The following is a 135,308-nucleotide window of genomic DNA, read 5'->3' on the forward strand; positions in this document are numbered from 1 at the left end:
AGCTGAGTAACCTCCTTGTTCTGTGTGTGTGCCACAGGAGGTGCTATATTGTGTGTGCTGCGTGGGGGGGGTGGGGGGGGCGTTATATTTTGTGTGTTGAGGGGAGGGCAGTATTATGTGTATGAGGGGAGGGGGGTATTATGTGTAGGAGGAGAGGGCAGTATTATGTGTATGAGGGGAGGGCGGTATTATGTGTAGAAGGAGAGGGCGGTGTTATGTGTATGAGGGGAGGGGGTTTATGTGTATGAGGAGAGGGCGGTATTATGTGTGTGAGGAGAGGGCAGTATTATGTGTATGAGGGGAGGGGGTATTATGTGTATGAGGAGAGGGGGGTATTATGTGTATGAGGAGAGGGGGGTATTATGTGTGTGAGGAGAGGGCAGTATTATGTGTATGAGGGGAGGGGGTATTATGTGTATGAGGAGAGGGGGGTATTATGTGTATGAGGAGAGGGGGGTATTATGTGTGTGAGGAGAGGGCGGTATTATGTGTATGAGGGGAGGGGGTTTATGTGTATGAGGAGAGGGCGGTATTATGTGTGTGAGGAGAGGGCGGTATTATGTGTATGAGGAGAGGGCAGTATTATGTGTATGAGGAGAGGGCGGTATTATGTGTATGAGGAGAGGGCGGTATTATGTGTAGAAGGAGAGGGCGGTATTATGTGTAGGAGGAGAGGGCGGTATTATGTGTATGAGGGGAGGGGGTTTATGTGTATGAGGAGAGGGCGGTATTATGTGTATGAGGGGAGGGGGTTTATGTGTATGAGGAGAGGGCGGTATTATGTGTACGAGGAGAGGGCGGTATTATGTGTATGAGGAGAGGGCGGTATTATGTGTATGAGGGGAGGGTGGTATTATGTGTATGAGGGGAGGGTGGTATTATGTGTATGAGGAGAGGGCGGTATTATGTGTGTGAGGAGAGGGCGGTATTATGTGTATGAGGAGAGGGCAGTATTATGTGTATGAGGGGAGGGTGGTATTATGTGTATGAGGAGAGGGCGGTATTATGTGTGTGAGGAGAGGGCGGTATTATGTGTATGAGGAGAGGGCGGTATTATGTGTATGAGGAGAGGGCGGTATTATGTGTATGAGGAGAGGGCGGTATTATGTGTATGAGGAGAGGGCGGTATTATGTGTATGAGGAGAAGGCGGTATTATGTGTATGAGGAGAGGGCGGTATTATGTGTAGGAGGAGAGGGCGGTATTATGTGTATGAGGAGAGGGCAGTATTATGTGTATGAGGGGAGGGTGGTATTATGTGTATGAGGAGAGGGCGGTATTATGTGTACGAGGAGAACGCGGTATTATATGTATGAGGGGAGGGCGGTATTATGTGTATGGGAGAGGGGGTATTATGTGTATGAGGAGAGGGGGGTATTATGTGTATAAGGAGAGGGCGGTATTATGTGTACGAGGAGAGGGCGGTATTATGTGTATGAGGAGAGGGCAGTATTATGTGTATGAGGGGAGGGTGGTATTATGTGTATGAGGAGAGGGCGGTATTATGTGTAGGAGGAGAGGGTGGTATTATGTGTAGGAGGAGAGGGTGGTATTATGTGTATGAGGGGAGGGTGGTATTATGTGTATGAGGAGAGGGCGGTATTATGTGTAGGAGGAGAGGGCAGTATTATGTGTATGAGGAGAGGGCGGTATTATGTGTATGAGGGGAGGGTGGTATTATGTGTGTGAGGAGAGGGTGGTATTATGTGTATGAGGAGAGGGCGGTATTATGTGTATGAGGAGAGGGCGGTATTATGTGTATGAGGAGAAGGCGGTATTATGTGTATGAGGAGAGGGCGGTATTATGTGTAGGAGGAGAGGGCGGTATTATGTGTATGAGGAGAGGGCAGTATTATGTGTATGAGGGGAGGGTGGTATTATGTGTATGAGGAGAGGGCGGTATTATGTGTAGGAGGAGAACGCGGTATTATATGTATGAGGGGAGGGCGGTATTATGTGTATGGGAGAGGGGGTATTATGTGTATGAGGAGAGGGGGGTATTATGTGTATAAGGAGAGGGCAGTATTATGTGTATGAGGAGAGGGCGGTATTATGTGTATGAGGAGAGCGCGGTATTATGTGTGTGAGGAGAGGGGGTATTATGTGTATGAGGGGAGGGTGGTATTATGTGTATGAGGAGAGGGCGGTATTATGTGTAGGAGGAGAGGGTGGTATTATGTGTATGAGGGGAGGGTGGTATTATGTGTATGAGGAGAGGGCGGTATTATGTGTAGGAGGAGAGGGCAGTATTATGTGTATGAGGAGAGGGCGGTATTATGTGTAGGAGGAGAGGGCAGTATTATGTGTATGAGGGGAGGGGGTTTATGTGTATGAGGAGAGGGCTGTATTATGTGTATGAGGAGAGGGCGGTATTATGTGTGTGAGGAGAGGGCGGTATTATGTGTATGAGGGGAGGGTGGCATTATGTGTATGAGGAGAGGGCGGTATTATGTGTAGGAGGAGAGGGCAGTATTATGTGTATGAGGAGAGGGCGGTATTATGTGTAGAAGGAGAGGGCGGTATTATGTGTAGGAGGAGAGGGCAGTATTATGTGTATGAGGGGAGGGGGTTTATGTGTATGAGGAGAGGGCGGTATTATGTGTATGAGGAGAGGGCGGTATTATGTGTGTGAGGAGAGAGGGGGGTATTATGTGTATGAGGAGAGAGGGGGTATTATGTGTATGAGGAGAGGGCGGTATTATGTGTACGGGGAGAGGGCGGTATTATGTGTATGAGGAGAGGGGGGTATTATGTGTATGAGGAGAGGGCGGTATTATGTGTATGAGGAGAGGGCGGTATTATGTGTATGAGGAGAGGGGGTATTATGTGTATGAGGAGAGGGCGGTATTATGTGTATGAGGAGAGGGCGGTATTATATGTATGAGGAGAGGGCGGTATTATGTGTATGAGGGAGAGGGCGGTATTATGTGTATGAGGGGAGGGGGGTTTATGTGTATGAGGAGAGGGCGGTATTATGTGTAGGAGGAGAGGGCGGTATTATGTGTATGAGGAGAGGGCGGTATTATGTGTATGAGGAGAGGGCGGTATTATGTGTACGAGGAGAGGGCGGTATTATGTGTACGAGGTGAAGGAGGTATTATGTGTACGAGGAGAGGGCGGTATTATGTGTACGAGGAGAGGGCGGTATTATGTGTACGAGGAGAGGGCGGTATTATGTGTACGAGGAGAGGGCGGTATTATGTGTACCAGGAGAGGGCGGTATTATGTGTACGAGGAGAGGGGGGTATTATGTGAATGAGGAGAGGGGGGTATTATGTGTATGAGGAGAAGGCGGTATTATGTGTATGAGGAGAGGGTGGTATTATGTGTATGAGGAGAGGGCGGTATTATGTGTACGAGGAGAGGGCGGTATTATGTGTACGAGGAGAGGGCGGTATTATGTGTACGAGGAGAGGGCGGTATTATGTGTACGAGGAGAAGGCGGTATTATGTGTACGAGGAGAGGGCGGTATTATGTGTACGAGGAGAGGGCGGTATTATGTGTACGAGGAGAGGGCGGTATTATGTGTACGAGGAGAGGGCGGTATTATGTGTACGAGGAGAGGGCGGTATTATGTGTTTGAGGAGAAGGCGGTATTATGTGTATTAGGAGAGGGCGGTATTATGTGTATGAGGAGAGGGCGGTATTATGTGTATGAGGAGAGGGCGGTATTATGTGTATGAGGAGAGGGTGGTATTATGTGTATGAGGAGAGGGCGGTATTATGTGTATGAGGAGAGGGCGGTATTATGTGTATCGGGGAGAGGGTGGTATTATGTGTATGAGGAGAACGCGGTATTATATGTATGAAGAGAGGGCGGTATTATGTGTATGAGGAGAGGGCGGTATTATGTGTATGAGGAGAGGGCGGTATTATGTGTATGAGGAGAGGGCGGTATTATGTGTATGAGGAGAGGGCGGTATTATGTGTATGAGGAGAGGACGGTATTATGTGTATCGGGGAGAGGGCGGTATTATGTGTATGAGGAGAGAGCGGTATTATGTGTATGAGGAGAGGGCGGTATTATGTGTATGAGGAGAGGGCGGTATTATGTGTATCGGGGAGAGGGTGGTATTATGTGTACGAGGAGAGGGCGGTATTATGTGTACGAGGAGAGGGCGGTATTATGTGTACGAGGAGAGGGCGGTATTATGTGTACGAGGAGAGGGCGGTATTATGTGTACGAGGAGAGGGCGGTATTATGTGTACGAGGAGAGGGCGGTATTATGTGTACGAGGAGAGGGCGGTATTTTGTGTACGAGGAGAGGGCGGTATTATGTGTACGAGGAGAGGGCGGTATTATGTGTATGAGGAGAAGGCGGTATTATGTGTATTAGGAGAGGGCGGTATAATGTGTACGAGGAGAGGGCGGTATTATGTGTACGAGGAGAGGGCGGTATTATGTGTACGAGGAGAGGGCGGTATTATGTGTACGAGGAGAGGGCGGTATTATGTGTACGAGGAGAGGGCGGTATTATGTGTACGAGGAGAGGGCGGTATTATGTGTATGAGGGGAGGGGGGTATTATGTGTATGAGGAGAGGGCGGTATTATGTGTACGAGGAGAGGGCGGTATAATGTGTACGAGGAGAGGGCGGTATTATGTGTACGAGGAGAGGGCGGTATTATGTGTACGAGGAGAGGGCGGTATTATGTGTACGAGGAGAGGGCGGTATTATGTGTACGAGGAGAGGGCGGTATTATGTGTACGAGGAGAGGGCGGTATTATATGTATGAGGAGAAGGCGGTATTATGTGTACGAGGAGAGGGCGGTATAATGTGTACGAGGAGAGGGCGGTATTATGTGTATGAGGGGAGGGGGGTATTATGTGTATGAGGAGAGGGCGGTATTATGTGTATGAGGAGAGGGTGGTATTATGTGTATGAGGAGAGGGCGGTATTATGTGTATGAGGAGAGGGCGGTATTATGTGTACGAGGAGAGGGCGGTATTATGTGTATGAGGAGAGGACTGTATTATGTGTATGAGGAGAGGGCGGTATTATGTGTATCGGGGAGAGGGCGGTATTATGTGTATGAGGAGAGAGGGGTATTATGTGTATGAGGAGAGGGCTGTATTATGTGTATGAGGAGAGGGGGGTATTATGTGTACGAGGAGAGGGCGGTATTATGTGTATGAGGAGAGGGGGGTATTATGTGTATGAGGAGAGGGCGGTATTATGTGTATGAGGAGAGGGCGGTATTATGTGTATCGGGGAGAGGGTGGTATTATGTGTATGAGGAGAGGGCGGTATTATGTGTACGAGGAGAGGGCGGTATAATGTGTATGAGGAGAGGACGGTATTATGTGTATGAGGAGAACGCGGTATTATATGTATGAGGAGAAGGCGGTATTATGTGTACGAGGAGAGGGCGGTATAATGTGTACGAGGAGAGGACGGTATTATGTGTATGAGGGGAGGGGGGTATTATGTGTATGAGGAGAGGGCGGTATTATGTGTATGAGGAGAGGGCGGTATAATGTGTACGAGGAGAGGGCGGTATTATGTGTACGAGGAGAGGGCGGTATTATGTGTACGAGGAGAGGGCGGTATTATGTGTACGAGGAGAGGGCGGTATTATGTGTACGAGGAGAGGGCGGTATTATGTGTACGAGGAGAGGGCGGTATTATGTGTACGAGGAGAGGGCGGTATTATGTGTACGAGGGGAGGGGGATATTATGTGTACGAGGAGAGGGCGGTATTATGTGTACGAGGAGAGGGCGGTATAATGTGTACGAGGAGAGGGCGGTATTATGTGTACGAGGAGAGGGCGGTATTATGTGTACGAGGAGAGGGCGGTATTATGTGTACGAGGAGAAGGCGGTATTATGTGTACGAGGAGAAGGCGGTATTATGTGTATGAAGAGAGGGCGGTATTATGTGTATGAGGAGAGGGCGGTATTATGTGTATGAGGAGAGGGCGGTATTATGTGTATGAGGAGAGGGTGGTATTATGTGTATGAGGAGAGGGCGGTATTATGTGTATGAGGAGAGGGCGGTATTATGTGTATCGGGGAGAGGGCGGTATTATGTGTATGAGGAGAAGGTGGAATTATGTGTACGAGGAGAGGGCGGTATTATGTGTACGAGGAGAGGGCGGTATTATGTGTATGAGGAGAGGGCGGTATGTGTATGAGGGGAGGGGTGTATTATATGTATGAGGAGAGGGCGGTATTATGTGTATGAGGAGAGGGCGGTATTATGTGTGTGAGGAGAGGGCAGTATTATGTGTATGAGGAGAGGGCGGTATTATGTGTATGAGGAGAGGGGTATTATGTGTATGACGAGAGGGGGGTATTATGTATATGAGGAGAGAGCAGTATTATGTGTATGAGGAGAGGGGGGTATTATGTGTATGAGGAGAGGGCGGTATTATGTGTATGAGGAGAGGAGGGTATTATGTGTATGAGGGGAGGGTGGTATTATGTATATGAGGAGAGGGCAGTATTATGTGTATGAGGAGAGGGCGGTATTATGTGTATGAGGAGAGGGGGGTATTATGTGTATGAGGGGAGGGCGGTATTATGTGTATGAGGGGAGGGCGGTATTATGTGTATGAGGAGAGGGCGGTATTATGTGTATGAGGAGAGGGCGGTATTATGTGTATGAGGGGTGGGCGGTATTATGTGTATGGGGAGAGGGGGTATTATGTGTATGAGGAGAGGGCGGTATTATGTGTATGAGGAGAGGGCGGTATTATGTGTATGAGGAGAGGGCGGTATTATGTGTATGAGGGGTGGGCGGTATTATGTGTATGGGGAGAGGGGGTATTATGTGTATGAGGAGAGGGCGGTAATATGTGTATGAGGAGAGGGCGGTATTATGTGTATGAGGAGAGGGGGGAATTATGTGTATGAGGAGAGGGCGGTTTTATATGTATGAGGAGAGGGCGGTATTATGTGTATGAGGAGAGGGCGGTATTATGTGTATGAGGAGAGGGCGGTATTATGTGTATGAGGAGAGGGCGGTATTATGTGTATGAGGGGAGGGCGGTATTATGTGTATGAGGAGAGGGCGGTATGTGTATGAGGGGAGGGGGGTATTATATGTATGAGGGGAGAGGGGTATTATGTGTGTGAGGAGAGGGCGGTATTATGTGTGTGAGGAGAGGGCGGTATTATGTGTATGAGGAGAGGGCGGTATTATGTGTATGAGGAGAGGGGTATTATGTGTCTGAGGAGAGGGGGGTATTATGTGTATGAGGAGAGGGGGGTATTATGTGTATGAGGAGAGGGCGGTATTATGTGTATGAGGAGACGGCGGTATTATGTGTATGAGGAGAGGGTGGTATTATGTGTATGAGGAGAGTGCTGTATTATGTGTATTGGGGAGAGAGCGGTATTATGTGTATCGGGGAGAGAGCGGTATTATGTGTATCGGGGAGAGGGCGGTATTATGTGTATGAGGAGAGGGCGGTATTATGTGTATGAGGAGAGGGCGGTATTATGTGTATGAGGAGAGGGCGGTATTATGTGTATGAGGAGAGGGGGGTATTATGTGTAGGAGGAGAGGGCGGTATTATGTGTCTGAGGAGAGGGGGGTATTATGTGTATGAGGAGAGGGCGGTTTTATGTGTATGAGGGGAGGGTGGTATTATGTATATGAGGAGAGGGCAGTATTATGTGTATGAGGAGAGGGCGGTATTATGTGTATGAGGAGAGGGGGGTATTATGTGTAGGAGGAGAGGGCGGTATTATGTACAGTATATTGAGTAGATGGTGGTATTATGTGTATGAGGAGAGGGCGGTATTATGTGTATGAGGGGAGGGTGGTATTATGTATATGAGGAGAGGGTAGTATAATGTGTATGAGGAGAGGGCGGTATTATGTGTATGAGGAGAGGGGGGTATTATGTGTATGAGGAGAGTGCTGTATTATGTGTATGAGGAGAGGGCGGTATTATGTGTAGGAGGAGAGGGCGGTATTATGTGTACGAGGGGAGGGTAGTATTATGTGTACGAGGAGAGGGCGGTATTATGTGTATGAGGAGAGGGCGGTATTATGTGTATGAGGAGAGGGCGGTATTATGTGTATGAGGGGAGGGGGGTATTATGTGTATGAGGAGATGCGGGTATTATATGTATGAGGAGAGGGGGGTATTATGTGTGTGAGGAGAGGGCGGTATTATGTGTGTGAGGAGAGGGCGGTATTATGTGTATGAGGAGAGGGGGGTATTATGTGTATGAGGAGAGGGCGGTATTATGTGTATCAGGGAGAGGGCGGAATTATGTGTATGAGGAGAGGGAGGTATTATGTGTATCGGGGAGAGGGCGGAATTATGTGTATGAGGAGAGGGGGGTATTATGTGTATCGGGGAGAGGGCGGTATTATGTACAGTATATTGAGTAGATGGTGGTATGGATATTGAGGAGAGGGTGAGACGAAAAATGTAAGGGCGGGAATAAGGTACAGTATGGGCCTAAGGGCCGCAAAATTGTAAATCCGCCACTTTTTACTTGTAAAAGATCCAATGCGCGCTGGGGGGGAATGGAAGCCCACGAGAAAGCACAAGTAGAGGGCACTGGAAGGGGATAGGCCCCGGTCCCTCTCTCAGACCAGTGACTTTTCTAGCCAGGAGATATTTGAGTTGGAATACGGTTAGTAGTGTATAAATCTTTCTAAATGACGTTTTCCCCCAATGTCCAACAAGTTTACATTTTCATGTAGTGTTTTTATAGTGGTTTACTTTTTAAATTAGTTTCGCACCAATATTTTTTCACTGGCCAATTGTTTTTCCTCTGGGAACACCATTTTCCTCAAATGTGGGGGTTGGGCCCCCCAAAAATTCCATTTCAAAGAATACGGATTTTTTACATGCTGGTACATATTACTTGGGTTATTGATGCAGGGAAACTGCATTATTTGTCTTTGTCACTAATTCTCTGTCTTTCTCTCTATCCCCTCCTGTCTTTTTGTAACTCTATGGGCCTCATTCAGAAAGCGTTCATAAGCCACTTATCAAGCACTTATCACCCAAAATGCCTACTGCTATTCAGTAAGCGGTGATAAGAGGGAATTGCGCAAAAAAAATTGGTCATAAAAAAAATCACCGAGGCAGCGGTGATAAGCCACTTATCACCACTTTTCGGAATGTTCATAAACTCGTGCAATTCTAGTAGCAGTGATTTGGCTATGAACGCCTATCACCGCTCTAGAATGGTGATTTTATCACAAAATTCTCATGCCAGAAAAAGTTGGCGTAAAGGTGTTGGAAACCTGCAGAGAAGCGGCGAGATGGGACTTAGAAAAAAAATGCATTTTTCCTGCATAGGATTGATGCCGGGAATCTCTGGGGCTGATATCCATTAATATTAGCACCAGAGACCCCTGGCATTAATCCTATGCAATAAAAATGCATTTACAGTAAACTTCATTACCATAGCGGATAGCCTCAGGGACCCCCTACTTCCCGAGATACAGGCCCCGTTATGGGGGGACAGTATCTCCTATGCATTTAAATGTCCACGTCACGTGACCATGGGAATAAAATGCATAGGAGATACCGGCACCCCATAACGGGGCCTGTATCTCGGGAAGTAGGGGGTCCCTGAGGCTGAAACCAATGTGTTTCAGCTCAGGAGACCCCCTGCTCATCTAAACTATTAACAAAATTAAAATTTATTTACATACATTTCTACAGAGATTTTAACAGGGAGAGACGGCTCTTTGAGAGCAGCTCTCTCTGCAGCAGATACAACTCGCCGGGTAAGGCCTTTTCAGAGGGTCGTTCATCAGATCAATCGCCCGTTTTGTGAATTTTTGCCAAGACAGGTAATGAAGGCTTTCTGATACCGTGATAGCAACGCTCATAAAAAGGGTGATTTAAATGGTCCGGTGATTTGTTTTATGAACCTTCTCTGAATGAGGCCCTTACTGTTATAATCACTGGGCCAAGCTGTCGGACTGTGACTGCCCCGGGTCCAGAGGATTATCGCTGATCCGGAAGCATGGACCCCGCGTAGCGCGTACGCAGTAGCACTTTAACCTTTTTCAGCTCCTGACACTAACTCTTGCTACATCTGTATGTCCTTGGGATTCCCACCCACCCTTGTATCACAGAGGAAACAGGAGAGACACACAGAGCATGACCAGCACTGTACCCACATGGATGGTATGTTTGTGGCCGGCAATGGCATACAAGTGCTGACTTGTTTGGGCCCCTAAAAATGATCATGATGATCTCCCCCACACGGCTTTCCCAACTCCACTCTTTTGACAATTACATACAACTAATAGACATATTATTTTCACCGTCTATTGCATGTATATCTGTGTGTACTCACACTCCCATCCCAACTCCAAATGGTGAGAATACCCTCTGTTCCTGATTAACATCAATATAATAATCACTCACAAGGATTATTGTTAATCTTCTTTATCCTGAGCATCATCATCATTGTTGGCAGTATTGTCTTTGAGGCCAATTATATAAAATCATTCCCACTGGAAAGAACCGCTAACCAACCCTTTTTATTTTGCCGGTAACGGTATTCATCAAACATACCAGCTTCTCAGCATCTTTATTTAGCTGAGCCTCTTGCAAAGTTCACTTACATGGTTGTAAACACTCTTAGATTATAGACTGGAGGGTGGACAGCGTACGCAAACCATAGCCAGCCTCTAAATAAAGGGCTCGAAATAGTTCTCTTTCTCTGAGTATATAAACAGGGGGGCCCTGATCTTATTCCTGCAACTTCTCTGTAATTGTTGTTTTAGTCTTCGCGGCAGGACCTCAGCGGCAGGACCTCAGCGGCAGGACCTCAGCGGCAGGACCTCAGCTGCAGGACCTCAGCGGCAGGACCTTAGCGGCAGGACCTCAGCGGCAGGACCTCAGCGGCAGGACCTCAGCGGCAGGACCTCAGCGGCAGGACCTCAGCGGCAGGACCTCAGCGGCAGGACCTCAGCGGCAGGAGCTTAGCGGCAGGACCTCAGCGGCAGGACCTCAGCGGCAGGACCTTAGCGGCAGGACCTTAGCGGCAGGACCTCAGCGGCAGGACCTCAGCAACAGGACCTTAGCGGCAGGACCTCAGCGGCAGGACCTCAGCGGCAGGACCTCAGCGGCAGGCGCTTAGCGGCAGGACCTCAGCGGCAGGACCTCAGCGGCAGGACCTTAGCGGCAGGACCTCAGCGGCAGGACCTCAGCGGCAGGACCTTAGCGGCAGGACCTCAGCGGCAGGACCTCAGCGGCAGGACCTTAGCGGCAGGACCTTAGCGGCAGGACCTCAGCGGCAGGACCTCAGCGGCAGGACCTTTGGGCAGGACCTCAGCGGCAGGACCTCAGCGGCAGGACCTCAGCGGCAGGACCTCAGCGGCAGGACCTCAGCGGCAGGACCTCAGCAGATACAACTCGCCGGGTAAGGCCTTTTCAGAGGGTCGTTCATCAGATCACCGGCTTATCACCCGTTTTGTGAATTTTCTATGAGAGGTAATGAAGGCTTTCTGAATACCGTGATAGCAACGCTAATAAAAAGGGTGATTTAAGTGGTCCGGTGATTTTTTTTATGAACCTTCTCTGAACGAGGCCGTATATCCTTCCTTTTCTTTGCCTCGTTCTGCAGTTTCCAGTGTTCATATCACTTCCATCCCTCTGAACCCCCATTTCAACGCACCTAACCCCCCAAGGTTGTGGAACATTCCGTGAAATCAATGTTACAAATAACACAGTACTGTAATGCTTATTGAATTTGTTTATTTAAAAAAAAGTATACAATCGCCAGAATAGTCAAATATTTTACAAACTCTAGCAGTATTCATCACATTGTGTGTGTGAAAAATGATTTACATTTCCAAATATCGAGGGATTTTGCCCACTTATTGATGAATCCATAAACCCTTCTCTGTTGCCTTGGGGTGTGTTGGTGTAAATATCCCACATGGGATGGAAAGCATCTTCGTCTAGATTTTTTTGTTTATTTTTTAAACTTCTTTCCAGATTCCTCCGCCTGTGCTTGAATTCTAAAATGGTCTTTGTGTATCTGTTGATAGTCGTCACTGACGCAGCCATACAGCAGGTAAACGAGCCCCACGCAAGGCTGTAAAAATGGAAATATGAAAATAAATAAGTTATAAGGAAATTAAACATGTGGAAAAATGGAATGATTAGGATGTGAACATGATGTCCAACTGAGACATAAAATCAGGGCTCACAACGCAACGTTACCTAAAAGGTGGTGCAATGTTGTGTTTAGTTTATATAATATTATTTTTTTTTAACTTTGCTTTTATAGTTTATGTACAGTCCTTATGCAAATTAAAAGAAAAGGAAGGACTTTATAAGACAATATGACTATGGGCTATATTTACTGTAGTATAACTGTATTGAGTTAGGGTTGATGCGGAGTTAAGAGCTATTTAAGGCAAAGAAAGTCGCTGATGAGAGAAGCGTCTACCGTCAAATCTCTCTTGACAGTTTGCAGTACAGGAAATAAATGAAAGGATCAGCTGTCAGCTCATACTCAAATGTCACTTACAGACTTTCTTCATAATAACAGATTTCCATTCATATTTCTAATTTCTTTATGTAGCAATGAGAAGTCATGTCTATTATAACCATTGTACATAAATTGACAGAGGATACACCAGACTCGCAAGAAGAAGGTCATTCTTCATGAATCCTACACAACATCTGTTTCTGTTGTTATTTCATTTGAATGTACAGTATTTGGTCTGCATAGCTAGTATTGGCGGGCGTTCTCAATGCTAATAACAGTACAGACAGCATGTTGAGTGTTAGGAGATTGGAGGATATATTTCCACTTAAGAGAAGGGTTTTTAGTATTCCATGACTCAGCTCTTTGGGCTCATGGAGAATTTGTTTGAAGCTGGTAAACTCATTATACATTTTATCGACATCTGAACTGCATCTTTGTGAAGTGATTCAGTAACAATGAGTGCGTCTGAGAAAGATATCTGATGAGCAGAGTCGCATGCGACTCTAGTACTGTAGCTCCAGAAACAAAACTCAATTTTCTACTGTGAAGTTCGACTACCAGTACTAGCAAAGCACTATTCAGAAAAACTGTTTTTCCTTATGCTTTCCGTGCTTTTAAGGGGGAAGTCTTTATCATCTTCTAATTTGTTATGTAATTATCACAATCGTTTCTTAATGCGTCTATCACACCATTATCTCTGAAAATTGTGCCCTCTCCATCAGAGACGGCTGCAGGGGGGGGGAGCGTTAGGGAGGAGAAGAGTGAGAGAAGAGGGGAGGGGGGAGGAGGGAAGAGAAGGGAGGAGGGAAGAGGGGAGGAGGGAGGAGAGAAGAGGGGAGGATGGAGAAAAAAAGGAGGGGGGAGGAGGAGAAGAGGGGGGAGAAGCTTGTTTCACATTAAAGAAAATAAAAGACAGAAGATAAAATAACAAAACAAATTCTAATGAGAAAACAAAAAGCGATAGTCATCATTCTCAAAAAGGTAATCAACCGACTATATGCAGGGTGCAAAAGGAACAAGGAAGACCCAAACTCCCCCCAAACCAATAACAAAACACCAACTAGTGTTCCAGCACTCACTGACTCTAAGAAAAATATCAAACAGGGAAGATGCCAAAAAATGGGAAACTGAATGCAAGCACAATATAACAATATACATGGAGTAATGTCACACAAGCGGGTAATACAACAGTGGACCCCAACTATAGGTGGTGTGGGGAAAAAACAGGGAAGGGAGAGATACACACAATAGGAGAAATGGTGGGTGGGGTGTGGGGGGAAAAAGGGTTGTGGGGGAAAAAAGGGTTGGGGGGAGGGTAATTAGGGGGGCAACATTTCGGGGTGAAGACCCCTTCCTCAGGCCCTTATTCCAATTTTTCCACTTGACGGAGGAGTGAAGATTTATACGTACATGCACCATTCATATTCACATGCATTAGATATTTTTACATATATGTGTTAGAGTGTATGTTTTATATGTTTAGATTGTGACATACAATCTTTTTACTGTCTCCATTAGGAGTATTAAATTGTATATTATTCGTTACCTTCTGCCTTTATAATACACTATGGTGGCACGTTTTGTTGTTCTTTTGTCTCCCATTTCTTGAGGTATCTTCAGCTGATCCCAAGGAATTTAGAAACTTCTATATATCGGAAAAGAACTCTAAGGGGATTTTCTACCCAATTGTCCAAGCGCCAGAAAGGTCTGATTTCTGCACTCACTCCAACTGGTTGCAGGCAGCTTTTTAGGCAGCTCTAATTGGACCTCAATACACGGGACTGTTAGCACTTTATTTTTGTAATTTTGCATTTATTGATTCATTGCATTATGATATTGTGACACTAGTGCTTTTTTGCACTAATTTAGCACTTAACAGCTGTTAGCAAACTAGAGGAGCCCGCTCTGGATAGCATGCTTATAAATGCTAGGGTAGTCGTCCACTGTGCCCTGCTGGTGTGTGAGATGATTGACTTGAGTTAATCACATCTAGTATATATCACAGAGACCTGACTAACTGCTGGGATTGACATTCCTTTGGGTGACCTAGTCCCTGATGGTACTCTGTATTGCATGTTCCTAGGGAGTACTCAAAGGGTGGTAAAGAACTGCTCACCTATTTTACCAATAGTCCTTAAAAAAGTAGGTGCATAGGGGTAGGATACAATATTAGCAGGAGTGAACAGAGAAGTTCAAAAGGACCCCTATAGCTGCACTCTAAACTGTATGTATATGTTTCTAGAGTAATAAGGTAATAGATCCCCTATATCAGAAACTAAAAACGAAAACGGCGCAAAAAATAATAAAGTTTTAATACATATTTCAATTAAACTATTAACACTCAAATGGATAAAAAGGGTATGAACTGAACCCCTAAGAGGAGCGATATGAGTCCTTACGGAGGTGCTTAAAGTACTAGTATACACTTATTATTGCAAAGTGCACCCCATAGGCTCCTGCGCTGATTAGAACATAAAATGCCACTGAATCTGGGTACTTGTGTGATAAGCCTGTCAGAAAAAGTGTTTGTCAAGTATAGCTTAGTAATTCAAAGCACTACAGGTATTGACTCGAACAAACACTCTATATATGGTATCCAAGTAAAAGGAGTAGATACTCCTAACTATATATAGGCTCCTGGGACTGTGTCAGTAACGTGGGTATTAACCCTTCCACATATGTAACTGGAGTGCTGCAGTCTGTGCTATTAGCGGGGAGTAGACAGGTAACAGTGTAGTACTTGGTTGGATGATACCAGCACTATGTACTATATGTATTGCAAACCATGGATGCGTGTACTGCAAACAACATAACCATATATGCAACAGTATAATCACAGACCCCACATGTATGGTTACAGCTAAGGCTCGCGGCTCACCCTTATGCCAAGATAACACACAGATATGCTGCTCAATGGCTGCTATTTCAGCCGTAAAAGCGTCCGTGGTTGGCGAATTGCCAAATCCCGTGACACTCCTAACAGACTCCAAATGGAGTGTCACGGGATTTGGCAATTCGCCAACCACGGACGCTTTTACGGCTGAAATAGCAGCCATTTGTGTTTACGGAGCAGTAGTGTTTTTCGTTTTTAGTTTCTGGTATAGGGGATCTATTACTTTATTACTCTAGAAACATATACATACAGTTTAGAGTGCAGCTATAGGGGTCCTTTTGAACTTCTCTGTTCACTCCTGCTAATAATGTTCCTAGGGAGTGTAAGGAGAAATGGGGAAGGTGTAGCTGTATTTTAGCACAATATTATTTGCACCTCCCACCCTGTGCTCAGGCTGAAATCTTTTGTGTTTATGACCATTCGCTGTGCCAAACAGGACAATCGAGCTTTGTATTTCACCCTAGTGTATAGGCCGCCTGGACTTGAGGGTGATTTTGTGTCTTAGTTGTTTAATGTGGTCACGCCTCTCCCAGCATTTAATTTAAATTCTGTGGGGAAGAGCGTGGGGCCTCTGTAACAACCACACACCCCCTTGAAATTCTCGTACCCCCCACCAGGGGGGGCACGCCACCCAGTTTGCACACTGCTGCATTAGCTCATACCTAAACTTGGTGTTAATCAGTTCCACGCCCTAAAATAGGGTTTTATGTGGTTTTGATTGGTATAAAACCATAGTTAATATGATTTAACTAACATTAACTTTTGTTAAACACCTTATTTCATAGTGTGGACTGGAGTAAGTCTAAGACATGCTTAACGTCACATTTTTGGAAGCTAACACAATGCTGTGCTACAATACGACGCAGAGACTGTGTGCCTATGTGAGCCAATATGGAGGTTAAGTCTATAATTAGCTTTGTGGATATTTATTTATTTATAAAATATTTTACCAGGAAGTAATACATTGAGAGTTACCTCTCATTTTCAAGTATGTCCTGGGCACAGAGTTAAGACAAATAATACATGGTTACAAATACAGTTACATAAGTGAACAGTGTATACATTATATACAAGACATTGCATGCACAGTTAAAGATAATATATATAATAGGCGTATGTAACAGTTACAGACCAGATTAAAATGTGAGACAGCTTTAGTTTTGAAGAACTTAGACTGGTGGTGGCTGTGAGAGTCTCCGGTAGATTGTTCCAGTTTTGGGGTGCACGATAAGAGAAGGAGGCGCGGCCGGATACTTTGCTGAACCTTGGGACTATGAACAGTCTTTTGGAGTCAGATCTCAGATTATAATTGCTGCATGTGGTAGGGGTGAGGAGCTTGTTCAGGTTCAGATATGCGCTAACCTCAGGGAAAATAACATCCATTACTGTTTAAGGTAACGTGATATTATGACCCCTGATTAGATGTAGAGATGGTTTAAATATGGCACTGACAATTTGTTAAATTGATCCCATGCTCATTATTGATCTAGAATTATTCTTCCCCTATCTTCTCCTGCACTCAGGCACCATAATCCATCTTATCCCTAACAGGGGCCTCCAATATCTCCCCAATACGGAGTCCTTTCTGAAAGTTTCTTGGTAGAACATCTTAAGAGGTCTGCTTGTGTCAGAGCTTTTGCAATGTGTTCCCAATGTGCAATGTGAGAGCTGTCCCTTGAATTCCTGTTAAATATGTATTGCACTTTTTGAAATATGCCATTCATTGTACTATCATGTGAGATCATTTTAGCAGAACCATTTTCTATGCAGCAGAAAACAGATATACTCTTGTGGTTTTGTATTAAAAGCCGGTTTCTGTTTATAAACAATAGCAAAGGAATTTACCAATAGGACCATCCATAATCCCAGTTCTGAGGTCTCCAATCTTCTGGACCAAGGTTGACTGTCATTTGAAATACAGTTGTGTACATCATATGGGCGACCATTCCAAGCAGGCCTATAATAAAATATAAGGAATACATAACTTTGAAGTTAATACCATGAATTTATAACATATTTCTAATATCAACAAAAAGAACACGGTCATACAGTATGAGAGTCATTTTTATATTTTGACAAAGTAGCAGAAAAAAAATAATTGCAACGACTTGCTTGGAAAATGCAACAATTTTCAAAATGTTCTATTTACTGTAATTAATGTTAAGTTTAAATCCCTTTTAATCTAAAATCACCCGACATATTTCAAAGCAGTATCGCTCATTCTGCACATATGAATGAAGTTAATCCGTTTCAAACTGGTCATATATTCATTTAGAAATGAGAGGGCATGTTAAGAGGAAACATCATATACAGTATATATATAGAGAGAGAAACAAGAAAGGGAAATGAGGAAATAAAGAGAGATGGAAAGTTTTTAGTTATCAAATCTATTCTATTTTATCACCACTCAAATGAAAATTGAAATACATAAAGCATGGGAGTGTGGACGGGATCTGGAAAAGCCATTAAGGGTTTTAACATTCCTTCTGCATGCCGCAGACTCCCGTAGAGAGATGGACACACAGATACTGCGGTACACAGGGGATTATTCATTCCAGTCCACGAGCTTTACTACACATTCATTTCACTCCCACAATCTGAATAATAAAAACCAAAGCTAGAATAATTAATAATCTGAGGAGGAAGCTGGGGCAGCTTAAAAATAAATGCTGATCCCCTCTTTTTCTGATACACTACAGGATGAATAGATACCAGCAGCAAATGGAAAATCCTCATAGAAAAACGCTGGCTTCATACAAGTATCTATTCATCCTGCATTCAATAAACTCTGGGGATAGTATATGGGGCAAATATACAGTGTTTAATGCTAGTCCAGGGTGCTGAAGCAGCCCCAGTCGGCAGTCTATGGTATATGGCATTTGCCATATAGAAAATGTAATTGAAAAATCTGGATTCGCTGCAAAAAAATTACAGACATACTGTATTAAATCACTATATTATTTTCCCTTGTAAACACAGAGGTCAGGAAGACATGCATTGTGCATACCTTCATGTCCACTAAGCTAACTAAAGGGTTAATAATTCTGACTATCTACCTAACAGGTAAAGCTGTAAAATTCCAGGCATTATTGAAATCCCTGCTTTCTGATTGGTTAAAATTCCGGGCATTATTCACTCAGTAATTCCCGGAATTTTTGGCAGCTTGCAAAGTGTTTATTTCTAGCCAATCAGCTTTTCCTTTGTCAGAACAGCTCTCAGACAGGACAGGGGACTGGTCAGGAGGCAGGAACAGCTCTCAGACAGGACAGGGGACTGGTCAGGAGGCAGGAACAGCTCTCAGACAGGACAGGGGACTGGTCAGGAGGCAGGAACAGCTCTCAGACAGGACGGGACTGGTCAGGAGGCAGGAACAGCTCTCAGACAGGACAGGGGACTGGTCAGGAGGCAGGAACAGCTCTCAGACAGGGCAGGGGATTGGTCAGGAAGCAGGAACAGCTCTCAGACAGGGCAGGGGATTGATCAGGAAGCAGGAACAGCTCTCAGACAGGGCAGGGGATTGGTCAGGAAGCAGGAACAGCTCTCAGACAGGGCAGGGGACTGGTCAGGAGGCAGGAACAGCTCTCAGACGGGGCAGGGATTGGTCAGGAAGCAGCAGCCAGACAGTGACACCTCCCCCTCACTTCGTGAACACAGTTGATTCAAGAGGGGGGAGAGTACAGTATGTTTGTAGCTGCAAAGTAAGTGTCTGTCGGCAGAGTTTGTTTGTAGCTGCAGTTTCTGTCTATCTAGTGTGTGTGTCTGCCGCAGAGTGTGTGTGTGAGTGTGTGAGTGTGTGTGTCTGCCGCAGAGTGTGTGTGTGAGTGTGTGAGTGTGTGTGTGTCTGCCGCAGAGTGTGTGTGTGAGTGAGTGAAAATAGAAAGAGTAGCAAGTAGAGCACTGCAAAGTGAAAAAAGGGCTGGAGGCAAAAAATGAATGAACTATTTATTGGACATTTGTGCCAAAACGACAGACACACATCTTAAAAAATACTCTGACGCGTTTCCCGCTGTGGAGGCGCTTTATCAAAGACTGAGTGACTGAGTGACTGAGTGTGTGTCGGCTGCAGAGTTGTGTGCGTCGGCTGCAGAGTTGTGTGCTTCGGCTGCAGAGTTGTGTGCGTCGGCTGCAGAGTTGTGTGCGCCTGCTGCAGAGTTGTGTGTGTGTGCCTACTGCAGAGTTTGTGTGTGTGTCTGCTGCAGAGTTGTGTGTATGTGTGTCTGCTGCAGTGTGTGTGTGTCTGCTGCAGAGTTTGTGTGTATGTGTGTCTGCTGCAGAGTTTGTGTGTGTGTCTGCTGCAGAGTTTGTGTGTGTGTCTGCTGCAGAGTGTGTGTGTGTGTGTGTCTGCTGCAGATTTTGTGTGTGTGTGTGTGTCTGCTGTAGAGCTTGTGTGTGTTTGTGTATGTGTGTAGCTGCAGAGTTTGTGTGTGTGTGCGTGACTGCTGCAGAGTTTGTGTGTGTAGAGCTGCAGTGTGTGTGGTGCTGTTGTGTTGTGTGTGTAGCAGCAGTAGCAGAGTTTGGATGTAGCTACAGAGTTTGTGTGTAGCAGCAGTTTGTGTTGTGTGTGTGTGTAGCTGTTGTTTGTGTGTAGAGCTGCAGTGTGTGTATGTGTGTGTGTAGAGCTGCAGTGTGTGTGTGTGTACACAGAGGGGACAGCAGTATGTGGATATAGATAGCTGCAGTGTAAGTGTATATAGAGGTGCTTTAATATATTTACCATTTTATTTTAATTAAAAAATCTATATAACTATACAAAAGTGGCTATTATTTCTGAAAAAAGCCTACATTTAGCCTATAATAGTCATAATCCCCTCAGAACAGGGCATTGATGTCCAATAATGCCCTGACTGGGTTACCTCGGCTTCACCTCGGTCCTTCAACTCTTCCAGCCAAGGCATTATAGGCCAGTAATGCCCTGTTCTTCTGGGATCATTACTCAAGTAAAGCAGACAATGTGTTAGCCCCATACCTCCCCCTAAGGGCCTAACCACTCTCTCTGGGGCTCCTTACAGCAATCTCATCTACCTCCCTGTCACGTATGGCACACCTGTGAGCACGTGAACTACATACGGGACAAGGGTTAAAAGACAGCTCTCTAGCTGGCCCACTTTTTACCTTCAAAAAGGTCCCTGAAATGAACAATGTCTCTCCTCAATCCGTCCTCATACAGTATACCATATGTCACAAACAGCACACAAGTGAGCACGTGACTTAGATATGCAACCAGGGTTAATACACATGGCTTCTCTAGCCAACTCACCATTCTCCTGCAAGGTACTTTCAATGAGTTAACATTAACCCCTTACTCAATTGCAATCATATCTATACGCCGACACCACCGAGAAGTAAGCAAAATATGTAAATTAATCTATCTGCCAAGGTCTCTGGTCCCAGTTCATTATAGAAAAAATTATGGACTTCACACACACAAATCTGTTTTAGCAAAAGGTGTGCGAAAATGTAAATACTCTCCAAAGTGTGCCACAGTTCATTTATAGCCCCAAAGCATTGCTTCTTAAAGAATTGTTAAATTATATAAAAATACAGTGCACCAAATACAGAAAGAGATTACAAGAACATACAGTTACAATAAATGCAGAACAGTTTCTTAAATAACAGGATAAAACATAAATCCCTATATAAAGTAGTACATTACCATACAGGGTATGTCATAGCTTTCTCCCAGAGAGGTCACTGGCGTAGAAATATGAAAATTCACGTATTTGATCCCAAATACACCTCTGTTGAATTCTGATTTCATAACACAGGGGCAAGTCCTATATACCATTCTTCTCCCATTGTAAAACACATAAACGCACCGTGTCATAAATCAGCTGCTAGGTGGATGGTTTTACGCCAGAGAAAGAAAACCTCGTAAAAAGAAGTTTAAAATGCCTGCTTCAATATATGAACGCACTCATAACTTCCTTTCTCTGATACTTAGACAGAAGTGAGTCATATCAATAGATTCAGGCAATTATGAAATATAATAAGGTTAATTATGACCATCTTGCTCCTAAATTTGAGTGGCAAATGGATATCTGCCCTTGGCACCTCTTACTCATGTCGTGTGTGGTATGGTTTGATTTGTATTATTGTAATGGTGACAGATATGTACCTCCTATTATGCAGAGTAGATGATGTCACATGATATTCTCATTTTTAATAAAGTCCCCCAACTAAGGCATGACCTGTGTGCCACCCCTCTCTGTGATGTACAGGGGGTATCTCAGGGACCTGTGTGTCACCCCTCTCTGTGATGCACAAGGGGTATCTCAGGGACCCGTGTGCACCCCTCTCTGTGGTGAACAAGGGGTATCTCAGGGACCTGTGTGTCACCCCTCTCTGTGATGCACAAGGCGTATCTCAGGGACTTATGTGTCACCTCTCTCTGTGATGCACAAGGGGTATCTCAGGGACCTGTGTGTCACCCCTCTCTGTGATGCATAAGGGGTATCTCAGGGACCAGTGTGTCACTCCTCTCTGAGATGCACAAGGGGGTATCTCAGGGACCTGTGTGTCACCTCTCTCTGTGATGCACAAGGGGTATCTCAGGGACCTGTGTGTCACCCCTCTCTGTGATGCATAAGGGGTATCTCAGGGACCAGTGTGTCACTCCTCTCTGTGATGCACAAGGGGTATCTCAGGGACCTGTGTGTCACCTCTCTCTGTGATGCACAAGGGGTATCTCAGGGACCTGTGTGTCACCCCTCTTTGTGGTGAACAAGGGGTATCTCAGGGACCTGTGTGTCACCTCTCTCTGTGATGTACAGGGGGTATCTCAGGGACCTGTGTGTCACCCCTCTCTGTGATGCACAAGGGGTATCTCAGGGACCCGTGTGCACCCCTCTCTGTGGTGAACAAGGGGTATCTCAGGGACCTGTGTGTCACCCCTCTCTGTGATGCACAAGGCGTATCTCAGGGACTTATGTGTCACCTCTCTCTGTGATGCACAATGGGTATCTCAGGGACCTGTGTGTCACCCCTCTCTGTGATGCATAAGGGGTATCTCAGGGACCAGTGTGTCACTCCTCTCTGAGATGCACAAGGGGGTATCTCAGGGACCTGTGTGTCACCTCTCTCTGTGATGCACAAGGGGTATCTCAGGGACCTGTGTGTCACCCCTCTCTGTGATGCATAAGGGGTATCTCAGGGACCAGTGTGTCACTCCTCTCTGTGATGCACAAGGGGTATCTCAGGGACCTGTGTGTCACCTCTCTCTGTGATGCACAAGGGGTATCTCAGGGACCTGTGTGTCACCCCTCTTTGTGGTGAACAAGGGGTATCTCAGGGACCTGTGTGTCACCTCTCTCTGTGATGTACAGGGGGTATCTCAGGGACCTGTGTGTCACCCCTCTCTGTGATGCACAAGGGGTATCTCAGGGACCCGTGTGCACCCCTCTCTGTGGTGAACAAGGGGTATCTCAGGGACCTGTGTGTCACCCCTCTCTGTGATGCACAAGGCGTATCTCAGGGACTTATGTGTCACCTCTCTCTGTGATGCACAAGGGGTATCTCAGGGACCTGTGTGTCACCCCTCTCTGTGATGCATAAGGGGTATCTCAGGGACCAGTGTGTCACTCCTCTCTGTGATGCACAAGGGGTATCTCAGGGACCTGTGTGTCACCCCTCTCTGTGATGCATAAGGGGTATCTCAGGGACCAGTGTGTCACTCCTCTCTGTGATGCACAAGGGGTATCTCAGGGACCTGTGTGTCAACTCTCTCTGTGATGCACAAGGGGTATCTCAGGGACTTGTGTGTCACCCCTCTCTGTGGTGAACAAGGGGTATCTCAGGGACCTGTGTGTCAACCTCTCTCTGTGATGCACAAGGGGTATCTCAGGGACCAGTGTGTCACTCCTCTCTGTGATGCACAAGGGGTATCTCAGGGACCAGTGTGTCACTCCTCTCTGTGATGCACAAGGGGTATCTCAGGGACCAGTGTGTCACTCCTCTCTGTGATGCACAAGGGGTATCTCAGGAATGTTAGATTCCTTTAAGGCTGACAGCCTTGTATCTGGCTATCGTTTATGGCCCTCTAAATTACATATTTACTTTTAGTGATAGCCCCCCCCCAATTAAGTCCTCTTTGTAGATCTACACAGACCAAGGAAGAGTCTTCACCTGTCATAAACCCAATATATTGTATTTTATTTATTTATAAAATATTTTACCAGGAAGTAATACATTGAGAGTTATCTCTCGTTTTAAAGTATGTCCTGGGCACAGAGTTAAACAAATTTAAACAAATGGTAACCATATTAACCCCTGAAGCACCATGATATTATCATGACACTCCCCAACACCAACCCCATCTACTCCCAACACCAACACCATCAACCCCCCCACACCCTAACCTCATCTACCCCCCCCCCCCCAACACAGCTAAGCCCTATTAGTCAAAGCTGGCTAATTTACTTGGTTACAACAATAAATATATTGAGAAATTTAACTTTTTCCTTAAACTAATCAAGTTCTGGTTTATACAAATGTTTCCAAGTTGTTGGAGTATTTGACAAATAAATTCTGAATATATTTGATATCACAAATCTCTCAACTTGTCCTTCTAGTTCAAAATATTTATATTAACTTCACGAATCTACCCATTTTTAGTCAAATGAAGTAAGTAAGAATGCTATATTAACGTTGTTAAAGCTATTTCATTTGCTCATTCAAAAATCTAGTAACATTTTACAATATGCAAGATAAAATCATATTGTCCTTAATAGGGTATGTATATCATAATAAAATGTGTAATACAGAATACATTATAAATATGCACAATATTGTACAAATTATGTGTAACATTTAAATAATGAAACCTAAAAATAAGCAGACAGTAGAGATGTGACACTGTTCAAAATGCATTTGCTTAATGTATATGGTACGTGCGCCCCGCTGATATGGTGCGTGCGCCCCAATTATATGGTGTGTGCGCCCCAATTATACGGTGCGTGCGCCCCAATTATACGGTGCGTGCGCCCCGCTTCTATGGTGCGTGTGCCCCAATTATACGGTGCGTGCGCCCCGCTTCTATGGTGTGTGCGCCCCACTTCTATGGTGCGTGCGCCCCGCTTATATGGTACGTGCGCCCCGCTTATATGGTACGTGCGCCCCGCTTATATGGTACGTGCGCCCCGCTTATATGGTACGTGCGCCCCGCTTATATGGTGCGTGCGCCCCGCTTATAGTGTCAGTGTTAGGTGAATCTAGCGATTTTAGAGAATTTTGCAAATTAAATGAAATTGCGACGCACACTGACTGACAGCCGGCGAATCGCGGACTGAGGCGCAGTTACAAAAAGGGCCAGATTTGCATGGTTAGCGACCTCATGCAAAATGATCGCACATAAGGTAAGTAAAGTTTTTTGGTGAAGGTTTTACCTGATAATACAGTGAATATCGCTGCAAATGCATTCAACTTCAGTCCATCAATAACTGACGTATAGTAACAAACTTCAACTGACATGAGGCTCACGCCAGTGAGTAGCAAAGTAATATACAGCACTTCTGCTACAATAGACAGCCACAAGACTCCTGCAGAAACAGAGAAAGATGTCAGCATTATGCGCAAGCACCCACGCAGAATCTATTACATAAACATTGTGTCACTTATTAGGGTTAGAGACATTTTGCAGGCACAGGTCCCTGCCCCGTGGAGCTTACAATCACAAGGAGGCACCAGGAGATAAAGTGACTTGACCAAGGTCACAAGGAACCGACACCAGGAATTGAACCAGGCTCCCCTGCTTCAAACTCAGTGCCAGTCAGTGTCTGTACTCACTGAGCCGCTCCTTCTCCCAGGCTCCCCTGCTTCAAACTCAGTGCCAGTCAGTGTCTGTACTCACTGAGCCGCTCCTTCTCCCAGGTTCCCCTGCTTCAAACTCAGTGCCAGTCAGTGTCTGTACTCACCGAGCCGCTCCTTCTCCCAGGCTCCCCTGCTTCAAACTCAGTGCCAGTCAGTGTCTTTACTCACTGAGCCGCTCCTTCTCCCAGGCTCCCCTGCTTCAAACTCAGTGACAGTCAGTGTCTTTACTCACTGAGCCGCTCCTTCTCACTTCTTATAAAATACTGTTTCAGGAACTTTGCCCAAATGCTAAAAATGTTTAATTTTTATTTTTAAATCCGGCCTCAGCATCACTATTTTATTGAAGTCCCTTTGAGCCCTGGGTTCATTCCATGTTGCGTGACAGGACAAGGCATAAATACTATGTGAATATGTTCTTATGTTCACCTTGTTCTAAGCTTGGAACAGAGACAGGAAGATGCACACACGTGATCATGAAAGAAGAAACATTCCCAAACTGAAACAACTGCAACAAAGGGAGCAAAGGAGGATTTCAGACCAGCCATGGAACGCCAACTCTCTCGCTGTGCTGATAATCTGATGATTACTCGCTGTGATTAAATATAGGTATGGGGTAAAGGGGAGAAATAGGTTTAAGGGGGAGGGGATAGGTATGGGGGAAGGGTTTGGGTAAGAGGGGGAAAGGTTTTGGCCTGGGTGAGGAGGGAAAAAGGTACCGGGGAACTAGTTATGGGGTAAATGGGGAAGGTATGAGATCGGGGGAAAGGGTGGGAAGGTATTGGGAAAGGGGGGAGGTATGGTGTCAAGGAAAAGGTATGGGGTTAAGGGGAGATATGGTGTAAGGGGGAATGTATGGGGCAAAGGAGGGAGGTATGGAGTTTAGGAGAAGGAATAAGCAGCTGCACAACCGGAAATATTCAAACATGTTTTTTCCGCCTGTACAGTTACTTATATCAGATAGTCCCCTCCCACCAGGAGGCCCTCATTGGCTCTACAGATAAACTAGTCATGTGTGCTTCTTTTACTGACTTGTTGGCCAGCATGGGGCCAGGGACACCTGCCGCACCCGGCTCAGTGTCCACGTCTTACTTCCAGCACGTGCCGACGTCAGGGGGTTCAGCGTGGGACAGTTAGTGAGTTGGGAGGCCTGCAGCTGGGGGAGAGCCGGCCGCGAGAGGTCAGGCCCAACTGCTTTGTCTGGCCACCGGGCCCCGCACACCTGTCCCGGCTTTCCCCCCAGTGGGTGGCCCTGTATCAAATTGCTGGGCGTCAACTCACTTATTATCTGCACTCATAAGCAATTCAGGGAGTAGTTATTGCAGAAGTTAAAGCCGATAACCCACAAGGCCATATTATACTTATTAATATTGTTTGCAGCTTTGGAACAAAGGGGTTGTCCAGAGCTCAGCTTCATGTCTGTAACTTCAGGGACCCCTCCGGCGCAGAGATAGTTATGAGTGTAGTTTCCAGAGTTAAATGGTTCTCCAGGGGAAACAAAATGGCTGCCAAATCTTGTGGGTCTCTTGGGCCTATAGGGAGTTACGATGTCATCAATTGTGGCTTATAATCAGACCGCCATATAAATCACTGTGACGAAAACACTGGTATCTTCCCCGGGGACCAGAGAGGGATTTAACGTGGTTCAGCTCCGGAGAGACCCCACTCCCAATACTGAAAAAGGGGGCTTGTTAGGCAAGATAGCTGCTTTAATGCAAAAGGTGCTCAGTGTTATCATTCGATGCATTGAAGTTCAACATTTACTTTTTCTTTGCATCATTTTGAATGTACAAATGTACAAATGTATTCCAGAACATACAACATAGATTCATACATGGGACTTGTGCAGTGGGACAATTAGAAGTTGAAAAGTAACTTGATATTTTGTTACATTGGAGAATTTTACAAACCTTCTTGGACATAAACACTGAGATACAAAAGAATATCCAGACACTCCCAAAGTTACTGCAAAATCCTTACGTTTTTATTAAAGACGCAATCCAAGCAGCACTTTAAAAAAAAGCTGTTTTTATATATGCAGCCTTTGATTACTTTTATTGAAAACTAATTAAATAAGCTGCCAATCGATTCGTTCTCCCGTGAACGATCAGCAAAGATCCTGCTTCCCATTGTTCACTAAATGGCCATCTTTCAGTTTCAAATCAATCCTTCAGTCAGTGTAACTCAGCAGCTACAATGTATTCTTAAATTACTAAGGTAACATTATCTATTGTTACAGTTTGCATCTCAAACTGCTGGGAATATTGGCAACAAATGATCCCAAACAGGAAAGTGTTACAAAGATCTTGCACTACTTGGGAAGTGTGCTAAACCTGCAGAAGAAAATCAAAGGATGCTCTGTATATTAAAAAGCATTAAAAATGTCATTAAGAATTACATTTTAAGAAAGGTAGTAAGTATTATCTAACAGTATAGACCCGATTTTTTTTAAACACATGTAGGATATTGCATGGAATGCATATACTGTAATCTAAAAAAAAACCTGATGTTTTTTTGCCAATAATTGCTTTCATCAGTGTCAATAAATACATATAAGAGGTGCTCCATAAATATACCCCCCTTCTAAGTGTACACTGAACCGCATGCTGGTCCGAATCAGCGTCTGTCGCCAAAATGCATCACGTGCACGCAAGTGATGTAACACTGAGTCACAATGTAATGTGTAATAACATATGTTACCAAAGATGTGAACAAAGCAATCTCAGGGCAAAGTGAGAGTACAATTACAAGCAACTAAACAACAACATACTGTAAGTAAATCAACAACGACCAACAAAATAGACCAGATTGATCTAAATACAAAAGAATAATGTAAATAAAATGAAACAGGATATACTGTAAGCAAAAGGGATGTACAGTATGTACTAGTTACATAAACCTCCATTACAATGACAAAGATTGTACAATATGCAAATCGGGTCGTTTTGAAAATGTGATTATCACTATTTTAGAAGAAACTGGATGTTACATTTGCTAAAGAACTATAGTATTATAGCTCTCTAGTATCCTAAAAAGCAACAAGAATACAAAAACACTATATATGTTACACCTAAATATGTTGTAGACAATGCGAAAAATCTATATAAAACTATGGCCATGTGTATTTAAGTGCTAAGGAGAAAGACAGGTGTACTTTACCTGCATGTACAATGAATATAACATAAACTCATGTATAAATAGCATCTTACAATTCTAGCAATTACTGTACAAATGTAAAAAGTAAAAAATACAATAAGGAAAAATAACAAGTGATACTTACAGTATTTCATGTGAATTATGTAATTGGACAAAATATGAAAAATTAGCAGAGAAAAATAAAGTGAGGTGATAAAAGAAGATGATGGTTAATAAGATAGAAAATAAATTAATCACCTGTCGGGTAAAGTGGTGTGTGCCACGAGTATCTCACATTATTTTCCAAAACGATGTATTTTTTAATGAGTCGTCTTCATGAAATTGTATATTTGAAGTAATGGATAACACTAAATGGTGTCACATACTGAAGTATATGACAGTAAAAATGCAATTTACAGTCAAGTCTAAATGCAAATTCAAAATAGATCTTTTTCCACATTGCTTATATGAGCAGTCAGGGAGTTTGCCTATTTCCAGAAATGAACGATTACAGATGTTTCCCTCCCATTTTTCTGTAATATTTCAATCTAATCTGTAACTTAACTCCACGAATTCTTTTCTCATGACTCAATAAAGATAAATGAACAGTGTAAAATTAAACACATCCCTACTAGTGATCCACCGTATACCAGTAAACATATCAATTTGACTCTTAACGTAAACATTGCCAGGTCCTGTCTTTTTAAGGACTTAAAAAATAATTGAAAAAAATATATTGTTGGAACTTTATTTCGATGCCCCTTAAAATGTGGAGAGAATGCAGAGCGATTTTGTAGTGCCTCCAGTTGTATATATATTCCCTCAAACCTCCCTCCAAATAAATTAGGAAGACATGCCTGTACTACAAAAGGAGCACACCCGAGGTACCCTGGGAGATATGCAAAGTATATTTAAATGAGTCCCATCCCACACTTCCTAAAATGATTTCCATACCAACTATATAGAGATCATATACCGTGGACAACTGGAGACACTACTGAATTGAAAGTCACTCTCTCCCCCCTCTCCTGTTCAACCCACTTGATGACGTAGATGACAGAATATGGTCCTATAGTATTCCCCCTCATGACGTAGATATCCATGTGGAGGGGGTAACCAGGCTATCTAATAAAGGTTTAAGCCCTTTGGTTACCGCTGAAACCGTATGGTCCCTGGTACCTCCATAAGCCAGGGATCAGGGATGATACACGTTGAAGAATAAAATGACCCTGTTTTTCCTATTTCATGTTCCCTGCACCCCAGATTCATGAAACTTTCTGTGTGTGAGTTTTAGGTGGGATATTTGGATAAGAATGCAACTCTTTTATTTGCAAGAGTTCGGGAACCAGGCAACCGTTAGTACCTTAATTCTACCCGACGTGCAGGCATGATTTGCCGGTACATGAGTAGAATAAAACCGGGGCTGCCCTGTGTCCCACAGACTCCTGCTTTTTGGGCCACGATATCCCAGTCCTATATCTATCACAGCTATGAGCCTCCCCAAGGTCCCCATGTATTAAAATATGGTTTCAATGTTTTATACATTTATTATAAGGCTCTATGTAGCTAGCCGAGGCGATCAGTTACAGTGCCAGCAAGTCTACATAGGGTCCGTATTACAAAAGGGAGAGGCTGTCCAGAGGTGTGAAAGTGATAAAAGGTGAATGGCCAGGTCCAGACTACAAAGGGACACCCTTTTGCCAGTGGCAGACCTGGTGGAGCCGGCCCAGTGGGAGGAAATGAGTTAGCCAGAGAAGATGCAGCCGTAGTCTGATCCTTTTGGCTAAAGTCATATTTCCCGCTCACCCGGCATTCGAGCCTCTCTGGCACGCCTCCTTCCCTGACGTCAGCCAAGGGTCAAACCCCTCTTTCTATTGGCTGGGGGGAGGGATTCCCTTTCTCTGATTGGCTGCTCCTTCCCCCCTCCGTTCTGGAGATAGCCCAGCGGAGCGTATATAAGGTGCTGACCAGGAGAGAGAGTAGCGCAACCAAATTCTCAAAATCACACTAGCGGTCGCGGTCAGCATTTTCTGGCGGAATCAGTTCCAGGGGATTCAGGACTAGTTCCTGGTCAGGATTTTCTGTTGGATATCGGTACAGGACGTACGCAACAAGGTTCTGTTCAGGGTAAGCCCATGCAAGCGGGCGCCCTTCACCTAGGAAAGGTAGATTGCATCCCCTGAGCCCAGTAAGTGTGTATATTTCTGTATTTTGTATTTCTGTGTGTTTCTGAGGTCTTATCCAAATAAACTAAATTTAATTTCACTGCCTTGTTTTGCCTATTGACTGATCCCTTAAATATAAATGTGTTAAGAGACCTGGTCTACCGTGACACCATCTTCAGGCATCTACATTATTAATGGGAAGAACAGACACAGAGACTGCTTCTCACTGCTCTGGGGAGACACACAGAGAGACTGCCCCTCACTATCTCGGGGAGACACAGAGAGACTGCCCCTCACTATCTCGGGGAGACACAGAGAGAGGCTGCCCCTCATGTCTGGGGGGGACACAGAGAGAAACTGCTTCTCACTACCTCTCATCTTCTCAGCTGCTCTGGGGGACACACAGAGAGAGACTGCCCTTCACTGCCCCGGGGAGACACAGAGAGAGACTGCCCCTCACTGCCCCGGGGAGACACAGAGAGAGACTGCCCCTCACTGCCCCGGGGAGACACATAGAGAGATTGCCCCTCACTGCCCCGGGGACACACAGAGAGAGACTGCCCCTCACTGCCCTGGGGAGACACAGAGAGAGACAGCCCCTCACTGCCCCGGGGAGACACAAAGAGAGACTGCCCCTCACTGCCCCGGGGAGACACAGAGAGAGACTGCCCCTCACTGCCCCGGGGACACACAGAGAGAGACTGCCCCTCACTGCCCCGGGGAGACACAGTGAGGGGCAGTCTCTCTCTGTGTCTCCCCGGGGCAGTGAGGGGCAGTCTCTCTCTGTGTCTCCCCGGGGCAGTGAGGGGCAGTCTGTCTATGTGTTAGAGGGGACACACAGAGAGAGACTGCCCCTCACTGCCCCGGGGAGACACAGAGAGAGACTGCCCCTCACTGCCCCGGGGAGACACAGAGAGAGACTGCCCCGGGGAGACACAGAGAGAGACTGCCCCTCACTGCCCCGGGGAGACACAGAGAGAGACTGCCCCTCACTGCCCCGGGGAGACACAGAGAGAGACTGCCCCTCACTGCCCCGGGGAGACACAGAGAGAGACTGCCCCTCACTGCCCCGGGGAGACACAGAGAGAGACTGCCCCTCACTGCCCCGGGGAGACACAGAGAGAGACTGCCCCTCACTGCCCCGGGGAGACACAGAGAGAGACTGCCCCTCACTGCCCCGGGGAGACACAGAGAGAGACTGCCCCTCACTGCCCCGGGGAGACACATAGAGAGACTGCCCCTCACTGCCCCGGGGAGACACATAGAGAGACTGCCCCTCACTGCCCCGGGGAGACACAGAGAGAGACTGCCCCTCACTGCCCCGGGGAGACACAGAGAGAGACTGCCCCTCACTGCCCCAGGGAGACACAGAGAGAGACTGCCCCTCACTGCCTCGGGGAGACACATAGAGAGAGACTGCCCCTCACTGCCCCGGGGAGACACAGAGAGAGACTGCCCCTCACTGCCCTGGGGAGACACAGAGAGAGACTGCCCCTCACTGCCCCGGGGAGACACATAGAGAGACTGCCCCTCACTGCCCCGGGGAGAGACAGAGAGAGACTGCCCCTCACTGCCCCGGGGAGACACAGAGAGAGACTGCCCCTCACTGCCCTGGGGAGACACAGAGAGAGACTGCCCCTCACTGCCCCGGGGAGACACAGAGAGAGACTGCCCCTCACTGCCCCGGGGAGACACAGAGAGAGACTGCCCCTCACTGCCCTGGGGAGACACAGAGAGAGAGACTGCCCCTCACTGCCCCGGGGAGACACAGAGAGAGACTGCCCCTCACTGCCCCGGGGAGACACAGAGAGAGACTGCCCTCACTGCCCCGGGGAGACACAGAGAGAGAGACTGCCCCTCACTGCCCCGGGGAGACACAGAGAGAGACTGCCCCTCACTGCCCCGGGGAGGCACAGAGAGAGACTGCCCCTCACTGCACTGGGGAGGCACAGAGAGAGACTGCCCCTCACTGCCCCGGGGAGACACAGAGAGAGACTGCCCCTCACTGCCCCGGGGAGGCACAGAGAGAGACTGCCCCTCACTGCCTCGGGGAGACACAGAGAGAGACTGCCCCTCACTGCCCCGGGGAGACACATAGAGAGACTGCCCCTCACTGCCTCGGGGAGACACAGAGAGAGACTGCCCCTCACTGCCCCGGGGAGACACAGAGAGAGACTGCCCCTCACTGCCCCGGGGAGACACAGAGAGAGAGACTGCCCCTCACTGCCCCGGGGAGGCACAGAGAGAGAGACTGCCCCTCACTGCCCCGGGGAGACACAGAGAGAGACTGCCCCTCACTGCCCCGGGGAGACACAGAGAGAGAGACTGCCCCTCACTGCCCCGGGGAGACACATAGAGAGACTGCCCCTCACTGCCCCGGGGAGACACAGAGAGAGACTGCCCCTCACTGCCCCGGGGAGACACAGAGAGAGACTGCCCCTCACTGCCCCGGGGAGACACAGAGAGAGAGACTGCCCCTCACTGCCCCGGGGAGACACAGAGAGAGAGACTGCCCCTCACTGCCCCGGGGAGACACAGAGAGAGACTGCCCCTCACTGCCCCGGGGAGACACAGAGAGAGAGACTGCCCCTCACTGCCCCGGGGAGGCACAGAGAGAGACTGCCCCTCACTGCCCCGGGGAGGCACAGAGAGAGACTGCCCCTCACTGCCCCGGGGAGGCACAGAGAGAGACTGCCCCTCACTGCCCCGGGGAGGCACAGAGAGAGGTTGTAGCTCTCTGCGCAGCTCTATCAGACTGTTCGCTGGCTGACGGCTTGTTAGGATTACCACTGTGGGGGTCCCATTCAGAATCAAGTTAATCGTCCCGGGCTGCAATCGGCACAGCCGCCGGATCACTGAACACAATCGGCACAGCCGCCAGATCGCGGCACACAATCGGCACAGCCGCCGGATCGCGGCACACAATCGGCACAGCCGCCGGATCGCGGCACACAATCGGCACAGCCGCCGGATCGCGGCACACAATCGGCACAGCCGCCGGATCGCGGCACACAATCGGCACAGCCGCCGGATCGCGGCACACAATCGCGGCACCGAAAACAGAATGACTTGCTACATCTGTATGCAGTCACATCCTGTCTCCATATATCGCTTTATACTGTATACATATATATATATGCTGGATACACTATATACTGCAATAGTTATTCTCTTCAATACGTGAAACAGCAAAATACAAATGATATATTCATTACCATTTAAATTAAATACAAATGTGCACGATGATCTCACTCGATACAGTTTTGGAAATGTGGCTCATATGTGGCATATTGCGTGGTATAGCATAGTAATAACCAAATCCGACCATAATAGGTTGTTTAATGCATACGGTGAGCTGTATTCCCGTGGGAGATTGCCTCTTTTCTCACAGAAATACAATTATTGCAGGCGGCAGTTTAACCCTTTGAGTGGGTGACGGAGCCACTGAAGCAGGGGAACCTGGGAGAAGGAGCAGCTCAGTGAGTACAGACACTGACTGGCACTGAGTGTGAAGCAGGGGAACCTGGGAGAAGGAGCGGCTCAGTGAGTACAGACACTGACTGGCACTGAGTGTGAAGCAGGGGAGCCTGGGAGAAGGAGCAGCTCAGTGAGTACAGACACTGACTGGCACTGAGTGTGAAGCAGGGGAACCTGGGAGAAGGAGCGGCTCAGTGAGTAAAGACACTGACTGGCACTGAGTGTGAAGCAGGGGAGCCTGGGAGAAGTAGCAGCTCAGTGAGTAAAGACACTGACTGGCACTGGGTGTGAAGCAGGGGAGCCTGGGAGAAGGAGCGGCTCAGTCAGTAAAGACACTGACTGGCACTGAGTGTGAGGCAGGGGAACCTGGGAGAAGGAGCAGCTCAGTGAGTAAAGACACTGACTGGCACTGAGTGTGAGGCAGGGGAACCTGGGAGAAGGAGCAGCTCAGTGAGTACAGACACTGACTGGCACTGAGTGTGAAGCAGAGGAACCTGGGAGAAGGAGCAGCTCAGTGAGTAAAGACACTGACTGGCACTGAGTGTGAAGCAGGGGAACCTGGGAGAAGGAGCGGCTCAGTGAGTAAAGACACTGACTGGCACTGAGTTTGAAGCAGGGGAACCTGGTTCAATTCCCAGTGTTAGCTCCTTGTGACCTTGGGCAAGTCACTTTATCTCCTGTGCCTCAGCCACCAAAACATAGATTGTAAGCTCCACGGGGCAGGGACCTGTGCCTGCAAAATGTCTCTGTAAAGTGCTATGTAAAAGACTAGCAGCGCTATACAAGAACATGCTATTATTATTCTCTTCACTGTAAAGATGATACTTTGACATTTGGCCACCAGGTGGCAGATGTAATAAATACATGCTGGTTGAGTTGTGTAACTAGTATATAGTATAGTATATAGTATAGAATAGGTATATTAGTTTTATGGCAAGCAATGACACATTTAATAGTAAAGGTTTATCAGTCCAGGCACTTTGTATGCCAGGCAGTAATCTGTTCATTTGTCATGTTCAATGTTTTTATTATCATTTGCACAAGATATATCGAAAATGTGAATACAGTTTATACATTGTGACAAACGGCTTACTCCGGGGCTCCGCCGTCTGTCCGGGACTGTTAGAACACGGTCTTTTAGGGTAGGTTAAATGATGAGACGTCACGTACTGTTCCTTTAAACAGGCTATGCCTGGTTTATTCAGTCCCAGGCACTGAGACTGCCACAGTTTAAACAGAAAACAAAGCCAAACAAAAAGCTGCTCGTCTGAGCGATAACTTAAACTTAGATGTCCCTGACTCAGAGTTGGAAGTGGCTTGTCCACTTCCACCAACAAAATAAGTACCTTTGCAGTCTTTAGACAAACTAACAGAATGAATGAAGCGATTTGGGAAAGAGGCTTTCTCACCCCTCTGCAGTTCAGCAGCCTTCCAGGCTCTTGGGCGGGGCCCAGAGGAAACAGGAAACAGGTCTTATATACCTGAACTCTAATCAGCATGACAGGTGACAGAAAACAGGCAGCAGACAAACTGTGGAATGGAGTGCCTGTACCACGAGGCTGCCCTGTTCAGCTTAGACAGGACAGAAACTGTTCAGTATCCTGGGAGCCCTGTATATGGAGTTTATTACCAACCCCTGGTTTCTGTCACATATCCTCCCCCCCAGCTCAGACCTCGAGGGGTGAGCGACCATGGATATTAGGGAGTGCATCCTTGACAACCCGTCGGCATTGCCATGTTTGTGCCCCGACCTGTGTTCCACAGAAAATTTAAAGGGCTGTAGGCTTAGGAACCACCTGGTCACCCTAGCGTTCTTCTCCCTATTTTGACACATCCAGGTAAGGGGTGCATGATCTGTGACCAATCGGAACTTTCTCCCCAACAGATAATACTTGAGTGTCTCTACAGCCCACTTTATTGCGAGACACTCTTTCTCGACTATGGAGTAATTTTTCTCCTGGGGATTTAGTTTCCTACTTAAATAAAGGATGGGGTGCTCCTCCCCTTGAGACTCCTGGGAGAGTACCGCCCCCAGCCCTACCTCAGATGCGTCGGTTTGGACTACGAACTCTTTGGAGAAGTCAGGTGTGACCAACACTGGTTGGGCACAGAGAGCTTCTTTCAGGCTTCTAAAGGCCTGTTCGGCTTCGGGGGACCACCTTACCATTAGCGGTCCTCTTGCTTTTGTGAGGTCGGTTAGTGGGGTTGCCTTAGTTGCAAAATTGGGAATAAACCTCCTATAGTAGCCAATTAACCCCAAAAAGGTCCTTACTTGTTTTTTTGTGACTGGCCTTGGCCAATTTTGTATCGCCTCTACTTTGAGTGTTTGTGGTTTGAGTAACCCTCTACCAATAGAATACCCCAGATACTTGGCCTCCTCCAGACCAATAGTGCATTTAGCGGGGTTAGCAGTTAGTCCAGCAGACCGAACTGCGTCGAGCACAGCTTGGACCTTTGGAAGGTGGGACTGCCAATCTTCACTATGGATTACCACATCATCCAGGTAGGCGGCAGCGTACCGAACATGTGGTTTTAAAATTTTATCCATCATTCTTTGGAATGTGGCGGGAGCTCCATGTAAGCCAAAAGGCAGCACCTTATATTGAAAGAGGCCGTCTGGGGTTGAGAAGGCTGTTTTTTCTTTTGCCCTTTCTGTGAGGGGAACCTGCCAGTACCCTTTTGTTAGGTCTAGGGTTGTGAGATATCGGGCTTTGCCCAGTCTCTCTACAAGTTCATCCACCCTGGGCATAGGATAAGTATCAAATTTTGACACCGCGTTTAGTTTCCGGTAGTCATTACAAAACCTTGTTGTACCGTCTGGCTTTGGGACTAAAACTATAGGGCTGTTCCACCCACTTTGGGATTCCTCAATTACGCCTAGTTTTAGCATTTTTTTAACCTCTAAACTTATAGCCTCTCTCTTGGCCTCTGGGATTCGGTACGGTTTAAGGTTAACTCGGACCCCCGGTTCAGAGACTATGTCATGTTTAATTACGTTAGTTTTACCTGGCTGTGTAGAGAAGATTTCTTTGTTCCTTCTCACTAAACTCTGGACCTCTCGTTTCTGATGCACGGACAGTGTTTCAGCTATGCTAACCTCTGGGTCAGTTTCTTGATTCTCTGACGGACCTGGGGGTACTAGGGTTAACAAGACCTCTCTATCTTTCCAGGGCTTGAGTAGGTTTATATGGTAAATTTGCTCAGGTTTCCTCCTACCTGGCTGCCTTACCCTATAATTTACTTCTCCCACTCTTTCCAAGACCTCATATGGCCCATGCCATTTAGCAAGGAATTTACTCTCCACGGTGGGAACCAAAACTAGTACCCTATCACCTGGAAAAAAAATTCTGACCCTAGCACCCTTATTATACGTATTCCTTTGTGCTTCTTGAGCTTTCTCCATGTGTTCCCTCACTATGGGTAGGACTGCAGCAATGCGGTCCTGCATTTGGGCAACATGCTCTATTACACTTCTGTAAGGGGTAACCTCGTGTTCCCAAGTTTCTTTGGCTATATCCAGTAAGCCCCTTGGATGTCGGCCATACAATAGTTCAAACGGGGAGAAGCCTGTGGATGACTGGGGAACTTCCCTAATGGCAAATAACAGGTATGGTAACAAACAGTCCCAGTTTTTCCCATCCTTATCGACCGCCCGGCGTAACATGCTCTTTAAGGTTTTATTGAACCTTTCCACTAAACCATCTGTTTGTGGATGATAGACTGAGGTTCTGAGATGCTTGATTTTTAGGAGTTTACATAGCTCTTTTGTTACTTGGGACATAAATGGTGTTCCCTGGTCAGATAAGATCTCTTTAGGAATTCCGACCCGGGAAAACAGAAGTACTAACTCTTTTGCTATGTTTTTAGCAGAGGTGCTACGTAGGGGAACTGCCTCCGGATATCGGGTAGCATAATCTAATATTACCAATATATGCTGATGTCCCCTAGCAGACTTTATTAGGGGTCCTACTAGATCCATAGCAATCCGGTCAAATGGTACCTCTATTATGGGAAGGGGTACCAATGGGCTGCGGTATGCTTTGAACGGGGCGGTGATCTGACATTCTGGGCATGAGGAACAATAGTTTGTAATTTCTGCCAGAACCCCAGGCCAATAAAAGCTTCGGAGAACCTTTTCTTTTGTCTTTTCCACCCCTAGGTGTCCCCCCAATGGATGACTATGTGCGAGGTGTAATACTACGTTACGGAATGTCCGTGGTACCAACAATTGTTTAGTTGTAACTGATTTTCTTTTATCAACCCGATATACTAGGTCGTTCTCTACCTCGAAGTAGGGGTAAGCAAGTGACCTATCTGGTTGGCCATGAGTACTATTCTGGTCCCGTATATTTCCCCTTGCTACCGCTAATGTGGGGTCCTCCCACTGGGCCTTCTTAAAACTCCCAGGACTGACCTCTAGGTCAGCGAGGGTCTTATCCTGTACTGGGGTGGTAAGTGCCTGATCAACATCTTGATTTGGGGTATTCCCTACCAAAGTAGTGATGGGGAAGGGAATTTCACAGCACTCCTCCTTTTCCCCCTTCTTATTTGGGCCCTCGTCAACCTCCATTTCTGAAAAAGGGAAAGGATTTGTTTCTTCTAACACTTCGTTATGGTCTGCTATTGAACTCTGGGCGCTATTCTGAGCTGGGGACCACATTTTTAGAAAATGGGGAAAGTCGGTCCCTATTAACACATCATGTGCCAGTTTGGGTACAACACCCACCTTGAAATCTAAAGAACCAAATTCTGTTTCAAAAAAAACATCAACAGTGGAATATTCATGATTATCCCCATGTATACAACAAATTGCCACTCTTTGTGAACTGTTTACCTGTTTCTTCTTAATGGGCAATAGGTATTCGGACACTAGTGTGACCATACTCCCAGAGTCAAGAAGTGCCCGAACCCTCTTACCATTAACCTTTACAAATGCCCACAGATGGTTATTCAAGGGGTCCTCTGGGCTAGGGCCCATACATTGGGACAACAGCGAATAAGGTTCCACGCTGTTGCATTGCATGGGCTCATCATTTAGTGGGCAGATTTTTGCTGTGTGGCCCCTCTCATGACAATTTACACATTTAGGTACATAGTCTGTGTCCCACTTAGAGCCTTTTCCCGGCTCCCCATGTTGGCTATTGCCCTTAGTGTGCGAACCACTGTTGCTGGAGCGGCGTGAAGGTGGTCGCCGCTCTTCAGCGCCCCTTAACCCCGGTACCCTTTTACCGTCTCTGGAAGAGTCCTGGAACCTCGGATAGTGGGGTTGCTCCACGACTGTGGGTTGCGGGTGCTCTTCTGCTGCACTGTACCTTTCTACAAGGGCCACAAGCTCATCCGCATTGTGGGGGTCATTCCGACTGACCCAACGGCGTAAGGCAGAGGGAAGTTTCCTCAAGAACTGGTCCATGACCAACCGTTCCACGATGTGGCTTGCTGAGTTGATCTCGGGTTGTAGCCACTTCCGGGCGAGGTGGATGAGGTCATACATCTGGCTTCGGGTGGCTTTATCCATCGTGAAGGACCATGCGTGAAACCTTTGGGCACGAACAGCCGTGGTTACGCCAAGGCGGGCGAGGATCTCGAACTTCAATTTTGCATAGACGTTAGCTTCGGCTGGCTCTAGATCAAAGTAAGCCTTCTGGGGTTCGCCGCTTAGGAAGGGTGCGATTAGACCAGCCCACTCAGCTTCTGGCCATCCCTCTCTCTGTGCCGTGCGTTCAAACGTGAGAAGATAGGCTTCCACATCATCCGAGGGTCCCATCTTCTGAAGGTAGTGGCTTGCCCTGGTCATTTTCGGAACTGGGGCTGCCTCTGCCAGTGGAAGGTTACTGATAGTCCCCCTCAGGATCTCGAGTTCCTGCTGTAAGCCCTGAGCGAACCGCTTTTGCTCCTCTCTCAGCAGCCGGTTTGTCTCTTGCTGGTTTGCATTAGTCTCTTGCTGGGCTATTAACAGCTGTCGCTGGGTTTCACTCGCCTGTTGCTGGGCTTCATTCGCGTCTTTCTGGACAGCGACATTGCGTACCAGCGCACTCACCACGTCTTCCATCTTGTTTGGAGAGAGAGAAAAAAAAAACCTTCTTTTTTTTTTTTTTTTAAAGTTCTTTAACCCCCAGACCTTTCAGTGTTCTGCCCGCATTCTCCACCATATGTGACAAACGGCTTACTCCGGGGCTCCGCCGTCTGTCCGGGACTGTTAGAACACGGTCTTTTAGGGTAGGTTAAATGATGAGACGTCACGTACTGTTCCTTTAAACAGGCTATGCCTGGTTTATTCAGTCCCAGGCACTGAGACTGCCACAGTTTAAACAGAAAACAAAGCCAAACAAAAAGCTGCTCGTCTGAGCGATAACTTAAACTTAGATGTCCCTGACTCAGAGTTGGAAGTGGCTTGTCCACTTCCACCAACAAAATAAGTACCTTTGCAGTCTTTAGACAAACTAACAGAATGAATGAAGCGATTTGGGAAAGAGGCTTTCTCACCCCTCTGCAGTTCAGCAGCCTTCCAGGCTCTTGGGCGGGGCCCAGAGGAAACAGGAAACAGGTCTTATATACCTGAACTCTAATCAGCATGACAGGTGACAGAAAACAGGCAGCAGACAAACTGTGGAATGGAGTGCCTGTACCACGAGGCTGCCCTGTTCAGCTTAGACAGGACAGAAACTGTTCAGTATCCTGGGAGCCCTGTATATGGAGTTTATTACCAACCCCTGGTTTCTGTCACAACATGTATTACTTCCTGGTAAAATATTTTATAAATAAATAAATAAATGTACCAGTAGATGTACGTTAAAGAGATACATACTGTACTGTACGATGCATAAGGCCGTGATTATACCAGAAGTCGCCGCCGGCTGGAAAAGAAATGGCTGAAACCCGATGTTTACACACCAGCGCGTCGCCTGGAGCAACAGGGCGCCAGTCTCCAGAAGAGATTTTCAAAATTGTTATTGGCAGGCGACAGCCGTATCACGTGAGCGCTTCAGCCAATGAGGGCGAACCGCTCACAGTCACGCCTCCTCGCTTCCTCTCCTGTCTGCTCTCCAATAATCAAGATGCCGTTCGGCGGCAGCGCAGGGCGACATCACCGGATCGCGCTGCCGCTCAGCGGCATCTGGTATAATCAAGGCCTAATTCATTGTCATGTTCATACACACACATGTACATACTGTCATGTTCATACACACACATGTACATACTGTCATGTTCATACACACACATGTACATACTGTATATCTGTATGTGAAAGACAGGCACAAAAGTTCCAATTTTAAAAATAATTTTTGTATCATAATTAGAAAGAAAAATCCAAAACGAAAACCAAAATACAAAAATCTTTTAGAACCAAATCCGCATCCAAAACCAAAACACAACGTTTGTTTAGAACCGAAACCAATATTAAAATGAAAACACCAATGAAGGTCCCATCCTTAGTGTTCAAAGCAGAGGAAAAGCCATGGAAGATGCCAGTCACATGAGGAAGATATTGTGAAACATCCAATACCATCACCACAACCCAAGCCCTAAAATGGCCTTCACGGAACCAGTGTCAGGTCAGTAACTGCACATTAGGTCAGTAAGGTCAGTAACTGCACATTAGGTCAGTAAGGGTTAGGGTGAGGATTAAGGTCAGTAACTGCACATTAGGTCAGTAAGGTCAGTAATTACACATTAGGTCAGTAAGGTCAATAACTGCACATTGGGTCAGTAAGGTCAGTAACTACACATTAGGTCAGTAAGGGTTAGGGTGAGGGTTAAGGTCAGTAACTGCACTTTAGGTCAGTAAGGTCACTAACTGCACATTGGGTCAGTAAGGTCAGTAACTGCACATTAGGTCAGTAAGGTCAGTAATTACACATTAGGTCAGTAAGGTCAATAACTGCACATTGGGTCAGTAAGGTCAGTAACTACACATTAGGTCAGTAAGGGTTAGGGTGAGGATTAAGGTCAGTAACTGCACATTAGGTCAGTAAGGTCAGTAATTACACATTAGGTCAGTAAGGTCAATAACTGCACATTGGGTCAGTAAGGTCAGTAACTACACATTAGGTCAGTAAGGGTTAGGGTGAGGGTTAAGGTCAGTAACTGCACTTTAGGTCAGTAAGGTCACTAACTGCACATTGGGTCAGTAAGGTCAGTAACTGCACATTACTGTCGGTCAGTAAGGTCACTAGCTGCATATTGGGTCAGTAGGGTCAGTAATTACACATTAGGTCAGTAAGGTCAGTAACTGCACATTGGGTCAGTAAGGTCAGTAACTACACATTAGGTCAGTAAGGGTTAGGGTGAGGGTTAAGGTCAGTAACTGTACTTTAGGTCAGTAACTACACCTCTTTGTCATTCCAGTATTTCCACACTAATTCTGAGTCCTCTGTAGTAGTAATTGCCCCAACCGTAAAGCACAAGGAGTGGGGTAAAAGTAGGTCATAGATTGAGACTCGACCAATTGCATTTAGGATGAGGGTGAAGATGGTGTTGCATCTCCATCATCACCTATTTGAGGAGGAACTATAAAAGTATATCCACACCAAAAAATGAAAATAGCAGGAGGTGGCACAGCTTTGCATGCTCGCTGGGAACCCATACACACACAGGCTGAAGTGGTGCACCACTAGTAACACCGCGCTGTAACACAGTGCCACGTGAAGGGATACAAAGTCTGCCATGGGGAAACGAACCTGTCCCACTATGCCAACTGCTCTGTCTCTCTCTCACTTCCTGGCCCCCATTATCTATGGTGGTGAGTGTGGTTCAGGATGGGGAGAAGAAGAGTCCCCATGGGAGGGAATTGGGAATGAGTGAAGAACTAGTGCTCACCACAGGATGACTCCTAGGAGAAGAGTTCTTAGCAGAGTCAGACTGTGAAGCACGCCCGGACCTTCATCTTAATAATAAGATATTCTGTATTTTAACACAGTTTGCATCATCAGTCAAGCTACATTTGATTTACAGTTTTGTTTCTGGTGTTTGACCTTTATTTTAATTGTTAACAAATAAAGGTTTTATCGTATTTTCAAATGACAGTTTTGTGTATATTTGGCAGTGTAAGACAAACATGATGTCTAAGGCAAAGGCAAACCCTATCGCTACATCGTGTAGCGCTATTACAATTCCTTCTGACGTGGCCAAGACACAAACAGTGATGCAAAAACTGTCACACTCATTAGCTGTTTATCACTTCTTCTCCGGGCACCTCTGGTGCAGATATACTCACGTGGCATTCTGTGGTGCTGCTCTCATACAGCAGATTCTGAACAAGAAGTAACTGCACACCGGTCCCAAATAGTGAAGATCAAAGTTTATTAAATCACATCTTTATGTGCAGAGAACTTAACACAATGTTTTTGGGGCTAAACCGCCCTTCACCAGGTTCATGGAAAAACTAGAACAATCTACTGAAAAACAGCTGATCGCCCCTTGGACTTTCCCCACATTTCTGATAACGGAGCCAGCATTGTATATGCACTCAGTCCTGCCGAATACATGCACATAACTAATTTTTTGCTCACCATCAATTTCATTGTACAGCTTTTTCTTTAAGAAGATCGGACTGCTCGCAGTGGCAGAAAACTGAATGAGGTTCATTTGCAGTGTGATTGGCTGGTGGAATTCAGCTTTCTCTATATTAGTTACAACAGAAACAAACAATAGCCAGCTGCACGTCAACTCAAGACGTGCGGAAAAAGGAACCACTTTTCTAACTTCATCATAGTGGAAATTCCTGAGGCATGTGAGTGAAGTATTACAACCTTTTGCAGTACTGCACGAGAAGAGAAATGTGCAAATGCTACCCTGAATCAAGTCATACCCCCATCCGGCTACTGAGGGGAAAAAAGCAGGTGAAGCAGATAAAGTGTTTCCAGAATCTACACAATATGTGTCATCGCCCTTTATGAGGACCCAAGGGTAACATGCATTTTAAAATCTGAACACTATGCTTCAGCTACAATGCTAGATCCCTGATTTATCAACAGTAAAACATGCTGAGATGGATACTGAGCGGGCTCTTACACGGCAGGACTCTGAGGAGTTACAGGTAGTGGTTGTGTAGGAGGAAGAGGTTGGGGAGGGATTGCTTGGTGCAATATTATAATATTTAAAACAAGAGACAGAACATGAAACACAGACAGAGCTCAGTGCACATCCAGTGAAACTTATACACGGTACAGTGCCTAAATATATATGTATAGATATCTATTAAATAAAATGGTCCCACATTTAAATGGTTAAAAGCTCACTCCATTGCATCTCCGACTCTCAGGGGAACTTGCTTGCTTGCAGTTTGATTGTGACAAATCTAATACAGAGTGCTTTTCCTGGTAATGTACAGGTTAATAAGAGCTTCAATCAGACTTAGAACTATGCAACTAATTTTGACAGATTTATTATAAATCATTTTTCCTGGAAATGCACAGGTTATTAAAAATTTATATTAGTGTTAGGTACCCTTGAGATGTGGTCTGCCGTGTAGTGGCTCAAGGGCTTACAACACTTTGGCCAAAATGTTAAACTAAAAGACCATTTTATTTAATAGATATCTATTATACATATATATTTAGGCACTGTACTGTGTATAAGTTTCACTGGATGTGCACTGACCTCTGTCTGTGTTTCATGTTCTGTCTCTGGTTTTAAATATATATTGCCATGCTCAGTAGAACTCCTCTGTGACACTTATATATATATATATGTTGTGGTTATTTTCGGGGTTCAATATGAGCTTGTAGGTGTCCTGTATGTTTTGCCATATTATAATACATCGTAGTTTGCTTCTGTAAGTGCCATTGTTTTCCACTGTATGTGTGTCAGCTGTTGAGCATTGATGGGGGGAATGGTAGGGTCACGGTTATGGCATTGCCCATGGCAAGTTGTCGAATGAAAATTGGGGTGAGGAGGGGAAAGGGCGAGTGGAATGGCAGGGCCCAGGAGTTAGACTTCTAACTGTGCGGTATTTCATTTGAATATTGGGGAACATGAACTGCTGCTTTAAACTTACTATAATAGATGTATAAAAGTCCTACACATAGAACACCACTTTGTAGTTTACAAATACAAACCCTAACAGAGGAGGTTTCATTTTTGTTTACAGAGAACTATTTGAATTCAGTGCAGCCTTCTACCTCTAGAGAGTATTGTGATTTGACCTTTGTTCACCTTATAGTGTACCAGTAAAGATAAGGAAAAAAATAGCCTCTAGGGAGGAAAGTGGAGCACAGCCCAGGGACAAGTAACAGGAACCAGAACACCATAGGTTAAAAAACTCCTTTAATGGTCAATAAGGGGAGACACCACAAAAAAGACCAACCACCCACTCTGACGCGTTTCGGGCTAAGCCCTTTGTCAAAGAGGACAAAGGGCTTAGCCCGAAACGCGTCAGAGTGGGTGGTTGGTCTTTTTTTGTGGTGTCTCCACTTGTTGACCATTAAAGGAGTTTTTTAAGCTATGGTGTTCTGGTTCCTGTTACTTGTCCCTGGGCTGTGCTCCACTTTCCTCCCTAGAGGCTATTTTCTCCTGATCTTCAATCAAGATGGATGCACACCTACATGTATTTCCTGCTCCTTTCAACTTTACATCAACAGTGAGTGGACTTTGATATTATTCTGATTGTGTCATCTATCTGAGTGTGGTTGGTGAAAAGGGGACCCTCAACCTTTGGTGTGGTGTGCTCCCATTACCCTATAAATCCCACTCCAAGATTTAAGCCAATACTGGCAGTCACGTGCTTATGAACTTTCAATTGGGATGACAATTGCTGTCAAGTCTTCTGAAGCAGTTTTATACAAGTTTTCAAATTATGGAGTCCATGGTTTATGAGACATGATATATGTTACACCTGTGGATTTTTTTCTGCTGCACCAGCATTGGACTTTATGCCCTGTTTTCCTGTACCAGTAAAGATACGTCTGTCTTCTGCAAAGTGTCTGACTATGCACCAAGTACATTATCAGGCAGAAGAATCAGTCACAGGTATTATCAATGAAAAAAGGAATACATTGCGAGTTCATAACACCACATACCATATTGATAATTTGCGTGCCTGTGATTTTGTTTATTTTGTATTTCTATCTGTAAATACTTGTAACCGCTGCAGTCAGTTCATGTATGGGATAATGGAAAAACAATCACATGCAGGGAGACAGAAATTCCTTTCATGCAACTTTAGTTTATTACAAGAGGTTATTCATGCATGTTATGTTCAATTTGTGAAGCATTTGCTAAAGCAGCAGTGCAAGCTGCCGTTTAAAAAATAAATACATCTTATTTTCCCCCTTGCATATGTGCATCAAAACATTCCACGCAATGATACGTAATTAGCTAAGTTGACGATCGATCCGTTTTTCTGTTATCGATGTGTGAAGATTCGGCTCGGGGGTTCACTAAATGGCTGTCAGTGCAGCAGAAGACCCAAAGATGCAAGGTTCTGTGGGTAAGATCATGTGACCAGGCAGTCACTAGATACAATTGGTGCACTGCTAGAGAGAGGGCAGGGCTAAAAATAGGGATGTGCGAGAGCCTGTTTCAGAAGAGGAAGGGGATGTGAATTTGTAAATGGTTGCTATAGAAACAAAAAATGATGTTCCATTATAATACATCACAAATGTAATTCAGAGTTGTTGTTTTTAATGCTACAAGTATTTTCTGCAGCTTTAAAAGGCACTAATGCATGATCCAAAATAAAGCAAACAGCTCATATACAGTAAAGACCCCCAGCTCACAGAGCATGAGCACAGCACTTGCACACAAAAAAGAGGCACATTTGGAAAAGGTGCCTATGTATCAACTCACAGAAATAATATTTTGATGCACTGTACCATTTTTTTGCTCCAAATTGGGTCCCCATACCAAGCTTACTTAGGCTCCAAATTGTCACATGTTGAAGATTTGTAAAACTCCACCTTTGCTGTGGAGTAATGAAAGTAATGCACGGAGATGCAGAATTCTACATACATCTCATTATAAGAATCTGTGCTTCATGGAACTCTTCCGATTGTCACTCCCCAAGCACAAGCTGCCGCACATTGCGCAAAACTGGAGCAACGTCCTTGATGCATTGACACAATTAAGGCAATTTCCCATAGTACAACTGAATGTATTTTCCTTAATTCTTTTTCTTAAAATGAGTGCACTCGTCCCTATGTTCTGTAATGTGGGGCTATACAGTATATGTGACTTATGAAGCATTTCAAACTGAAATAGTTATATACTGTATGTTTTATATGCCAGGTACGCTTACTAATTATTTGTTTTATTCCATGGCCATGGGGAAAAATGGAGTTACAAGGTTTATTCAGATATCTAGATGAAGACGCATGTAGGTAACTTATAATAATACTGTACCTAAAAGTTACCACAGATACAGTAACAAGTTTTTTATACAATACCTACCCTGCAAAATACCAAAACCTGCCTTGAATTAGCTACATTTTAATTGTTTTAAAATATTTTTATGGGAAATGATTCTGAACAAATATGTCACCAAAAACATCTTTAGGCAAACTGTATGCAGAATAAGTTAAACGTAGGAAGAGCAATGTTTGAGGGGGAAATCGGATTGCCATTTCTGGAGTCAGGACAATATTTTCCCCTTCTTCTGGATCAGTGTAACTATAAATATACCAGCAAAAACAATAAGTGGCACCCAAAACGCTCGCAGTGAAGTGCGTAGTGAACAAATACTAAAAAAATCATATAATTAGTGAGCACAACAGTGTGCAAAAGTGATAAATGCAAAAATAAGTCCTCCACTCAACCCTTATAAGACTGTTCCAGAAGTCTTCTCCACATCATATGCTCCAAAGGTAAGGACAGCGGGGGACTGTACAAAAATAAAGAAATACTATATCGAGTATTAAACTATAAATATAGGACAGGTATGTCTCCTAATTAGAATATAACAAAAGGTGGAACTCAATGGACATCTGTCTTTTTGTAGCCTTATCCACTATGTTGCTATGGCATTTGTAGATATAATTCCTTGTAATAAATATTCTTAACAGAATTAATCAAAGACACGTTCAAACAGAATATTTACCTCGGTCTGCAGGGGGTGTGAGAGTAATAAAGCTTCGACATTTCTCACCTGAAAAATCAAAGACAAAGATATCAGCCTTCTGAGAAAACAGCGAAAGAATCACGGGGAGACAGAATCACGGGGAGACAGAATCACGGGGAGAAAGAATCACGGGGAGAAAGAATCACGGGGAGAAAGAATCACGGGGAGAAAGAATCACGGGGAGAAAGAATCACGGGGAGACAGAATCACGGGGAGACAGAATCACGGGGAGAAAGAATCACGGGGAGAAAGAATCACGGGGGGGACAGAATCACGGGGGGACAGAATCACGGGGAGACAGAATCACGGCAGACAAAAGCAAACACAATATCACATTGTCCGTGTTCTTCATATCAATGTTGTGTTTTTTTCCCTTTTAATCATTGTTTAACCCTTTGAGTGCAGCAAGATCGGCGGCACCTTACTGGTCTAATGGATTTCAACCCCGTGAAAACTTGGTGTCGCTCCCGCTTCATCGTGGTGCCTGTCTCAAACGCGACCGTGACGGCGCGACGGAGCGACAGCGCTACCAAAATTCTGGTAGTCAGTGAATTTGATTTTTGGAGAGACGGTCTCCACATGTGACTGGCTATAAGCGAATCAGGGAGCTTCTCCGCCCACCTGCCTTCCCCCTTGCTGACGTCACTGGCCTTGCAGTCAGCGACGTCTCCACAATCTGAAATACAACTTTCGCAATGGTGACAGCGACGGATGACGTCATCAGTTGCGTCACCGTCGCCGGCTGTATAAGCGCAGCCTAGCTGCGCATTGTTGCTGCAAATGTTGCCTTTCTACCATAGTTTGTGCCAATTGCCTTGGCAACCTCCCTATGCTCAAAAACCTGAGATGGTTTGCCCATACTACCCTGCCATGTTTCAGTATTTGGTATGCTCCTCTGTCTATACCCTGTTTGTACAGACTAGCATATTTCCTTTTGGATCCCTCATTTTGTGAGTACACACCCCTTACTGCCTCTCCAATACAAGGCATTATTTATTTACCTTCCTCTCACAAGTGCCACCCCCCAAGTTATTTTTATGCTCTGTACTTTTACCAAAAAGCTGCAGAAGACAGAAAGACTTTGTGTGCATTTAAAGGGAATGAGTTAAGCTGCTGGACCCTACCTCTTTGTTACAAGGTGCTGGAGGGCCAGAACAATAACCATATTCCTTCACTGTCCCTAATGTTGTCTGTATAATTATCTCCCAACATGGCTGCTGAGGCAGGACACCAACTAATACACTGCTACCTCTGCTCTGAGCTTCTGTTACAAATGTGCTCTTGCAGACACTGCTACCCCTGCTCTAACCTTCTGTTATAGAGGCGCTCCTGGAGACACTGCTACCCCTGCTCTAACCTTCTGTTATAGAGGCGCTCTTGAGATAAAGAACTATCATCTACCCCAGAAACCTGTACTGATGTCCCCAACACCACTGGCGGACACCTCAGTATCCTGTAAGCCAGCAGGTACCAGTACTACACACCTGGTAGCAGGGCAAATTTCCCAGAGGGTGGGGGAAACACCACTACAAGTGTTTAATCAAATGTGTTGCAAACTTTTGTATCAAAAGGAACTTTTCCCCCGAATCGATATATCTCTGAAGCATTCCTAGCATAAGTACATGCATATCCCTAAGACTTCTAGACTTAAATATATCAACATACTGTAGGAGATATTTGATATCGTACAAGTGTTTTATGTGAATGTTTCCAACTTCACAATTCATTATTAATTACAAGTATCTTAAATAAGACATGTGCAAGGTGTAATCATGATGTGTAATTAAGGATATTTTGTAGACATACGGTACAGTATTGGCTAAAAGTAGCAGTAATTTAATAGCGGTCTAATGGTTGAATGGGCATAAAAAATAACTTTTTTCAACACATTGTGTTGAATTCTTGTAGAACAAGATAAAGGGATTTGTGTAAGTGACTAAGCAACCTTACGTAATCAATCGTTTCACATCATCTTCTGCTGCTCTGACCCGAGACTTCGGGTATCACTTTCTGCAGCTCTGAATTAGAAAGGAGTGTGTTATAGATGCTGTGGTTGCTATGGGAACTAAAGAGGCTTAGCGATGCTGTAAAGTGCACACCTCATGGACAACACTTGATGGCCACTTAACTCCTTTCTTGCCACAACCTGCTGAGCATGTCTAATAGGGATTATGGAACTGTGGTAGCTGTGCCATGCTATTCTATTTTAGTTGTAAGAAAACTCAAGCAAAATAAACTTTGCTTTCCTCTGAAGAGCTGACACACTTATCAGATAAATATACACAACGTGGGTGTGATTTCTTATCTGTATTTTGCACATAGGATACATTGAAATCCTCAGCACTGCACTTAGAGATAAGAACTGTAGGATTTATTAAGGAAGAAGTGTGTTCCCTAAAGACTGGTGCAAAAAGGCACTCAACTTTGAGACAGCTCCAGGTCAATTAACTCAATTGACCTAAACACACCATGGGCCATATGAACTAAGTGGCGCTAAGCCAGAAAACAGTTTATAGCCAAGTTAATGGAGTATAAAGACCCAAATACACTAAGCTCTGGTAAATCAGGGCAAATAACACTAGATTACCTAAAATAGTAATGGTCCATATTTTCCCTATCCCCAAAGCTAATTATATGCAAAAACACGGTTTATCTCATTAGCACAGGCTTAAGGTTAAATTAGTGCTAATTGGTGTCCTGTTTGGGAAGGTGTATACTGTAAGTCACGTGGAACTTTACAAAAATAGTCTCTCTCTAAACCCCATATTTCAGGGTCTGGATGGAAGTAACGAGGTGGCCCTTTTAGGGAAGACCTAAATAACTGAACATGAATTCCCTGTGTTCAGCTGAACGGCCTTAAGTGGATATATATATATATATATATATATATATATATATATATATATATATATATATATATACTCTCCAGCTGTATCTATGTAGCAGGTACACGACATGTTTTCAGAATGTGACATTTGTTCGCAGCCGTCTTGCCGCCACAAGTCCCAGCCGGCGTTTGGCTGCAGAGGATCTGCCGCGGCCACTCCTCCGCTGGACACTCCACCCGCGGCCACTCCTCCGCTGGACACTCCACCCGCGGCCACTCCTCCGCTGGACACTCCACCCGCGGCCACTCCTCCGCTGGACACTCCACCCGCGGCCACTCCTCCGCTGGACACTCCACCCACGGCCACTCCTCCGCTGGACACTCCACCCACGGCCACTGCTCCGCTGGACACTCCACCAGCAGCCACTTCTACGAGAAGGTAAGTCTTAGGGTAGGGGGTTAACTTGAGAGGTTTTAGCAGTTAGGGTAAGGGCTTGGGGTAAGGTGTTTTGGGTTAACGGGTTAAGCTTTTTAGTGTAGGGGATTAGGGTAAGGGGTTACGGGTAAGTATTAGGGGGTTTGACGGTAAGAGGTTAGGGTTAGAGACTTATTTTGGTGGTGAAACAGCCAGCGGTGAGAGGTCCTTGTGGTGAGGTTATTCTCGGCTAAACACTGGCTGTCACTTGGTCGCCGTTAAACAACCACAACTAAATGTCCCAGACCGGCATGTTTTGGGGTTCACCTGTACCTAATAAACGGAACATTTTTTGTATGTGGTAAGCTGTGTATTTATTGTATTTATTTATAAAATGTTTTACCAGACAGTAACACATTGAGGGTTACTTCTCATTTTCATGTATGTCCTGGGCACAGAGCTATGATGACAGATACATGGTTACATATTATATATGAAGACATTGCATTACATTAGGTAAACAGGGTTATATATTAAATATAAAGCCATTGCATGAACAGTAGATTAGGAGTCTTTCATAGATTAGTTTGGGAGTTTCTCCATCCACCACGACTAGAGCAACTACAATGATATCTTTTTTTTATGTGCAAAACGTTGCAGGGTCTAACGTGTGATGTTAGGGAAAAATCCTATTTTGCATTTTATTAGCACTAACGGGTGGAAAGATTTAACCCTACGCTAATTAAAGGAGTAAAACTGGGTTAACATCAGGTTATTCCCTTTATTGGATAAGCGTTAATGTTAATTTAGGTTAACGTTACACTCAGCTCCGTTGGCCTGTTTAGTGTATCGGGCCAAACAGTCTTGTGAGCTTCTATTATAGAGGCGCTCCTGGAGACACTGCTACCCCTGCTCTGAGCTTCTATTATAGAGGCGCTCCTGGAGACACTGCTACCCCTGCTGTGAGCTTCTGTTATAGAGGCGCTCCTGGAGATACTGCTACCCCTGCTCTGAGCTTCTATTATAGAGGCGCTCCTGGAGACACTGCTACCCCTGCTGTGAGCTTCTGTTATAGAGGTGCTCCTGGAGACACTGCTACCCCTGCTGTGAGCTTCTATTATAGAGGCGCTCCTGGAGACACTGCTACCCCTGCTCTGAGCTTCTATTATAGAGGCGCTCCAGGAGATACTGCTACCCCTTCTCTGAGCTTCTATTATAGAGGCGCTCCTGGAGATACTGCTACCCCTGCTGTGAGCTTCTGTTATAGAGGCGCTCCTGGAGACACTGCTACCCCTGCTGTGAGCTTCTGTTATATAGGCGCTCCTGGAGACACTGCTACCCCTGCTATGAGCTTCTGTTATAGAGGCACTCCTGGAGACACTGCTATCCCTGCTGTGAGCTTCTGTTATAGAGGCGCTCCTGGAGACACTGCTACCCATGCTCTGAGCTTCTGTTATAGAGGCGCTCCTGGAGACACTGCTACCCCTGCTCTGAGCTTCTGTTACAGAGGCGCTCCTGGAGACACTGCTACCCCTGCTGTGAGCTTCTGTTATAGAGGCGCTCCTGGAGACACTGCTACCCCTGCTGTGAGCTTCTGTTATAGAGGCGCTCCTGGAGACACTGCTACCCCTGCTGTGAGCTTCGGTTATTGAGGCGCTCCTGGAGAGACTGCTGCCCCTGCTCTGAGCTTCTGTTATAGAGGCGCTCCTGGAGAGACTGCTACCCCTGCTATGAGCTTCTGTTATAGAGGCGCTCCTGGAGAGACTGCTACCCCTGCTCTGAGCTTCTGTTATAGAGGCCCTCCTGCAGACACTAATATCCCTGCTCTGTGCTTCTGTTATAGAGGCGCTCCTGGAGACACTGCTGCCCCTGCTCTGAGCTTCTGTTATAGAGGCGCTCCTGGAGACACTGCTACCCCTGCTCTGAGCTTCTGTTATAGAGGCGCTCCTGGAGACACTGCTACCCCTGCTTTGAGCTTCTGTTATAGAGGCACTCCTGCAGACACTGCTGCCCCTACTCTGAGCTTCTATTATAGAGGCGCTCCTGGAGACACTGCTACCCCTGCTGTGAGCTTCTGTTATAGAGGCGCTCCTGGAGACACTGCTACCCCTGCTGTGAGCTTCTATTATAGAGGCGCTCCTGGAGACACTGCTACCCCTGCTCTGAGCTTCTATTATAGAGGCGCTCCTGGAGATACTGCTACCCCTTCTCTGAGCTTCTATTATAGAGGCGCTCCTGGAGACACTGCTACCCCTGCTGTGAGCTTCTGTTGTAGAGGCGCTCCTGGAGACACTGCTACCCCTGCTGTGAGCTTCTGTTATAGAGGCGCTCCTGGAGAGACTGCTACCCCTGCTATGAGCTTCTGTTATAGAGGCGCTCCTGGAGACACTGCTATCCCTGCTGTGAGCTTCTGTTATAGAGGCGCTCCTGGAGACACTGCTACCCCTGCTCTGAGCTTCTGTTACAGAGGCGCTCCTGGAGACACTGCTACCCCTGCTGTGAGCTTCTGTTACAGAGGCGCTCCTGGAGACACTGCTACCCCTGCTGTGAGCTTCTGTTATAGAGGCGCTCCTGGAGACACTGCTACCCCTGCTGTGAGCTTCGGTTATTGAGGCGATCCTGGAGAGACTGCTGCCCCTGCTCTGAGCTTCAGTTATAGAGGTGCTCCTGGAGAGACTGCTACCCCTGCTATGAGCTTCTGTTATAGAGGCGCTCCTGGAGAGACTGCTACCCCTGCTCTGAGCTTCTGTTATAGAGGCCCTCCTGCAGACACTAATATCCCTGCTCTGTGCTTCTGTTATAGAGGCGCTCCTGGAGACACTGCTACCCCTGCTCTGAGCTTCTGTTATAGAGGCACTCCTGGAGACACTGCTACCCCTGCTCTGAGCTTCTGTTATAGAGGCGCTCCTGGAGACACTGCTACCCCTGCTTTGAGCTTCTGTTATAGAGGCACTCCTGCAGACACTGCTACCCCTGCTGTGAGCTTCTATTATAGAGGCGCTCCTGGAGACACTGCTACCCCTGCTGTGAGCTTCTGTTATAGAGGCGCTCCTGGAGAGACTGCTACCCCTGCTATGAGCTTCTGTTATAGAGGCGCTCCTGGAGACACTGCTATCCCTGCTGTGAGCTTCTGTTACAGAGGCGCTCCTGGAGACACTGCTACCCCTGCTCTGAGCTTCTGTTACAGAGGCGCTCCTGGAGACACTGCTACCCCTGCTGTGAGCTTCTGTTACAGAGGCGCTCCTGGAGACACTGCTACCCCTGCTGTGAGCTTCTGTTATAGAGGCGCTCCTGGAGACACTGCTACCCCTGCTGTGAGCTTCGGTTATTGAGGCGCTCCTGGAGAGACTGCTGCCCCTGCTCTGAGCTTCAGTTATAGAGGCGCTCCTGGAGAGACTGCTACCCCTGCTATGAGCTTCTGTTATAGAGGCGCTCCTGGAGAGACTGCTACCCCTGCTCTGAGCTTCTGTTATAGAGGCCCTCCTGCAGACACTAATATCCCTGCTCTGTGCTTCTGTTATAGAGGTGCTCCTGGAGACACTGCTACCCCTGCTCTGAGCTTCTGTTATAGAGGCACTCCTGGAGACACTGCTACCCCTGCTCTGAGCTTCTGTTATAGAGGCGCTCCTGGAGACACTGCTACCCCTGCTTTGAGCTTCTGTTATAGAGGCACTCCTGCAGACACTGCTGCCCCTACTCTGAGCTTCTATTATAGAGGCGCTCCTGGAGACACTGCTACCCCTGCTGTGAGCTTCTGTTATAGAGGCGCTCCTGGAGACACTGCTACCCCTGCTGTGAGCTTCTATTATAGAGGCGCTCCTGGAGACACTGCTACCCCTGCTCTGAGCTTCTATTATAGAGGCGCTCCTGGAGATACTGCTACCCCTTCTCTGAGCTTCTATTATAGAGGCGCTCCTGGAGTCACTGCTACCCCTGCTGTGAGCTTCTGTTATAGAGGCGCTCCTGGAGACACTGCTACCCCTGCTGTGAGCTTCTGTTATAGAGGCGCTCCTGGAGAGACTGCTATCCCTGCTATGAGCTTCTGTTATAGAGGCGCTCCTGAAGACACTGCTATCCCTGCTATGAGCTTCTGTTATAGAGGCGCTCCTGGAGACACTGCTACCCCTGCTCTGAGCTTCTGTTACAGAGGCGCTCCTGGAGACACTGCTACCCCTGCTGTGAGCTTCTGTTATAGAGGCGCTCCTGGAGACACTGCTACCCCTGCTGTGAGCTTCTGTTATAGAGGCGCTCCTGGAGACACTTCTACCCCTGCTGTGAGCTTCGGTTATTGAGGCGCTCCTGGAGAGACTGCTGCCCTTGCTCTGAGCTTCTGTTATAGAGGCGCTCCTGGAGAGACTGCTACCCCTGCTGTGAGCTTCTGTTATAGAGGCGCTCCTGGAGACACTGCTACCCCTGCTTTGAGCTTCTGTTATAGAGGCACTCCTGCAGACACTGCTGCCCCTACTCTGAGCTTCTATTATAGAGGCGCTCCTGGAGACACTGCTACCCCTGCTGTGAGCTTCTGTTATAGAGGCGCTCCTGGAGATACTGCTACCCCTGCTCTGAGCTTCTATTATAGAGGCGCTCCTGGAGACACTGCTACCCCTGCTGTGAGCTTCTGTTATAGAGGTGCTCCTGGAGACACTGCTACCCCTGCTGTGAGCTTCTATTATAGAGGCGCTCCTGGAGACACTGCTACCCCTGCTCTGAGCTTCTATTATAGAGGCGCTCCAGGAGATACTGCTACCCCTTCTCTGAGCTTCTATTATAGAGGCGCTCCTGGAGATACTGCTACCCCTGCTGTGAGCTTCTGTTATAGAGGCGCTCCTGGAGACACTGCTACCCCTGCTGTGAGCTTCTGTTATATAGGCGCTCCTGGAGACACTGCTACCCCTGCTATGAGTTTCTGTTATAGAGGCACTCCTGGAGACACTGCTATCCCTGCTGTGAGCTTCTGTTATAGAGGCGCTCCTGGAGACACTGCTACCCATGCTCTGAGCTTCTGTTATAGAGGCGCTCCTGGAGACACTGCTACCCCTGCTCTGAGCTTCTGTTACAGAGGCGCTCCTGGAGACACTGCTACCCCTGCTGTGAGCTTCTGTTATAGAGGCGCTCCTGGAGACACTGCTACCCCTGCTGTGAGCTTCTGTTATAGAGGCGCTCCTGGAGACACTGCTACCCCTGCTGTGAGCTTCGGTTATTGAGGCGCTCCTGGAGAGACTGCTGCCCCTGCTCTGAGCTTCTGTTATAGAGGCGCTCCTGGAGAGACTGCTACCCCTGCTATGAGCTTCTGTTATAGAGGCGCTCCTGGAGAGACTGCTACCCCTGCTCTGAGCTTCTGTTATAGAGGCCCTCCTGCAGACACTAATATCCCTGCTCTGTGCTTCTGTTATAGAGGCGCTCCTGGAGACACTGCTACCCCTGCTCTGAGCTTCTGTTATAGAGGCGCTCCTGGAGACACTGCTACCCCTGCTCTGAGCTTCTGTTATAGAGGCGCTCCTGGAGACACTGCTACCCCTGCTGTGAGCTTCTGTTATAGAGGCGCTCCTGGAGAGACTGCTACCCCTGCTATGAGCTTCTGTTATAGAGGCGCTCCTGGAGACACTGCTATCCCTGCTGTGAGCTTCTGTTATAGAGGCGCTCCTGGAGACACTGCTACCCCTGCTCTGAGCTTCTGTTACAGAGGCGCTCCTGGAGACACTGCTACCCGTGCTGTGAGCTTCTGTTACAGAGGCGCTCCTGGAGACACTGCTACCCCTGCTGTGAGCTTCTGTTATAGAGGCGCTCCTGGAGACACTGCTACCCCTGCTGTGAGCTTCGGTTATTGAGGCGATCCTGGAGAGACTGCTGCCCCTGCTCTGAGCTTCAGTTATAGAGGTGCTCCTGGAGAGACTGCTACCCCTGCTATGAGCTTCTGTTATAGAGGCGCTCCTGGAGAGACTGCTACCCCTGCTCTGAGCTTCTGTTATAGAGGCCCTCCTGCAGACACTAATATCCCTGCTCTGTGCTTCTGTTATAGAGGCGCTCCTGGAGACACTGCTACCCCTGCTCTGAGCTTCTGTTATAGAGGCACTCCTGGAGACACTGCTACCCCTGCTCTGAGCTTCTGTTATAGAGGCGCTCCTGGAGACACTGCTACCCCTGCTTTGAGCTTCTGTTATAGAGGCACTCCTGCAGACACTGCTACCCCTGCTGTGAGCTTCTATTATAGAGGCGCTCCTGGAGACACTGCTACCCCTGCTGTGAGCTTCTGTTATAGAGGCGCTCCTGGAGAGACTGCTACCCCTGCTATGAGCTTCTGTTATAGAGGCGCTCCTGGAGACACTGCTATCCCTGCTGTGAGCTTCTGTTATAGAGGCGCTCCTGGAGACACTGCTACCCCTGCTCTGAGCTTCTGTTACAGAGGCGCTCCTGGAGACACTGCTACCCCTGCTGTAAGCTTCTGTTACAGAGGCGCTCCTGGAGACACTGCTACCCCTGCTGTGAGCTTCTGTTATAGAGGCGCTCCTGGAGACACTGCTACCCCTGCTGTGAGCTTCGGTTATTGAGGCGCTCCTGGAGAGACTGCTGCCCCTGCTCTGAGCTTCAGTTATAGAGGCGCTCCTGGAGAGACTGCTACCCCTGCTATGAGCTTCTGTTATAGAGGCGCTCCTGGAGAGACTGCTACCCCTGCTCTGAGCTTCTGTTATAGAGGCCCTCCTGCAGACACTAATATCCCTGCTCTGTGCTTCTGTTATAGAGGCGCTCCTGGAGACACTGCTACCCCTGCTCTGAGCTTCTGTTATAGAGGCACTCCTGGAGACACTGCTACCCCTGCTCTGAGCTTCTGTTATAGAGGCGCTCATGGAGACACTGCTACCCCTGCTTTGAGCTTCTGTTATAGAGGCACTCCTGCAGACACTGCTGCCCCTACTCTGAGCTTCTATTATAGAGGCGCTCCTGGAGACACTGCTACCCCTGCTGTGAGCTTCTGTTATAGAGGCGCTCCTGGAGACACTGCTACCCCTGCTGTGAGCTTCTATTATAGAGGCGCTCCTGGAGACACTGCTACCCCTGCTCTGAGCTTCTATTATAGAGGCGCTCCTGGAGATACTGCTACCCCTTCTCTGAGCTTCTATTATAGAGGCGCTCCTGGAGACACTGCTACCCCTGCTGTGAGCTTCTGTTATAGAGGCGCTCCTGGAGACACTGCTACCCCTGCTGTGAGCTTCTGTTATAGAGGCGCTCCTGGAGAGACTGCTATCCCTGCTATGAGCTTCTGTTATAGAGGCGCTCCTGAAGACACTGCTATCCCTGCTATGAGCTTCTGTTATAGAGGCGCTCCTGGAGACACTGCTACCCCTGCTCTGAGCTTCTGTTACAGAGGCGCTCCTGGAGACACTGCTACCCCTGCTGTGAGCTTCTGTTATAGAGGCGCTCCTGGAGACACTGCTACCCCTGCTGTGAGCTTCTGTTATAGAGGCGCTCCTGGAGACACTTCTACCCCTGCTGTGAGCTTCGGTTATTGAGGCGCTCCTGGAGAGACTGCTGCCCTTGCTCTGAGCTTCTGTTATAGAGGCGCTCCTGGAGAGACTGCTACCCCTGCTATGAGCTTCTGTTATAGAGGCGCTCCTGGAGAGACTGCTACCCCTGCTCTGAGCTTCTGTTATAGAGGCGCTCCTGCAGACACTAATATCCCTGCTCTCTGCTTCTGTTATAGAGGCGCTCCTGGAGACACTGCTACCCCTGCTCTGAGCTTCTGTTATAGAGGCGCTCCTGGAGACACTGCTATCCCTGCTGTGAGCTTCTGTTATAGAGGCGCTCCTGGAGACACTGCTACCCCTGCTCTGAGCTTCTGTTACAGAGGCGCTCCTGGAGACACTGCTACCCCTGCTGTGAGCTTCTGTTACAGAGGCGCTCCTGGAGACACTGCTACCCCTGCTGTGAGCTTCTGTTATAGAGGCGCTCCTGGAGACACTGCTACCCCTGCTGTGAGCTTCGGTTATTGAGGCGCTCCTGGAGAGACTGCTGCCCCTGCTCTGAGCTTCAGTTATAGAGGCGCTCCTGGAGAGACTGCTACCCCTGCTATGAGCTTCTGTTATAGAGGCGCTCCTGGAGAGACTGCTACCCCTGCTCTGAGCTTCTGTTATAGAGGCCCTCCTGCAGACACTAATATCCCTGCTCTGTGCTTCTGTTATAGAGGCGCTCCTGGAGACACTGCTACCCCTGCTCTGAGCTTCTGTTATAGAGGCACTCCTGGAGACACTGCTACCCCTGCTCTGAGCTTCTGTTATAGAGGCGCTCCTGGAGACACTGCTACCCCTGCTTTGAGCTTCTGTTATAGAGGCACTCCTGCAGACACTGCTGCCCCTACTCTGAGCTTCTATTATAGAGGCGCTCCTGGAGACACTGCTACCCCTGCTTTGAGCTTCTGTTATAGAGGCACTCCTGCAGACACTGCTGCCCCTACTCTGAGCTTCTGTTATAGAGGTGCTCCTGCAGACACTGCTACCCATGCTCTGAGCTTCTGTTATAGAGGCCCTCCTGCGGACACTAATTCCCCTGCTATGAGCTTAAGTTATAGAGGCGCTCCTGGAGACACTGCTACCCCTGCTCTGAGCTTCTATTATAGAGACGCTCCTGCAGACACTGCTGCCCCTGCTCTGAGCTTCTGTTATAGAGGCGCTCCTGGAGACACTACTACCCCTGCTATGAGCTTCTGTTATAGAGGCGCTCCTGGAGACACTGCTACCCCTGCTCTGAGCTTCTGTTATAGAGGCGCTCCTGGAGACACTGCTACCCCTGCTATGAGCTTCTGTTATAGAGGCGCTCCTGCAGACACTAATACCCCTGCTCTGAGCTTCTGTTATTGAGGCGCTCCTGGAGACACTGCTACCCCTGCTCTGAGCTTCTGTTATAGAGGTGCTCCTGGAGAGACTGCTGCCCCTGCTCTGAGCTTCTGTTATAGAGGCGCTCCTGGAGACACTGCTACCCCGGAACTGAGCTTCTGTTATAGAGGCGCTCCTGGAGACACTGCTGCCCCTGCTCTGAGCTTCTGTTATAGAGGCCCTCCTGCAGACATTAATATCCCTGCTATGAGCTTCTGTTATTGAGGCGCTCCTGGAGACACTGCTACCCCTGCTCTGAGCTTCTGTTATAGAGGCGCTCCTGGAGACACTGCTGACCCTGCTCTGAGCTTCTGTTATAGAGACGCTCCTGGAGACACTGCTACCCCTGCTCTGAGCTTTTGTTATAGAGGCGCTCCTGGAGACACTGCTACCCCTGCTCTGAGCTTCTGTTATAGAGGCGCTCCTGGAGACACTGCTACCCCTGCTGTGAGCTTCTGTTATAGAGGCGCTCCTGGAGACACTGCTACCCCTGCTCTGAGCTTCTGTTATAGAGGCGCTCCTGGAGACACTGCTACCCCTGCTCTGAGCTTCTGTTATAGAGGCGCTCCTGGAGACACTGCTACCCCTGCTCTGAGCTTCTGTTATAGAAGCGCTCCTGCAGACACTAATATCCCTGCTCTGTGCTTCTGTTATTGAGACGCTCCTGGAGACACTGCTACCACTGCTCTGAGCTTCTGTTATAGAGGTGCTCCTGGAGAGACTGCTGCCCCTGCTCTGAGCTTCTGTTATAGAGGCGCTCCTGGAGACACTGCTACCCCGGAACTGAGCTTCTGTTATAGAGGCGCTCCTGGAGACACTGCTGCCCCTGCTCTGAGCTTCTGTTATAGAGGCCCTCCTGCAGACATTAATATCCCTGCTATGAGCTTCTGTTATTGAGGCGCTCCTGGAGACACTGCTACCCCTGCTCTGAGCTTCTGTTATAGAGGCGCTCCTGGAGACACTGCTGACCCTGCTCTGAGCTTCTGTTATAGAGGCGCTCCTGGAGACACTGCTACCCCTGCTCTGAGCTTCTGTTATAGAAGCGCTCCTGCAGACACTAATACCCCTGCTCTGAGCTTCTGTTATTGAGGCGCTCCTGGAGACACTGCTACCCCTGCTCTGAGCTTCTGTTATAGAGGTGCTCCTGGAGACACTGCTGCCCCTGCTCTGAGCTTCTGTTATAGAGGCGCTCCTGGAGACACTGCTACCCCGGAACTGAGCTTCTGTTATAGAGGCGCTCCTGGAGACACTGCTGCCCCTGCTCTGAGCTTCTGTTATAGAGGCCCTCCTGCAGACATTAATATCCCTGCTATGAGCTTCTGTTATTGAGGCGCTCCTGGAGACACTGCTACCCCTGCTCTGAGCTTCTGTTATAGAGGCGCTCCTGGAGACACTGCTGACCCTGCTCTGAGCTTCTGTTATAGAGACGCTCCTGGAGACACTGCTACCCCTGCTCTGAGCTTCTGTTATAGAGGCGCTCCTGGAGACACTGCTACCCCTGCTCTGAGCTTCTGTTATAGAGGCGCTCCTGGAGACACTGCTACCCCTGCTGTGAGCTTCTGTTATAGAGGCGCTCCTGGAGACACTGCTACCCCTGCTCTGAGCTTCTGTTATAGAGGCGCTCCTGGAGACACTGCTACCCCTGCTCTGAGCTTCTGTTATAGAGGCGCTCCTGGAGACACTGCTACCCCTGCTCTGAGCTTCTGTTATAGAAGCGCTCCTGCAGACACTAATATCCCTGCTCTGTGCTTCTGTTATAGAGGCGCTCCTGCAGACACTGCTACCCCTGCTCTGAGCTTCTGTTATAGAGGCACTTCTGGAGACACTGCTACCCCTGCTCTGCGCTTCTATTATAGAGGCGCTCCTGGAGACACTGCTACCCCTGCTCTGCGCTTCTATAATAGAGGCGCTCCTGGAGACACTGCTACCCCTGCTCTGCGCTTCTATTACAGAGGCGCTCCTGGTTACACTTTCTGTGTTTTTACATAGGATTGAAGTACAGTAGGGGGTCTCCACAGCTGAGCCACATTAATTTCCCGAGATACATACCTCGTAAAATGGGGTGTTGGTAGCAGCTCCAGCTGGGCTAGTTGGGGCTAACATAATAGCAGAGTAAATGTCCCACGTACTGCGCGCCGATTGGAAGCTGTGACATCATCCCTTGCGGCTTTCTATTGGCCCATGGGAAATTTAAACAGCAGAGCGATAACCCTTATGTAAGTGTCTCGGGAAGCAAATTAAATTAACACAGTTCAGCTCCGGGACCCCTATCTTAAATGCTGTTAAAAAACAAACATGATGTGTCCCCATGAGTGCTGAGTTAAAGCAATTTGCTCAGTAGTTTCTCTGGATCCTAGTATGCCTTCTATATATTCCTCAAATCAATAATATGCGCTGGGGACCTCATTATTTAACAAAAAAGAATTGGATTTTATCATTGATGATGCAATGGAGATATAGAGCAAAACAAGAACATGTCAAGCATACACGTCAAAGCAAGAACATGTCAAGCAAACACGTCAAAACACGTCAAATCAAGAACATGTCCAGCAAAAACGTCAAAACAAGCAAGTCACATATAAATCCTGGATTTTGAAACCCATTATCTTCATTTGTAACATTATTATGCTAAACAAGCTTTGAAGGTTTTTTTTTTTTTAAACTACAATCTTCATCTAATGTATTTTGGTGAAACTGTTCTTTTTTTCTTTTCTTTGTAGAGATCGGCCAATGTGTAAAAATTCGACCCACAAATTATTTGCCGAGTTTTGGACAATATTCGATTCCCGGTCCAATATTCAAACTTGAAGTTCGCATTTCCGTGGCGACACCTTACGCGGATACAGATAACAGCAGGCGTTATTGTATTTTGTGGGGTGCGCCAGCGGGTGCAATAACGCATTACCTGTGGCTAATTCTTTCAGAGTAGTGCATTGTGTGTCCCGCTACCATGCGCCAGCAGGAGCAATAATGGCTTCTACAACTTGAGTCGCGAATATTTTAGAATTGCAAATAAATGCCATATTTAAATGTTGGCGAATAATTCACACATCTCTGGCTCTTTGTTTGCAAATTTATTATGATGCCATCATTAGTCCAACAGATACACATATGTAACCGATATGGTTGAAAGCAGAAAGCCGTGTTCCTGGAGAAAAAGCATTTTCAAATGATACTTTTCTAAGTCCGTTTACATTAATACTGTAAGATGTTCCTAAACATTAATTTAAAGTTTAGTTGACCAGCCAATCAGAGAGGGAGCTGATGTTTAGACAGTCTCCTGTAAGGAGTAGGTGTTATTTTTATGATTTGTTTTCATAAAGGTACGGTGGGCCTATTACTGTGGTGCTTTTTAACCCCTGTAAATAAAGCCTGTCTGCCTTGTATATGGGACACAAGATATATATATATTTTGATGTGCCAATATTGTTATGAGCTTATTATCAGCACTTTGTGGATAAATGATTATAATACTACTTTTCAGCTTGAATGTATAAGAAAGATGATTTTGTGTTCAAGATGTCTTGCTCATCTCCCAAAATTTGCCCATGAACCCAACAATGAAATAATCACTTGCAAGGAAGCCAATATGTTTCCTTTATCCACTTTGTTGTTCATTGGAAATTGCTCCCGACATTTGCAAGTTAAACAAGCTAAAAGCAATAACACGTGTTCTTGACTTCTTAAGTTGTAGGAGGGTAATAAGATATTGAGCAATTAGTTGAATCCATAGTATAAGTATAAAATAACATATTTAAAAATCATTTTTTTCTATCACTTATCTACATTGTAGAGATATAGATGGTTCTGTGCATAGGATGGTGATAAACTGATTTCACTGGTTTACATAAACAGTACAAACATAGATCAACAGTAAATAGCAGGGATATCTTTAATGGTTCACATATATGTACCCAAAGTACAGTTTATATTTGTTGTAGCTTATACTTTTTACATTTTTAATAGACCAATTTTGAGAGTTTTTAATTCTGTTTGTCAGCGGTTCCTTATTTACATTGTGCACCCCCTGCTATAAAATATTTGTTCCTGAACCCCCTAATTAATACACCTTATTGCGTACTCATCAGTATAGTGTCCTGAGCTTGTGGGGGGCACACAATTATGGCCCCAAACTGCCCTTCAGTGTGTGCAGGCAGCATGGGGGATATATCTGTCAAATACTGCAGGAGCCTCCAAAGTCACACCCACAATACCTTGCTGCTGTGGACGTAAAGCCTTGTGGGGAGCGTCTTTGGAAGCTCTTGCTCTAATTGACAACTGTACTGTGCTAATGGCAAAACTATTTGCAAGCCACGGGCCACCCGCGGTCACGGGGCCGCAACATGCAAAGTAATTCCGGGCGATTACACTTGGTTTAGCGTGGTGCCAAAAACAGTAAGTCTTGTTACGTCTGTACCACCCACGCTAAGGTGGAGTCTGGGGTCTCACTAAGTGCGCAGTCCCCATACGGGCTCAGGAACATGCTTTACTGCCTGGGTAACACCATTAATGATTTTTTTTTGGGGGGGCGAACCCCTTGGAGACACCTCATGAGCACCTATTGATCCCCAAACCCCCTGTTGGGAATCACTGCTGGAGATGAAATTATATGGTCATGTGAAAAGAGACAATTTGGGGGAGCCCTAGGAAGTGTTCCTCCATAAAATACCTTTTGTGCTGGAAGACACCATACAGCACCAGTACTAAGCGGTGTTACTCCATAGTGCACCTTACATAATGCCACACATTACAGCACCAGTACTAAGCGGTGTTACTCCATAGTGCACCTTACATAATGCCACACATTACAGCACCAGTACTAAGCGGTGTTACTCCATAGTGCACATACATAATGCCACACATTACAGCACCAGTACTAAGTGGTGTTACTCCATAGGTCACCTTCCATACTGCGACACATTACAGCAGCAGTACTAAGCGTTGTTACTCCATAGGGCACCTTCCATACTGCGACACTTTACAGCACCAGTACGTAGCTGTGTTACGCCTCACTGCGGAGAGGTATGGCTTTTCTCTAGCTACAAATGAACCCTTTCAGTTTAGACTTGTTAGTATGGAGAGACACAGCACATATTCATTATTGAAGTTCGTATATCTGATGTCTGTGTTCCGTACCTTCACTATCTAACTCCGGAATATACTCACACAAGCACCAAGCAAAGATGTTTCCTTTTGCACTGTGTGAATCCACAGAGCATGCAAAATTAACCCCTTAAATGGCTTCTTCAGTGGAGCTGACCTTCGAACCTCAAAAAACTATCTAGAGACACAAAGAGGAGCACATTATTCTCTTTAAGGATATTTTGGGCCTATGCACTTAGTGCCTAAATGGCATTTTTGCCTTAAATCCCAAATGTAATTGCCTTGTGTGTGCATACTGTTTGTACTAACCTTATTTTTCATTGTGCGCTTTAAGCATTAAAACATTATTTCAGTCAAATATTGTGCCCACAGGAACAGGATGAGCGTGACGGAGAGATGGAACTAGTAAGTACTAAAAAAATCAATCTGTTAGGCTATTTTTTTTTAAAGATGCGTCACAGTATGGCGATTATACATCCAATTACACTAATTATTTATATTTACTAATACAAGATAAACATTATAAATACACATAATTATGTTTAAATTGTATCAGATATTAAACATGATGCAATGCGTCAAACAACATTTCAAATAACAAACTAAGCGTCATATGCATGAAGTCCCACAACGACCTTCACACAACGACCTTCACACAACCACCTTCGCACAACCACCTTCGCACAACCACCTTCGCACAACCACCTTCGCACAACCACCTTCGCACAACCACCTTCACACAACCACCTTCACACATACCAGGCACTTTTTATGAAGATTTGTACTACTTTTTAGCACCTATATTTTGAAAGACAAACCCCCAAATATGATCTTAATATACAGACCCAATTATTTTTTTCAAGTAAGGCATTACACTGTATTAGCAAGGTGCTTGTTATTTGGGATCTGCATGATGGGACAGACTTTTTACTTCAGGTAGCAATTGGTTTTACAAGTTTGGCTATTTAAGACAAATGCCTTAAATCTGACACGTGATGTTTTCTTACAAAACCCTAAGGATTTATTGAGCAGTATGGCTAAGTGCTTTTTGTTTCTCACACCGACTGCAGGCCATACGGTACGGCTGTAGCAGACGTATTGCACCTGTTATCACACAGTAACGAGGGACACCGTGCAATTAGTTTGGAGAGTTAATGGTTCATTTGTTTGCATGACAAGTTAATACTCGCGCCAGTGGTAATGCGTTACCACGCAATAACTTCTGTTACATCGATATATACTGTATAATTTATTGCTATTTGACTAAGACAACAATGTTCTCAAGTTTCTGAGCTACTGTATGGATTTGCGTGTGTCTCCCTTTCTACATCCTAGGGAATAAAGGTAAAAATAAACACATTGGGGCTGATGTATTAAGGCAAAATGATGTCTTGACTTACCCATATCTCGAACTGGTCCCCTCCCCCAGTTACCAATAACCACACAACTTCTTTGGAGGATAAACCAGTCACAGCCAGCTTGCTCTGTCATTACATACAGTAAACCAGAGCCTGAGGGATACCCTCTACTCATATCCACATCGCCACGAGCCACCAAAGCCACATGGCATATAATTACACACATATGGAAGGACACGATCACGCCGGCCATCCCAGTCAATGACACCGCATTCACCATCAATTCCAAGTAAGAGATCAAACACACCGCACTTAAAGGAGCCAATATTGACTCGGTTCCCCTCCCCCATCCCCAGGCCACACTACTCCTGCCAGTAGCAAAGTCAGATAACAGACCTTAAACTTGCCTTGTGCACTCCACAATCAACACAGGCAATCAAGCAATGGGAGAGTAAGGTGTGTTCTGTAGTGGTCAGTGGATTTCACAATTTGGTAGTCTTGTATAATGTTCCACTCCCACGTACTGTATAATATCCCCCTTGGGTCAGAGAGGTGTTTGAACTTGGAGTGCCTCGATACACTATGGGATTCTAAGCCTAGTCTGATGTTACGGACATACATCAGTATCCTTGTCCTCAGGGGTCTGGTGGTAGGACCCACATGTGGCAAAAGACAAGGGCACTGTAGCACATTCAACATAATCAGATGTACAATTAATAAAGCGTGTGATATCACACCCACCGATGTCAGTGCCAATACGATAGAGGTGTCACAGAAACATCAGAGGCAGTAAGGGATGCTGAAACATTAGAGGCAGTAAGGGATGCTGAAACATTAGAGGCAGTAAGGGATGCTGAAACATTAGAGGCAGTAAGGGAGGCTGAAACATTAGAGGCAGTAAGGGAGGCTGAAACATTAGAGGCAGTAAGGGAGGCTGAAACATTAGAGGCAGTAAGGGAGGCTGAAACATTAGAGGCAGTAAGGGACGCTGAAACATCCAGCTACCGTCAGAGCCATCCAAGATCGTACAAAATCTGTTACCTATGCACATGATACACCGATGTCTGTCAGTATTCTTAATCTTTTTCTTTTTAACCAGAAAAGTCAACTTTGATGTTGGACTATGTCAAGTTTTCTATTATTCTGAAGCTCTGATAGAGGATAATACAAGACTACCACCCCTTGAAATTCACTGACCATCACAGAAGCACACCTTATTCACCCATTGCTTGCTTACCTGCTACACTTGTAACCTTCTCACAGTCACTGGGACAGTAAGTCTTGCTATATCTGGAGAGCAGTTGACTGGGTGCATCGGACAGATGATCTGTACAGATGTTTTTAAAAGAGGCCAGTATGGATAAGCACCCCCCGACTCGGCGTTAACTGCTACCCAAGCCAATGGGAGTTACCGCTGGATCAGGTGAGCTAACCTGTGCATACGCTCACTCAATCTGACCCATGCTGTTTAATCTCTCTCTCTCTTTCTGTAAAATACTAAACAACTGGTATATTTTCTCCCATTACATTGGGAAAAGAAGAATACTGTACTTTGCAATAAGCTAATCTACTTTCCTGTTCTTGTGCTGTAAAACATAGCAGCTGCTACAGTACAAATCATGAATGGAACCCACTACGAATATGCTCATTCATTAGCAGGATTGTTACTGCATGGAGTTAGCTTATTGAATAATTCCATGCAGTTTTGATGAGGGTATGTTTGAGCATTCATCTTGTTTATACCTCTCGTTAAGCACAAGCTAACGATGCACATATATAAAATAGCCAGACATATTAGTGAGAATCTATTATACTGTACCATATGTTAGGTTACAGAATAACCAGGTGCGGAATCTCAGCATATTCACTATATGACACAAAGAACAACTTTAGTCAAGTATGCTGAAATTAGAATGTGAACATAATGTTTTACAGTATATGAACACAAGTGTGGCGATGGATCTCAATGCTCGGTGAGACGTCAGGAAGAACTGCTATTTGTCAGGGAAAAGTGAAATGTTCTAAAGAAGCTTCATATGTCAAGATGAATGTAGGGATTCTCTAAAGGCAAGTACTGGATGAGATAAATACACTAAGCACTGCAGGTTTAAGTAATGATTCAATTACAAAAGGAGAAGCAAAGACATTTATTATAAGCCCAAGCATCCAGCTGAGCAAATACATGGGAGACTGCTAGAATATGCTTAAACCTTACAGTACAATTAGACTTTACAAGACAATGGTTTGTAATTTGTTACTAGCCAACCTACCACTAAGAGTATTAGTGCAACAGGGAAATGAATAATACATCTAGCCTGCTGAGAAGTCGTTGTGGTATTAAGTAATGTAACAGATTACATTAATACACTGTGAAAGGATTGATTTGCTGGGCATCCCAGTAAACTGATTGTTTTCTATTCATATTTCTATTAAGCTACTGTAACGGTGTTGAAAACCCATGACAATAAATTCACTGTTTCTTTTGCCAGTTGCCCAATTAACCAGTAACTACAAATATGCGAATAATGTATGTCAAAGTGTGTTGCCAATTTGTTCCCCCACTTATTTTCCACACATTTCGCTACAGGCGTGAAATTTGGATTACTTGAAAATGAGCAAAATTATACATTTCCGTAGAGAAATGGCAATTTTGCCAAGATTTTTCTCTTTTTCAACACATTTTTAAGGCGTTGCAGACCCTGAAATAGGGCTTTTGCTGGAGATGATGACAAAACGGCGATTTCACAGCCTGGATTCAAAGGCAAGACGAATTACTTGTAATCCCCAACAAGATGACAACATTTTTGCGCGCCTGAAAAAGGCACATTTAGCCTGGTTCACGAATTTAGGTGAAAGTTTTGCTCATCCCTACCAGTAACTATATTTTTAAACCATTAATATTGTAATGATGAGATACAAATGCCACCTTGTTCTTAAGATCCACTGTTGTCAGCAAAAAGATTGTTTCCCAGAAATATGCACAGCAGTTTAGAAAAAAAGCGAATCTATTTTTCAAAAGCAAGCAAGGAAAATAAGTTTGTCATGACGTTCATTGCGTATTAGAATAAGAAATGTAGTACACCACTTTTTAACACTGCCACTTAAAAATAAACGCTAATGTATAATGTATTTGGGCTCAGACAGATGTTACCATCTCTGAGTCTCATGCATACAATCCGGTCTGTTTAATGGTCACTGGTCAGGATGAAGGGACATGCAGCTTACCTTCTCCGCTAATGGTTTCCTCGCAGGAATACCAGATCCCAGCATGGAAATACCTTTCAATGAATTTATCATCTCCAGTTTCCCAAGTATATTGCACCACGTTGCTGTCGTTGGAGTCAGAGTTGTTAAACGTGATGCAGTAAGCCTGCTTTTCTCCTGCCTTCCCTGTGCAGAAAGGTTTCGGGACTTTCCTCGTTCCCTGGCACCAGTAACTGCTACTGAATGCCGTGATGGAGAAGAGGAGAGAGAGGAAATTCAGTGTCAGAGCCACTGTAGCTCTCCGCCGCCTGTCCATCCCTGTGTGCTGAGACACAAGCCTGGGATCCTTAATATATGAATGAGACCAGGGAAGCAGGGAAGCACCTGCTCCATTCCTCATAGCCAGGCTGTGCCCAATGAGAAGTCCCTGCATTGATTTCTGCTCAGCGCCAATGAGGTCCCTCACTTTGTAAATGCCGTGATGTATGACAGACAGATGGAGTAGGAATTGGAAGGACGTGTCTGCTAAATAGTGTCAAGCTGGGAAAAGGCTCAAATACCAAAGGAAAAAGAACATTTTAAATATGTGCAGAAACATCGAAATAATACAGCACACTGGAATTATTGTCAAAATTATATATATATATAAGATGTACGTATGTATATAAATATGCAGACACATACGGTGTGTGTGTATATATCTATCTATCACCGTATATGATGTATGTATATGATGTATGTATATAAATATGCAGACACATACGGTGTGTGTGTATATATCTATCTATCACCGTATATGATGTATGTATATGATGTATGTATATAAATATGCAAACACATACGGTGTGTGTATATATCTAAATATATATATAGATAGATATATACACACACACACCGTATATGATGTATGTATATAAATGCGCAGACACATACGGTGTGTGTATATATATATACACACACATACACCACACTGTATATGATGTATGTATATAAATGCGCAGACAAAAACGGTGTGTGTGTGTGTGTGTATATATATATATACACGCGTCAGGGACTCTGATAGCGCGATTACGTCATCACGACGCTGCGCACACGCACAAGGCCGCATCCAGCGTGGGATACATACGGCGGCCATTCGAAGTGGAGAGGCGATTGTCTGGACTCCGGTGGACTAATTTTAGTCGGCAAACAACACCCTTGGTATCCGGTGAGCTGCGACCTCTTCACGCAGCCCTGAGGGAGCCAACAAGTGCGGACGTTTGCAGCACAGATACCGGATGGTGGTGATATTATCACAAATTGCCTAATTATCATTTTTATCTTGTGAGTGTGTTTCTTTCCCCCCCCCCCTTCCCTTCCCCTTTTAATATTAAATACACAGTTTTACGTTATGGGGCGTGCGCTCTCTCTCTTTTTGTTTATATATATATATATACATAGAAAAAAACAGTTGGCACACAGAAACTCAGGCAAAGTACAGATGCTTGTCTCATATGAATAATGAAGAGATAATTTCCAGAGTGTGCCTATAGAAGTCGGTCACGACGAAACGCGTTGAATCCATTTTCGAGTTCGAGAGGTCCTGGCAGCCGGAGATACATCGTGTGGGTGCTTCCGCTCTTACCTTCGTCAGAACCGGAAGTGTCGTGTGCGCGGAAGACCCGTATCACCACGCAGGCAAAGAGAACGCTGAGAGAGACCGGGATTTCGTACAATACACTGATTTTAAGTGTTAAATGTGAGTGCATTTCCAATTGTATGCCAATGTCCACGAATATAGTTTTGGAATATACTACACTGTAAGAGTCTCTCTCTTGTACAGTTTTGTCCTGGGGAAGATTCTGTGTCACTTGAGGGGACCTCTTCTGAAGGTTGCAATCTACATCAGCTCCAATCAGAGATAGACCGTGTCTCTGATATGCTTTACTATCACGGATAAAGTGGGGGTTGAATTCACCTACAAGTTCCTCACACTATATCAGTCTAGAAATCGGCTCCGTTGTGAACACTCAGCCCTCCCTTAACTTTGGATATCTACTCTTAATGTGATAATCATTGCTGTTTAAAGCAAATTGGTGTTGGATCCAAAATAACTTTGACATTTATGCGAACGTTGGGTTATGAATATTATTCCTAGCACTGGTAATCAAAATGAGCAATATGCATGTACCATATTAATCAGCCATTACTGCAGCTAAGTGTTATGTGGCAATTACAGAATTGCCCATGGTACATAGAAACATACAGAGGCATGCTCTCACTGAGGGATTAATAGATATTCTGGAGATTTATTTGCATTATAAAAGGAGCTGTGCTGTCTTTATCTGGGAAGAAGGTCAGGGTATGAATTTTAACAATGGAACATCTGGCCCATAAACGCTCCGACAGAAAAGGAGATGGAAATCTATAGAAAGTATAGATGGTGCTGCTTGATAATAGTAACAATTATTATTGGCATCATCATATTATTATTATTAATAATGATAATACTACTACTCAAAATAATGCAATGTATAATAATAAAGATCTTTTATTTATTGTGGTTATTTATGTATTTATGGTATAAAACCAATGCCTGCAGAATCAGACATGATTAGAGATGGTAAAATGTATATATAGTATTAGGATAAGGCAGGCTTCTTCATGTTTTTATGGACTGATGGTTTTGCTTAAAGGGGCATTTCCCCTGACTCCATTTTTTGCCCCTCTTTTATTTTTCTTTACATGTATGCGTAGCAGGGGCTCTCTGGAGCTCAGTCCCCTGGTGTCTGGGATACTTATCACGGTAATATCCCCTGCTGGGGAAACAAAATGGAGGTTTAAATCTCCCACGTCATTTGAGCCAATAGGAAGCCTTGATGTCACTCGTTGTGGCTTTCTATTGGCCAGAGTCATGCGGGGGAATTAGACCTCCAAAAGGTACCGGAGGTAGCTTCTCCAGTATGTATTTTGTGCCATTTGCAATGCTTAGTAACTAGGCCCCAGTAACATTACTACCAGATCTGGGACACAGCTCCCACTGCTATTCCACAGGCACCCAAGGGACCCGTAATAGTGCAAAACTGATCATTCCTGTTAGCATTTCTTTATAGTATTTACTGTTACATTAGCCTTTCCCCCTGTAACGTTCAGCCAGTCACAGAAGCACTTACTCATGTTTCTGCATAGAGCAGGGATGGGTTACTCCAGTCCTCATGGGCCACCAACAGGTCAGGCATTAGGGATATCCCTGCTTCAGCACAGGTAGCTCAATCAGTGGCTCAGTCATTATGACTGCATCACCTGTGCTGAGGCAGGGATACCCCTAATACCTGACCTGTTGGCTGCCCTTTAGGACTGGAGTTGCGCACTCCTAGTTTACATGAAGGTATTGTGCCTGTATTTATCTCCTACTATAAATGTGATTGAATTAGTAAAATCCTCACATTGGTAAAAAGCTTTTCTGGGGATTGAGCCCAAGTGACAGGATCTGTAAGTAAGAAGAACCATGCGTGGAGAAAGGAGAAGAGCAGGGCCTAACTCAAACACGACTAATAGCTGCCTCACGGCTCCTATATTTCAGGAGAAAAATAAAAGGGGAGAGCAAAAAAAAGAGTGTATGGAATGTTTTATTAGAAAAAATATTTGCAATTCTATAAACGCGCTGCAAACCTAAAGAGGAATTTGATGGAGATTCTACGATGAAAAAGGAAATGTGGTCAATTTTGAGGTATATTTCAGAAGACTGAACCTCCTGTGCTGAAGCAGGAATATCCCTAATACCTGGCCTGTTGGCAGGGTTGCCGCCTTCTACTGAAGGCCAACCCGGAGAAAAAAAAATCCCTGACTTGATGGCGTGGTGCGGCGGTGTCTCCCGGCATCCTGCTGCAATTCTCCCTCCAACTGCAGTGAACATGGCTGCCTGGCGTCAAATCATGCCGCGTTGCCATGGCAACCAGATGCTACGTGACGTCATGACGCTACGCGGCGCCACATAGCGTTATGATGTAATGTAGCGCCTGGTTGCCATGGCAACGTGGTGTCATTTCACACCGTGCAGTCATGTTCACTGCAGTTGGAGGGGGTATTGCAGGAAAACGCCAGAGTCGCCGCCACCACACTGCACCCCGCCGCCATTTATAAATGAATGAATACGTTTTATTTGGTTCTTTTTGGGGTAATCAGCATGATAGGATTTAGAACAAAAAAAGAAATGTGACAATTACAAAGAAAGGATGCCGTGCTTACACAGGGAAAGTATATATAATGAGCAAAAATATATATATATTTCAAGTTGCTGTGGGCTGGACAAAATCTTGTGGGGGGCCTGATGTGGCCCCCGGGCCGATGTTTGGAGACCCCTGGTCTAGAAGGATGTGCCTGGAACCTGCAGGACCCTGAGGCTGAGGGCCTGCAAGCTGCTGGACGGAGCGGAGGCACAAGGAATCCGCATTCCGGCAGAGGGAACTACCTGCAGACCCCGGGAGGGATTCACCAGCAACTGTCAGTTACGGACTTTAATATTATTCCCTGGGATTGTATTGTATGTTTTGGGGTCTGCTGGTTTAGCTGGCCAGCCAGCCAGGTAGCTAGAGCCTGTGCGGTGTAATGGTCTCCCAAGAGTAGCTTTTGAGTTTATGGTTTTATAACCTGATTTGGCCCTGTAAATTAACCTTGTTCAACAAACCCTAAAGTTTCCTCACTTTAATACGGGACAAAAGACCTCGCAGTGTGACCAAGACATCACAATTGAGTGAGTGTGTGTGTGTGTGTGTGTATATGTGGGCCTCTCCCGTTCAGCCTTGGTTATTACTATATAAGGTTTAGCTACGTTATCTTCCAACACATATAGACTACTAGCGAGCATTGGGTGCATGCTATTGGGATCTTTCTGTCGTCTCCCCACTGCTTGTGGGCACCTTCTGCCTTCAGGGTCTCTTTTTCTGCACAGTGTTGCTCTTCCCTAGTGCACCTACTCGCTCCGCATTGTTTATTCTAGGGTGAGCCGGTATCCCCCTTGTTCTTTAAAGAAAATCCTTGTTTCATAAACACTCCCCTCTTCAGGGGTCCCAAAAATGTCATTTGTAATTAATTTCCAGAGAAACAAGAGAAGCAAAATGTTTGCTTTTGACATTATTAGACAAAGAAGGGAGGGGGCCGTGCTGGTCTTTTCTTCCATGTAGTAACACAGGAGGGAGAGGCAGTAGGGGGGATGAAACCTTTTTATTGGACTAACAAGTAGTTATGTTAAAGCTTTCAAACCGCTCAGGCACCTTCATCAGGCTAAATTAGGCCCCTTGGCAGGGGGGGGATGTGAAGTTAGGCCACTTGGTAGGGGGGGGATGTGAGGTTAGGTCAAGACACGGAGCCCAGCCTGCGTGGACCCAGCACCCTGACAAGGTCTGAGACTGACCCAGCACCGTGACCAGGTCTGAGAGACAGAGCCCAGCCAGCACTGACCCAGCACCCTGACCAGGTCCGAGAGACTGAGCCCAGCCTGCACTGACCCAGCACCCTGACCAGGTCTGAGAGACTGAGCCCAGCCTGCACTGACCCAGCACCCTGACCAGATCTGAGAGACTGAGCCCAGCCTGCACCCACCCAGCACCCTGACCGGGTCTGAGAGACTGAGCCCAGCCTGCACCCAGCACCCTGAGCACGTCTGAGAGACTGAGCCCAGCCTGCACTGACTCAGCACCCTGACCAAGTCTGAGAGACAAAGCCCAGCCTGCACCCAGCACCCTGACCAGGTCTGAGAGACGGAGCCCAGCCTGTGTGGACCCAGCACCCTGACAAGGTCAGAGAGACGGAGCCCAGCCTGTGTGGACCCAGCACCCTGACCAGGTCTGAGAGACTGAGCCCAGCCTGCACTGACCCAGCACCCTGACAAGGTCAGAGAGACAGAGACCAGCCTGCATGGACCCAGCACCCTGAAAAGGCTGAGACGGAGCCCAGCCTGCACCCAGCACCCTGACCAGGTCTGAGAGACGGAGCCCAGCCTGTGTGGACACAGCACCCTGACAAGGTCTGAGAGACGGAGCCCAGCCTGTGTGGACCCAGCACCCTGACAAGGTCTGAGAGACGGAGCCCAGCCTGCATGGACCTAGCACCCTGACAAGGTATGAGACTGAGCCCAGCCTGCGTGGACCTAGCACCCTGACAAGGTATGAGACTGAGCCCAGCCTGCGTGGACCAAGCACCCTGACAAGGTATGAGAGACTGAGCCCAGCCTGCGTGGACCTAGCACCCTGACCAGGTATGAGACTGAGCCCAGCCTGCGTGGACCAAGCACCCTGACAAGGTATGAGACTGAGCCCAGCCTGCGTGGACCAAGCACCCTGACAAGGTATGAGAGACGGAGCCCAGCCATATATATAGTCACCTGATGTAAACTCCTTACGAGCCGGGCAAGGAGGGTTAAAATAGTATGTTTATATCTTTCTTTTTATTTGGTATTCATACAATGACCATGTCTACTGTATGTAAGATTTGTTTGTATTTATTTGCCTTAGTGGACTTATCTGATAATATATATGCTGTATGATCAAGTCTTAATGTGACATTGTATGTCTATTTAATATACTAAATCCTTTTTTGAGCGGATATTGGTGCCTTGGTTTTAATTTACTTTATAGTGACTAGACTTCTCCCTTTTTTCTTATTGAGAGACTACCATTTAAGTACTATTAACAATCATCCTAATATTAATCCATTTTCAAATGCTTTCCCTCTACCATCCTGAAATCCCCTACAGAATAAAAACTAGCCAGTAGATTATAGCATAGAAATGTCATTTCATTTTATATTCCGGGTGGTAAATCAATGTGTAAGTAAAACCAAGATTTTAGAATAATAAATGAAATTATCAGAATATATTTTATGAATGGAAAGAGCTGGACAGTTGGTATTTGATGATGAATGGTAACTGTTTTACTGATACTCAGCACCTATAAATGTTATTCCAAAGATGAGGTCAGTGCTCAGTATACTGGAATATGGTCTTCTATTCTATGCCATGTGTACGTCCCCTTTGGCAGATATGTAACAAGGCCTTAGGGGCCATAATTACTAAGCTGTGTTAATCACTAGGACACTCTTCAATGGCTGTATAGCACTGCTTAGTAATTATGGCCCATATATTCATTTTCCCAGCAGCTGGTTAAACTTGCTGCGGCATTATATTTTAATATTACAAAGAAAGAAATGCAGGGCATGTCTTTGTATAAATGAATTAATACCAGAGTGTGCACTCCAGGTACTCACAAACGTCACCACTTAATGCCAGACTATCACTGAACAAGAAGACCAACAGGCACTGCAGACGAGAAAATAAAGGACAATATTTTTGAGACATCAGTCTCGTTCTGGGGTAGCCAACTCCAGTCCACAAGGGCCACCAATAGGTCAAGGTTTAAGGAATTCTGCTTCAGCACAGGTAGCTCAATCAGTGGCTGTCATTGACTGACAAACCTGTGCTGAAGCAGAGATATCCAGAAAACCTGACCTGTTGGTGGCCCTTGAGGACTGGAGTTGGCCTCCTCTGATCTAGTTAGTCCAATTGATTAACTCCACAATTTATTTTGGCATTATTGACAGAATCTGGATTGCCCACTAGAGATGGGAAAACCTTATGCCGAAGTTCAAATCCGCTGCGCAGACTGTTCAGAAAAAAAGTCACCTTCGTCATGATAATGTCAGGAGGTATTATGTATTTTCATCCATTTGGTGTTTAAGGGGTTAATGAGCTACAGTTTGAAGTTAAAAATACAATATATACTGTATATTGGGTTTATGACAAGCCCAGGCTTGTCACGAGTCGGTGCTGGGTTTCAAACAGAACTTAATTGGTTGGTCATCTTGTATGGCTCACTTAAATGGGACAGATGGGTTGCATGTTGCTGATAGTGTCCAGATAAGGGCAGAGGTGGGAATAAAATATGGCCCCTGTTCTAAACACGATTCTTTTACAACTAAGTTTCAAAGCACTATTCTGCAGGGGTTTAATGGATGGCCAGAGGAGTGACTACATAAGATATCTAACCAAGAGTGACTTTATAAAAAATTAGAATTTCCTGTGATGTCATCTCCTCTGCATAATAAACGTAACAAATCTTAAACCGTGTCACAGAAGGGCATGTTCTGACATCATACACTGTATGTTTAAGAGATAAGGGACTGATATTAATTTGCCACTTAAATTTATGATTAAGATGGTCATATTTAGTCTTGCCGTGTCCGCATTGAGTGCCTGAATGTATTGATGTGACTCACGTGTGTAAGTGTTAGTTAAGGAAAGTTATGAGTGCATTTAGATATTGAGACAAGATTCAAACGTCGTTTTTTTTTTCCTCGGCCGTAAAACCGTCAAACTCACAGCTGATTTACGACAGGGGGTGGGGTTTGTAGCTTACATGGGAAGAAAGAATATTTAAGTCTGAGCAAAGATTATGATGATCAGATCTCACCAGACATTTTAAAATAAAAAAAGTAATTTTAAAGCACGAGTATATTAAGGACTTGAGTATATTAAGTAATTTTGTGATTCTGGGTAATTAACATGCAAATGAGCCCTCACAGTGAGTATTTTTTTGTTACAGTAATGCAAAGTTATGCATTATAGGCCCCACATTCTTGACTTCATATTTACTTAAAGGTAAAGTATAATGAAATTGTCGCATGAGAGCATAGAGAACCACCAAATAAGGAAGCTGGGCATCAGTGAAACGCGTAGGGCAGACAAACATTTCAGATGAGCCTCCCAGGAGAGACACAGTGTGAGGACAGACCTGCACCCCCACCCCCGGAAGGGACGCCATGGAGGAGTCGCCAGGGAGATGCATGAGGGGTGATCCAGGTGACTATACTGCAGCTTGCGAGCTCAATGCTTATATCTTTATGCTATTTGTGAGGGCCCGAGTTTTACATTTCACATTAGAAAGCATTCTACAGGATTACACTATGCCTCTGTGCTACTTCTACTCAAGAGCCTTGTGAGGACCACCACAGGCATGAAGTGCCTGAGATCGATGTCTAGTGAGGGCGTATTCATATATCGCCACACAGCTGGGGTACTTAGCTGGGTTTTAAGACGTGTTGCACTCTCTCGTTTTATATCCCATGTGGGAGATGGGCTCTATTTTTGGTTCAAGATTTCTATAATTTCGTTTGGGCAGAAAATCCTCCCCAAAAAATCAAAAATAAAGTTATAAAATAATAAAACAGTTCAAGTTGTGCTGATCATTTTATTTACAAATCTTCATTTGTAGCAGAGTTTTCAATGGTTTCTTATTTCAGTGGCACCAACTGTTACCATAGCAACCTCCATTGTCTTAATGAATTTGAATGGCAGTGGCCATTTTAACCTTCCATTGAGGCAAAATTTCAGCAACTGATATAACCAGAATTGAGCAACAGAATTAAATAAGGGCGAGCTTGCTAAAAAGAACATCAAAGGGACTTGGCAATGCTAAAAATGAGGGGGATATTTATATTTTTATATTGAGTAGCGGATTGCTGCTTTAACTCATTTTGTGCCAGAAAGTGTGCGGCAGCCTGTGCCACAGACCTTCTGGTTTCCAGATCATGTGATCACTAGAGTAGTGGTCACATGACTATGATCTGCCTTGACGTCGTGCATTCTGATCACCATCTCAGCTCACGGACAGTGAACTCCCTTATAAATAAGGAAAACATCAATGATATTGGGGCAACATTATAAGGCTCCCAGGGTGCCTCTTACGATGAAGTTGTCCCTACAACATGGGGTACTGAAAGGTTAAAACAGCCCCCCAAAAAACAACATTGGGTATTGGATTCACCCTCTTTGAATGAAAGAATATTATCACTGTATTGTTCCTTCTCAGTTGAAATAGTACAGGACTGTATATATAAGTGCAGCAGCAATATAAGTGATAGATCTGTGACAGATGCTATATGTTACAACAGTCTTTAAATCAATGCAAAAATCCTCAGTAATCACATTGGTTCCCATCCTCCAGATCAATCACAGGAAGAATCAGAGGTTGAACCAGACAAAGAGCAGTAATATATATATCTATATATATATATTTTATTTTTTCAAATGTTCTATGTAAAGGGATTATGAAAATATGTTTGTGTAGCAGAGGGAGCAGCGTGAGTATTAACAGCTCAGGGAAACAGGAGCAGAGGGAGCAGCGTGAGTATTAACAGCTCAGGGAAACAGGAGCAGAGGGAGCAGCGTGAGTATTAACAGCTCAGGGAAACAGGAGCAGAGGGGGCAGCGTGAGTATTAACAGCTCAGGGAAACAGGAGCAGAGGGAGCAGCGTGAGTATTAACAGCTCAGGGAAACAGGAGCAGAGGGAGCAGCGTGAGTATTAACAGCTCAGGGAAACAGGAGCAGAGGGAGCAGCGTGAGTATTAACAGCTCAGGGAAACAGGAGCAGAGGGAGCAGCGTGAGTATTAACAGCTCAGGGAAACAGGAGCAGAGGGAGCAGTGTGAGTATTAACAGCTCAGGGAAACAGGAGCAGAGGGAGCAGCGTGAGTATTAACAGCTCAGGGAAACAGGAGCAGAGGGAGCAGCGTGAGTATTAACAGCTCAGGGAAACAGGAGCAGAGGGAGCAGCGTGAGTATTAACAGCTCAGGGAAACAGGAGCAGAGGGAGCAGCGTGAGTATTAACAGCTCAGGGAAACAGGAGCAGAGAGGGCAGCGTGAGTATTAACAGCTCAGGGAAACAGGAGCAGAGGGGGCAGCGTGAGTATTAACAGCTCAGGGAAACAGGAGCAGAGGGGGCAGCGTGAGTATTAACAGCTCAGGGAAACAGGAGCAGAGGGGGCAGCGTGAGTATTAACAGCTCAGGGAAACAGGAGCAGAGGGAGCAGCGTGAGTGTTAACAGCTCAGGGAAACAGGAGCAGAGGGGGCAGCGTGAGTATTAACAGCTCAGGGAAACAGGAACAGAGGGAGCAGCGTGAGTATTAACAGCTCAGGGAAACAGGAGCAGAGGGAGCAGCGTGAGTATTAACAGCTCAGGGAAACAGGAGCAGAGGGAGCAGCGTGAGTATTAACAGCTCAGGGAAACAGGAGCAGAGGGAGCAGCGTGAGTATTAACAGCTCAGGGAAACAGGAGCAGAGGGGGCAGCGTGAGTATTAACAGCTCAGGGAAACAGGAGCAGAGGGAGCAGCGTGAGTATTAACAGCTCAGGGAAACAGGAGCAGAGGGAGCAGCGTGAGTATTAACAGCTCAGGGAAACAGGAGCAGAGGGGGCAGCGTGAGTATTAACAGCTCAGGGAAACAGGAGCAGAGGGGGGAGCGTGAGTATTAACAGCTCAGGGAAACAGGAGCAGAGGGGGCAGCGTGAGTATTAACAGCTCAGGGAAACAGGAGCAGAGGGAGCAGCGTGAGTATTAACAGCTCAGGGAAACAGGAGCAGAGGGGGCAGCGTGAGTATTAACAGCTCAGGGAAACAGGAGCAGAGGGGGCAGCGTGAGTATTAACAGCTCAGGGAAACAGGAGCAGAGGGAGCAGCGTGAGTATTAACAGCTCAGGGAAACAGGAGCAGAGGGAGCAGCGTGAGTATTAACAGCTCAGGGAAACAGGAGCAGAGGGAGCAGCGTGAGTATTAACAGCTCAGGGAAACAGGAGCAGAGGGAGCAGCGTGAGTATTAACAGCTCAGGGAAACAGGAGCAGAGGGGGCAGCGTGAGTATTAACAGCTCAGGGAAACAGGAGCAGAGGGAGCAGCGTGAGTATTAACAGCTCAGGGAAACAGGAGCAGAGGGAGCAGCGTGAGTATTAACAGCTCAGGGAAACAGGAGCAGAGGGGGCAGCGTGAGTATTAACAGCTCAGGGAAACAGGAGCAGAGGGGGGAGCGTGAGTATTAACAGCTCAGGGAAACAGGAGCAGAGGGGGCAGCGTGAGTATTAACAGCTCAGGGAAACAGGAGCAGAGGGAGCAGCGTGAGTATTAACAGCTCAGGGAAACAGGAGCAGAGGGGGCAGCGTGAGTATTAACAGCTCAGGGAAACAGGAGCAGAGGGGGCAGCGTGAGTATTAACAGCTCAGGGAAACAGGAGCAGAGGGAGCAGCGTGAGTATTAACAGCTCAGGGAAACAGGAGCAGAGGGAGCAGCGTGAGTATTAACAGCTCAGGGAAACAGGAGCAGAGGGGGCAGCGTGAGTACTGTATTAACAGCTCAGGGAAACAGGAGCAGAGGGGACAGCGTGAGTATTAACAGCTCAGGGAAACAGGAGCAGAGGGGGCAGCGTGAGTATTAACAGCTCAGGGAAACAGGAGCAGAGGGAGCAGCGTGAGTATTAACAGCTCAGGGAAACAGGAGCAGAGGGAGCAGCGTGAGTGTTAACAGCTCAGGGAAACAGGAGCAGAGGGAGCAGCGTGAGTGTTAACAGCTCAGGGAAACAGGAGCAGAGGGAGCAGCGGGAGCAGCAGAGGACAGTGAACTTTATGAACAAGCTGTGTGCGTGTGAAACTGAAGGAACAAAGCAGCAGGAGCCAAAGCAGATCATTAAAACAAGATCAGCAATAGCAGCATGAATAGATACCAATTAGTAAAGCTCTTCATGCCAACAAAAAAATGAGCGCACAGATCCGGGAAAAGCTGTTAGAGAAAATCAAATGTCTTCTCTGACACATATGTTTTTACTGTGAAGAATAGCTGTGTTTCAGCCCGTCTTGTCGGTGTTATAATAACAGGTCTGCTAACACTGCGCACGCAGTCAGGCTGCACAGGAATACACAGGCTTGTATGTCTGCCTGTACTTTTGCATGATAATCTTATGTTATCATGGACTTTAATAGATATTTTAGCATAATGAAACTCTTATGGGTTAAATTGGGAGTGGCCAACTTCGGTCCTGAAGGGCCACCAACAGGCCAAGTATGAGGGATATCCCTGCTTCAGCACAGGTGGCTCAGTCAACGACTGCACCACTTGTGCTGAAGAAAGGATATCCTGACAACCTGAGCTGTCGGTGGCCTTTGAGGTCTGGAGATGCCCCCCTGGGTTAAATGATCAAATATAAAGGCGTATATACACATGCAACGAAAGATCTTCATTTAACATCAGTCGATGCTTTTGTTCGTAATATTCAATATTTCCTGTTGCATCTGGAACATTGAAAGTAGCGGCAGAGACAGAAAGTGATGTCATAGCCACTTAGGGGCCTATGCAGAATGTCTGATAAGTCAGTTATCTGCAGCTCTTCGTCATAAAAGCCTACTGCTATTCTGTAAGCTCCGATATTTTTGGCGATACTAGAAATTATCGACAAAAATGTTTTCCGGGAAAAAAAAATCGCCAAACGCGCGACAATAAGTCACTTATCAGCAGTGTCTCAAACTCGCTCAATTCTAGTAGCCTGATCAGCTTATAGAGTCTGATCGCCGCTCTAGAATTTACATTTTTCGACGTTATCCAATGCTCCCCGCCACTGATTAACAAATAAATAATGGTTTTATGTGGGGGCACAGGGAGTGGGTTGTGTATTGGTGGTTTTATGTGGGGGCACAGGGAGTGGGTTGTGTATTGGTGGTTTTATGTGGGGGCACAGGGAGTGGGTTGTGTATTGGTGGTTTTATGTGGGGGCACAGGGAGTGGGTTGTGTATTGGTGGTTATTACATATTTTAATTTAAATGTTATTACTAGTGAATTGTAGCAGGGGGTCTCCGGAGCAGAACCTTGCTGATTTGAGGTCCGGGGACCCCCTGCTTCCCAAGATACAGGCCTGTTATAGGGTGCCGGTATCTCCTATGCATGTAAATGTCCCGTGTCATGTGACCGGGACATTTCATAGGAGATACCGACACCCCATAACGGGGCCTGTATCTCGGGAAGCAAGGAGTCCACGGACCTGAAATCAATGCAGTTCTGCTCCGGAGACCCTCTGCTCATCTACACTAGTAATAACATTTAAATTAAAATCCTTTTTTTTCGGGCGAGATTTGCGCAGAGGGGCGTCTCTCTCTCTGCAGCAGAATCAACTCGCCGGGTGAGCCCTTTTCGGAGGGCAGATCCTCTCGGCGCTGGCTACTCGCCATTTATGCAAATGTTGCTATCACAGGTATTCTGGGCTTTCTTCATACCGTGGTAGCAACGCTGTCAAAAAATGGCGATTCAAATTTGCTGGCGATTTTTCTTTATAACTGCTTATAGCATAGACCCCTTAGTCTGTAGCGCGGGTACACCCCCACATATCTTCCGGACCGGTCTGACTGCCCCTTTAACTCTCTTATTAATTACTCAACATGTGCATAGAGTGCAAGGTCACGCCTTCTTTTTAGTTTGCGTGGACACTTAATAGACAGGTATCACTCTACGAAAAGATTCGAAAATAAACTCTCTCTCACCATTCATTAGCAATCTTGGAGCTTGTGTATGTGTCACCTATGTACATGCAAAACAGATATAGGGGATATTTATATCCCACGTCAGAGTGTATAGAATTACTCTATAACCTTATCTGTGGTATGTTTTGCATGTAAATACTATACATTACTCAATAGATATTGAGATACATAGAAATAGTAAATTTAGCCTCTATGCGCCCCCAGTATTTCTATAGTAAAACACAAAATCAGATTCAGTTTGTACATGTGATAAATAAAACTAGCAGCAGACTATTCTATGGATTAGGGTTACTATACGTGTGCAGCAGTCTATTCTATGGATTAGGGATCCTGTACGTGTGCAGCAGTCTATTCTATGGATTAGGGTTCCTGTACGTGTGCAGCAGACTATTCTATGGATTAGGGTTCCTGTACGTGTGCAGCAGACTATTCTATGGATTAGGGTTCCTGTACGTGTGCAGCAGACTATTCTATGGATTAGGGTTCCTGTACGTGTGCAACAGACTATTCTATGGATTAGGGTTCCTGTACGTGTGCAGCAGACTATTCTATGGATTAGGGTTCCTGTACGTGTGCAGCAGACTATTCTATGGATTAGGGTTCCTGTACGTGTGCAGCAGACTATTCTATGGATTAGGGTTCCTGTACGTGTGCAGCAGACTATTCTATGGATTAGGGTTCCTGTACGTGTGCAGCAGACTATTCTATGGATTAGGGTTCCTGTACGTGTGCAGCAGTCTATTCTATGGATTAGGGTTCTTGTACGTGTGCAGCAGACTATTCTATGGATTAGGGTTCCTGTGCGTGTGCAGCAGACTATTCTATGGATTAGGGTTCCTGTACGTGTGCAGCAGACTATTCTATGGATTAGGGTTCCTGTACGTGTGCAGCAGACTATTCTATGGATTAGGGTTCCTGTACGTGTGCAACAGCCTATTCTATGGATTAGGGTTCCTGTACGTGTGCAGCAGACTATTCTATGGATTAGGGTTCCTGTGCGTGTGCAGCAGACTATTCTATGGATTAGGGTTCCTGTACGTGTGCAGCAGTCTATTCTATGGATTAGGGTTCCTGTGTGTGTGCAACAGCCTATTCTATGGATTAGGGTTCCTGTACGTGTGCAGCAGACTATTCTATGGATTAGGGTTCCTGTGCGTGTGCAGCAGACTATTCTATGGATTAGGGTTCCTGTACGTGTGCAGCAGACTATTCTATGGATTAGGGTTTCTGTACGTGTGCAACAGCCTATTCTATGGATTAGGGTTACTATACGTGTGCAGCAGACTATTCTATGGATTAGGGTTCCTGTACGTGTGCAGCAGACTTTTCTATGGATTAGGGTTCCTGTGCGTGTGCAGCAGGCTATTCTATGGATTAGGGTTCCTGTGTGTGTGCAGCAGTCTATTCTATGGATTAGGGTTCCTGTACGTGTGCAGCAGTCTATTCTATGGATTAGGGTTCCTGTACGTGTGCAGCAGTCTATTCTATGGATTAGGGTTCCTGTACGTGTGCAGCAGTCTATTCTATGGATTAGGGATCCTGTACGTGTGCAGCAGTCTATTCTATGGATTAGGGTTCCTGTGTGTGTGCAACAGACTATTCTATGGATTAGGGTTCCTGTACGTGTGCAACAGCCTATTCTATGGATTAGGGTTCCTGTACGTGTGCAGCAGACTATTCTATGGATTAGGGTTCCTGTGTGTGTGCAGCAGACTATTCTATGGATTAGGGTCCTGTACGTGTGCAGCAGACTATTCTATGGATTAGGGTTCCTGTACGTGTGCAGCAGACTATTCTATGGATTAGGGGTCCTGTGCGTGTGCAGCAGACTATTCTATGGATTAGGGTTCCTGTACTGCTGCGGCCAAGTTTATTCGAGCATTTGCCCGTTCTTGGCCGCAGCAGTAGCCTGGCGCGCGCCCGAGGGTGACGGGTGCGCGCCGAAGCAGCGGAAGAGCGCCCTCCGATCGGGGCACTCTCCCTACCGCTGCCGGGTCCGCCGGGTCCCCCGGAACCCTCTGCCGCCGTCCCGCGATCGCGGGACACCAGGGCTCCCTCGGGGAGCCCTGGACGCGCGTGCAGGGGGCGCAGGCTCCCGAAGACGCGTGACAGCGCGTCTATGACACGCGGCACGCCGAGGGGCGGCCACTAGCAAGCCGGGAAATCTCCCGGCTTGCGGTACCGGCCACACTTTAATAAAGTGTGTCGGTAGTGTACGTGTGCAGCAGACTATTCTATGGATTAGGGTCCTGTACGTGTGCAACAGACTATTCTATGGATTAGGGATCCTGTACGTGTGCAGCAGACTATTCTATGGATTAGGGTTCCTGTACGTGTGCAGCAGACTATTCTATGGATTAGGGATCCTGTACGTGTGCAGCAGACTATTCTATGGATTAGGGTTCCTGTATGTGTGCAGCAGACTATTCTATGGATTAGGGTTCCTGTACGTGTGCCGCAGACTATTCCATGGATTAGGGTTCCTGAACGTGTGCAGACTATTCTATGGATTAGGGTTCCTGTACGTGTGCAGCAGACTATTCTATGGATTAGGGTTCCTGTACATGTGCAGCAGTCTATTCTATGGATTAGGGTCCTGTACGTGTGCAACAGACTATTCTATGGATTAGGGTCCTGTACGTGTGCAACAGACTATTCTATGGATTAGGGTTCCTGTACGTGTGCAGCCGACTATTCTATGGATTAGGGTTCCTGTACGTGTGCAGCAGACTATTCTATGGATTAGGGTTCCTGTACGTGTGCAGCAGACTATTCTATGGATTAGGGTTCCTGTACGTGTGCAGCAGACTATTCTATGGATTAGGGTCCTGTACGTGTGCAGCAGCCTATTCTATGGATTAGGGTCCTGTACGTGTGCAGCAGTCTATTCTATGGATTAGGGTTCCTGTATGTGTGCAACAGACTATTCTATGGATTAGGGTTCCTGTACGTGTGCCGCAGACTATTCTATGGATTAGGGGTCCTGTGCATGTGCAGCAGACTATTCTATGGATTAGGGTTCCTGTACGTGTGCAGACTATTCTATGGATTAGGGGTCCTGTGCGTGTGCAGCAGACTATTCTATGGATTAGGGTTCCTGTGCGTGTGCAGCAGACTATTCTATGGATTAGGGTTCCGGTACGTGTGCAGCAGACTATTCTATGGATTAGGGTTCCTGTACGTGTGCAGCAGACTATTCTATGGATTAGGGTCCTGTACGTGTGCAGACTATTCTATGGATTAGGGATCCTGTATGTGTGCAACAGACTATTCTATGGATTAGGGTTCCTGTACGTGTGCCGCAGACTATTCTATGGATTAGGGTCCTGTACGTGTGCAGACTATTCTATGGATTAGGGATCCTGTATGTGTGCAACAGATTATTCTATGGATTAGGGTTCCTGTACGTGTGCCGCAGACTATTCTATGGATTAGGGTTCCTGTACGTGTGCAGCAGACTATTCTATGGATTAGGGTCCTGTACGTGTGCAGCAGACTATTCTATGGATTAGGGTCCTGTACGTGTGCAGCAGACTATTCTATGGATTAGGGTTCCTGTACGTGTGCCGCAGACTATTCTATGGATTAGGGTTCCTGTACGTGTGCAGCAGACTATTCTATGGATTAGGGTTCCTGTACGTGGGCAACAGACTATTCTATGGATTAGGGTTCCTGTACGTGTGCCGCAGACTATTCTATGGATTAGGGTTCCTGTACGTGTGCAGCAGACTATTCTATGGATTAGGGTCCTGTACGTGTGCAGCAGACTATTCTATGGATTAGGGTTCCTGTACGTGTGCAGCAGACTATTCTATGGATTAGGGTCCTGTACGTGTGCAGCAGACTATTCTATGGATTAGGGATCCTGTACGTGTGCAGCAGACTATTCTATGGATTAGGGTTCCTGTACGTGTGCAGCAGACTATTCTATGGATTAGGGTTCCTGTGCGTGTGCAGCAGACTATTCTATGGATTAGGGTTCCTGTGCGTGTGCAGCAGACTATTCTATGGATTAGGGTTCCTGTACGTGTGCAGCAGACTATTCTATGGATTAGGGATCCTGTACGTGTGCAGCAGACTATTCTATGGATTAGGGTCCTGTACGTGTGCAGCAGACTATTCTATGGATTAGGGTTCCTGTACGTGTGCAGCAGACTATTCTATGGATTAGGGTCCTGTACGTGTGCAGCAGACTATTCTATGGATTAGGGTCCTGTACGTGTGCAGCAGACTATTCTATGGATTAGGGTTCCTGTACGTGTGCCGCAGACTATTCTATGGATTAGGGTTCCTGTACGTGTGCAGCAGACTATTCTATGGATTAGGGTCCTGTACGTGTGCAGCAGACTATTCTATGGATTAGGGTTCCTGTACATGTGCTATTTATGCATGTTTGCAGAGTTCTGCTGCCTGAAGACACTATTTACAGCAATTTATCCGCCTTTAATGAACTTAGCCTAGCATGATTCCAACCTCCTTACCCTGGGGTATTCTGCATTGTTTAACAAATTGATTGTTAACAAGCGATACAGAGGATGCAAAAGGGACTAAATAACCTGAAGCAGTTCAGAATTGGCAGTGTGATAGTGACAGATGTTCCAATACAATAAACCAAGATTACTGGGCATGAAGAGAGGTTATTGCTCCAATTCGTCAAGAATATTCCTTTTTTACGCAATTTACATTGTGTCAGGTAAAGTTAGGAGTTGAGTACTAGAGAAATAAACATTTGCACGCACGTCCCTAAAGCAGCTCACCTGGGGAAATAACTGAACAGGGCAAGTGAGGAGTTAGTTCGGAAATGTTCAGATTGTACTAAGGATTCCTTAAGGGAATATTTGGAAAGTGTCAGCTGTCTGAATTAGAAGGAACATGAAACAAAGTTCAACTAGCTAAAAAATAAAATAAATACAGTAAGTTTGACCTTTGCTCTAAGCTGTCAAAGCAGCCTATGGTTTATTTCGCAATAGGAAAGCCTGTATATTTCGGAATAGCAATGAGAAGTCTGATTCCAAGAGGGATAATACATGATGCGGGGGGAAAAAGAAGTCATGGGAAGGAACAGAACATTATGTGCATTATATTCTGCTTTTATGTACAATATACAAACTTGCCAAAAGAGAGAGAAGTCACATTTATTAGGGTACCATTGACTATTTACCTCTAAAACACGTGTTGATAGAGATACCGGTGAACACACCTGAAATACTTGGGAATAATTAGCATATTTAAATTAGCTTATTTACATATTTAAATTGTGTGGAGTGTGTGCAGCGAGTGCATATTTGGTATACTGTATATCACTGGATTTACCTGCACTGGGAGTACGAGGAGTTAGGAGGTAGTGGCTTGTCTTTCGTTATCTGCATAGCATGGTGAACACAACCTTCTCAGTGCTCGGATAAGGTTAATTAGTTGACTGAATAAACAATTAAAAAGAATTGTAATCTATAACGTAAAATGCATAAATATTTGAGCTGTGTGTTTATGCTTGGGAAACATTAGCAAAGTTAGCAGCCATTGCAATGAATGGCCGTTATATTGATTGACAATGTGCTGTACTCCTTTTCATAATGTGTTTTATGGTTTTTGCTCCTATTGTATTATAATGCTATAACCCCTACAAGTGGATCCCCATCCACCGTATTCAGTATCCCCTCAGAAAGTAATGCAAATGAGGACTCCTGACGAAGCTTGTCTCGACGAGCGAAACGCGTAGAATCCAGGAGAAAAGGAGATACACCCGGTCAGAGGAAGAAGGAACTCCACGGAGAGCGGTTGCTGTTTCCAGGCGGCCGCAATAGGAAGGAGCTCCAGCCAACTGCTGACGAGTTCCTCTGATCCTTGGGAGGGGTGGTGAGATCGTCGTCGATCTGCATTTGTACAACACTTTTTATATGCCCTTAAAGATTGCACTAATGGTAAGTGCGCATCCTGGAGGGATTATTTTAAACTCTAATACATATATATAAATCAGTTCAGATATTCTGCGCTATGGTGTCTCCCTCTTTTCCATTATAAAGAACACAGCGTTCAACCCCAGACGTCACCTCTATCCGTGATGGAACCCATCTACACACCAGAGTTTAGAGTGTGATATGCTCTTTTTACTCACATCTAAATATAGCATAGGTTGAACTTGATGGACGGAAGTCTTTTTTCAACCTCATCTACTATATAATTATGTAACTATGTAACTATGTAACTATGTAACTATGTAACTATGTAACTAAGTAACTAAGTAACTATGTAACTATGTAACTATGTAATCTACGTGAGTATAATGATTGAAGATTAGTGGATCTGATTATTATATTCCATCACTAGCACTATTACTCTATGTATATTTCTCATTCTGTTTTTTATATAGCATGCATCGCACTCCCCCATCCTGTTCTACTGCTACCCCCTGAGAAAGTGGCAGCTCCAGAACAGGACAGGAAAGTAAAATTATACAGAACAGGCCAGGGTCTCAGCAGGGGCACGCAGTAAAAGACACCATAAGTTTGTGGCTAACAAGTTGGGCCCGGTTTACAATATGAACTTGGAACAGTAACAAGTAAATGCACCTCCCATGAGTGTTCAGAGTGAGCACTTAGGTAAGAGATGTATCAGAAATGATAGCAGTATGGATGAAATAAAGTATAACCATGTCAATCTAAAACGTAACTGTGGCAGCAGCGTTCCCAAGCATGGGAACATAAATAAAGATGAAAGTTGTTCTATAGTATAGCCTGGGTCCCCCTGGACCCGTTTGTCCCCTTACCTTTCCATAAGCAGCAGAGGCTGGGGAGTGTACGGGGGGAATGTGTAGTAGCAAGCGCAAGCAGCGGCCATTAAGAGTACAGCACGGCAGGGGAACTACAAGTTCCATCAGCCTCAGGGGCTGCAGACCAGATGTTTCCAGGCAACCAATAGGGCTGAGAGATGCATGGCAGTTCAAATTCTGACAGTTGGGGTTCTGACAGTTATAGGGACTGACAGTTGGAGCCAGGACAGAGAATGGGAAGGTAGGGTCTGGGTGTCAGTGGCATCCAGACTAGGCCATATTAACCCTTTAGATCCAAGATAGGCCCCCCTCACTTAATCAGATTGTGGCTGCTACAGGGAAACCCCTAGCTAGGGACATTTCCCCTGTAGCTGTATACCGTTAGTGTATAGTGCCATTTGAAGACGCCGCACAGCGATTTGTGGACTGTGGTCTGGGGCAGGACCACCACCGCACTATCATAGACTATCAAAGGAGAGACCCTCCTACCAGAGTTCACCCCACGTTGAGGCAGAGGCTTTGCTGACATCGACGTCGCTGGATCAGCAGGTCGGGCTTCAGCCGTGCGTAGCCCCAGCCACACACTAACAGGGGAGGAATGTGACAGGGTAAATAAAAGCCACCAGCTATATGCCTGGAAAACCTATGTCTAGTCTGCAGTGCAGCACTGACTAGGTTAACTTCAGCTGGGAACCTCAGGACAATTAGTTGGAACCCAGCTGCCTAATCAAGGTGTGTTAAAACCCCAGGCTGTAGACACATGGAGGTTGGCTGTTGAGGAGATAGGAGTAAGCTGCTGAAGAGATTACTGATACAAGGTCTGTTAGCAAAGTAGATGAATTGTGAACTGTCTGTCCCCTGCCTAGAAAAAGGGTAGCTACCTTATTTATAGACTGTCTGCTAAAGAGAAACTGTTTTGTTTGGTTTGCTGAAGAAAAAGCCATTTTCTTTTGTTTGCTGATGAAAAGCCATTTTTTCTTTTGTTTGCTGATGAAGAGCTATTTTTGTTTTTGTGTGTTGTATATCTTTTAAGGCTACATAAATAAGCCTTGTCAAGAAACCCACGTGTGTATTTGCATGTACCCTGCAACAATTGCTATAAGTGATGTTGTTGAAAAAATGATGCACAGAAAAATAGCAAGTTTGTGTATTATGTGTACCAGAGAATAAAACCAAATTGTATGTGCTATGCAGTGTGTACGTACAGATGGAGCAAAACTCACTTTTCCTGAAAAGGCAAAAAACAAACAAACCGTGGCTTCAGGGTAAGTGAGAGTGACGAACTCCCGTGGCATCTCTGCGGTCGCTCCATTACTTCCCAATGGGACCACCTGTGGAAAACCATGGTTCTAAACAAAATCTCTCTGACACTTCATCAGACACAATTTATATAATTGGTGAACTGTGCATTTGATTAATGGCAAGATAAAAAGAAAATGGTAAGTGGAAAAAAATGTAAATATCTTTATAACTCATGTACTTTCTCATTGTGTATCATTAACACTTGCGACATATTTATGTAAATATAATTTAACATTACACACTATACAAATACTAAGAAGATGTGATGCAAAATAATGGCATACCAAGTTGCTAATGATTTCCGGTACAGTAAGTAAATTCATTCTTAACGCAATGTACTGAACTTTCATTTCATTTTGGAAACACAAGTCTTTATATTTTATGAGGAGTGGGTGGTATTATGTGTATTGGGGAGAGGGCGGTATTATGTATATGAGGAGAGGGGGGTATTATGTGTATGAGGAGAGGGCGGTATTATGTGTATGGGGAGAGGGCGGTATTATGTGTATGAGGAGAGGGCGGTATTATGTGTATGAGGGGAGGGGGGTATTATGTGTATGAGGAGAGGGCGGTATTATGTGTATGGGGAGAGGGCGGTATTATGTGTATGAGGAGAGAGCGGTATTATGTGTATGAGGAGAGGGCGGTATTATGTGTATGGGGAGAGGGCGGTATTATGTGTATGAGGGAGAGGGGGGTATTATGTGTATGAGGAGAGGGCGGTATTATGTGTATGAGGGGAGGGCGGTATTATGTGTATGAGGAGAGGGGGGTATTATGTGTATGAGGGGAGGGGGTATTATGTGTATGAGGAGAGGGCGGTATTATGTGTATGAGGAGAGGGCGGTCTTATGTGTATGAGGAGAGGGGGGTATTATGTATATGAGGAGAGGGCGGTATTATGTGTATGAGGAGAGGGGGGTATTATGTGTATGGGGAGAGGGCGGTATTATGTGTATGAGGAGAGAGCGGTATTATGTGTATGAGGAGAGAGCGGTATTATGTGTATGAGGAGAGGGGGGTATTATGTGTATGAGGAGAGGGGGGTATTATGTATATGAGGAGAGGGCGGTATTATGTGTATGAGGAGAGGGGGGTATTATGTGTATGATGAGAGGGGGGTATTATGTGTATCGGGGAGAGGGCGGTATTATGTGTATGAGGAGAGGGGGGTATTATGTATATGAGGAGAGGGCGGTATTATGTGTATGAGGAGAGGGGGGTATTATGTGTATTGGGGAGAGAGCGGTATTATGTGTATGAGGAGAGGGCGGTATTATGTGTATGAGGAGAGGGCGGTATTATGTGTATGAGGAGAGGGGGGTATTATGTGTATGAGGAGAGGGGGGTATTATGTGTATGAGGAGAGGGGGGTATTATGTGTATGAGGAGAGGCGGGTATTATGTGTATGAGGAGAGGGGGGTATTATATGTATGAGGGGAGGGGGGTATTATGTGTATGAGGAGAGGGCGGTATTATGTGTATGAGGAGAGAGCGGTATTATGTGTATGAGGAGAGGGGGTTATTATGTGTATGAGGAGAGGGGGGTATTATGTGTATGAGGAGAGGGCGGTATTATGTGTATGAGGAGAGGGCGGTATTATGTGTATTGGGGAGAGAGCGGTATTATGTGTATTGGGGAGAGAGCGGTATTATGTGTATGAGGAGAGGGCGGTATTATGTGTATGAGGAGAGGGCGGTATTATGTGTATGAGGAGAGGGGGGTATTATGTGTATGAGGAGAGGGGGGTATTATGTGTATGAGCAGAGGGTGGTATTATGTGTATGAGGAGAGGCGGGTATTATGTGTATGAGGAGAGGGGGGTATTATGTGTATGAGGGGAGGGGGGTATTATGTGTATGAGGAGAGGGCGGTATTATGTGTATGAGGAGAGGGGGGTATTATGTGTATGAGGAGAGGGGGGTATTATGTGTATGAAGGGAGGGGGGTATTATGTGTATGAGGAGAGGGCGGTATTATGTGTATGAGGAGAGGGCGGTATTATGTGTATGAGGAGAGGGCGGTATTATGTGTATGAGGAGAGGGCGGTATTATGTGTATGAGGAGAGGGCGGTATTATGTGTATGAGGAGAGGGCGGTATTATGTGTATGGGGAGAGGGCTGTATTATGTGTATGAGGGGAGGGCGGTATTATGTGTATGAGGAGAGGGGGGTATTATGTGTATGAGGAGAGGGCGGTATTATGTATGTGTATGAGGAGAGGGGGTATTATGTGTATGAGGAGAGGGCGGTATTATGTGTATGAGGGGGGTATTATGTGTATGAGGGGAGGGGGGTATTATTTGTATGAGGAGAGAGCGGTATTATGTGTATGAGGAGAGGGCGGTATTATGTGTATTGGGGAGAGGGCGGTATTATGTGTATGAGGAGAGGGCGGTATTATGTGTATGAGGAGAGGGCGGTATTATGTGTATGAGGAGAGGGGGGTATTATGTGTATGAGGAGAGGTCGGTATTATGTGTATGAGGAGAGGGCGGTATTATGTGTATGAGGAGAGGGCGGTATTATGTGTATGAGGAGAGGGCGTTATTATGTGTATTGGGGAGAGGGCGGTATTATGTGTATGAGGAGAGGGCGGTATTATGTGTATGAGGAGAGGGCGGTATTATGTGTCAGAGGAGAGGGGGGTATTATGTGTATGAGGAGAGGGGGGTATTATGTGTATGAGGGGAGGGGGGTATTATGTGTATGAGGAGAGGGCGGTATTATGTGTATGAGGAGAGGGCGGTATTATGTGTATGAGGAGAGGGCGGTATTATGTGTATGAGGAGAGGGCGGTATTATGTGTATTGGGGAGAGGGCGGTATTATGTGTATGAGGAGAGGGCGGTATTATGTGTATGAGGGGAGGGGGGTATTATGTGTATGAGGAGAGGGGGGTATTATGTGTATGAGGGGAGGGCGGTATTATGTGTATGAGGAGAGGGCGGTATTATGTGTATGAGGAGAGGGGGGTATTATGTGTATGAGGAGAGGTCGGTATTATGTGTATGAGGAGAGGGGGGTATTATGTGTATGAGGAGAGGGCGGTATTATGTGTATTGAGGAGAGGGCGGTATTATGTGTATGAGGAGAGGGCGGTATTATGTGTATGAGGAGAGGGGGTATAATGTGTATGAGGGGAGGGCAGTATTATGTGTATGAGGGGAGGGCGGTATTATGTGTATGAGGAGAGGGGGAATAATGTGTATGAGGGGAGGGCGGTATTATGTGTATGAGGAGAGGGCGGTATTATATGTATGAGGGGAGGGCAGTATTATGTGTATGAGGGGAGGGCGGTATTATGTGTATGAGGAGAGGGCGAGACGAAACATTTAGCAGCGGCAAAAAGGTATGGGCTTAAGGACGGCAAAATTGTAAATCCACCGCTGCTTATCCTGAACTCTTAACAAGACTGCAAAATATTTTAGTTACCAAATCCTTTCAAGATGGTTACAGTATAATGGCTATGTGTGCAGTATAAAAGGATTAGAATATGAATGTATTACTTTCTTGTGGTTTGGAACCTTATGATGTATTAACTTAATCAAGGATTCTGGTAGAGTACAAATAAATCGTTATTTCTACTTTTGAATGTCATTTCTAATTCTATATTCAATGAGCACGGTGTTTATGTAACTGAGGTAATTTATCAGAATGTATTACATTTCTTGGCCACTAAAACCTTGAAGCATTCGTTCTGCAATATTCATTCTTCACATTATTTGTTATCTGATCTTAATCTTGCATCAACATATGGAGCCTGCTAATTTGAACACTTGTATGTGAAACATATACAGAAGTAGCCAGACTTACTGTCCGTGGTGCCAGAGACCGCAGTCACGTCCATGCTTCAGAACGGGACCCCCCGCAGTGTTAACCCTAACCTCACGTGACCACTGGTGGCTTTTTAAAGTAAATGTGATTTGATTAAATTCGACGGTTATAACCATTTTCACTTCAATAACCTTAGATCAACTTTGTTCCTGTTGGGCTTGTGTTTGTGGTTAAATGATGCCAATGTTCGACCTCCTGTTTTATTATTTTTATTTTTTTCCAAACAAATTTTTTTTTTTTTACAAAAATAGAATACGGGAAAAAATGCAAAACTTGTATAAATGAGGGTTGGAGTGGGAATAGGGTCGGTCTGAATCCTGAACAAGTAGCAGTATGAACACTATAGTGTCCACAACTATGGTACACTTGTAATGAAAATTCTTAGGTGGTTTAGTCACAAATACAATAGAAACCCAGCTAAACTTTCTTAAAGCATCTAACAACTTATTTTTTGTCAAAAGAAGACAAGTAATTATAAGAGCATTACCACAATTGTCCCAACGAAGGAGTAGTTCAGTGGTAATGTACAGCACTATGTACAATGTCCCACTATATAAAGAAAACATATATATATATATATATATATATATATATATATATATATATATATATATATATATATGTAACTAAAGTTATTTCACCTGCTGATAACGCAGAATACCACAGATTTTTCATAGGTCTAGGTCATTTCCAGTACTATTGTCTTCTAGATTAGAATATCTATTGGATAATTTTAAATCAGCATGTCCTTTAGGGCCTCCAATCCTATCAGAAAATGTATTTTTAGGAAATTGCTGATATTTGTGTTTCTGATTATAGAAATGTTTATTTGATTTCCTAAACGAGGAGATAAAGCAGTCCCTGGATTTCCAATTCATGGATTTACCATTAGCATAATCATCCTGATCTCTAATACATTTACGGTTTTTTTTCTGAGGAGTTCCTTATAGAATTAAATCGCTCTTTCATTAATAGTACTTTCAAGCTGAACAAATTCTGTCTTCTCACCGTGTGGCTTAAGTTTAGTTTGCACAACATCAATTAACACAAGTCTGAGTCATTCTTCTCCGCTGGTTGAGTTTCCCTTTGCTCTGGTCTCAATCTTTTACAGTGTTCCCCAATGACTCTGCATCTTCCCTAGTTCTTTTAATACCTACATTTGATAGGTATCATATTTTATATGTCTTCATTCTTTTCAATAAAGTAACATTTTCGGTCAACAAAGTCTGGCTTTTCCATTACAGTGGCTTTCTGCTCCGCATTTTCTCCCTTCAGTTTGCACATCATCTACTTCTGGTGCTTTGTTACATTCCTGAATTGATGCCTGTTATTTGCAAACTACTAATTATGTATTATGTCTGTTTATTATTAATATTAGTCTCTATATTGTAGCACTATGTTTATTATATTTCTTGTGTTATGTTTTATTGAACATATATGATTTTTTCTAATTTGATACACATCATAGCTAGCAGGGCCGCTGACAGGGGGGTGAAAGCCGGGGCAAGTATTCCAGGCCCGGTGGCTGTGGGGGGTCCGGCCAGCTGTCATTGGAAGTTGGGCCCGACCTCTGGCCGAGCCCAACTTCTTTTCCTGGCTGCCAGTCCTCTCGCTGCTGCTGTGCCTCGGCTCTCCCCAGCTGCGGGCATCCTTCACTGACACTGTCCTACACCGAGCCTCTGACGTCCGACGTGCGCCGGAAACAAGCTGGGCCCAGCTTTCGGCGTGCACCAGCATGAGCAAGAGGCCTGGCGCGCCAGCATCAGAGGCTCAGTGTGGTACAGTCTCAGTGAGGGTGGTCAGGAGCTGGGGAGGGCCCGGCTGCAACTAGAGGACCAGCAGCTGGGCAAAGAAGTCAACTGCTTTGTCCAGCCGCAGGGCCCCAACTGTCCCCTGCTGTGGGCCTCCCTCACTATCACACACAGGGCTCTCTCTGATGGTGGCACATGCACCGGCATGAGAGAGGCCCAGAGCGAACGGTGAGGGAGAGAGGCCCGGACAGTGTGAGAAAGGGGGAAGCCCGGCAAGAGGCCAGCAGCAGCTGGGGAAGAGTCAGAGCAGCAGAGGACTAAGACATCCCCAAGGTAGGCAAGTCTATTTTTTTTGGGGGGGGGGAGGTTAAAATGTATTGTGGGGTTGTATGTATTTGGTGAGTGGTTTTTTTTGTATGTATTTGGGGGGTGGGGTTGTATGTATTTGGGAGGTGGAGTGTGTGGATGTATTTGGGGTCGGTGAGGTTCTATGTATTTGAGGAGTGGAGGGTTTCTATGTATTTGGGGTTAGGCGGGGTGTTGTATATATTTGGGAGGTGGGGCGTTGTATGTATTTGGGGGTGAGGTTTGTTTTATATGTATTTGGGGGTGGGGGAGTTTTGTATGCATTTTGGGGATGGATGAAGGGGGTGTATGTAATTGGTTGAATGGGGGGGTGTATGTATTTGAGGGGTGGGAAGGTATTTTGTATTTGGGGTTGGTGTTTTTTGGTATGTATTTTGTGGGGGGAGGCAATGAGTGTGAGGAGGGGGGAATGAGGGAGCAGGATTGAGTGAAAGTGGGTTAATTTATGGAGAGTGAGAGGAAAGAGTGGGTGTAAGACTGGAGGTGAAGGGGGGAGTGAGTGAGGAAGAGTGGGGATAAGAGTGAGACGGTCATAACTCTAGTCCTGGGCTCCGGGAAATCTGCCTGTAGCCCTGATAAGTAGCATCTGTTGTGCTTGTTTTTAACTACAATCCCCATACACCGATTACACTCCTTTTGCAACCCTACCCACTCCTACTGAGGACGGTTCCTCATTCTGACCCTCTATATCCCCAACAGCTGAGGCTTCCTCTGCCCCAACTAAAGCAGAAAGAGCAGCAGAAGAGGTGCTGGGTGCAGCAAACTAGGTGGTGCCGCTGAAACCAGATCCAGGGACCTCAACTTAAACACAACCTGTTCCTGTAACACAGACTGAACAGCAATAGGAACAGCAGGCAGCACACAACTACACACAACTGTGCAGTCACAGTACTACGGCTACTCCTACTGCTGGTGCCAGAAATCGCAACTGATACATATACTGCTGCTGAGGCTGTTCACCTGCCCTCCCCTTCCCAGTCTCACAGGCGTTGCACCAGCAGAGCCCCCCTCTCCATAATAAATATTTAAAGTAAACAAACCATGCCCCACCCTCCTCCAAAAAAGAATAATCTCGTGCCACTGTCCCACTCCTGTGCCTGCCTGTCCCTACTCCCTAAAAGGTACCTACCTACCGGCACTAACCCAGCCACCAGCCCACACCCTGCTCCCTTTCCCCAACTATCACACAATGTGAACAAGAACCGTGAGAAAGTGGGAGGGACTTAGCGCATGGGCGCGAATCAAATGTTGCAACATTGGAAAACACATTTCTTAAAAACATTAGTTGGGGGATTTTGTGACATTCGCACCCTGGGAGGGCGAAGGCAAAATGGTGGCATTTTCAGGAGCATTCTCCTGAATTTATTTGTGTGTCTAAACTGCATTTCAATATCCGTCTATGGTTCAAATTTTGATAAAAAACCCACAAAGAATTAATTGCTTGCATTTTGACACACTTACTCCTCTCTGAATGCGAGTTAGGGGCTGGGGACTGGGTTTGAGAGTTTTGGTGCATGGGGACTGGGTTTGAGAGTTTTGGTGCATGGGGATTGGGTTGAGAGTTTTGGTGCATGGAATTTGGGTTGAGAGTTTTGGTGCATGGAATTTGGGTTGAGAGTTTTGGTGCATGGGGGATTGGGTTGAGAGTTTTGGTGCATGGAATTTGGGTTGAGAGTTTTGGTGCATGGGGGATTGGGTTGAGAGTTTTGGTGCATGGAATTTGGGTTGAGAGTTTTGGTGCATTGGGGATTGGGTTGAGAGTTTTGGTGCATGGGGATTGGGTTGAGAGTTTTGGTGCATGGAATTTGGGTTGAGAGTTTTGGTGCATGGGGATGTCATTTGTGTCACACCAAGAGATACCTTTGGACTGGACTCTGTAGACTTTAAATACAGTAATACTCGGCCTGTTTGGGCATATGACTCTACTTTGATCCAACATCTGACTCTCAAACTGAAAAACTGTCACCGGAAACATGTCATTAACCAATCTTGAAGTAGTACGGATAGTCCCAATAGCACATTCATTTAGTTCCAAAGAAGACCCATATTATATAGTAAGAGTTGCTGCCAATAGCTGCTGGCACATGCTGGCTAATCCTGATGTAGTTCAATTAAATCCAATATCACATCAGACAATATGCTTAAGTGGTATTTGATTGATTACATATACATTCTTCATTACTATTGGTGTGCCCAACTCATACATTTGGATATAAAGCAACCTTTCCAGCAATATATTTTGCCTTAATGACTTTACAAGAATATGAAAAGTTGTACAGATTATAAATCCAATCATTGAAGTGACATTACATATGTTACAGCTCATGGGCGGTGCTACACAGAAAAGGGTTAGGGTTAGGGTTAGGGTTAGGGTTAGGGTTATACATTACAGATGGCACAGCTCATGGGCGGTGCTACACAGAAAAGGGTGGGATTCATCAAGCCGCAGTATCCCCGATTCAGCATCAAACATTCACGGGGCATTGCTACTTTAAGTTTGTCTGTCTGAACCTTTTTGGCATAGGTATGAGGTTCCCTAAAAGGCATCACAACCTATGACGAACGTAGCTTGTTGAATGTAACCATGAACCAATGCGGCTACTGGAACATATCGGCAAACTGGTGGAATAAGATACAAATATCTTTTATACTAAATGACCATCCTTGTTTAACCTAAATAAGTAGGTCCAATTTCCTCATTGCGTATTTGCCATTACAAGAGCTTCAGTTCTACCTCGTAAAAAAATCCTAAAAACCACTGCCAACATGAATGCATACTGCATGAATTTTCTGAGAAGATGTTTGTTTTGATATTCATGGAAAATACACATTTATAACCACCTTATCTTTCCCAAATAAAAGGCTAGCCTACTGACTGCTCTCTCACAATATAGAAGTCATATAAATGTATTCTGTTAATGTTCCTGTAATCACTGTCATAAAAGCAGAGTAAAAGCAGACGTAACATCTCTACCAGCGTTATCAGTGTGTTACCTGCTCTGTTTTACAATTCAGATTGAATATAGTCACAGAATCACTGTTGCATGAAGCAGACTGATACAGTACATCTTTGAAACACTATACTTTAAGAATTTACTTACAAGTACAATTATGGAAGCCACAGTGATTGTGTTGACAATGACCTTCATATAAACAAAACACTACCAGGGTTTAAGTAGAATATACAGTACGTGCAATACATGAAAGAATATCCAATGATGTGAACCCAATGATTGCTGTGTCTTACGGTTATATGGGGAACAAGTACCTTTATTTGTAGAAATGCGTTATTTCAAAAGCGTTCATGCCACTTCAGTTTCCCTTTAAAGAATAATTCAATTTTTCATTAAGAAATGTATATTTCTTATAGGTTATGACACTTATTAGGAGATCAACATGAGAAGTCTTTATACATGACATTATAATTGATTATTAACTTTTATTTGTATGGTGCCAACATATTGCAAAGCGCAGCAGAGTGTGGGAGCGAGGACATTGTATGACAGAAGAGCACATACAGGTACACACGTTCTGACAGAGTTTTCTTTGTGTGTGCGGGGAGTTTCTCAGGCTGACTCCCTGCTGGTGCTGACCGCGCTTGGCGCGTTTACCTCTTTGAATCTTCAGCCTCCCGTCCACGCTCACGCAGCGTGCCCGCGCACGCTCTCCCAAGCTTGGTGCTTGGTGCTTGGGGAGACAAGGTAAGGATGCGGCCACGCTGCCGCTGAGCACGCTCATGCTTGACAAACATGACGTCACCAACTCTCCAAGCGCCGGGTGTCCTGCAATAATTTTAGAGCAGGAGCGGGGGGCGTGGCTATTAAGGGAGGGGGCGTATCATTGGCTGGATCGAGCTGTGTGTGTGTCTCTGTGTCCCTCCATTTTCTCTCTCTCCCACTTCCCTCCTCTATCTCTCTCCCTTCCCTCCGCTCTCTCTCCCTTCCCTCCTCTCTCTTCTCCCCCTTCTCTCCCCTCCCTCTCTCTCTCCCTTCCCTCCTCTCTCTTCTCCCCCTTCTTCCCCCCCCTCTCTCTCTCCCTTCCCTCCTCTCTCTTCTCCCCCTTCCCTCCTCTCTCTTCTCCCCCTTCCCTCCTCTCTCTTCTCCCCCTTCCCTCCTCTCTCTTCTCCCCTTCCCTCCTCTCCTCTCTCCCCCTTCCCTCCTCTCTCTACTCCCCCTTCTCTCCCCCCCCTCTCTCTCTCCCCCCCCCTCTCCCCCTCCCCCTCCCTCTCCCTCTCCCTCTCTCTCTCTCTCTCCCTCTCCCTCTCCCTCTCCCTCTCCCTCTCCCTCTCCTAATGTGCGCTAAAAAGTATCACCTACATTCAAAGCTGCAAACTGCTCACGCAGGAGGGGGGGGCTGGACTTGGGTGGAGTCGGGCACGGTGGGGCTGCAGGACTTGGGCACGGGGGGCTGCAGGACTTGGGCACGGGGGGCTGCAGGACGCGGGGTGCCCCACGACTGCAGTCTTCACCTCCAAAGAGCTGACACTCTAAGTGCCTGTATTTGCTATTTTTTTTACTTTGATGCATATTTTTTGCTTTGTTTTTTTTGTACCACTCTACCCTGCTAGTTAGGGGACCCCTAGGGGTCAGTGACCCATCTCCAAGGGGTTCACGTAAAAAAAGCCTATTTAATGGTGGATCCCAGGCTTATTATAGGTGGTATCGCTGTCTATTATGGCGGGAGCTTCCAATATCACCACCCACAATACTTTGCACCCACGGCAGCAAGGTATTGTGGAGCGTGATTTTGATGGCTATATGCCCCGTGCTGCCTGCACACACTGAGGCAGTTTGGGGCCTTATTAGGCGTGTTCCCCCGCGAGTTCAGCACACCATACTGGTTTGGGCCTAGGGCGGCTGATTTCCCTGCATCTTCCTAAAGTCAGAGTACTCGGGCTCCGCCTCCCACGAACCTGGATTGGAGGAGATTCTGAATGGGCGGGGCCTGCAAGCAATAGCACAGCATGGTAACAATGTTACAATTCTGTCAGAGCAGGAGGTGCAGGTTCCTGTGGGAGAAGGGCAGCAGGAGGGACGAGCGCGGGGGGCCTCTATCCTGGGCCTCCCCTTATTGCCCCCACAGGCCCACCAGCAGTGTAACCTGCTTGTTTCAGTGTGGGGGCAGATTCCGTCTGGTGTGTGCTGCATAGGGGGTGGAGGGTGCTATGTTTTGTGTGTGCTAAACGGGGGGGGGGGACATTTTGTGTGTGCTGTGGTATTATGTGTATGAGGAGAGGGGGGTATTATGTGTATGAGGAGAGGGCGGTATTATGTGTATGAGGGGAGGGGGGTATTATGTGTATGAGGAGAGGGGGGTATTATGTGTATGAGGAGAGGGCGGTATTATGTGTATGAGGGGAGGGGGGTATTATGTGTATGAGGAGAGGGGGGTATTATGTGTATGAGGAGAGGGCGGTATTATGTGTATGAGGAGAGGGGGGTATTATGTGTATGAGGAGAGGGGGGTATTATGTGTATGAGGAGAGGGCGGTATTATGTGTATGAGGGGAGGGGGTATTATGTGTATGAGGAGAGGACGGTATTATGTGTATGAGGGGAGGGCGGTATTATGTGTATGAGGGGAGGGGGGTATTATGTGTATGAGGGGAGGGCGGTATTATGTGTATGAGGAGAGGGGGGTATTATGTGTATGAGGAGAGGGGGGTATTATGTGTATGAGGAGAGGGCGGTATTATGTGTATGAGGGGAGGGGGTATTATGTGTATGAGGGGAGGGGGTATTATGTGTATGAGGAGAGGGAGGTATTATGTGTATGAGGTGAGGTGGTATTATGTGTATGAGGGGAGGGGGTATTATGTGTATGAGGAGAGGGAGGTATTATGTGTATGAGGAGAGGGGGGTATTATGTGTATGAGGAGAGGGGGGTATTATGTGTATGAGGAGAGGGCGGTATTATGTGTATGAGGGGAGGGGGTATTATGTGTATGAGGAGAGGACGGTATTATGTGTATGAGGGGAGGGCGGTATTATGTGTATGAGGGGAGGGGGGTATTATGTGTATGAGGGGAGGGCGGTATTATGTGTATGAGGAGAGGGGGGTATTATGTGTATGAGGAGAGGGGGGTATTATGTGTATGAGGAGAGGGCGGTATTATGTGTATGAGGGGAGGGGGTATTATGTGTATGAGGGGAGGGGGTATTATGTGTATGAGGAGAGGGAGGTATTATGTGTATGAGGTGAGGTGGTATTATGTGTATGAGGGGAGGGGGTATTATGTGTATGAGGAGAGGGAGGTATTATGTGTATGAGGAGAGGGGGGTATTATGTGTATGAGGAGAGGACGGTATTATGTGTATGAGGGGAGGGGGTATTATGTGTATGAGGAGAGGGCGGTATTATGTGTATGAGGGGAGGGGGTATTATGTGTATGAGGAGAGGGCGGTATTATGTGTATGAGGGGAGGGGGGTATTATGTGTATGAGGAGAGAGGGCGGTATTATGTGTATGAGGGGAGGGGGTATTATGTGTATGAGGAGAGGGAGGTATTATGTGTATGAGGAGAGGGCGTTATTATGTGTATGAGGAGAGGACGGTATTATGTGTATGAGGGGAGGGTGGTATTATGTGTATGAGGAGAGGGCGGTATTATGTGTATGAGGGGAGGGGGGTATTATGTGTATGAGGAGAGGGCGGTATTATGTGTATGAGGAGAGGGCGGTATTATGTGTATGAGGAGAGAGGGCGGTATTATGTGTATGAGGGGAGGGGGTATTATGTGTATGAGGGGAGGGGGTATTATGTGTATGAGGAGAGGGAGGTATTATGTGTATGAGGAGAGGGCGGTATTATGTGTATGAGGAGAGGGCGGTATTATGTGTATGAGGAGAGGGTGGTATTATGTGTATGAGGAGAGGGTGGTATTATGTGTATGAGGAGAGGGCGGTATTATGTGTATGAGGAGAGGGCGGTATTATGCGTATGAGGAGAGGGCGGTATTATGTGTATGAGGGGAGGGCGGTATTATGTGTATGAGGAGAAGGCGGTATTATGTGTATGAGGGGAGGGGGTATTATGTGTATGAGGAGAGGGAGGTATTATGTGTATGAGGAGAGGGAGGTATTATGTGTATGAGGAGAGGGCGGTATTATGTGTATGAGGAGAGGGCGGTATTATGTGTATGAGGGGAGGGGGTTATTATGTGTATGAGGGGAGGGGGGTATTATGTGTATGAGGAGAGGGAGGTATTATGTGTATGAGGAGAGGGAGGTATTATGTGTATGAGGAGAGGGCAGTATTATGTGTATGAGGAGAGAGGGCGGTATTATGTGTATGAGGGGAGGGGGTATTATGTGTATGAGGAGAGGGAGGTATTATGTGTATGAGGTGAGGGGGTATTATGTGTATGAGGGGAGGGCGGTATTATGTGTATGAGGAGAGGGGGGTATTATGTGTATGAGGAGAGAGGGCGGTATTATGTGTATGAGGGGAGGGGGTTATTATGTGTATGAGGGGAGGGGGGTATTATGTGTATGAGGAGAGGGCGGTATTATGTGTATCGGGGAGAGGGCGGTATTATGTGTATCGGGGAGAGGGCGGTATTATGTGTATGAGGAGAGAGGGCGGTATTATGTGTATGAGGGGAGGGGGTATTATGTGTATTGAGGAGAGGGAGGTATTATGTGTATGAGGAGAGGGCGGTATTATGTGTATGAGGAGAGGGCGGTATTATGTGTATGGGGAGAGGGCGGTATTATGTGTATGAGGGGAGGGGGGTATTATGTGTATGAGGGGAGGGGGGTATTATGTGTATGAGGAGAGGGCGGTATTATGTGTATGAGGAGAGGGCGGTATTATGTGTATGGGGAGAGGGCGGTATTATGTGTATGAGGAGAGGGGGGTATTATGTGTGTAACGGTATTTCTGGCCCGGCCTGACCCACCCAATCTCACTTTGGCCCCTGTGGTCTAACCGGACCCCATTACAGTGTAGATATGCCTGATGGTGCACCTGTTGGCTACAGGACTCCTGAGTCTCCCGCATGATGGTGTGTGGGGAGGACCCGTCAGACAGGCAGCTGAGGTAGTGTGCTGAGTCTCACCTAGTTCCAGTGCAGCGCCTCCACCTCACCAGGGTCCCTGCGTCCGCATGGGGATGATCCTGACGAGGAACTCCTCGGTGGTGCAACCTCCTGTGTAATCATTGGACTCTCACACACAGGGGTTTCTCTGATCAGCTCCATCTTTATTGTCACGGTGGGCATAGCTGCCCTCCACAATGGGTATATTCAGCCAATCATCTCGCCCGTGCTCCCTTTTGATAGGTATATCACCTAGATCAGGGATTCACTTATTCCCGCAGGAATCACTGTCCTGTGCCAGGTCCCTGGACACAGCCTCCCATGGAGTTACTATAACATAACTGACACTCTGATAGAACTTGAACTCCTTCCTCAGCTCTGACAAGAGCTGGAACTCTTCCTCAACTGAACTAACCCTCCTCCTCTCAGCAGAACTAACTTTTAAGCACAGTGCTGTGCCTTATGTAAGCTTCTGAGGCTGACACACCTCTGACATCACTAACCATGGAGTCAGAGCATGTGACCAGTCCCAGCCATACACAGGGCACCCCACCAGGGTGTGAGGGGAAACCTCCATAATTACTGCTGGCATGCCCACACTTACCAGGCCTTACTGCCAACAGGAGAGATGACTGTAGGCATTTTACATGACCGCTACATGTGTATGAGGAGAGGGCAGTATTATATGTATGAGGAGAGGGCGGTATTATGTATATGGGGAGAGGGCGGTATTATGTGTATGAGGAGAGGGGGGTATTATGTGTATGAGGAGAGGGCGGTATTATGTGTATGAGGAGAAGGCGGTATTATGTGTATGAGGGGAGGGGGGTATTATGTGTATGAGGAGAGGGCGGTATTATGTGTATGAGGAGAGGGGGGTATTATGTATATGAGGAGAGGGCAGTATTATGTGTGTGAGGAGAGGGCGGTATTATGTGTATGAGGAGAGGGCGGTATTATGTGTGTGAGGAGAGGGGGGTATTATGTGTATGAGGAGAGGGCGGTATTATGTGTATGAGGAGAGGGCGGTATTATGTGTATGAGGAGAGGTCGGTATTAAGTGGTCAAGGAGTTAAAGGGACGCTCCTGATTGACTGAGTGGCTCGTTGCATATTTTGGTATGGGAACCAGGATCTATACAAGGGCATGTCGGGGAGAGTCGGGGTGATTAGAGACCCTTCTGTATTAGTTCCAGAGACTGTGGCGATATCTCATGACCTGGAACTGTGTGCCCTATTTTCAGGAAACATGCTTCAGCTGTTGGAGGTCCTCACCCCAGCCGTTTTTTCCCCCCCAGATACCTTGCGATCTGAACTTCCCATGTGCCCAGGATAAGCTAGCTTTGCAGCGTCGTGCCTCTTATCAGGCAGGGAAGTTAGTATTTTGTTTTCCCCCATTTATTTTATCGGTTTTATGTTGTTGTTCCTGTTGCCTTTCCTAATAAACGTGTTTGCTGATAAGGATTCCTGAGTGCATCGTCTCTTCTATCTCTATTCTATATATTATCATCCAGATTCATCAAAAAGAATATTAATAGACGGCGGTTTATCAAGGTTAAGGGACCATTTCAGCATTGTTTCTATCATGGATTTATATAGAAAGTCTCCATCCCTTCTTCTGGGGTTTGAGTCATATTTTTCACAAAGAAGCAAAACATTGAGAAATGACTTTGAACATAAATCAACACAAACTTTGCCATTGCAACACTTTAGCCCTTGATAAATGACCTCTGCAATATGTCGCCTAACAAGCTTCTTTTCTAAGGAAAGACTGAATTGCAAATCCGTCATATGGCAGTGTGCAATATTTATTTATTTAGGGATGGCATGAATGTGATTACAAACACCCAGACTATGTATACATGAATATCATGACCGTAGCATATGTAGCAGACGGTATGAGTCCGATTAACGGAACGCGATGCGCTGATGCTAATGTGTTATTATTGTACGTTTTACCGGAAGCGCTATTGAAAATGCGTGCATTATCCCATTAATGCCCCAGATATTTACTGCATGCTTTCTTAGAGTATTCTGCATTAATAGGGGTAATAACTACTGCTACATCTGTATAGTGTAAGTTTCCAGTGTTATACCTAATTTGGCTTTTCCTATTCTTGTTTGGCAAGGAAGAATCTATACGTGTTATTTATTTCATGTACAAAAGGGCAACGAAATGCTAATGTCTTTAGATCATGCTTTTTTGAATGCGTAACTTGGAAACATTTGATATGAAATCTCATTGGATGTACAGATAAGAAAAAAAACAGCTGTGTCTGCGAGGAACAGAGAACATTTGTATCTCTTTGAAATCTTTAGAAACATAACTGGGATGCACAGACTCTGATCTGTACAGTGCGTCACACTGCTCCAGACCAAGAGACAGATGTTTCTAAGGGTTTGTACAAATTGTGGAAGGAACAAGAATGCAAGAACAACGTTCATGTTATTGTAAAGTGGTTTTTGCCAAAAAGAACATCCCGATGCTTGTAAAAGTGTCTCTTGCAAATGTTTTGTAGAACAAAGTGGTGCCCAGCTGCACTGCTGAATAAATAGTACATAAGGAAGGCATGTCCCGTACCAATATGGGGACTTTTTCCAGCACAACGGATAACCGTACGTTTCATTTCAACAAAAACTGGGGTTACAGAACAGCCCTCATATTGATCATGCTGTTCCCCATAAAACAGGTAAGCTGAAAACTTCATGCCTCGAATATTTACCAAGTCTGTAAATGTAATACAGGACTTCTACAAGTATGTATTATAATAAATCCACAAATGTATATTTTAATGATTAAGGTCAACATGCAATGCAAAAGTAGTCTCCAAAAAACTTGGGAGTGCAGATATATACACACACACACACACACACACACACACACACACACACACACACACACACACACACATATATCATGTTTTATGATAACATTATGCTCAAATGACCTGAGGAAGAGAGAGAACTCTCGCAAGCTTGTCTTATAAAAAAGGTTATCGCCTAATACTGAAGTACTCATTTACTATAGCACCTGGATAAACACAGCTATTTCTATTTAATTCATGCTCAGTTGATATAACTCGTAATGTACTTTATATTTTTTTTGCTTAAGCCAGTTGTGTTCTAAAAATGTATGGAGATAAATACATTTCTTGTTATTTGCTGCCATGGATTTTCTTAAGCATAAAACAAATACATTTAAAATATCCAGAAATTATTGTGGCTTTGCATTAAAATGAGTTCCCATTTATTGCCTACTATGATATATTTCCAGTATGTTCAGATGTAGATCTAATGTTAATTTAAAAACTGCTGAGCTTGTAGGATCTTTTCAATGATATATAAATTAATATTAATACAGACGGTTCTTTCTATTTTTTCCCCATCTATATTTTCTAATAGCATTAAATATAAAAATATGCCGCAATTTTTTAATACATGTATTGCAAACCTGGGGCAGTTTGGGTTGGGAAGATTTATAAAGTATTAATTGTACATGTCATCTGTAGAGTGTCATGAACACATTTTGTTTTAGAATTCAGAAATGAAAAATAATATCTGGTTGACATTTGAGGTTTGCAGATATGTCCCAGATCACTTTGCACATGTTCCTGTATATTTATTAACGGATTCACATGCTGGGACGTTTGTTAAAACATTCATGCCAACAGGTCCTAAAAACTCACTTAACAAATATTTCCCATTTAATTTAAACAAACTTCCATACCAAGTTCACACGGCATCACTGGCTTGGTGGGTTTTTAAGGAATATTCTCAAAATGTGGCACTTTTCCCAAACCACAAAAAAAAGGCAGAAATACACGAGGTAATGTGGGAATTTTAAATGCTGGGTAAAATAGTGCCACTTATCTCAATTCTTGTGCATTGTGAGATTTTTGCATGTGGGTCACAAAAATCCCAAACTAGACGATTTTGAAAATGTGAGCTAATCTTTGCTCATCTTGGTGCTAACACTTTACATCCTGTATCAAACTATTTATAAACTCAGAAAACAGGTAAATAACAATATATGGACTTTATTAATGCTGTATAGCCACTAACGTTACAGTAGTTAGAGCCGCATGCATGGAAAGTAGGAATTCGCTGATAAAGTGAGTAATGGTAATAGTGTGCAGGTGGAGAAGGATTGCTATCATGTAATACCTTAGAAGAAAATATATGTTCATAGAAATAGGACAAATACAGTATGGGATAACATTATATAATATCATTGTATAGCTCATGATATTATATACTCACGGAATTTGATTTCTACAGTACATATTAAGAAACTATAGTATACATGTGTAACTTACTGTACATTCGGATAATGTATTTAATTTAAATAATCTAAATGCCAGACAATTTACAGAGGATTTTTCTGTTAGGCTAAAATAAAAATAAAAACTTTGGCAACACACAATTATGACAATTGATTAGGACAGATATGATATGAAACATGATCTCATTCCTCTTGTGAGTAATGATAGTCAAAGTGTTACCTTATAAAGTTATCTGGTGTTGGATGGCTTGAACACTTTACATGAGATGGATGATGTTGCAATCAGGTTCAGCATTCTTAACTGTGATATATTGTAATTCTTGCAATTCTTTCATAGCTAAAGCTGTCCAGCGAGTGTTGTGTTTGGCAAATACTGGTTACAGAACTAAAATCTCTTTTATGAAAAACCAGGTGAACCGGAATTGATTTAGCTTATCTTATGATGTCAGGATAAAAAGTAGAACTGTTGTAAATTATATTTAGTTTTTTTTTTTTTTTTTGTGCCAATGTACAACAAAACCACATCTGAGATCATTCAGCACCTGCCTGTAAAACACAGTTATGTCTTCTGCTTTCAGGGCAAAACATGCCCAGGAAGTGGTCTTGGTAATTTGGCTAATTTGTTATGTTTGTGTTAATTAGAGATATTGAAAACCTGACCTTTTACATTAAAGCTGCAGACCGAGCAATATCTTACAGTACGTGTTTTTAAAAAAAATAAATCAGTTCTGTACTATGAGAAAATACTTGTAGCATTTTTTATACAACTTTGAATTATATTTTTAATGTATTCTAATGTAGCAAGCATTTTTTTGTTTCTATAGCAACCATTTACAAAGTCATCCTCTTCCTCTTCTGAAACAGGCTCTGACCTTGAGCCCTGCCCTCTCTCTAGCACAGCATCAATGGTATCTAGTGACTGCCTGGTCACATGATCTTCCCCACAGAACGTTGCATCGTTGGTCCTCTTCTGCTGCACTGACAGACAATTAGTGAACCCAAATCTTCGCCGATCGATTGGCAACTTAGCTAATTACTTATCATTGTGTGGAATGCTGCTTTAAGCACCCTGTTGTATTCGGCCCAAATACCATGCGTACATAGAACGCACCCGTGTCATGTCGTGTTCATTTCAAGTGTGATAGTATTGGGAGGGGAAGAACCACAACTTGTTTAAATTCCAGGCCACAGTGCTGCCCCTTTTTTTGCTAAATATATGTTTTACTTTTTATTGGGAAAACATTTTTTTCATTTGTTTTAGGAAACCTTTCTTCTTTTCCAAGCAGTAATATTGTAAAGAATAAAATCTTTCTAAAATGCAAAGATTTATTTTCAGTATTTAATTATTCCACAACGCTGTTACAGACAGTAGCACTACAAAAACCAGTGAGTGTGTTATTGTGATACAATAACAGCGTGACACCGTGACCAGAAACGTACCCAGAAAACAGACATCGCAGCAGCTGGAAAACGGGCCCTGCGAATTGTTTACAGAGAATTGTCTTTAACACGTATTAGACATTCTGTGCTAGATTCACTAAACTCTATTAGCCTACTTAATGTCACATTAACTTAAGTTAACACCCGCTAATCATAACAGTATTCACTAAAGCAAATAATGTAACGTTAACCAGGATTTCCTCCCGTAAAAGCGCGGCGTTCTCAGTAACTGTGGTTATTGTAAATCACTTGCACATTAGCCCATTATAACCCAAGCGGTATTCATCTTATTCCATAAGCTCTGTTAAGGTTACTGCCAGGAAATAAGGGCAACCTTTGGGAGCTGGAGGGATCACGGTAGCAGGGGGCCACAGCTTCTGCAGCACAGCGCGGTCACATGACCACCTTTAAGTCACGTGATTCAGTGACGCCACAAACTGAAGAGGAGCAATCCTGTCCGCTTCTCTGTGTTTAGAGCAGTAAAAGGCCATTAGAGATCGGCACAATGAAGTTCCAGATCGTCGAGAGAGGGAGTCCCAAGTGCCGCATCAATCCATCTATCCATATGTATGTATGTGTATCAGTACCGCGTTAGCCGAGCTTTAATAATCAAAAATGAATAGACGATACCGTTCTATGGCTAACAAAATGCTTTTATTTGTGCGAGCTTTTGAGATACACTGACCTCTCCCATGAATATACATACTGCGCTATATGATTGCACACACAGCTGTCTCCTACACATACAAATACTCTATGTAATTCCATCCCTATATACCAATAGGGACCACATAGTATCTACACACACTTTTAGTAATGCAACACCCTCTCACATTTCCACACCTACCCACACCATTGGTATACACTCCCACGCCACACACACCTTTTGTAAAGCGCTGTATACACTGTGGGCTCTTTATTTATTTATATTTACATCCTTACATACACACACACACACACACTCTTACATCACTCACATTCAGGGACTATTTAACACCTCAAGTCATAAATTGCACACTACACAGGGGGAGGGATGGGCTCTAGTCAGATTACAAGAGACACTGTTCTTGCGTAAAGCCCTTGCATGCTTTATTCAATGTAACACCGCCGGAAGAATAGATCAGTGTATCTCGAAAGCTCGCACAAATAGAAGCATTTCGTTAGCCACAGAACGGTATCGTCTATTCGTTTTTGATATATCTCCTCCAACAGCATGTGGAGAGACACCTGTGCTCAGAAAGGAGCACACCTGGGAGATATGCTAATGATTCTGCAAAGTATATTTAAACGACTTGCACCATATTTCCTAAAGGGATTTCCATAAGACCTATATTGACACGCATAAGGCATCTTGTGAGGAAGGGGGTACTAGTGTCAGGCCCAACAGAATCAGAACCGACAACTTCTGCTATTAAGGACAGCAGCTCTACTGTAGCAGTGAGAGTGAGCCAGCTGCTGGGTAGCACCACGGTCTCAGCGTGCTCCACTTCTCAGCTCTCCCCATATTTCCGGAATCCGCAAACTAATTTGGATTTTTAACAATCTGAATCAGTCTGCGCATTATCAGTGATAGAATGAAAGGAGCTGGCAAATTCCCAGCAGATTTGAATTTCTGCAAACAAGTTATGCACTAACTTAATGACACTTTATGAATCTAGCTCTATGTCCCACTTCATACTCACAAGATCTCTGTATCTGAAATGTTGGTGAACTCCTAGAAGATTAAATGAGTTTTGGTCTAATTACTCTGGCTACTTACAGTACCTCTGGTCTCATTACTCTGGCTACTTACAGTACCTCTGGTCTCATTACTCTGGCTACTTACAGTACCTCTGGTCTCATTACTCTGGCTACTTACAGTACCTCTGGTCTCATTACTCTGGCTACTTACAGTACCTCTGGTCTCATTACTCTGGCTACTTACAGTACCTCTGGTCTCATTACTCTGGCTACTTACAGTGCCTCTGGTCTCATTACTCTGGCTACTTACAGTACCTCTGGTCTCATTACTCTGGCTACTTACTGCACCGACACACTTTATTCGAGCAAATACCCGGTATGTACCTGGCAGATACCTGGAATGCGCCGCTCCTCACCTCTGACAAGCCCCGTTGCATTTGCCTTCCCAGCCTGGGTTCATGCCTGGCTGACGGGCGGCTGATCTGTTAAATGATAATGATTAGGATTTAATAGGCTGCAATGCTTCGCGTGTCTACCAGATGGCATAAATTCATGAATTGTAATGCAGTATATATATATGTACTGTGCAGTATTGCAGCCAGCGGGAATAAAATGCTTCAATCCCTGCCGGAAAATAACTCAATGCACTCGGGCAGAAAACAGTCATAAACCTCAATACACCCGGGTATACCCGAATTCGTGGGACTAGCCGAGCTCGAATAAAGTGTGTCGCCAGTGTACAGTACCTCTGGTCTCATTACTCTGGCTACTTACAGTACCTCTGGTCTCATTACTCTGGATACTTACAGTACCTCTGGTCTCATTACTCTGGCTACTTACAGTACCTCTGGTCTCATTACTCTGGCTACTTACAGTACCTCTGGTCTCTTGAGCCTATTTCTGAGGTCTATTTTAGCCCTTTAGAAATATGTTTGTAGACCTTTTTAGTGCATCTTGATTTCTTGTTTTAGCTACATGTACCTCTTCCCTATATATCTAAATTCTTCCTCCCAAAAATGTCTATGTGGCAGGTTTAACATGACTAATGTGGGAAAACATCTGCTTTCCAATCATCAAGCATGAAATCCACACGCGCACACATGCACACGCATGCACACACGCTTCTATGTAATATATAACCCAGTGTCCCGTACATGCTAATGCTTACACGTGTGCCCATGAGTGTGCATGGTGTCCCAGATATCTTATTCCCCTTCCCACATGGCACTATAAATGAGCACTAGCATCCCCTAAAACCTTCACACAACAACCCAATTACACTGCCACCCCCAGAATTAATTTATAAGCTTAAACCTATGGGGTCCTCAGTATAGAACAGGAGTGGCCAACTCCAGTCCTCAAGACCCCCAAACAGGTCAGGTTTTCAGGATATTCCTGCTGCAGCACAGGTGGTGCAGTCATTGGCTGAACCACAGATTGAGCCACCTGTTCTGAAGCAGGGATATCTTGAAAACCTGACCTGTTTAGAAGATGGATGAACGTTTTGCCAAAGTTCGACTTCACTGTGAGATCGACATATTTTTGCAAGTGCAAATCTTTGCGGACGCCTCTGACTTCGGGAAAACCTGCGGTGCCACGGCAGTGCTGGGACCGCCACGGTCACGTGACTGTGCATGGCAGTGGCACAGAAGTCACTACTGGTTACTATATCTGTACCCCCGAGTCTGCTTTTCTGGGTCTCAGACCTGAATCTTACAACCAATTGTTCCTTTTGATCTGTGCCAGAACCCCAGACTCCCGTCCTACGCCGGAGGGTATGTTCTGACCGTAATGTGTCCCTTCTCCAAAGCTCAGGACAGTTTTATAACCTTTTGGTCTTGAAAGAAAACATGTATTTGTAGTTTAATCAGTGTATAAAAAGATTCAACAACTCTCCCAGTAGTGAACAAATATGTGGTCCCAGCAGGGCTGCCACCTTCTACTGAAGGCCAACCCGGGGAATAAAAAAATCCCTTGCTTTGTGTGGCGGGGTGGTGGGGCGGCGGGGTGGTGGGGTGGCGGGGTGGTGGGGCGGCGGGGTGGTGGGGCGGCGGGGTGGTGGGGCGTCAGGGTGGTGGGGCGGCGGGGTGGTGGGGCGGCGGGTGGTGGGGCGGCGGGGTGGTGGGGCGGCGGGGTGGTGGGGCGGCGGGGTGGTGGGGTGGTGGGGCGGCGGGGTGGTGGGGCGGCGGGGTGGTGGGGCGGCGGGTGGTGGGGCGGTGGTGTCTCCCGTCATCCTGTTGAAATTCCCCCTCCAACGGCAGGGAACATGGCTGCGTGGCGTCAAATGACACTACATTTCCATGGTAACCAGACGCTACATGATGTCATGATGCTACGTGGCGCTGCGTTGCAGTGCTGCCACGTAGCGCCATGTCGTCACGTAGCGTCTGGTTACCATGGCAACGTGGCGCACGTTGAACTGCAGTTGGAGGGAGAAATTGCAGGAGAATAACGGAGAATGCCAGAGATGCCGCCGAACCGCACCGCACCCTGCCGCCAGCCGGAAATTGACGACGGCAACCCGTAGCCCGGAGATAAGTGCCCGAAACCTAAAGTCTCCGGGTCAACCCCGGAGAGGTGGCAACCCTGGGTCCCAGCACCATAATACTCTGAGTGTAATAGAGCCCTATTGAAGTCTTGAGGGTCAAATTTATTAGCTATTTGTCATAGTGGTGTCCCAGCCTAAAGGCGCCAGAGTAAGCTGCGGTCACACGGCCGCGGCACTGGAGGATTACCTCCTATCCAGAAGCATTGTCCCACCCCTTCCCCCACCCCTCCCCGCGGCACGGCCGCGGCACTGGAGGATTAACTCCTATCCAGAAGCATTGTCCCTCCAGATGGGCGTGCGCCCGCGCATGCGCATACCTCAAAGTTTCAGGCAGCACGGAGGTTGTAGGCAGCAGTAGCCGCCTGCGCTCCGCTCATGCGCAGGAGCAACAGCAACCCCACCACATTGGGAGACAGAGGCACCACATACACACACACACACGCAGAGACACACACACACAGAGACACACACATGCAGAGACACACACACAGACACACACACAGACACACACACGCAGAGACACACACATGCAGAGACACACACACAGACACACACACAGACACACACACGCAGAGACACACACATGCAGAGACACACACACACAGAGACACACACATGCAGAGACACACACAAACACACACAAGGAATTCACAGTTACACAAGGAATTCACAGTTAGTATAAATATAGAAGTGCAAATAGCTAAAACGGGGGGGGGGGGGGGGTGCTGAGCACGCACGTTCCAAGTCAAATTTTTTTGCGTTTTAAAACTGAAATTGTGTTTTTATTTTTGATTTTTGATTAAAAACATTACCATCACAAATGCAATTTCTGTGACAAAAGGCAAAGAAGTTTCACTTCAAATGCGCGTGCTCGGCACTCACACCCTTTTTTTCAGCCGCGGATCCACAAATGGAAATCACTGTGCATCTGTGCCGATCAGCCCCCAGCAAGAAAATACAACTGAAATATAGCAGCGATGCAGCAGAGATAGAGAAGAATATATCTGGTCAGGCTTAAAGGGCGCGCCCAAAGGTCCTGCCGCTGAGGTCCTGCCGCTGAGGTCCTGCCGCTGAGGTCCTGCCGCTGAGGTCCTGCCCAAAGGTCCTGCCGCTGAGGTCCTGCCGCTGAGGTCCTGCCGCTGAGGTCCTGCCGCTGAGGTCCTGCCGCTGAGGTCCTGCCGCTGAGGTCCTGCCGCTGAGGTCCTGCCCAAAGGTCCTGCCGCTGAGGTCCTGCCGCTGAGGTCCTGCCGCTAAGGTCCTGCCGCTGAGGTCCTGCCGCTGAGGTCCTGCCGCTGAGGTCCTGCCGCTGAGGTCCTGCCGCTGAGGTCCTGCCGCTAAGGTCCTGCCGCTGAGGTCCTGCCGCTGAGGTCCTGCCGCTAAGCTCCTGCCGCTGAGGTCCTGCCGCTGAGGTCCTGCCGCTGAGGTCCTGCCGCTGAGGTCCTGTCGCTGAGGTCCTGCCGCTGAGGTCCTGCCGCTAAGGTCCTGCCGCTAAGGTCCTGCCGCTGAGGTCCTGCCGCTGAGGTCCTGCCGCTAAGCTCCTGCCGCTGAGGTCCTGCCGCTGAGGTCCTGCCGCTGAGGTCCTGCCGCTGAGGTCCTGCCGCTGAGGTCCTGCCGCTGAGGTCCTGCCGCTGAGGTCCTGCCGCTGAGGTCCTGCCCAAAGGTCCTGCCGCTGAGGTCCTGCCGCTGAGGTCCTGCCGCTGAGGTCCTGCCGCTGAGGTCCTGCCGCTGAGGTCCTGCCGCTGAGGTCCTGCCGCTAAGGTCCTGCCGCTGAGGTCCTGCCGCTAAGGTCCTGCCGCTGAGGTCCTGCCGCTGAGGTCCTGCCGCTAAGCTCCTGCCGCTGAGGTCCTGCCGCTGAGGTCCTGCCGCTGAGGTCCTGCCGCTGAGGTCCTGTTGCTGAGGTCCTGCCGCTGAGGTCCTGCCGCTAAGGTCCTGCCGCTAAGGTCCTGCCGCTGAGGTCCTGCCGCTGAGGTCCTGCTGCTAAGCTCCTGCCGCTGAGGTCCTGCCGCTGAGGTCCTGCCGCTGAGGTCCTGCCGCTGAGGTCCTGCCGCTGAGGTCCTGCCGCTGAGGTCCTGCCGCTGAGGTCCTGCCGCTGAGGTCCTGCCGCTGAGGTCCTGCCGCTAAGGTCCTGCCGCTGAGGTCCTGCCGCTAAGGTCCTGCCGCTGAGGTACTGCCGCTGAGGTCCTGCCGCTGAGGTCCTGCCGCTGAGGTCCTGCCGCTGAGGTCCTGCCGCGAAGACTAAAACAACAATTACAGAGAAGTTGCAGGAATAAGATCAGGGCCCCCCTGTTTATATACTCAGAGAAAGAGAACTATTTCGAGCCCTTTATTTAGAGGCTGGCTATGGTTTGCGTAAGCTGTCCACCCTCCAGTCTATAATCTAAGAGTGTTTACAACCATGTAAGTGAACTTTGCAAGAGGCTCAGCTAAATAAAGATGCTGAGAAGCTGGTATGTTTGATGAATACCGTTACCGGCAAAATAAAAAGGGTTGGTTAGCGGTTCTTTCCAGTGGGAATGATTTTATATAATTGGCCTCAAAGACAATACTGCCAACAATGATGATGATGCTCAGGATAAAGAAGATTAACAATAATCCTTGTGAGTGATTATTATATTGATGTTAATCAGGAACAGAGGGTATTCTCACCATTTGGAGTTGGGATGGGAGTGTGAGTACACACAGATATACATGCAATAGACGGTGAAAATAATATGTCTATTAGTTGTATGTAATTGTCAAAAAAGTGGAGTTGGGAAAGCCGTGTGGGGGAGACCATCATGATCATTTTTAGGGGCCCAAACAAGTCAGCACTTGTATGGCATTGCCGGCCACAAACATACCATCCATGTGGGTACAGTGCTGGTCATGCTCTGTGTGTCTCTCCTGTTTCCTCTGTGATACAAGGGTGGGTGGGAATCCCAAGGACATACAGATGTAGCAAGAGTTAGTGTCAGGAGCTGAAAAAGGTTAAAGTGCTACTGCGTACGCGCTACGCGGGGTCCATGCTTCCGGATCAGCGATAATCCTCTGGACCCGGGGCAGTCACGGTCCGACAGCTTGGCCCAGTGATTATAACAGTAAGGGCCTCATTCAGAGAAGGTTCATAAAACAAATCACCGGACCATGTCAACAAATCACCCTTTTTATGAGCGTTGCTATCACGGTATCAGAAAGCCTTCATTACCTGTCTTGGCAAAAATTCACAAAACGGGCGATTGATCTGATGAACGACCCTCTGAAAAGGCCTTACCCGGCGAGTTGTATCTCCTGCAGAGAGAGCTGCTCTGAGAGAGCCGTCTCTCCCTGTGCAAATATCGCCCGAAATGTATGTGTATAAATTTTAACATAGAAAATGTTTGCTGCATGAAGAGCTCTCTAACGCCCTAATTCTGGTCGGGTTATTCATACTTGTGGGTGACGCTACTGCAGGTTGTACAAAATGATTTGTATTTCTTCTTAGCCAGTAATGATAGATCTAGAACGGTTCTGTGTATAACCTTTAGTCTGGTCGCAGTGCGGTTTTATGACGCTCACCCACAAGAACATTGTTCGGTACCTGGGAACATTCGCTCCTCCCGGGGTGTCATTTTATTATAAACAGTTACAGAAAGTTGGTCTCTGATGAAACACAAAACATTTTCTTGATGGGTTTATTGCATGGGCCTGGAAGCAGGATAAAAAGGGACATGATAAATAAATAAGGTTAACCCCTTGGTTGCCAAACAGCATACACAATGTAACATCTCTTACGGCTATATTGTGACATCCAGCGTTAATTAAAGAGCTAGGTATAAACAATAGTAATACATAGAACTGTAATGAACTAAAAGACAGGGTGAGAGGTTATTCCGGGCAGTCGAGGCTGGGGTCATTGTGGCTGCAGAAACAGCAGAATCTGCCGGCAAAACGTCCGAGCTTCTTCTCATGGAGGGGCACTTTGTTCTCAAGTGGCTAGACTTGAATAGAGGCCAAATTCAAAAGCTTGATGATGACGACCAGCTGAATTTAAAAAAAAACTGTTATTTAACATTGAGATATATCCTATGGCCGTGACGTATTTTACCTGGGTGATTTATACCGTTTTATAGATTGCAGACATCGGAGACGTCCTAAAGCTGTTGTATAAAGATTGGATTTTTCTGTGAGATAAACATTGTCTGCGCTGGGTGAATAACTTTGATACATAACCTCTGCTTTTTGCTGGTCTCACTTCTAAGTTTGTCAGGGAAACAAATGATCGCATATTTGTACAGATATCCTCTCATACTTGATATCCTTACACCCGAGTACTTCTGCCCGTAACAGATTTATGTTTTATATTAGTGTGGGTTTGAATCTTTAACCCTACTCCATGAAGCTGGGTCTGAGAGATTAAATCAGCGCTGCCGCAGTCACTGTCGCTGTGCTTAATGTAAGCATGGTCCACTTTGATTTGTTTTATTACCAGGCCCCATGGACAATCCATGTTACCCCCACAAGCGACCGGAAATATCGCCCTTCAAGTTAACCCTGTGGTTGCTGGACTGCTCACACAATTTAAGCATGGCTTGGCTCTATTGTGACAACATGTTACAATACCAGACTAGTTCTTTTGGAACAGGAAAGATCCAGCTTGATATAAGGTACCAGGAGTGAATAAATATTGAAAATGTTCATTTTGATTAGGGGGCGTGACCTAGATGCATGACTTAATATGTCACGAATCACGTAGCAATGAGCATTTCGTTGTCATTGTCTCACCCGCTGTTACCCTGTACTTTTAGTGCAGAAATGCTTGGAATTTTTATTGTCGTGCCGTTTGCCGGACACACAAAAAATCCCAGCAAGCTCAGTAGCCAGACTACACTGAATTTCTTCTACTAAATCCCTAATGGATATGTCGGCATGTAGCTTAACAAGTAATAATACTACTAATAATAACTTTAATTCATAAAGAGCTTTGCTCCCGATTGGACTCAAAGCGCGTCACAGTTACAGTATATCGCACAGTACGCAGCACATAGGAATGTTACACACACACTTCCTGCCCAGAGGAGCGTACAATCTATACTTTTTGTTCCTGAGGCACAGGGAGATAAGTGACTTACCCAAAGTCACAAGGAGCGGACTCCGGGATTTGATCCAGGTTTCCCTGATTCACACTCTATATAATAATTAAATTAATAATTAAAATATACATTTTAATACTAGTGTAGATGAGCAGGGGGTCTCCGGAGCAGAACCGTGTTGATTTGAGGTCTGGGGACCCCCTGCTTTCTGAGATACAGGCCCCGTTAAGGGGTGCCGGTATTTCCTATGCATTTAAATGTCCCGCATCACATGACCGTGGGAATAAAATTCATAGGAGATACCGGCACCCCATAATGGGGCCTATATCTCGGGAAGCAGGGGGTCCCCGGTTCTCAAATCAACGTGGTTCTGCTCCGGAGACCCCAGGTAATTGAGGCCTTCCGAATACCGTGATAGCAATGCTCAAAAAACTGGCGAATTAAACGGCCCAGCAACTTTTTTTATGGACGCTTATAGCAAAGGCCCCTCAGTGTTATTGTTAACAGAGTCAAAGTAATTTTACTGACCGAACCGCTCCTTCTCCCAATTGATTGATTATTGCTAATAGACAAACATATTTCTGACATTATTGGGGATCCGTCCAGGATATAATATCAGAGATATATTCCTGCTTTTTTGCAACTGCAAATTACTACTAACTATCAAATCACTAGTTATAGTGCTCGTTATAGTTATATTGTTCTCCAATGCAACAACAACACACATCACTGCGAAATGCTCAAAGAACTAGATTGGTCATCACTAGAGTCTAGGCGCAAAGTTCACCTTTCCTGTCTTGCCTTCAAATTCTTTATGGGCAAGCTACCCAGCTACCTGAACAAGCTCCTCACCCCTACCACATACAGCACCTATCACCTGAGATCAGACTCCAAAAGACTGTTCATGGTCCCAAGGCTCAACAAAGTATCCGGACGTTCCTCCTTCTCCTTCCGTGCACCCCAAAACTGGAACAACCTACCTGAGACTCTCACATCCACCACCAGTTTAAGTTCTTTCAAATCTAAGGCTGTCACACATTTTAATCTGGTCTGTAACTGTTTCATACGCCCATAATATATATTTTCTTTAACTGTGCACGCAATGTCTTGTATATAATGTATACCCTGCTCATTTATGTAACTGTATTTGTAACCATGTATTATTTGTCTTAACTCTGTGCCCAGGACATACTTGAAAACGAGAGGTAACTCTCAATGTATTACTTCCTGGTAAAATATGTTATAAATAAATAAATAATAATAGACACCTTTATAGTGCTGATCAGGGCGCTCTTGCAATTCAAGTCAATGGGCGTTTGTCACATATTGCCCAGATCGGCACTATTGTAGTTTAATAAATAACCAGAAAATACTCAGGGAGACAAATTATGATGAATCGGATTAAGAGTAGTGAGTGGATGCACATACGCAAGCAGCCAAATATATTATGTTTGAACTATTTCGTAGCCACCAGTGGATATACAATTCCATGTTAAAATTCTGTTTCAGGTGCTGTTAATTTGACTCACAAATTGGATTGGGCTGAACCGTAAACACTTTGGTTAATGTCTGACTCCTGCACTATTTTGCTCATATGGTATACGGTGGAGTTTAGATTTTTCTTTCTTTCTTTCGGGAAATAGATAATTTTTTATCTTATGTCTCAATTTGTTATCACAAATATTATAGTTGTAAAGTATATTACCATATAGGGTCATTTGTGCAATTCTAGGCCATACCGATCTTAATATAATCAGCCTGAAAAGATGGGTTTTGTAAATGTGCAGTTTTCCCCAAGCTCGTTGGCGGACGTCTTTGTTTGGAACTTTCAACCAGCAAAATGATATAAGCCCTTTTTTGTCCATCTGTTTACGGTTTTATTTATGCGCAGTGGCATGTAATTAGTCAGACATACAGTACATGTTTACTTACACACTTACAGAGCTACGAAGTCATATGCAGATCTAATCACTCAGAGACCTACCGAATCACACCTTGGTACACCGAGAGACAGCATGATACACTGAGCCACACCGTGCTACACCGTGATACACCAAAACATACAGTGATACACTGAGCCACACCGTGATATACAATGATACACCGAGCCACACAGTGATACACCGTGATACACCGTGATACACCGAGCCACATTGTGCCACACCATGATACACCAGAATACATGGAGCCACACCGTGATACACCGAGCTACATTGTGCCACACCATGATACATCGAGCCACACTGTGATACACCCAGCCACAGCGAGAGACACCGTGATACACCGAGCCACATTGTGATGCACTGTGATATACCGTGATACACCTAGCCACACCATGATACACCTAGCCACACCGTGATACACCTAGCCACACTGTGATACACCTAGCCACACCGTGATACACCAAGCCACACCGTGATACACCTAGCCACACCATGATACACCTAGCCACACCGTGATACACCTAGCCACACTGTGATACACCTAGCCACACCGTGATACACCGAGCCACACCGTGATACACCGAGCCACACCGGAATACACAGAGAGACACCGTGATACACCTAGCCACACCGTGATACACCTAGCCACACTGTGATACACCTAGCCACACCGTGATACACCGAGCCACACCGGAATACACAGAAAGACACCGTGATACACCGAGCCACACCGTGATACACCTAGCCACCCCGTGATACACCTAGCCACACCGTGATACACAGAGCCACACTGTGATACACCGAGCCACACCGTGATACACCTAGCCACACCGTGATACACCTAGCCACACCGTGATACACCGAGCCACACTATGATACACGAGCCGCACCGTGATACACCTAGCCACACCGTGATACACCGAGCCACACCGGAATACACAGAGAGACACCGTGATACACCGAGCCACACCGTGATACACCGAGCCACACCGTGATACACCGAGCCACACCGTGATACACCGAGCCACACCGTGATACACCGAGCCACACCGTGATACACCGAGCCGCACCGTGATACACCGAGCCACACCGTGATGCACAGAGCCACACCGTGATACACCGAGCCCAGCGATACACCGAGCCACACCGTGATACACCGAGCCACACCGTGATACACCGAGCCACACCGTGATACACCGAGCCACACCGTGATACACCGAGCCACACCGTGATACACCGAGCCACACTGTGATACACCGAGCCACACCGTGATACACCGAGCCACACCGTGATACACCGAGCCACACCGTGATACACCGAGCCACACCGTGATACACCCAGCCACACCGTGATACACCGAGCCACACCGTGATACACCGTGAGACACCGAGCCACACCGTGATACACCGAGCCACACCGTGATACACCGAGCCACACCGTGATACACCGAGCCACACCGTGATACACCGTGATACACCGAGCCACACCGTGATACACCGAGCCACACCGTGATACACCCACACCCTGATACACCGAGCCGCACCGTGATACACCGAGCCACACCGTGATACACCGAGCCATACAGTGATACACCGAGCCACACAGCGATACCCAAGCCACACCGTGATACACCGAGCTGCACTGTGATACACCGAGCCACACCGTGATACACCGAGCCGCACCGTGATACACCAAGCAACGCTGTGATACACCGAGCCACACCGTGATACACCGAGCCGCACCGTGATACACCGAGCCACACTGTGATACACCTAGCCACACCGTGATACACCTAGCCACACCGTGATACACCTAGCCACACCGTGATACACCGAGCCGCACCGTGATACACCGAGCCACACCATGATACACCTAGCCACACCGTGATACACCTAGCCACACCGTGATACACCGAGCCACACCGTGATACACCGAGCCACACCGTGATACACCGAGCCACACCGTGATACACCGTGATACACCGAGCCACACCGTGATACACCGAGCCGCACCGTGATACACCGAGCCGCACCGTGATACACCGAGCCACACTGTGATACACCTAGCCACACCGTGATACACCTAGCCACACCGTGATACACCTAGCCACACCGTGATACACCTAGCCACACCGTGATACACCGAGCCGCACCGTGATACACCGAGCCACACCGTGATACACCTAGCCACACCGTGATACACCTAGCCACACCGTGATACACCGAGCCACACCGTGATACACCGAGCCACACCGTGATACACCGAGCTTTTCATACACAGATATACTAACCCATACAAATTCAATTATCGACCTTCCTAAAACACACAAACGTACAGTGCTAGTCAGCCACACACAGTGAGGAGCAAAGCTGTTCCCCTACGCACAGACATAGGTACCCCTGTAAAGTCAATGTGTCCTCACCTGACCTGCCCCCTTCTCATCTGCGGCTTGTTCAAAACAATGGGGGCTTCCCCACTGGCACATTGTGTATGTCCTGCTGCAGCACGCCAGCAGGGAGTAATAACATTGACTACATCGGTACTTCACACATTCAACCTTCACATTGGGGAGTGGGGTAATTTGTGGGGAGCAGGAGTGGGTTACTTTGTGGGGAGTAGGAGTGGGATACTTTGTGGGGAGCAGGAGTGGGTTACTTTGTGGGGAGTAGGAGTGGGATACTTTGTGGGGAGTGGGATACTTTGTGGGAAGTGGGAGGGAGGTAATTTGTGGGAAGCAGGCGTGGGGTACTTTGTGGGGAGCAGGAGTGGGGTACTTTGTGGGGAGTAGGAGTGGGATACTTTGTGGGGAGTGGGAGTGGGGTACTTTGTGAGGAGGGAGAGTGGGATACTTTGTGGGGAGTGGGATACTTTGTGGGGAGTGGGATACTTTGTGGGGAGTGGGAGTGGGATACTTTGTGGGGAGTGGGAGTGCGATACTTTGTGGGGAGTGGAAGTGGGAGTGTGGTACTTTGTGGGGAGTGGGATACTTTGTGGGGAGTGGGAGTGGGATACTTTGTGGGGAGTGGGAGTGGGACACTTTGTGGGGAGTGGGAGTGGGGTACTTTGTGGGGAGTGGGGTACTTTGTGGGGAGTGGGAATTTGGTACTTTGATCTTCTTCCAACATCCTGCCATTTTGTGTGTTTATAAAGGAGAATTTTCATATTAATCACACTTTATTCTGTTCATACTCATGATTACTTAGGTTCAAGAGTTCTTATTTGAAAGAAATCCTGAATTATGTGCGTATTACAGTACGTGGCATGATGCTGGATAACAATATTATGCAAGGTTATAGATCATTTGATACTCTAGTGGTCTGCTGTTTAATAGATGCAAGGAGATTTATAATGTAAAAACCCTTAATCCCATGATAGAATGGAAACAAATGGGATTTATTAAGGTTTCCTGGCTGCAAAACGTGGGCAACAAGTTTATTAAGCGAGATGTACCTAACAGAGTTATTTCCTGGCATTATTTGCTCTCCTCTCTTTCCCAACTAATATTTGTAGAAAACTGGAAATGTCACAGCACTCTCAGTCATTGTCCGTTCTCTGTCTAAGTCACAGCACTCTCAGTCATTGTCCGTTCTCGCTCTATGTCACAGCACTCTCAGTCATTGTCCGTTCTCTCTCTATGTCACAGCACTCTCAGTCATTGTCCGTTCTCTCTCTATGTCACAGCACTCTCAGTCATTGTCCGTTGTCGCTCTATGTCACAGCACTCTCCGTCATTGTCCGTTCTCTCTCTATGTCACAGCACTCTCAGTCATTGTCCGTTCTCTCTCTATGTCACAGCACTCTCAGTCATTGTCCGTTCTCTCTCTATGTCACAGCACTCTCAGTCATTGTCCGTTCTCTCTCTATGTCACAGCACTCTCAGTCATTGTCCGTTCTCTCTCTATGTCACAGCACTCTCAGTCATTGTCCGTTCTCTCTCTATGTCACAGCACTCTCAGTCATTGTCCGTTCTCTCTCTATGTCACAGCACTCTCAGTCATTGTCTGTTCTCTCTCTATGTCACAGCACTCTCAGTCATTGTCCGTTCTCTCTCTGTCACAGCACTCTCAGTCATTGTCCGTTCTCTCTCTGTCACAGCACTCTCAGTCATTGTCCGTTCTCTCTCTATGTCACAGCACTCTCAGTCATTGTCCATTCTCTCTCTATGTCACAGCACTCTCAGTCATTGTCCGTTCTCTCTCTATATCACAGCACTCTCAGTCATTGTCCGTTCTCTCTCTATGTCACAGCACTCTCAGTCATTGTCCGTTTTCGCTCTATGTCACAGCACTCTCAGTCATTGTCTGTTCTCTCTCTATGTCACAGCACTCTCAGTCATTGTCCGTCCTCTCTCTGTCACAGCACTCTCAGTCATTGTCCGTTCTCTCTCTGTCACAGCACTCTCAGTCATTGTCCGTTCTCTCTCTATGTCACAGCACTCTCAGTCATTGTCCGTTCTCTCTCTATGTCACAGCACTCTCAGTCATTGTCCGTTCTCTCTCTATGTCACAGCACTCTCAGTCATTGTCCGTTCTCGCTCTATGTCACAGCACTCTCAGTCATTGTCCGTTCTCTCTCTATGTCACAGCACTCTCAGTCATTGTCCGTTCTCTCTCTATGTCACAGCACTCTCAGTCATTGTCCGTTCTCTCTCTATGTCACAGCACTCTCAGTCATTGTCCGTTCTCTCTCTCTATGTCACAGCACTCTCAGTCATTGTCCATTCTCTCTCTATGTCACAGCACTCTCAGTCATTGTCCGTTCTCTCTCTATGTCACAGCACTCTCAGTCACTGTCCGTTCTCGCTCTATGTCACAGCACTCTCAGTCATTGTCCGTTCTCTCTCTATGTCACAGCACTCTCCGTCATTGTCCGTTCTCTCTCTATGTCACAGCACTCTCAGTCATTGTCCGTTCTCGCTCTATGTCACAGCACTCTCAGTCATTGTCCGTTCTCTCTCTATGTCACAGCACTCTCAGTCACTGTCCGTTCTCTCTCTATGTCACAGCACTCTCAGTCACTGTCCGTTCTCTCTCTATGTCACAGCACTTTCAGTCATTGTCCGTTCTCGCTCTATGTCACAGCACTCTCAGTCATTGTCCGTTCTCTCTCTATGTCACAGCACTCTCAGTCACTGTCCGTTCTCGCTCTATGTCACAGCACTCTCAGTCATTGTCCGTTCTCTCTCTATGTCACAGCACTCTCCGTCATTGTCCGTTCTCTCTCTATGTCACAGCACTCTCAGTCATTGTCCGTTCTCGCTCTATGTCACAGCACTCTCAGTCATTGTCCGTTCTCTCTCTATGTCACAGCACTCTCAGTCACTGTCCGTTCTCTCTCTATGTCACAGCACTCTCAGTCACTGTCCGTTCTCTCTCTATGTCACAGCACTTTCAGTCATTGTCCGTTCTCGCTCTATGTCACAGCACTCTCAGTCATTGTCCGTTCTCGCTCTATGTCACAGCACTCTCAGTCATTGTCCGTTCTCTCTCTATGTCACAGCACTCTTAGTCATTGTCCGTTCTCTCTCTATGTCGCAGCACTCTCAGTCATTGTCCGTTTTCGCTCTATGTCGCAGCACTCTCAGTCATTGTCCGTTCTCGCTCTATGTCGCAGCACTCTCAGTCATTGTCCGTTCTCTCTCTATGTCACAGGACTCTCAGTCATTGTCCGTTCTCTCTCTATGTCACAGCACTCTCAGTCACTGTCCGTTCTCTCTCTATGTCACAGCACTCTCAGTCACTGTCCGTTCTCTCTCTATGTCACAGCACTCTCAGTCATTGTCCGTTCTCTCTCTGTCACAGCACTCTCAGTCATTGTCCGTTCTCTCTCTATGTCACAGCACTCTCAGTCATTGTCCGTTCTCTCTCTATGTCACAGCTCTCTCAGTCATTGTCCGTTCTCTCTCTATGTCACAGCACTCTCAGTCACTGTCCATTCTCTCTCTATGTCACAGCACTCTCAGTCATTGTCCGTTCTCTCTCTATGTCACAGCACTCTCAGTCATTGTCCGTTCTCTCTCTATGTCACAGCACTCTCAGTCATTGTCCGTTCTCGCTCTGTCACAGCACTCTCAGTCATTGTCCCTTCTCTCTCTATGCCACAGCACTCTCAGACATTGTCCGTTCTCTCTCTATGTCACAGCACTCTCTGTCATTGTCCGTTCTCTCTCTATATCACAGCACTCTCAGTCATTGTCCGTTCTCTCTCTATGTCACAGCACTCTCAGTCATCGTCCGTTCTCGCTCTATGTCACAGCACTCTCAGTCATTGTCCGTTCTCTCTCTATGTCACAGCACTCTCAGTCATTGTCCGTTCTCTCTCTATGTCACAGCACTCTCAGTCACTGTCCATTCTCTCTCTATGTCACAGCACTCTCAGTCATTGTCCGTTCTCTCTCTATGTCACAGCACTCTCTGTCATTGTCCGTTCTCTCTCTATATCACAGCACTCTCAGTCATTGTCCGTTCTCTCTCTATGTCACAGCACTCTCAGTCATTGTCCGTTCTCTCTCTATGTCACAGCACTCTTAGTCATTGTCCGTTCTCTCTCTATGTCACAGCACTCTCTGTCATTGTCCGTTCTCTCTCTATGTCACAGCACTCTCAGTCATTGTCCGTTCTCTCTCTATGTCACAGCACTCTCAGTCATTGTCCGTTCTCTCTCTATGCTGCTGAGATCTAGATCAGGGGGGCTCAACTCCAGCCCCCCCAAAACCGTACCTGTTGGGGGGATCTTGAGAACTGGAGTTGAGCACCCCCTGCTGTAGGTGGTAATCTCTTGTCCTATGTGCACCATCTGCTCCTGGTAGACTCGACGGACCCTAGGGACCGTGCCGGTCACCCCATGGGACTTTCTAATGGTCTTTCTAAACTTGTGTTAAAGCCCTATCTCCGGATCGGGATCCGAGTAACTATACAGTAAGTCAGCGGTGCGCAAACTGTGGGGCGCGACCCCCAGGGGGGGCGCCTGACTGCCGGTGGGGGGGCGCGGGGTTTACAGAGGCCCCGCACGCTTCCCGAAGGCACTTAAATTAAGTGCCCGGGGAGCTGCAGGGCCTCTGTAAACCATACTTACCCGTGACTCCGGCGGCTTCCTTCTTGCGTCGCCATGGCAACGCGGCGTCAAAATGACGCCGCGAGGTCATGTGACGTCACGTTGCTATGGAAACGTGACGTCATGACGCCGGAGGGCGGGTCAATGGTGGTTAGGGGCGCGGAAGAGAGGGGACCGCCGGCAGGGGGGCGCAGGGAAAAAAGTTTGCGCCCCCCTGCAGTAAGTCATACCTACCGTAACATCACATTAGTGAAAGATAATGTAACTTCGTGCTACAATAAAGTGAATTTAAGCCTATGCTAATGAGATGTAGAACGCTCGTTGTTTTACTACTGTACTATTAAGTATGATTTCCACGCTCCTATAAGGCTACGGCCCGCTGCACGCGCGCCTGCGAGGCTGTGATGTCACCGGCGGCGTGGCCTAGCGCTCCATCGCGAGTCCTGATCTCAATTCTCTTGAGAGCATGAGAAACTGTCGGCACAGCGCGGCGGCCCCCCTCGCAGCGGGCCCGGCCCCATTGTGGGGCGGCTCTTGTCCCTGTAGTGTCCGCCACAGCGGGAGATGCAGTAGCCAGCGGGGACCTGGCCTAAGGTTTGCCAGGGGTTAAATTGGTTCACCAGGCTAACCTTATACGGGTGCGGATATCATACTTAATAGTATACACCACTGTGAGGTTCTCTATCACCGCAGGAATGAAAGTTCATACCAAAGAATAGCTCTTACGGGAGCTCTGCTTCGTACCCTGCTGTACAGTATATCCTGGTCCTGTGTGGGCGGGACATGGTCATATAGGGAGAAACTGTCACAGTAATCTGCTCTATAACCAAGCTCCTCTCATAGATCAGGGACAGTGCACACTATAGGGGGCAGTTTGAGCACATGCTCATCAGAAGAGTTACCCCAAGGCTCACATGAGCCCCTTCTCCAGGTGATATCACCACTAGTGCTCCTACCTTGTCATGTTCTGAGTTCAGCAGGCGTCCCCTGTTAATGTCTGAGTAGCATACACTGGGGGTTATGCACTAAGCAGTGATAAGTCTTTTTAAGTGAGATAAAAAGCCATTATAGCTCACCTGCCTGCAGTGAGATTCACAAAGCAGTGATAAGTGCTTTTAAGTGGGAAAAAATGCCATTATAGCGTGATACTGTCTCCTATGAGATTCACAAAGCAGTGATAAGTGCTTTTAAGTGGGAAAAAATGCCATTATAGCACGATACTGCAGTGTTATCACTGCTTTGTGAATCTCACAACAAGAAGTATCACGCTATAAAGGCTTTTATCTCACTTAAAAGCACTTATCACTGCTTTGTGCATAGCACCCAGAAAACCCACTTATCACTGCTTTGTGCATAGCACCCAGAAAACCCACTTATCACTGCTTTGTGCATAGCACCCAGAAAACCCACTTATCACTGCTTTGTGCATAGCACCCAGAAAACCCACTTATCACTGCTTAGTGCATGACCCCCACTGTCTGCACTTTAACGCTCTATCTGGGGGTCCCAGCCCTGCATAGACAACGCTCCTAAGTGTTCACCCTTTCAACTATGAACACCAGCAAAGTGCTAAACCTAGGAGGCATTTATTACCATTTTCTGTATCGGTACCTGCCCCAATTATTTTACTCTGGTTATTACATTAACGTTTCGTTTTTATTTCCTTCATATATTAATTTGCATTGTCCCGGGCTTCTTATTACTATAACCTTCATCAAATATTTTGCCAATAAGTATCACATTGCGGTGATATTACACACTAGTCTCCTCACACCTTTACTCAGCTCACTGGGCTTGCCACATGCAGGCTGTTCTGTGAGTGCATGTTATTGGGTATTCCCGTCTCTCTCCGTCTCTGGAGAGAGAGGGACACCTCGTGTCTCTGACGTCTGTTAGCTATGTTACCGTAGTGCACCGAGATTGCCAGCCTGGTCGGGCGGGCGGACCCTCCACTCTAGTCATAGTTAATGGTATTGCATGTTCAATACAACACTTACTTTAATGACCTTATCATGAAAAAATGTATACTGTGCTCAGCCGTGTCATCGTCAGAAGCATTAATAAATGTAATTGTAGCCTATAGATATGACACGTTATGGTCTATACCGTTATTCAGTAAGTTGTTCCTTAAATGAATCAGACTTCATAAACCAGGAATGGAAATGCTTTCCAGCGATGCTGCAGGGTGTTAATAGAGTCTTCATTAAAAAAAAGCTGCCTATGAATAGATTCCCGATTATGGAACAAGAATGAAAAATGTCCTCCAGATGAATTACACATTGTATTTAATGCTAACATGGAAATGTTGCAAATAATATAATCCATTGCTTGATTAATTAATTGTTGCTCCTCTTTCACCATTTGCCTCTTTATTTTTGTCCCTTGTCTGATCCTTATGGAAAATTATTTATGACCATGGACATTAATAAGCAATGCGTATTTTAGCATTAGCACGTCTTTGCTGCCATGACTACTGTCAATATATTACCGTTCAGCAGTCCTTAAGATGCTATCCTTGGGTTAGTAAGCTTTTGCATCATTTAACATACTTGTTTTGTAAAGCTACTTTTTTTGAAGTTTTTGAAAATGACATTTTTTCTATTAACAAATATCTTAAGTTTGATAAAAAACAGAAATGAAAAGGAGTTTATAAATGTAGAGGATTGTTTATATTGGAATGGTCAGTGGCCAGTATCCAGATAACTATGGTGACTTTAATCATAATAGAGTGGCGGAAAACAGTAGAAGATAAATAATAAAGCAATGTGCTTTCAAGATAACCATAAGTTTGAAAAACAACATAACAAATGTTGCTCGCTGTTATTACATTTTAGTTCAGTTTTAGGAAATGCATTCACTGTTTGACCTGCAATGGGAATTCCTAATACTCTGCATTAGTGTCAGTTAAGTACTTGAAAATACACTTGGAAATCTAATGTAATATAAACAGTTTTAATTACATGTAAAGCTAGTGAAGGGTGTCTGAGAATACTGTATACTGTACTGTATGTAGAGAAAAATGGTTGTTGGAAATACAGACATGCCTGATTATATTATTCCTCTGTGACAGGGATATAATTGCAAACCAGATGTACTGTAGGATTCTATAGCTACATTATTTTAACCATGTTGAGTGATTAGGGGGTTTGGTATTTGGACGAGTCCGGCCGCAGTCCAACCTTGTTGACAGCCCTTGCAATTACTAGCCAGACAGTTAATAATGGATGTGTACGTTTCTTTATTTTCTGTGTTTAAATTCTGCCCCAGCTTCAGAGTAACATACAGTACATTGCCAGGTCTTTGAGAAAGCTCGACCACGAGTGAAACGCGTTAGAGGTGCAGGGGCTCTCTTCCCTCCTCTCAATTTTTAAACCATGTTTGAATAAAGGATTTTTTGACAGTACAGTCCAGCCTCTTCGAATATTTCCTGCACCGTAGTGCCCGCTGATTCATCTTCGCTCCTGGCACAAGGTGATTTCGTTCTTCATACACTCAGCTGGAGCACACTGACCCGGTCACAAATAAGGATATACGTGAGTACAAAAATGCTTTAAGTGAGCTGCCCCAATACCATCGGTACATAGTGTTCTGGGTGCATATTAGAGGTTCGGGAGGGGTCCTAGGATATCTCCCAAACAACTCTCTTTGCCCCTGCCAAACCGTGGTTCATCTAGGGGTTAATGACTAAGCTCCAAGCATGTACAATGGACATTATGTGTTCCGGTTTCAAGCAGTGAATTCAACAATATATTCCCTTTGAATTCAAGGGTATATGCTCTGTAGCACTAGTCATTTTTGGGGCTCTACCCCAATATTTTCTCCTCACATTGCCAGGTCTAACATGCCCCATCATTCTCCTATAATGAAGACGTTATGACCCGAAACATTTTAAGATGGTAACTTTGTATTGTTGTATTGTTGACTACAGCGGTCTTTGAATAACTTTGAGTATTGCAGATGATGATGATGAATATATAAATGTTGAATACTTTTCTCTAATTATATATTGTAAAGGCTGTACTCAATATCAAATGAGCCCCATCCATGAAGAGGTCTTCAATGATCTTAACGATACGCCTTACCATATGTACACAGTGCTTTTCCGAAGGGTATTTCTTTAGATACTGGAAAAGCTCCAATGGATGAGTGTAACAGGGACTTATGCCTGTTGAAGAAACTGCCTCTAAATCCAGCAGGGAGCTGGTTAAGTGCAGCCAGGCAATTGACCAGACTCCACCTGCCTAATGCGAGCTCTGTGAAAGAGTGTCATGTGAGACACAGGAAAGAGATTGTTCCTCAGTACACAAGTGTCCTGACAAGAGGAAAGAGGTCTTGAGTGCACCGAAGGACTGGGCATTGAAAACAAGACAGAAGGGGACCAGACCTCTTTTTCTGGACACAGGAGCAGGGAACCTGTCAGAGGCTGGACCCTCCAACACACCAAGACACCTGGACACCACTGACCTGAAGGGGCACCTGCTTTAAGGTACCGCTGAGACTTTGTGGGTGGTATACTGGTAAGTGGCTTTCCCCCCCCCCCCCAGTCTTATGGATAGGGACTTGGGAGTGAGCCCTTACACAGGGACCGGTGTTTGTTGTTTTGATAAATCATGAAAATATGGTACTCACGGCCTTCTGATACATGTGTCCGGTGTTGGCGTGATCCCAGCTTGTGACATAGAATACCGGAAAAGCTCCCAGGGAGGAGGAAATTGAGCGGTGCCCTGTCTGAAGAAAAAACGACGGGGGCTGGATTGCAATACGTAAAAATTTTTATTGAGCCATCAGCAACATGCTAAAATAAAGTGAATATAATTTCCCAGAATCCCTTGCTGCAGTGGGAGCACTGTATGCTAGGTGATAATGGGGAAGGGCAGGGATGCAGACCTGTCTAAGACATGTGAATGTGCCCACAAGTGATATTCTTTAATGGCTATAGGTGGAGGTTTTTTGTTGCTTTTTTCACCCACCATAACTTAAATCATTCATACATACATACATACATACATACATACATACATACACACACATACACACACATACTAACACACATACACACACACATACACACACACATACACACATACACACACACATACACACACACATACATACAAATATACTTACATACATAACTACATACACACACACACATACACATACATACATACATACATACATACATACACACATACA

At 46.0% G+C, this 135,308-nt stretch overlaps 2 protein-coding genes across 3 annotated transcripts in view; one reads left to right on the forward strand and one right to left on the reverse strand.

The window, feature by feature from the left end:
• Nucleotides 1-11,654: 11,654 nt before the first annotated feature.
• Nucleotides 11,655-70,176, reverse strand: GSG1L2 (GSG1 like 2). 2 transcript variants are annotated; one of them, XM_075579593.1, is made up of 5 exons: nt 69,751-70,174; nt 47,935-47,982; nt 24,705-24,857; nt 17,170-17,281; nt 11,655-12,032 (listed from the first exon to the last, which is right to left on the reverse strand). In XM_075579593.1, the coding sequence occupies exons 1-5, from the start codon at nt 70,160-70,162 to the stop codon at nt 11,741-11,743; spliced, it is 1,017 nt and encodes a 338-aa protein (XP_075435708.1). In that variant the 5' UTR covers nt 70,163-70,174; the 3' UTR covers nt 11,655-11,740. The 2 variants fall into 2 exon arrangements, with proteins under 2 accessions (XP_075435708.1, XP_075435709.1); XM_075579594.1 differs by lacking the exon at nt 24,705-24,857 and having other exon boundaries at nt 69,751-70,176.
• Nucleotides 70,177-108,427: 38,251 nt separating this feature from the next.
• The window catches only part of GLP2R (glucagon like peptide 2 receptor), a 78,730-nt gene continuing 51,849 nt past the window's right edge, over nt 108,428-135,308 (forward strand). Inside the window, exon 1 of the mRNA XM_075579595.1 lies at nt 108,428-108,808. Within this exon, the coding sequence (XP_075435710.1) occupies nt 108,689-108,808 (120 nt within the window). The 5' untranslated portion in view covers nt 108,428-108,688. The remainder of the gene's footprint in view (nt 108,809-135,308) is intronic.

Source organism: Ascaphus truei, chromosome 22, assembly GCF_040206685.1.
Source record: "Ascaphus truei isolate aAscTru1 chromosome 22, aAscTru1.hap1, whole genome shotgun sequence".
NCBI classification, from domain to species: Eukaryota; Metazoa; Chordata; class Amphibia; order Anura; family Ascaphidae; genus Ascaphus; species Ascaphus truei.

What these genes read in the sequence shown, in the direction of transcription:
- GSG1L2 (XM_075579593.1), bottom strand. Translation starts at nt 70,162, where the DNA reads ATGCAGGGACTTCTCATTGGGCACAGCCTGGCTATGAGGAATGGAGCA. An exon ending in GATATTCACTGTATTATCAG is followed by an intron (nt 17,282 to 24,704) that starts GTAAAACCTTCA and finishes ATTTTATTATAG; the next exon opens with GCCTGCTTGGAATGGTCGCC. An exon ending in GATTATGGATGGTCCTATTG is followed by an intron (nt 12,033 to 17,169) that starts GTAAATTCCTTT and finishes CCATTTTTACAG; the next exon opens with CCTTGCGTGGGGCTCGTTTA.